The 122,276-nt window shown below is 36.3% G+C and overlaps 9 protein-coding genes across 12 annotated transcripts in view; 4 read left to right on the plus strand and 5 right to left on the minus strand.

Moving 5' to 3' along the window:
- Positions 1-3,743, plus strand: part of LOC113499217 (E3 ubiquitin-protein ligase TRAIP-like) — a 5,309-nt gene extending 1,566 nt beyond the window's left edge. The window contains exons 4-9 of the mRNA XM_026879607.1: positions 385-543; positions 895-996; positions 1,307-1,420; positions 1,819-1,990; positions 2,472-2,531; positions 2,842-3,743. Coding sequence (XP_026735408.1) covers positions 385-543; positions 895-996; positions 1,307-1,420; positions 1,819-1,990; positions 2,472-2,531; positions 2,842-3,069 — 835 coding nt within the window. The 3' untranslated portion in view covers positions 3,070-3,743. The remainder of the gene's footprint in view (positions 1-384; positions 544-894; positions 997-1,306; positions 1,421-1,818; positions 1,991-2,471; positions 2,532-2,841) is intronic.
- A 1,229-nt stretch (positions 3,744-4,972) lies between these two features.
- On the minus strand, positions 4,973-8,702 carry LOC113499218. The gene has a single exon (XM_026879608.1). It carries the CDS (start codon positions 7,989-7,991, stop codon positions 6,603-6,605), a length of 1,389 nt encoding a protein of 462 aa, XP_026735409.1. The 5' UTR covers positions 7,992-8,702; the 3' UTR covers positions 4,973-6,602.
- A 4,433-nt stretch (positions 8,703-13,135) lies between these two features.
- On the plus strand, positions 13,136-20,461 carry LOC113499220 (E3 ubiquitin-protein ligase TRAIP-like). The gene is made up of 9 exons (XM_026879611.1): positions 13,136-13,385; positions 13,524-13,636; positions 14,227-14,439; positions 14,804-14,962; positions 15,220-15,321; positions 15,782-15,895; positions 16,249-16,438; positions 17,023-17,142; positions 17,431-20,461. Exons 2-9 carry the CDS (start codon positions 13,524-13,526, stop codon positions 17,746-17,748), a joined length of 1,329 nt encoding a protein of 442 aa, XP_026735412.1. The 5' UTR covers positions 13,136-13,385; the 3' UTR covers positions 17,749-20,461.
- A 408-nt stretch (positions 20,462-20,869) lies between these two features.
- LOC113499219 (C2 domain-containing protein 5) lies at positions 20,870-44,481 on the plus strand. Of its 2 annotated transcripts, XM_026879610.1 has the most exons (23): positions 20,879-21,606; positions 27,633-27,792; positions 28,277-28,417; positions 28,874-29,034; positions 29,421-29,532; positions 30,072-30,141; positions 30,413-31,741; positions 34,118-34,317; positions 34,613-34,759; positions 35,354-35,510; positions 36,125-36,213; positions 36,737-36,860; positions 37,184-37,275; positions 37,553-37,671; positions 38,149-38,274; positions 38,605-38,695; positions 39,066-39,184; positions 39,597-39,698; positions 40,825-40,977; positions 41,597-41,842; positions 42,422-42,577; positions 42,923-43,027; positions 43,480-44,481. In XM_026879610.1, the coding sequence occupies exons 1-23, from the start codon at positions 21,427-21,429 to the stop codon at positions 43,528-43,530; spliced, it is 4,230 nt and encodes a 1,409-aa protein (XP_026735411.1). In that variant the 5' UTR covers positions 20,879-21,426; the 3' UTR covers positions 43,531-44,481. The 2 variants fall into 2 exon arrangements, with proteins under 2 accessions (XP_026735410.1, XP_026735411.1); XM_026879609.1 differs by having other exon boundaries at positions 20,870-21,606; positions 30,413-34,317.
- Positions 44,482-48,164: 3,683 nt separating this feature from the next.
- On the minus strand, positions 48,165-78,743 carry LOC113499225 (myosuppressin). 2 transcript variants are annotated; one of them, XM_026879619.1, is made up of 3 exons: positions 78,604-78,743; positions 49,186-49,379; positions 48,165-48,701 (listed from the first exon to the last, which is right to left on the minus strand). In XM_026879619.1, exons 1-3 carry the CDS (start codon positions 78,612-78,614, stop codon positions 48,610-48,612), a joined length of 297 nt encoding a protein of 98 aa, XP_026735420.1. In that variant the 5' UTR covers positions 78,615-78,743; the 3' UTR covers positions 48,165-48,609. The 2 variants fall into 2 exon arrangements, with proteins under 2 accessions (XP_026735420.1, XP_026735419.1); XM_026879618.1 differs by lacking the exon at positions 78,604-78,743 and adding an exon at positions 64,381-64,644.
- An 8,434-nt stretch (positions 78,744-87,177) lies between these two features.
- Positions 87,178-89,511, minus strand: LOC113499223 (chymotrypsin-like elastase family member 2B). The gene has a single exon (XM_026879616.1). It carries the CDS (start codon positions 88,496-88,498, stop codon positions 87,461-87,463), a length of 1,038 nt encoding a protein of 345 aa, XP_026735417.1. The 5' UTR covers positions 88,499-89,511; the 3' UTR covers positions 87,178-87,460.
- A 450-nt stretch (positions 89,512-89,961) lies between these two features.
- LOC113499224 (chymotrypsinogen A-like) lies at positions 89,962-92,340 on the plus strand. Its single transcript, XM_026879617.1, has 2 exons — positions 89,962-91,029; positions 91,152-92,340. The coding sequence occupies exons 1-2, from the start codon at positions 90,684-90,686 to the stop codon at positions 91,760-91,762; spliced, it is 957 nt and encodes a 318-aa protein (XP_026735418.1). The 5' UTR covers positions 89,962-90,683; the 3' UTR covers positions 91,763-92,340.
- A 2,013-nt stretch (positions 92,341-94,353) lies between these two features.
- LOC113499222 (src substrate cortactin) lies at positions 94,354-104,253 on the minus strand. 2 transcript variants are annotated; one of them, XM_026879615.1, is made up of 12 exons: positions 104,055-104,253; positions 103,289-103,428; positions 101,495-101,581; positions 101,264-101,373; positions 100,842-100,996; positions 99,795-99,960; positions 99,406-99,527; positions 98,919-99,092; positions 98,304-98,372; positions 97,771-98,037; positions 97,263-97,445; positions 94,354-96,564 (listed from the first exon to the last, which is right to left on the minus strand). In XM_026879615.1, the coding sequence occupies exons 2-12, from the start codon at positions 103,426-103,428 to the stop codon at positions 96,481-96,483; spliced, it is 1,557 nt and encodes a 518-aa protein (XP_026735416.1). In that variant the 5' UTR covers positions 104,055-104,253; the 3' UTR covers positions 94,354-96,480. The 2 variants fall into 2 exon arrangements, with proteins under 2 accessions (XP_026735416.1, XP_026735415.1); XM_026879614.1 differs by lacking the exon at positions 104,055-104,253 and adding an exon at positions 103,797-103,900.
- Positions 104,254-104,541: 288 nt separating this feature from the next.
- On the minus strand, positions 104,542-121,361 carry LOC113499221 (acyl-CoA synthetase short-chain family member 3, mitochondrial-like). The gene is given in 13 exon segments (XM_026879613.1): positions 104,542-105,545; positions 105,798-106,029; positions 108,068-108,213; positions 108,750-108,897; positions 111,125-111,284; positions 111,602-111,833; positions 113,169-113,368; positions 114,619-114,715; positions 115,465-115,609; positions 116,052-116,123; positions 116,125-116,197; positions 117,831-117,981; positions 120,430-121,361. Coding segments are annotated over 13 exon segments (2,046 nt in total). The 5' UTR covers positions 120,542-121,361; the 3' UTR covers positions 104,542-105,267.
- Positions 121,362-122,276: the final 915 nt, after the last annotated feature.

The following is a 122,276-nucleotide window of genomic DNA, read 5'->3' on the forward strand; positions in this document are numbered from 1 at the left end:
GTAGGGGTAAGGTTTTTTATAAATTATGACTCTTAGTAATTTAATTGATGTGTCGTGGGGGTTCGACAAACATTCAAGTCACATGAACAAAGCCATCCAGACTCAGAACAAGCATTTGTGGTTCACTTAAACATTCGTCCAACGCGGAGATCAAGAGATAATATATTATATCTTGAAAAAAAAATTGTCTTTGTATTGACTAACTTGCTTATAGCTATGGCTATGCTGATGGTCTAGGGTCCATATGCCATAAAAGAACCAAGTTCCCTCATGAAGATTTCTTCAATAGTAGCTTGGAATAACTAAGATTCTAGAAAAATAAAACATTGTTATAAACTTTATGCGCTTGTCCTATTTATTTTAGAACATTTCTTATATTTATAGAGAGCTTCTAAAATCGTATGAGATGCAGTTGGTGAGCTTCGACACGAAGGTCATGTCTTTAAGTGAACAGCTGGAGCATGCACAGCTTCAGAACAAGGACTTGCTGCAGCTTAAAGATGAGAACGAAAGTCTCAAAAAGAGTATGCAGGCTTTGAATAGGTATGTTTAATTTAATGTATTCGAATAGCCTATTTTCTGCCATTCCTAATTAGTTCATAATCAATTGAATTGATATCAGTTGATCATCTCATGTGGTACTTTGGACCTTACCCACGTAACAGACATTAGCGCTAACTCCTGTAAGAGCACGAGCCGGTCCTACGTGTGATATTGTTTATTTGTTTGCCCTAATTACCCTTACAATTGCAAATCGAGTGGTCTTATTCATACCAATAATACTAACATTATTTTGGGATTTTACACTCTAGACCTCTGGTGGTCTTTTGTCAGCTCAAAAATATTTTTTTTCGTATCCCAAACAGATTTATACTTTTAGCAATGCTGTTTCAGTATACAGAAGTTGTTAAACTCGACAATAGAAGAAGTGGACCAGATGCTACAAGGATGTTCCGACGTGCGGACCTTAGCTACTTTTGTTACAGCTCTTAAAAGGTAATCAATCATTCATTGTTAAATTCGACATTCTAATATTTGACTGCACGGATAGCCGAGTGGTTGAGGTCATCACGCAAAACCCACTGTGCGCGACGTGGCGCGGGTTCGATCCCCTCGTAGGACAAGCGTTTGTGTGATTCACGAGTGCTTGTTTTAATGTGATATTAATGAAAGCTTTTTGTCTGGACAATAATTGAAACAATTTTAAAATAAAAAAAATAAATTTGGCTTCAAAGGCTCCAGGGAAAGGCTTAAGGCAGAAACCAAGTTTAACTTGTGGAAGTTATTTTTTTTTATCAAATTACAGGACCTTATGGGAGTCTGAGAGTAAACAGAATGAGATCAAAAGCCTCCTGCACGAGGTCAATAAAAAACTGAGTCTGGAAAGGAACGACTCTGCTAAACTGCAGAAAATAATATTGTAAGTGATTCACACACACACTGACACACACAAATGCTCTTAAACAGTTACCGCGTGATGCTTTGCTCGTTGGACGGCTTAAAAGATCATATGATTGCTATACAACCTAGCATTAGTTTTAAACAGACGACAAGTCCTATGACATGGCTTTAAGTACTCTTAAAACTTTATCTGACGTGCTCGTTTCCCCGCTATTCTCTCGTCCACCATTTTTAGTAACTGATAATTACTTTGTGATATATACTTACTCACATAAATTCGAAAAGAATATGACTGTGTGCTGGATTCGAAATTACCTTTGACTTACAAGTTCAATGGTCATACCACAAGGCTATCACTGCTACTAAACTTAAAAGTATTCGTTGGTTAAACTAATTTATTCTAATTTCCCTTGCCAGGCAATTAGAGACTAAGCTGCATGGAGTCCGGACTCAGTATGAGATCCTGAAGAAGGATAGGGATTTGGAGCAGCAGGTAAAGGAAGAGGAGAAGCGAATGAATGACGTCATGCAGTCGTCGCCGAGCGATCTCAACGCAGCTAGGCTGAAGGCTGCTAGTACGACTAGCTTAGTAAGTATTATGATGAGGTCTATCGGGTTGGCGTACTCAAGTGGAGGAAAACATAAACCGCGAAGGGTACTTTAATGATGGAAGCAGTGTCTTATGTCCAATGAAGCAATTGAAAGTTCAGGAAATAATTTAAAAAAATATATATTTATCAGCCTTTTTAGGCTTTTTTATTGGACAAGCGCTCCCCACCATCATTGCAAATTGATGTGCCAAATAACGTGCGCGCCAAATTTCAATCTGTCTCGCTTGCATAACTGCGATACTTTGATCACTACCTAGCAAGCGTTGTTACGATTCAGTACAATTTTGCAACAATACCATCTACTCGAAGAGACGAAGCTATTATCTTATTTTGTTTACTAAATATTATGTTAAAACAAGCTGATTTTATGATGGCCACATGATTCTTTTTCGTGAAAATCAAACCTTCAACATTTCACTTTCATTTGTTAAGGAAAGCTTTATCAAACAATTTTTTCAGGAGCCGTTCACGCCCATACGTCTACCGCGCCCGCCCTATGCTTTGCCTCTTAACATTCAGGTAATATCAGTATATTCAGTATACACTACTTTTTTAGTAAAGCTTCTATGTAGAGAAAATAAGAGAAAAACTAATTTTATGAATGAACATTGTGAACAAAAAGAACGCGAAAGAATAAAATATTGCAGCCTGAAGGTACATAAAGAAAGAAACACCAATATTTGAAAATTTAAAAGAGAAAGTACGCGTTCTTTCATCTTACAGTAAAACGAATTGAGAACGCCCTCCATTTTTCACTGTTAAAAAACTACAAATGTTTCACGTATGTCGACAATCCTCAATAACAGCATTTCAAAATTCTTCTTTCCAGTCATCTGCAAACCCCTTCCTCAACACAATTCAAAACAGCCTGATGGAGATCAAGTCTTTGGACACGAGCCCTTGGGATATGTCGTTTGGTGGACTGGGAGGCCATTCCAGCAGGTCAACAAGCAAAAGCAGCATCCCTAAAAAAACAACGAAACGCAAACGCAAGCAACCTTACACCTCTGCCAGTCAGGAGGTCATAAAAATGCTAAATAAAATCAAATACAAATAATTAATAAAGCATAAAGACCCAAGACTCAAGTACAAGCCCCTTATTCGTAAATATATACATGTTTTTTCTATGAATCTCCCCTTCTAAAGGGTCACTTCTATATAAAAACAAACCAAGTGCGAATAGGAGGGAAAACAGTTGCTTATTATGGCTTAAACTCGAATAATAACCAATAATGATAAATTATACACATAGATAATTGTAAGGATTAAAGCGAGGCCTTTGCCCTCCAGTGGGATTAATATGACGGGTAATTTACAGTAAGTAAGTTGTGTAGAAGCTGTAAGCTTCGATATATATGCTTTTTATGCTACACTATGGGAAATCCATCGATCTGATCGAATAATAAAATTAAGTGTAGTTCTAAGTTACGGGTGAAGCTTAAAAAATAGTTTATAAATGGTAGTATAAAAATTTAATTATAATACTCTGTCTCCTAAAAATAAGGTCATGAAAGGTCATAAAAAATCACTTAGGTACATATCAATTTTTTACAATTGGACTCCGTATGCCATTTTCCATTTTATCATAAAACCTAGCTTAGTACTCTCATGATGATTAAGTCATCAATATTCTATTTTAGTGAGCTTTTATTTGAGTCCCACTTGAACATATTTGATAACATTCGGTTATTCTCCAGGTCATTCCCCACCCACAATTTATAAACGGCTCCATAGATTTTAAAAAAATGGTACAGCATTGGCCATTTCTACTAAACTAGCTGTTGCCAGCGACTTCGTCCGCGTGGTTAGAAGACTTAAGTTATAATTTATATCTGCCCTGTTTTTTTCCACATTTTCCATTGTATCTTCGCTCCTTTTAGTTGCAGCGTGATGTTATATAGCCTAAAACCTTCTTCGATGAATGGTCTATTGAACACAAAAAGAATTTTTCAATTTGAACCAGTAGGTCCTGAGATTAGCGCGTTCAGACAAACAAACAAACAATCTCTTCAGCTTTATATATTTGTATAGAGTATAGATTATCACCCCTCTTTTTGTGTAAAGTGAATTGCGTTTCGAATTTACTACAAATCGTATCTGCAACATGTGGTTTTTTACTTTTTGCTATATTTTATGACCTGTCAAGAGTATTAGGACGGACAGAGTATGATAAATTACTAATTATTCTTAATCTTACTCACCGCTATTCCAAATAGATCGTTTATGAGCTTTTAAGTTTAATCAATGTGCCAATTATTTTTGTAATATAATGTTATGTGTTTATAAAATGCATTTTTCAAGAATTTTAGTTATATTTACAGCTGTTTACAAGTTTGTATTGTATTTTGTATAGTTTTTGTAAGTTTTACCTATAGGTCATCTCATCTATGCGCGGCGCTACGTGTGCATGCGATTGCTTAATTTTAAAGCCTTAATTTGTGTGATAAACACACACAGTTTGAATTCTGTATTACTACGTTGCATATTGACAAGGGTTACCCACACAGCACAGCGCGCCAGGATGAGCTGAACTGTTCATAAAATCATGTTAATAAAAGATGGTGTTTTGGAAAGATTGATTTTTAGTGTAACCAACAGTAAAGCTGTGTGCAATAAATTAATTTAAAATGAATAACCAAAATTATCTTCATATTCTTTCTGAGGAATATTTGATTGAGAAAAGCAAGTTGTTGGTTGTTTTGTTTAATAATATATTCTACCTAGGTAACTTAGCATTTAATTTCAATTATTTTCGGAAATATGTATAAGTTTTCTCGTTAAAAAAATGTGTCTATTTTTGAAAATCTACCTGAAATTTAAACAGAAAACGAGTAATCTATCTCATGACACTCAAACGACGAAGACATGTTAACTGTTCATTGTCATTAAGTTGGAATCTTTTTCTGGTATGAATAACTCTATGTAGGGGAAAAGGGAACGTAGTCATTCAAACGCGCTAGTCCGTTGCACACACTTTTATTGTCAGATCTATGTAATTTTTATAATAACTATCGTGAGACTGATTCATTATTAAATGATGTAACTTTAGCTTGGAAATATTTAACTTTACACTAATTACATTTCTGTCTGTTTCGTCTCATGACGAATAGCTCAACCTTATTAAGTCACGGGACTCCGCATACATATACGGCATGTAATATTATTGAGTACATTGTAGTGCCGAGTCTCTTTATGATTCCTTGAATGCAATTGAATTTTTTAGTATCAGAGTTCTTTGTTATTTGTTGTTGTTATCTTTATCTGTTCTATGTACACCTCTATAATATTTAGCCTGTAAGGTCTGATGACGTGTAACAGTTCGAATGAGGTCTGTGAACGAGGGTGACGGCGTGCAATGATTCAATAAATCCAATCGTGAGCGCAACGAGCGTTCAAAAACTACTGCGGGTACTATTTTTAGTGTTTTAGTTGTAATCAAATAAAAAATTTGCATTTCTTTCGTAAATGGAATTTTATTACAACCCTCCAGTACTATAAGCCTTAAGTCCCTTTTTACAACTCATATATAGGGGATGGCATATGTCAAATATAGTTAAGTCTTCAGAAATCCTTTTAAGACTAAAGTTGTGAATGAGTTTTCGGAATTTCAAACCTCGACATGGAACCGTAAAATTTATTTATTACCCGCCTTGCAATGATACATAGAAGACGCTGAGGTCTACGCTGTTGATACATAATATATGTACAAATCATATTCCAACAAAACGAAAACATTATTTATTCAATGAAAATTTACATACGCTAAATGTTATCCAATCATTAACAGGAATGTCAAGGCATGTCAAAGCTTCTATGAATAAAGGCTGTGGCAAAACTAATAGGTAGTAGATAACGAACAAGTTAAAGAGTCCATCTGATCGCACAAAGTGCTTTCAGAGGGCCCGCTGATCAGAATGGTGATACCATCCGTATATCGATGGTTCGCAGTGAATTGTAGGGCCCTGTTCCTGGGCATGTTGTATATCCGCCCTGCCGTTGTTGGATCAACGCCATGTCGCAGCAGAGCCCCTGTCTGCTATGGTGATGAAGTTGGTTTAGTCGAAGGCTCCCTCTACGTCGATGAAATTAGCTGAGCGTGCTAACCACACTGCCTAGTGCGGATTCGGTTGATTTGCCCGCGCTGTAGGCGTGTTGATTAGGGCGTTACGCACACAGGTGGCAACATTCATCTTTTTTCTGCGGTGATTCTACATCCCGGGAAGCTGGTTTGGAGCAACAGTTTGCTAGTTTCGTCCTCGGTTTTGGTGAATTCTCCGTCAGGTTTTTTAAACGACTCTAATGTTGCGATCAGTTTCACATGATAGGATCATTATGAACTTGACTGCTTGGTTGTTACTGATATATATTCGCAAAAACGTCTCCACGCTTCCGACCTACTAAGTCGGACACGTTTCTCTAGAAGTCTTGGGCTTCCTCGTCTTCTTAATATTTAGTGTTAAGGCCTCCGGGATTGATTCTCGGGGCAGAGCACGCGGGTCTGTCGACATTTTCTGGGCCATGAATGGACCCGGGTGTCGCAAGCCGCTGGTTAGCATCTATGGTCATCTCCTGGCTTCGCCAGCGGCACGATTAAAAGTCATCATTTGGTGCGTGGTTGACGGTGTCTCTGTTGGTGTCAACGGTATTCTTGTCCTCCGCGAACTTGACGTAGACGGACCCCAGCTTGTACCGCAGGCGCCGCTCCTTTCGCTTCAGGATCTCAGCCTCCTGCATGGGTATACCCAGCAGAAGCCTAACCCCGTCGCACCCGGGCGTACGCTGAGCGTTGTACACAGACCAGCTGTTGATATTGTAGGTGTCCGAGTTTGTCCTGTGCAGACGGATTCGGAGACGGTCTACGTCGCCGTCGGTGAAGTCAGGGACGTAGACCGTACCCTTGATGCTTTGTGGGACCTCTTTCTGCCGACATACGATGAGTTCGGTACCTGGCAGCGGTGAGCCGATCTTGAAGGTTGTGTGGCGCAACCAGTCCAGGGCGAACTCATCCTCGCACCACATCTTAATGACGCCGTCGCTGAGGAAAGGCTTACCTCTGAACGCCGGTGTGCGCACATAAGGGTCGTCAGAGAAGACAGTTGCGTCGTATTCCTCCATAATCTTGGCCTGTATGAGCTGCGACTGCTCCTCTGTGATGCCGTGGTAGGGATCAATACGCACGGCCACGCATAGGTCGTTTGACTTCAGCGCGTTGGCGTTCTTGACTGGTCCCGGTACAGGTAATGAGCGGTTAAGTTTAGCGCGCTTAGCTCCCTCCCTCGGCGTCAGGGAGTCATCGGGCCTGGCCCTCTTAGTCCCTCTCGCTGGTTGGGATTCCGGCGCGGCTTCGTCCCACCTCATCCGCTTTGGTTTGCCACCGCGTTTTCCACGCGGTATTGATTTACGGCGTTTAGCTGCACCGTCTGGCTCTACGGGGCGGCCACAAGAAGCCCCTTCGCTTTTCACGTCCCCTGCAGCAGGATAAGATCCCGCGCTGGCAACGGGACCGGGTCCCGCGCTGTGGTTCAGCTCAGGCGTCGGGGCGATGTTAGCCATAGCTTGCCTTGCCGGGGCCATTGGTCGTGGGGCCTCTGGCTGATCCGTTTTTGCGGCCGCCTCTTCAAGCCGGCGTTGCCGCGCGCGTCGTTTACGCTGGCTCTTCGAGAGCAGTGCATCCGCAGGGCAGGGGGTGGCTTCTGGGTTAGACAGAAGATTATTTGCCTGAGCGCAGGAAAGCGCAGCAGGTTTTTCATTATGTTGGTGGTGGTTATGTGAGGTTTGCTCGCTAATTTGCGTCCTCGCCGGCGCGTTAGTCGAAGCCGTCCAATTTATACGATGGTCCCTTTTATTATCCATGAGGATTTTGAAAATTATGTTCGTCCTCGTAGCGTCCCACCCTCCTTGGAGCCCGCAAAAGGGGGCGCCGAGCACCGAGCGTACTCCGACGCCAGGACTACCACGAAGATATAGGTCCCCTCCCATGCAGCAGACGGCGCAGCCCCCCGTCGAGGTTGCGGCCGCGGTAACCTTCGGGTGGAGGGTAAGAACCACCCAAAGCCGCAGACCGGCCACCGCGACGGAACCACTCGTCTCCACATGCTCAGGAACCTCGCCTGACAGCCCTCTGACGGGTTATCGCAGCCGATTGACCTGAAGTGGCTAGCCCCAGGCCTCCCGTTTCAGTAGAAATCCAGACCGAAGAGGTGTGTTGCTTCCAGACGGCGTCTGACCCGGCCATCTTTCAGCTCAACCTCCAGGTTTCCTTCATCCTGCCTTACGGGTCTCCACGCACGGCACAAACACGCGGGAGGATGCTTACCTTACCCGACATCACGGAATGTTGTGATGAGCAGGCCCGCGCCAACATATCCTCGTATGAGACGCAGTACAGGTGAGAAAGTTGGTGTGTGTGTGTGAGATATAAACTTACATAAATTGTTTACACATATACGTAACGAGCAATATATATAAGCCTTATGAAAGATAGATTACATAGACATACATATGGTGCGTCCCGTTGTGTTAGTCGGCCATCTCGAGTGACGACCGAATACCCAACGAGACACGAGCCCTCCTCTTTTATCCGGGCTTGGGACCGGCACCCCAGCCCCCTGTATGCGAACACAGGAGAACTGCAGAGACAGTTCCCAATGCGCAAGCAAAAGGGGCTGCGGAGGCAGAGTTATTTATATAATATGCCAATGATATTCAACAAACAAAATCGCATTACATGGTAAGGGGTAGTAGGTAAATTAGATGTGAATAACATCACCATCTGTTCAACAGCTGAAACATTTTAGGGACTGATGGGGAAGGCACAGCTATTAGCGGGTTGGGAAGGGTAAAACTATATGTTTTGGTGGGCCTGGAAGTTGTACAACGGAGAGAGACGTTTTCCTGCATAATGTGGTGATGAGTGGTTTACAGGAGGAGGAACATACTTGTTGGGATGGGTGGTGTAATTGTGGGCATGTGGAGCTGATGCAACATCAGCAAAGGATTTTTTTGCTGGAGTGAATATCTTGCGGCCATACAATGACAGCAAGAATGAGGTTTTTTTCAGACAGGTAGTATTTTGTTACTTTGTTTCTCTAAAGTCTGGACTTCACTTGGCTGTAGACCAAGTGGTGTTCTTTGCAAAGAAGGCAAAAAGTCTTCTGTACACTCCTCATCAAAGTGATCTTCACCACAGTGGAAGCTCAGTGGCTTAGACCTACATTAGGTCTTGGTGCAACCAAACCTACAACATTTAACTGTGGGAGAACTATATTACTCTACAGGAAGTGAGTTGTGGCAGCAAAATACACTTTCAGGAATAACCTTACCATCAAAGAACCACCACAGACAAGGTGGGTACCCATTCTGATTTCATTTCATTGATTAGTTTCCTGTTAGGTCACCTAAATTTTAAATTATAGGAGCACTCCAGATCTGCTCAGTCAACATGATATAAAATGTAGGGATCAAAGTTACATACACTTAGTCTTTTGGGAAGCTGTTTTCCAGCAAAACATTGGCATCCTCTGGGGCTTTAAACTCCATGGAGATACAGTTCTTCAGCAATGTTTTTTGCTCGCTGGACATAAATTTTATAAAAAAAAATTGAATAAAAAAAAATTACGTAAATCCCTCGACTTCTTTGCAGTATACGATTAGTCATGTCCATAGAAACGAATTAGCCTCAGAGAACCATGGGTCTACGATGCACCGTTTTCGAGATATGGGCCTTCGATTTTTTTGTTTTCATGTTTTATGAAAACTTTATGTTGTAACTTTATGTTTTTCTCGAACTTTTAAAAGAGGGGGCAGCTTGGGGCGGGGATCTTTTCATCGGCGGGAACAAGAGGGCCCACATCTGCAATTGTTTAATTTAATCCCATTTCTTCCCAGTCCTGGGTAAACCCTATGTATGTCGCGCAGCAATCGACGGAACCTAGCAGCATCTGAGGGTAAACGTTTTAGCACATTTTGCCGGTACATGTACTCCCCCATGAACCATTTTAAATGGCGCTGACTCCTACATGTGCGACAATGGCGTTTTAATTCCAGCCATTGCCGCTCTATGGTGTTTGTGTGCACTTTGCACCGGACATTATTAGTGCCTGGTACTGGGATACCAAGGCTAGGATCCACAAGAATATTTATTGTATACCCAACCTCAAATTAACGCCCATGTATGCCCGGTGCTGATCGGACATTATATAACTGTCCTGTCTGACATTTGCAGCAATGATTGGGTCTAGAGCTGCCCTATTTTTATTGGGGATCAGTTCTACGTGTATCCTTTTTGTGAGTCGGCAAATGCAGCCAAAGGACCATGTTTGACGTTGCAATAGCCGACCCCTGTGGTATTTAATTGTGTAGAGGTGGGTTTCGTCAACCTCCACAATATCGTTATCCCCACCGATCATTTCGCGGTCATGGGCTTCGGCCACCTCGCACACTTCCCGCAAGTAATGATACACTTGGATTGCCGTCTTTCGGGTTACCCCTACGTCCCTGGCTGCCTGCGACACCTTATCTTTTCGAAAAAAATGTAATAATAATCTTAGGCTATTCAAAATAGTTATATTGCTGCGTTCAAAAGAAAGTCCCCTTTAAGGGAGACCTAATAATATTGCAGCCTGTTCTCCAGCGCTGCCGCCTGAATCTCATCTTATAATTGTTATTCCGTTCGGCATTCATGGGACGCCTGCATGACGGGCAGCTGGGTGGCCGCGATGGGATAAGCAGACAACATCTAGCCGCTTCAATTGCCCTTTCCTCGGTGGAAATCGTAGAGGCATAATTCCACAAAAGATAAATTTCTGGTTAAAATAATACTCAACGGAGTCATTTTCCAAAAATAACTACTAAAACTAATAAATTACTACCAACTACTACTAAACCTAAAAGAAATAATTTAAAAACTTATAAACTAGAAATAATAATGAACTTACAGGCTATAAAAATAATAAGAAATTTTAAAAAATTAGAAAATTCTAAAATAAAGAAAAAATAAAAAAAAGCACAACAATCTACTGACAACAACTAAATATAACCAACAACACACAACAGGAAAAACTACGACCACGTAAACACATTTATTTCGCCAGAAAGTATTGCCAGAAAGTATTTCTTTCCCGAAAAGTTTTTCATCCAAGCTACCTTTTTCGAGTTATAGCCCATTTTATGAAAGCATAATTATAAAAAATTCGTAGGCCCATATCTCGAAAACGGTGCATCGTAGACCCATGGTTCTCTGAGGTTAATTGGTTTCTATGCAAACGGCGAACCTGATCCAGCACAGAAAAACTCAATTTTGCGGGAAAAAAAATGAGAAATTTTTCTAAGCCCCCGCTCCATAGTGCCCCTCAGGCTACACTCCAACCTGTTTTGTTTCTTTGATTTTCAACAGTAACTAACTGTCCAATCTTTACTGGATGAATGAATAGTTGGTTCCACCTCTCTATGAGATAAAAATACAATGTACGATCATGGTGCTGAGATCCTGTCATGATTTGAAGCAGTTGATATTGGATTGTTATCATCATCATCATCATCTCAACCTATAAGTCTTAGGATTGCTGAATATGTTCGTGTTTCACTTGCAGTTAATATTCAGTATAGGGATATGAACCGGTCGTGCTGGAGAACATATATTATGGAGAGGCCTATGTCCAGCAGTTGACCGCTATAGGCTGAGATGATAATGTGATGATGGCGGTCAGGCCGGAGGCCGATCGTCAGCGTCTATTATTGGACGACGATGTGTGTGAGCTTACCAGTAGTTTCGACATTCACTGACACAAAACAGATAAACACTTACAAATTAAAAAAATTACAATCGAAAAAAGAAACTTCGACTGCCCAAACGCTAAATGGAAGAAAGTCTACAATCCACATGGTGTAATTCGTAAGTCAACTGTCAACGAACATAAACCGGAAGATCTGTATTTGAGTATAAAATATCAGAATGTACTCTGTGAGTATAAATATCCAAAGAATGGAAAGCAATGCGAAGTTTAAATAGTAAGTTTGACATCTATGGTGTTGCCAGAGAATAGAAACACTGTTCCGACATATTAATTATTTTTATAGCATAACTTATACAGGGTTGATATGACGGTGGGGCGTTAAACTACACCACGTATACTATACGTGTTTAGTATTAATTCGACACGGGTTAAAAATTAAAAGCAACAAAAATTACATTTTTTTGTTTTCAAACAAATTATATAGCTAACAAATAAGAGTGAAACGCAACCACCCTTTGTAGCTGATAGTTAGTTGACCTTGGATAATTAGGGAACAAAGCGGCAACGGCGCACGCGCGCCGAGCGCGGCTTATGATACGCTATCTCGTAGGTATAAAGGCGGCCGCGGCCGGCCGTCTTGTGACTTGCGTCAGAGGGGCAACAACGCATCGTAGCTTATACTTAGATTTATCGTTGTAAGGTGAATGACCTATGCGTGTAGACATAATCAGCTGTTAGGAAAGATACATCGTGTTCAAACGTTGCAACAACTACTGCTCCAATTTTATTGATTTTTGGAACTGAGCTTGAAAATAGTACCTTGTATTGGCAGTTGAAAGATTCGCCCCACTGTCGTATCAACCCAGTATATAGCTTTCTTTAGCCTAAAAGCCTAGTAGAAACAAACACCCAATTTTGGTTTTACTCGAAGAACTCAATTACGGTTGTTAGATCTGAGAAAAATAAGAAGATATACCTATGGATCTACGGATTGCCCCGCAGCTATCCCAGCTCGTCTCGCTACTCGTGTGAAATTTTAAGTTCGATATAGCACGTAGGTTCTGGTTTGTCAACAACTGCCAATGTGTTTTAATCTCACAAATGTGTCTATAAAACTCCAACCAAGTAAAGTTGGACATCAACTTCTGCCTTACATGACTTAAGTTTCATACTCTCCCCTAAGTTCAAATATCTGGCTTAAGCATGATGATGTTTAAATTTAACATTTAAGTTCCTATTTCTGTCTTAAAAACCAAATCAAAGAACACCTACCTAACACTTTTGGACAGAAATGTGCTTTCATTAAAATATTTAACGACTATTTTATTGATTAATTTAAAAATAAGATTTCTTACATGCTAGTAACCCTGTCTATTCACCACAGATAAATAGACCCCGCTGATCTTGTCACACTGGTTTTGATTATATTTATGTATAATTCTATTGTTATTGTGATATCCTAAAATCGACATAATTATACCTAAGTGAACGTATAGAAATTAATAAATAATAGAAATTACACCAGCAAATATGTCATAGCTAGTTTGTTAAGCATTGTTAAATTGTAAAGTAGGTAGTGCATCGACTTTATATTTATAAAAAATCGTGATTTAATCACTGGTATTTATGTGTTTTAAAGGTAAGCAGTACTTTCAAGATACGTAACACTTGAATTCAAGTCAATTTGTGATAAGTCCGTCAATTTCTCAAAGCTCACCGGCGATATATCGTAGACCAAAACATAACCTGAAATTATGCGTTAATCTACCTTTTTCAGATGATTATTTTATGCACTATCTGCAGTGATTTAGTAAATCAAGCTGAAAATATATATGTGACAAAATGTGGGCACATATTTCACCACCATTGCCTCGCACAGTGGATAGAAAGGTATATACTATAATTTTGTTAAGCTGCCCTAGTTTATAAATAAATATATTTATCGTCTTGTTACTCGCTTTATAATGTTGTATGCAACCTCCTTATACCGCCAATGAATTTTAAGTTCATAGGAACATCACTATCTGCAGGTAGAATATTTGCAAAGACTGAACTTTTTCAGTAACTTGTTGTGACTTGTTCAGTATATAGTTGACTATTAGAGAAGTAGGGTTGTCTTAAAAGGATTACTATTAAATTAGATTTTTTTTAATGTTAAACAGTTGATTCATAAGTAAGTACTAAAATTGTATCATACCTAGACTTTATCAACCCACTGCTGCCCAAGGGTCTCATTTCTTACTATGATTTCAATATAGCTAGATTAAGTATATTTCCTGCTCATATTATTTTCATTCTTCATTAAATGTATTCCATGTTTACATTTTTAAATTTTGCTGTATAAGACCTCATTGCTGGGCAAACAACATAGATTACTCCTCTCAAACCTCTCTGTCTGTTGCAATTTCTGGCCAAGTACACCCCACATTTCTGATTTCTCTTTAACCTCCATATTAACTTAATAAATTTACTTTTTTTAGGTCCAAAACCTGTCCACAATGCAGAAACAAAGTGACAGACAAGTGTATGTTCCGTCTTTACCCCACGGTCTCCAACGAGAACATGGGGGAGGATGCGGCAACACTGCAGTCACGGCTGGATGACGCTCAGCTGCAACTGCGGCAGCAGAGAGTTAAGTATAAGGAGAAAGAGGATAAGATTGTTGCTGTGACTGCGGACTTGAAGAGACAAGAGTTAGTATGATCTATTTTTTTTCTCTTTACTTTTTTATCTAAACATATAGTTTTGTGTTCAAGGAGGTCAACATTATCTCTCATGTTACTGGTCTAAAAGAATGCCAGATTTTTTCATTTATAATTAGGATTCTATTTAAACAATGTCTGCCTGTAATTGTTTTAATGTTACAAAAGCCGTTTGCATGCCTACAGCAAATTGGCCATGGTCCAGATTTTAGTCTAAATACCATTAAAAACCCAATTTCTCCTCCATCCCTCATGATGATTTTTCTATTCATCAATAGTAGCACTAAGAATCTACAAGCAAAAAGGCCATAGTTATAAACTATGGGGTATTTTAAAACAATTCTTAATTTTACAGTGATCTTCTAAAATCGTATGAAAAGCGGTTGGTCAGTTTCGACTCCAAGGTCCTGTCTTTAAGGGAGCAGCTGGAGTATGCACAGCTTCAGAACAAAGACTTGCAGCGGTTCAAAGATGAGAACGAAGGTCTCAAGAAGAGCATGCAGACTTTGAATGGGTAGGTTTAATTTGATTAAGTGTTATGATGACCCATTTTCTTTTATTCCTGCCTGCGTTGTGTGAATGTTGTCCATTATTATTATTATTGCCAATTTTAGATCATCAGATTTTAGATCAGCCTATAAAACTTAAAATATTTTTTTAACGACTCCTTTCGTAAATCCTTATGTCGCAGGGGTTTCAGAAACATTCAAGTCACATCCACAATTGCCATATATCCTTAACAGTGTTATAATTATAGCAATGCCATTTCAGTTTACAGAAGGTGTTAAACGCAACGAGTGACGAAGTGGAACAGATGCTACAAGGGTACTCCGACGTGCGAACCATCGCTACTTTTGCTACAGCACTTAAAAGGTAATGATACCTTTATATTTTTATTCCTTTCTTTATAAACACTGTTACACTATATTTATCCTTTTTATACTACTAGTATTCATCATCATCATCATCAGCCTATCGCAGTCCACTGCTGGACATAGTCCGTACTAGTATTACTGAAGACCAATCGTTGTATTATTAAAAGATGAAACGGTTTACTCACGCGTATTTATCGGGGTAGCCCGACTAGTTTCGGACCCAACCGGAGTCCTTAATCATGAGCAGACGCGGCGGGATCGCGAGTCGAACTGACGTCAGCGGCCGCGCATCTCTGTCTCATCATTTAATAATGAATCAATCCCACGATAGTTATTATAAAAGTCGTAGTATTCATCGTTTAAATCGACTTATTCACACAAAAATAAACAATATAACTAAAATCTATTTAAAGTTGACCTTTTGGAAGTTTAATAACACTTTCTTGTTTTAATTACAGGGCCTTATGTGAGTCAGAGTCTAAAAAGAATGAGATTAGGGACCGTCTGCACGCGGCTAAACAACAGCTTGCTTTGGAGAAGAAAAATTCTTCTGAACTGCAGAACAAAATAATGTAAGTGATTCTTTAACACACAAATTAGTCTATAATCAGTGACTGCCTGGTGACCATCTAACAACACGATTGAGATACAACCTAGCATCAGAGTTTAAAACCGAACATAGGTTCTATGACGTGGTTGTACACTCTCTTGAAAGTTTATCGGATGTGCTTGTTTCCGCACGATGTTTTAGTCAACTGTTTTTAGCAAATGATAATTACTTGTGATTATGTGTTACACTTACTCATGGCTGGGATTCGAACCTACAACCTTTGACTTAGCAGTCCAACTATCATATTAACATACCATGCTACTAAACTTAAAGTAACATATTGGTTAACTAATTTCTAAAAATTTCTACCCTTAGGCAATTAGAGGATGAGCTCCACCAAGTACAAACTCAGTACGAGATCCTGAAGACTGATAAGGAGATGGCAGAAAAAAAGCAGGTTCTGCAGCAGACCGCCGAGGAGAGTTCCATCCTCGACGTCACGCAGTCGCCGCCGCCCGCACTCAACGATGCCATGCTGAAACCCGCAAGTAGGAATAACAGCTTTGTAAGTACTTTGACAGGCAGTTCAGTGAAAATGTTAAATAGTGTGAACCACCCATGTGGAGAAAAACTATAAAAAAATCGGAGGATATAATGGGCAAATGCCTTATGAAGCAGGTTCAGGATAACTTCATAGTCTTCAAAAGAACAGTGATCCTATCTTCATCGCTCTCTTGGCACTTTTTTTCGATTGTACATGGGTCAATCATTGCAATTTCTGTTAATCAAAAAAAAAAATAACCAAGAAAACCACCCAGCACTTATTCACAGTGACTTTCAGGGAAATAATGTACTGGACTTCAAAATAGACTACGACCATGAGTTTGTTTCGACATCGCCAGATAGGAAATATCGACTCCAGCGTTCTCAAAAAAGACATGTAAAAGTGTTGATATATCCTATTTGCAGAATAAATTATTTCATTTCTGTTTTAAAACCCGCGAAAAAATCTCGGAGATAGCGAGTTTTGTCAGTTTAATCTGTTAAAAAAAGCTGATTTTATGCTGATCGCTGCAACAAAATCACGTCATTCTGTTAAACATTTCAACTTCATTTATTGAAGATAGCTTTATCAAACAATTGTTTCAGGACACATTGGTGAATAATATAGAGATGTCAGACTCTCCGTACCTAAGTCTGAAGCAGGGTAGCGCCTTCTCACTGGCGGCGCTGCAGCGGGCGCCCTTGAAGATGTCTGATAAGATACAGGTAATATTCGTATCATCATCATATAGCTGTTTTAGTACAGCTTTTATGTGAAGAAATTAAGAGAAATACTCATTTTATGACGTGTCAAAAATGTGAATAAATCTAGACCCTTGTAAATAAAGAAGTGAACACCAGAATTAGAATATTTAAAGAGAGAGTAAGCGAGATTTGGTGTTACAATGAAACGAATTGAATATGTAATGTGCCCATTTTTCACCGTTAAAAAATGCAAATGATTTAATAATTTCGATAAACCCTAATAACAGCGTTTCAAAATTCTTTTTCCAGCCATCAGAAAACCTCTACCTCACCTCAATTAAAAACGCGACGAAAAAGCTCATAGGTGATAAGACAACTAACGGAAGTACAAAACACAGCATCTTCCATAAGAAGATGATGAAGCTCGAGTCTCTAGACACCAGCCCTTTGGACATCTCGTACGACGGACTTGGAGGTCACTCCAAGGTGGACACGTTCCCTGTTCCCAACAGGACGACGATCAAAAGCTGTATCCCAAAAATATCAGCTAAACACAAACTCAAGCGACCCAACCCCACTGGCAGTCATGACATCGAAAAAATGCTGAAAAAAGTCAAAAACAAATAATTTTAAGGAAAGCATAGACTCAAGACTCAAGTACACGCCCCTTATTCGTATATATATACACTCTTTATCTATGAATGTTCCCTTCTAAAAAGATGTAGTCGCCTTTGTATAGAGCACTAGTGCGAGTAAGGGGTAAAATAGTCGTGTTTTTGCTAAAACCCAGTGTTTAATAATGATAAATTATACACCTGTATAAATGAAAGGGTTAACGGAAGGACTTTGCCCTTCAGTGGGATATTAATTAAAGGTAAAAAAGTGATAGTTGTATTAAAGCTGTAAGCTTAGAAATTGGATGTTGCCTTTTTATGCTAGAAAGTATAATGCATCGACCTGATCGAATAATAATATTAAGTGTAGTTCTAAATAACGGGTGAACACCGCAGGGACCGGACGCCCGTACAATCAGCTTTATAAATAGTGTATAAATGTTAATATAGAGATTTCATTTTAAGAATACTCTGCCCGTTGTAAGAAGAATCTTTTGATAGGTATAAACAAACATTTTAAATTAAATTATACCCGAGACAATAACTCACATGACAAATCATTTCGAGCAGCATTGCAAAGACTCACTTGATAATCGGATTTCGATTTAAAACGAATTAGCAACACGTTGCTTGTCACTTTTTCGTAAACTCAATGACTTGTCGAATACTCTTCTTAAAACGGACAGGGTCCAATAAATTACCATTTCATGTTACCCACCGATATTCGAAATAGATCGTGAGCTTATTAGTTATCAATGTGCCAATTTTTCTTGTAATAATGTTATGTGTGTTAAAAAAGCATTTTCAATGAATGTTAGTTGTATTTGCACTTTATTAGAGATATATTTAAAGAGGCTGTTGGGAAGAGCAAAGAAAGGAAGGACGAAACTGCTACCACTGTAATACTGTATGTTTTTCACCTTTTGTATGTAATTCTGTTAGTTCAACTCATCTGTGCGCGCGACGCTATGTGTGCGGTGACCAGCTTTGCCAGACGTCCCGATTTTTAAATCAAATTTAAATGTCCCGCGCGGGACAAGCTCGGTCCCGCTTTTCGGAGAGAACTTTTACGTACGGAAGTAGTACGCCTTTGTGAGGATTCACACAGACTATTGTTTGCGGAGATCTAAAAAAAAGCTCTTTCAATTTTTCGCGGAGTTAAGTTACACTTGTTTGCTTGTTTTGTTCGCGCGCGGAACATCAACGTAATTTTTAGTGTCCCGCTTCTGACGGAGGTATCTCGCTACTTTCACTCAAAAAGTACCAAAGTCCCGATGTGTCAAAAAAAAAACTGGCGACGCTGGCGGTGACACACAGATGATAGCTGCATTACTACACAAATTCGCTGCATATTAACAAGGGTTACCCTAAATTTGACCGACATCGGAAACATATATGTATAATCGTTCTGTGTATCGTTTTTATTAAAGAATAGTAAATGAAATTGCGGTTACCGTATAGTGACTTATGTAATACATTTCTTATTTTTGCCTGCAAATGTATTTGATTGGGAAAGGAAAGTTGTTGGCTACATTTTGGCTCATTAATGTAATGTAGAAAGTATAGCATTTCATTTAAATTATTTTCGTATTTCTGTATAAATTATTTTTGGTAAAGCTACCTCGCTAAAGGATTCCGCGTTGGTTGTGAAATGTAAAGAAAGGAAGTCGAAATGGTCTGATGACACTCAAAAGTCGAAAACTGGCATTGCAGGTTTTAGCTATTCATTACCATTCAAGTTTGAATCTTGTTTGGTTATGTATAAGAAACATTTTACAAAAGCTTGAAATAAAACACTTTCTAATAAGGCTGAGTTGTATAGGAAATAAGTATGTAATGGGAATGGGAATCAATATTGTTTTGTAAATATTTTTAATAAGTATGTATTATATTTATGTCTCATGTCGCGACTTCCATCAATAATTAGTTTGTAGTTGCTTTTGTAAATTTCGTTAAAGCGAAACTATGTTATTGTTGTATATTTATTAAATGTTTACTTGTAATCACGCGAGCCTAAACACGCCTCAATTAGTATTTAAGATCTATTTAATGTATTTAAGAAATACTGTTACTGACTATGGTTACATAAATATTGTAGAATGTGGGTATACGTGAATTAAAGTTGTGTTTATGGTTCGGTGCAATATTGGTGTAATAAAAATAAGTTTTGGAGGATTTACCGCCACATTTTAAGTAATGTTGGTATGGAAGAGTGATTCACTACGCCATGTATTGCGCTGTCACGCTTCCACATCCATATTAATATTACTTTAAGTTGTGGTAGTGAACCTCGGTTCTATAGACCTTACACCACTGCTGAATATAGACTGTCAATTGTAAAGAAAAGAGATGCCGATCTACGCCGTGTAGTGTCGTCCCGCTTCTCTCGCGGATACGGCCTTTGATTGGTTGTCTTACAGGTGAAGGGCTGCCAACTTGTGAGTTTTAGATTGCTATTAACTAGACAAGAGTTGCCAATAAAATAATCGACACTTTTATGAGATATGCCAATGATATTCAACGAATAAAATTAATAAAACTAAAATCCATGTAGTTTTTAAATAGGCTGAATTCCAGTATGTAAAAAAGTAATATAATAATTAATGAGTTCAGTGAAACTCGATGTTTGGAACATAAATATTGTGTATGAATGTTAATAAGTTAATGTATAGTTTATGAAGATAAGACTGCAAATATCATGTAATAAAATGAAGTGATTGATGATGGATTGTAGTTTTATTTAATATGACGAGAAGAAACCTTGATGTTACCATTAATGTCCTTGATAAGTTATGATTTACCAGTCAAACTACATTATAAAAGTGGTACATAGCATTATGTTAAGCCGATGGGAAAAAAGTTCTTGTCTTGAGCCCCTGTACATGAGGGATAAGTAGTGTATATATTCTATGAATACATGAATACGTAGCCTAGGATATTACTAATGATTTTAGTAATCAAATGAAACAAGAAAGTACGTAGTTCAATCAGAATATCACAGAATGCTCGCAACGAAAAATGCAGAATAAAGTTAGTTATTTCAGTTTAATTGTGAATAATTATAAAAAGAGTCACGTAATGCATGCCAAGTTGTAAAGTATATATTGGAGTAAAGATTTCATATTTGAACAGTACCTTCTGACGTTTATCATGAGCGTTCGGTTGAAAATTTTGACGTTAAATCTAACGCACCCAATTGTTGACATTTCGTTTGACAGTTTGTGATTGTGCGTGTCGTTGTTCGTCTCGCCGATTTTATTTATAAAATATCACATTTTGTCTATTAATAAACCTACGGAATACTTTTAGAACAACATTTAGATACAGCAGGGGCGCTCCAAGGTGCAGTGTTTATAACACAAGCGCGTAATTAAATGTGATATGTATCGCGAATATTTCGTGTACCGAAACTATGTTTTCATTTATATTATCTAAATTAACCTGCGAAAATGTTGTCTAGAAAAAGTGTGTCGAGGGACTGTACGCCTGAAATAACTGTATCACGTATCATTGATCTATACAAATCAATGTATTGATAAGATATTATGTTAGTGTTTCGTACTGATTAGGAGGCTGGAAAGTGATAATTTGGTCTGAAAGAAGTGATAATATACTATACAATGTTGTCTTAGTGTTTGTTCTTAAATATTTACTTGGTGTTTTAGTGTTGAGTGTGTGGAAATAAGTTAAAATGCCGGGGAAAATAAAGGTGAAGGTGTTGGCGGGTAGGAACCTGCCCGTGATGGACCGGGCGAGTGATACCACAGACGCCTTCGTGGAGATCAAGTTCGGGAGCGTGACGCACAAGACCGATGTCTGCAGGAAGTCCCTCAACCCTCACTGGAACAGCACCGAGTGGTACAGGTTTGAGGTAATTGATTTGTGTTTTGATGGTTATATGTATCTTATCAGCTGATAGCCGGCTTATAATAGTCTTGTTTCCTTATCTATAAATTTTCGGACATTCGTGATTTAGAAATCATAATAGTTATAAGCTTAATATATTATTAAACTCATTTGATAAGATTTCTTTTCGTTGTTGAAACAATATTGAGTTTCATAATCATAACTTAAAACTAACTAAGTTTTTTTAGCTTATGGTGTCCTGAACCTTAGCTAAATAAGACCCAGAACCTTCTGAATTCCCTCCCAAACTCAAATAAATCCTTTTTCAGTATTTTTTTAAAAGTAACTAATGATTAACCCTTTGAGTCACACCTAAACCAACATGGATAAAAACTTATTTAAAAGGTATTATCTTAATGCCTTATATTTATTTAAAGAAAGAGGAACAATTCAGTAAACAATACAGTTTAAGCAGATATAACATTAATATAATCACATTAATTATTTCAAATAGTTAATAATAATATTTTATTAAAAGGTCCTGGTAGATACCTCATCCAGTTCTCAAGAAGGCCTCTGCATGTTGGACCTGATCCCCGTGTACACCTTTAAAAAGGACCAGGTTCCTTCTCATGGTGACTTCGCATGAAGTTGTCCCATGAAAATAAAGGAGCATTACAAGTTAATACATATCAAAATAATTCCTTCTAAAGTATCTAATAAAATACTTTGACAGAAATGTAAATCATCTTAAAACAAGCAATTAAACGGTTAACATCTTTTATAACTAAACTGTATGTTTTAAATTACCCATTGAGAAAATATTGATTTTTCACAATTTATTTCAAACTTTAACAAACATGTTTCAACTGTTTGTACATATACAACTTTCCAAATGGTTATCAAACCTATTTATTTAGTTTCTTTTAAAAGCTGATGATACTTAATTATGAATATATTTATAAACATAATTAAAGCTTATTTGGCAACATTAAATGTTTCTATTGCACTGCAGTATGACTTTAATAGAATTGACTTATCAACATTTTGTCTCATTTAATTTTAAATTAAATAGAGGATGGCTTATAATGTATTAATTTTCCTTTGTTGGGACCTTTTATTCTTAAAAATATTATCTGAAAAACAAATCAAGTCTACTCACATTGTCTTTAATCTCTTTTTTTTAAGTTTCAATTTCTAATTCTAAACAATAGCTATCCCATGGTTTTGATCCATGTTTGTAGACTTATACACTCTTATAATTTTTTTTTCATTTAAAAGAGAAATTTATAGAGATTCTAGCCGTTTCTTTTCTATGGGAAAATGATTTATTTTAGAACCCTGCCCTTAGAGTCACAATTCCAAATTAATGATTCTTAAGTGTAAATCAATGTTTCTTAAGCGCCTGTTTTAAGCCTACTAGAAAAAAATATGTTCTGATTTAAAAAAAAAAACCTGAAAAAGTATTTTGCTTAAAAAATATTGTTTGGAAAAGTGGTAACAAATCCAAAATTCATTAATACTTAAAAGAAAAATAAGACTCAATTCTAGACAAAACTTCCATGTCTGGCCAGTGTTTACAATGTTAAACAATGATGGTACACTTCAGTCTAGTCAAAGCATGCATTGAAAACAAAGCGAGTCTTCAAACAAAGATACGATAAATTAATTGATACGACAGGTGCCAACCGCGGCCTTTTGTCGTGTCTTACGATCGCATTATAATAACAACAATATTAGTCCACGTAACGTATTTAGTTCAATCAATAAATTTCATCCTTAATATTCAATAGTTCTGCATGTTCTTTGAATTTTATTTTTATTGCTTCTCTCCCTTTGAGCGGGTGTGCTGATAATCCCAGGTAAATGCATCACACTTTCGGTTAAAATTCTCAACGAGGCACTTGCGTCTTTTCGTAGTAATTCCTACGCTCAATGGGCCTGCTTTGAGCCTACATGCTAAAAAAAGAGTCCTCTGAGTGTCCCCACGTAAGCCTTTGAAAAGGGCCGTTTTGTCCCTTGAAGTTATCTCGTGACTAAACTAATTGGAAAATTAATAACCGGGCTTCTCCCAAATTTATTTGCAAAAAACATAGGCAGAGTTACTGTTGTAGTTGCACAATGAATTTTAATAACTTCATCACCATTACCAATGTACACTTTAGCCACACTCAGTCATTTTATAGGGGCCACAATTTTTTTACAATGAATTTGTAACTTCGGGTGGTGGAAGAGCCAAAGCAAAATTATCTCGCGACCGCAAGTTGAGTAGGTGTAGCTGATTTAGGCATTCATAAGTTATGGTGGAGTAAAAAGCCATCGATTTTTTTAACCTATTTCGTAGAATGCCAACGGGCGCTTCTGGTCCGTTCATATTCATGCTAGCCGAGAATCGTAATTTGCTCTGCGAGGGAAACCTTCAAGAGCCTTTCAATTTGTTGATGCGGCTTTCGATCACGACATCAAGAGAAGGAAAGGTGACCAAGGTCTTTTTGCCCTTGACTCAGAAAATTCAGCTCAGAGCTAAAATAATTCTTCAATCAATATACCTGAGTCAATATACATAGATCATCATCGATCATTAATCTTTACGATGTTGAGTTAAAGATAAATTTTCAACGCATCGATGCGCTTCCATTCTGCGTCACTCTTACCTGACTATGGCTTTAGGCTACGACAAACTGGGTACTTTAAGGAAATCAATACTGAATTCTATTTCGGAATTGAACTTAAGAGCGAGCCTTTCCAACGATCTACATTACAAGGGTTAACGAAATAAGTAGATTCAGTTTGTTCTGAGTTATTGCGCGAGTAAAGATAATAAAACAGTTTAACGGTTATTACTTTGGTTATATTAATCCTCTCATTTCCGATTTTTTACTAGGTTTAAGTACAAGGTTTTAGGGTGATCCATCGCATAAATTATGGGGGTAAAAAGAAAATGCGAATAACATATTAATCTGTTTGTTTATTTTCACGTGTCGGAGATGATTCATACCCAAACAATAGTATTCACTAATGGATGATATTATACTACCATGGTAAAAATAGAATTAGTATTCATAAACATGCTACGCGAGTTAACAGTTAGTAAAAGTAAAATATTCTTCTGCCGAGTCTTTTTAAAACTATGCAGTAATTTGGGTTCGGTTTTCATTTGCTCTTGATTCAGCTGAATTCCGTTTTTTTTTTGGCATATAACGTTTGCTTAATTGTATTGTCCGCCAGGAAGTATGTTATTTGGGAACTAGTACAATACTTGGGTTCCTACTCCCTTTAGTTTTTGTGGAAGAAAAAATTATAAAGTCGTTAAAATAACAGACATAAATATACCCACATAATTAACACGTAACACGTATGCGTCTGTTGCGTATGAGCGATGCGTTGCGACATAAATATCAAAGAGATGAACCTCCCACTGCCTCCCAGATTTCAATAAATAGTCGCTGGATAAAAAAATAGAAACCGTAAACCTGGCACTAGAACCCATACCGTTATCTATACCAACTCATGCTATTCATAAATTAGTTCTAAATGTTGCCTAGACTAAGCTATATATCTAATATGTACCTCAATTTTTACCAAAACATTCCTGACATACCTGGCTAATATTTTTCATTTAATTGATAAAACGTGCCAAAATATTTGGCGTCGTGAACAATGACGTCACCGTACACCATGCCATGTGCCACTGGCAGTAGTGCCAGTGTTCTCGCACACGTCTGGCGCCCGTCTACTTGGCAATTTGTTTATGCATTTCCACAATCTGTGTATCTAATGATTCAATATTGATTTGGATCGAAGCCAAATGCGATTTTATTAGTTGGCGGGTTTTATGCGCAGTTACGTATTAGCGGGAATCAGATGTTGTGGGGTTTCGTTATATTGTGTTGTCTTTGTAATCACTCGGAATGTTTAGTCACTGCAGCTTGTGCATGTAATCTGTTGTTATTCTTTTAATGCGAAGCTTTATACTATTATGTTCTTGTTATCCTTAGTAATGGATTTAGGGCCATGCTTGACTTTAATTTAAGTAAAAATGTTAATATACCCTCAGTTCCATATCACTACTTAAGGTAGTTTGTTGCTGGCACAAATACTTTTTTCTCCTCTTATCCAGAATGAACCAGATTTATGTAAGTCAGACCGGACTGCCAAATTACCAATCCACCTGGCAGAAAGTGGGGATTGAATCAAACATATGTTGAAAACCTATTTTGACGAAAGCAAACCTGTTCTTACCAAAACGTGTCCACCTTCTTCCATAAACAAATATTCCTATCTGTCAGCCTATTTAATACTTTGCCAACTTAGATAAACATCTCTTACTATTGCAGATACAGTTGCCAGATTACTTAATCCCCTTAATAGGCAGCACGACCTGAGTCGTGCTCGCGTGGAAGCGAGACGCTTCTTTTCGCATCGTATACTCCATCTTGCTTCCACAATGGCACCAGTTTGATCGTGAGAGCTCATAGTACGGGCATTGTACGTGCAAAACAAGAAAAGATGCAATATCTGTATTTTTGGCGACTGTCCTCTATTCTCAGTGAAACATTTGTTTTTCAACGCCGAGTTTTCGCGTGTAAAATCACGCTACGTGTCTTCGTATGACCTTCAAACAGAGCCGTATGATATTTAGCGGAAGTTGCGAAGCTTTTATTATACTTTGAGACATTTATTATTGTTTTTGTATTGAAATAGAAACAGTTGGATAATTTTATGTTTCAGTATTTTGCGTATGAGATGTTTTGACTATAGGAGAATGGCTTTAGCCCAGCTGTTTTTGTAGTCCGTTTAAAAGTCTCCGGTATAACATACAAGGGGTATTGAACGTTATCATTGAAACACTTGATAATATACCTTACATCTGTTATTTAAAACGCTGAGCGTATATTTCACCGTCGTCGTCTTTATCTAAAAGGATAATTAATGCCATGTAAAGAATAAATATTCAAAAAGTTTTAAATTCTCGTAAATTAAGTTGAATTCTAATACTTAGTGTTATAAGAAGACAAATTGATTTTATTCGAGCAATCATTCTAGGTTTAAGACCGATGTTCTAGAAGCAAGTCAGTGCTTTGCCCACTGTCGGACAACATCTACTTTCTTCAGTAAAAACTGTTAGAACGTTTTAATGACTATACGGACTCTGAATACCCACGAGACCCGTTTAAAACCAAAATAACTTTACGATATGCCAAAAGGTATTGCTTTCGGAAATAGAATACATATGTCTGTTAATGCAATGTCCATCAATTTGCAAATGATTGCCATTGTTTGGCATTAATAGCTGTTATGTTTTCCATACTAGAATATTACATTTATTAACACTGCCAAAGAATGCATTTAGCACAAATGTTTGGTTTTAAGACGAAGGCTGGGTTTTATAGTGGACTATGTGGTAATAAAGTATTGCAAATAATGATAATTTCCAAACCAGTACTGATCTTAATTTCCTGAATATATACAGAATGTTTAAATAATTTAATTTTACCCAAAGAAACCAGATTAAAGTACCGTTCGTCTGACGCAGTTGGGTATGGTTTTTGCGGTCAAAATCCGTGATCTAAAGCGCACCAGGTCTTGTAGTAAATTTAAGCGGCGTGTAGCAATGGTGTACGAACAATTAGTACACAAAAGAACCTTAAAAAAAAGTTGCTACGAAAAAAGTTCTGTTGTGCGATTAGAAATAAGTGAAAATCAGATATCAAAATCGAAATCAAAAATAGTAGTAGACGTTTTTCCAGGCCCTTTTAAAACGTTACAGTGTTGACTCTAGGTTCCAAAATGTCATTCCCATGGAGAAGAACCGGCAAGAAACTCCAAATCTTAAAGGTTTACCTATCCTTTTCCCAATTATGTTAGGGTCGGCTTCCAGTCTAACCAGATTCAGCTAAGTACCAGTGTTTTACAAGGAGCGACTGCCTATCTGACCACCTCAACCCAGTTCCCTGGGCAACACGATACCCCTTAGTTAGACTGGCTGTTAGATCTTCTTATATATATTCTTAATTCGTTGTTTTCTTAATTGATTGTTTTACTTTTCAGGTGGATGAATCAGAGCTTCAAGATGAACCGCTTCAGCTTCGGCTCATGGACCACGACACGTACTCTGCCAATGATGCCATTGGCAAGGTCGTCATTAGTCTGGCACCTTTACTGGCAAGGGAGGCAAATAATGCTAAGAGCACTGCTACGCCGCATGGTGGTATGTCTTTATTGAATAATTAGAACTTTAGGTATAGTTGAGGGCTTTCCACTACTTTTTTAAAAATAAGATGGTTCCATCTGTGAATCAAGTCGGCTATATATAGTTATATATCATACCCAGAGCAGCCTTATCTTAAGAGTGTGGTAGTTCCCCAGGTGGTACTAAATATGTATATAAAGTTTCATACAAATCGGTCTAGCCGTTTCGGAAGAGCATGGTAACTGTGTTACACAATGTATAATACACAATGTATAATACGTACTAGCATGGTACGTATTAGTTGGGGCTATTATGCATATAATATAAAAAAACTAGTATTAGTATTAGATGGGATCGAAAATTTTATGTATAGGAGATAAGCTATTTTAAAGTATTATGATCTTATCTTAATTATCTTCTAAAACTTTTAGCCTTTCTTCGAATCATACTATTTTGAGCTGTATTTTCATCTAAATAAGGCCCATGATACTTTTCTCTCAAGGTGCGGTGATGTCCGGTTGGATCCCTGTCTTCGACACGATGCACGGCATCCGCGGCGAGCTGAACGTCATCGTCAAAGTGGAGCTGTTCTCCGACTTCAACAAGTACAAGACTTCTAGCTGTGGAGTGCAGTTCTTTCACTGTTAGTGTACCTGTTTGATTCCGGAATACCTCAGAAATTGTTTGGCTTTTATGATTTTAGTAGAAGTAGTTTTTTGGTGATGACAGCGACTTTAAGAGAAATAGCCAGTGATTTCAACTGTTTCTAGCTCTTAGAACGACTGTCAAGCCAACATGATGAAATATTTTTATTTTTCTTATCAAGTGCAACAAGTATCATGTGTCAGTTTCAACTCGTTTTCAATAACTTTAATACTTCAGTTTTGAAAGCGACGTCGCGCGTTGTTAAGCCGGTATAGACAAATACCTTTTTTTTTAAAGATTCCCTCCTTACGAAATTTAATTCTTGTGTCGCGGAAAGTTTTCAAGTCACATGCACAAGACATCAATTCGTTTCGATTCCTGTCTCAGGCTTAAAATTTCCTGTATATCAAATTACATATTTATTCTAAAGAGTTCCTATCATATCCTCTCTCAGGTCCACTTATACCTCCGGGGTACAGAGCGACGGCGATCCACGGGTTTGTAGAAGAGTTGGTCGTGAACGACGATCCTGAGTACCAATGGATTGACAAGATCAGGACGCCGCGAGCCTCCAACGAAGCGAGGCAGGTCGCCTTCATCAAGCTCAGTAATCAGGTGCGCTTTCGATGATTGTTATTAGTATTTTTCCCACGTTTTTATACAACTTTCTTGTTTGTATGTAGTTTTTGTTTGTCGTTCCGATCGGATTCTTGTAACACAATTTTGAAGAACTTCCCAAATTTCAACCCGCTAGCTTATCGGGGAGTGCCTCAAAATTGAGTTGCAAAAATCCAACCGGAACGACAAGCAAACAAACAAGAAAGTGAGTTTATAAAAACGTGGGAAAAAAAAGGGAAAATGTGGCAAAAACTAAGCATAATTTTCACAATTATTCTTTTTACTTGGTACGGAATTTTTAAAATTAAACCACTTACAAGAACTTTTGTTTCAAAGACATTTTTTTCTGTAAAATAATAATGGTTAGAAAATATTGATTGCAGGTGCAACGACTTATAGGGCTGAAGGCTGCAGAATTAGGCGCAAATGCAGTTGTTGGTTATCAGCAAGACTTTGACTTGGAGGGAGAAGCCGGTGTCGTGGCGAGAGCTGTAGGTATGTGGTTCAGATCTGGTAGTAAAGATATTTCAACTTATTTGTGCGCGCGGCGCTATGTGTGCGTGCGATTGACAGCATCTGTTTATTATGGGAGCTTTAATCTGTGTGACAGTGACACACAACTCAAAGTTGTGTTAGTCCCAAACGTCAGTGTATTTGCAAGGGCTACCCGCACATGGAGCCGCGCGCAAATAAGAGTATATTGGACTATTTGTTTTAATAATTGCGTTAAGCATGCTAAACTCAGCGACAAAGTTTGCCCATACCATATCATTTATAATTTTTACTAGACTGGAATGTCCCATTGCTGGGCAAATACCTCTTCACCCTCCATCTATTGTCCCTCTCATGAGATAAACATATAAAATAAATTAAATAGTTTTAGTAGAAATCAAACATCAAGCACATTTTGTAATCTAGTTAGCAACATATGCTAATGGTATTTATTTGTATTTTGTAAATCTTAAATTATCATAATTTTTCTTTTCCTTGTGCCGGTGAATGAGCAAAACATTTATTTTAATGTACATTACCAGGCACAGCCGTGAGCATAACTCCTCTGCCAACACCGAGTCAGCCACTAAACATGCCGCCTTGCACGCAACAGTGAGTAAAACGAAATTCAACTTTATAGTAATCAGGATAAAGTTCAAAGTAAAAGGATATGTCTGAAAACTTTAAGATTAAGTATATCGTGACTTTAATATAGTACTATTATTAAAATAAGCTATTCAGTCCAATATATCATTCCGAAAGCTTTAAATGTGCCTTTTTTGATTAGTTATTGAGACAAAAATAACTTAGTTTCTACCGAGTTTAAAACGAGTTACTTATAGTTATATTTTTGCATGGTTTGTCGTGTTCTAACCTAAAATAGACAATTAAAAAAGTATTTGGACATTTTGGCGACTGACAACGAGAGTATTACGGAAATGTCTCAGTATTATCAATGTCATCAGGATGAGTTGCAAAAACTGTTGAGTATACTGAACCCAAACGCTTCGTCTTTGTTGGATGAAACCGATGCGCTAGAGGACGACGAGAAAAGTATGGATATGACGCGACAGTCCAGTATCACAAGTTACGCTGGCAGCATGTCCATATATCAAGACGATTATTCCCACCCAAGAAGTCTTAGACATCTGTCCGAAGACCAAACAGATCTGAACCGCCTTCTCAACAAAGATAGCGATGACTCAGACTCTTCTGGGCCCCTGAATAAGATCAAGAAGATAAAAACCAACTTCTTTACCAGAAGATTTAGTAAGCGCTCGAGAAAATCTTCTGGATCCGGTGAAAAACAAGAAGATAATATATCTCTACAGTCAAACGCTTCCGATACATCCCGAATCTCTTTGGTAGATATTAAAAACGAGTTTAAAAAACTTAAGAGGTTAAAGAAACCGAAGTTCCGCGGCCAATTTGTTAATAAAGAGGATGAAGGCGAAGGTATGGCGTCTATCCTTGCTAGGTCCATCATACACGTTCAGACAAGTCTTGCTTGCATCAAGGAAATTCAGGACTCGGAAGCCTCACCCGGTTCTACGAAAAGAAGGACAAGCGAATCTGAACCCACGATCAATATGTCTGATGAAGATAAAGCTAAGAATGAAAATGAAACTAAAGAAGATGATAAAACATTGCCTGAGATACGATTCTCGTCTCTAAGCAATTTGAGTTCTGATGAGCCTATCCCTGAGAGGCAAAGGAAGATATCAGAGTCTTGTCCCGCGACGCCCATAGCTGAGAGAAGCGATAATCTCCTCAAACTGCCTGGAGATGTGGGTTATTTCGGTTCAGTTTCCTCTGCACTGTCTGGCGAAAGTTCCGAAATAGAATCTAGTAGCGACGATGAAGATGATGAGAGCTCTGATGTGAAGACAGACACAGAAAGGTCTATTGAGACAACCAGCTCAGTAGTACAGTCAGTTCTAAGTCACAACCTTGATCCTACATTCAAAGCCAACATGGATAAAAAGCTAGATACCTACCAAATTTGTGAACCTATTAAAGATGAAAAACAGCAAGAGATTAAACCAGAGAAGGATATGAAAGCTGTAGTAGAACAACAAGTTTTTGACAATCAAGTGTTAATTGATAAATGTAAATCATTGGAATCGGTACCGCAAGGTGTCTTTAGTGGGAACTTCAAAGAGAAAAACGTCAAGTCTACCCAAGCCTCGACGTCATCGGTGAAGGACGACACGTGTGTAACAAAGCCCAGTAGCCATCACATCAAGTTCCACAATCCCTTTGCCCACAAAAAAGCTTCTAAAAGCATTAGTGAACCGTCATCGCCTGTAGACAAAGGCAGCTTTGTAAATCGCTCTTCCCGACGCATACGACGTCAACTATCTAAATTATCTAAAAGCAATATGATTAAAAGTATTTCCCACTACTCTTTGCACCCGAAAAAGAAGGAAAATAAAACACCTTTGAGTCAACCCGGGTCATCGTCTGATGTTAATTCGAAAGCTCCCAGTGAGACTGTGTTAGGTTCCCCATTTTTGTCCTATAACGATCTTTTGAGTCTCGATAGTCAAAGTGTGGACACTAATAAATTCTTTCACAAAAGCGATGAATTTGATCGCGCTAAAGTTTCCATGTATATCGGATCGGAACCTGTTTCCCGTACTTCTCTTAGCGGTATATCCTTTCTGTACCCTAAAGAGGAACATCACGAGAACAAACCTGCTCTAAAGCCCACCGGCTTAGTTCACACCGCCATGGAAACCATTCTACTTGACAAAGTACAATCGCTACTTATCCCTACTTCCCCTGACCCCGACTCAGTTAGGAACAAACAGTTCTTTGATGACGTCAATGAAAAGTTGGGTAGAGTTGAAGAGTACCGGAATAATAATGAACATTATTCGAGTAACGCACATTTACCGCCGAGGCCTAAGAGTCATTCTCCACCAGTGAACAATAAGCCTGTGATTGTTAGTAGCATTAGAAAAGCTGACGCTAAACCTAGTGAACCTAAGCACAAGGAAAAGCCTCACGGTTTAGTACAGACTGCGATGGAAACTATGCTTATGGACAGAGTGCAATCAGTACTCATGCCTTCGACCCCTGAAACTCCTGCACCTGAAATGCACTTCGAAAGTAATGAACGACATGAGAAACCTGAAGGCCCTAAGTATAAAGCTAAGAGGCATTCGCTTATTCACTCTTTGCTTGGCTCCAAACATTCAGATTCTACAACGAAATCAGGTGGCTTAGTTCACACGGCTATGGAAACTATGCTAATGGAGAAAGTCCAGTCTGTACTTGGTCCGGAAACTCCTGAACCACCTTCCGTTTTCGATGAATATGACCATTCGAAAATTGAAGATTGGAGGAAGACTGACCATAAGCCACCTGGTTTGGTTCAAACCGCCGTTGAAACAATGTTGTTAGAGAGAGCTTCAGCGCTTGGTGCTAATTTCCCGGACCCTGTCCCAAGTAACGAAAACCATGGAGATAAAACGCACCACGAAGATGAAAGTACAGGGTTGACGCACACAGCCATAGGAACTATATTAATGGATAAAGTCCATTCTCTAGTTGGACATTCAGGTCTAACTTTCGTTGAACCGAAGGATGACTTGCATGAAGAATCGGAGAAATATTTAAAAGCTAGTAAAGATGATTTGAGGTCTAGTGGTCTTCTGCACACTGCTATAGAAACTTTACTCCTGGATAAGGTACAGGCGTCTTCTTTAGGTACACCCGTTCCAGATCCCGTTGTTCCGGTAGAAAGTGTTGAAGATCAACCTGCAATACCTCATGATGAAGCTGGTGGCTTAACTCACACGGCCGTGGAAACTATACTTATGGATAAGATCCACTCTTTAGTTGGCCAACCAGGCATGACCTTTGTAGAACCACAGACGTTCACTAACGATGAGTTAGAAAGAGCTGAACACATGAACGATGATCTTAAGTCTCCTGGCCTAGTTAAGAGTGCTGTTAAAAGTATACTGCTTGAAAAAGCCCATGAGTTAGCGGAACACGGCGAGGAAGCCGTGGAAAAGATCAAAGATGTAATTGAGAAACCTTTTAAAGGTTCTCAAGAGAATATCAAGTCTACTGGTTTAATTCACACAGCTTTTGAAACTGTCCTCTTAGATAAAGTCCAGACTTTAATTCCCAACGATACAGTTATTGAAACGCCAATCGTTCAACATAAAGATGTCCACGAAAAGCCGAGAAAGACCGCTGGGCTAATTACAACTGCCGTTGAAACTATGCTCCTCGAAAAAGCCGAATCACTATTTCCCGTAGCAAATGTAGACTCGAATGAAGCTAAATCTTCGAAAGCCGTCGAAAAAAGTAAATCCATACCGGAACCGAAGCGAAACAACAAAACACTGACACGCCAAGATAGTGTACATTCAGTAACAGAAAGCGAAACGCCTAAAATGTCCAAAAAATCTAACATAACTTCGAGCGACGTAACCAATCCTGTGTTGCAATCACAACCCATCCGCGCACTAGAGACCATACCTTCACTGCCCGAATGCAGCGTAGACATCGACGTAGAGGAGACTAACAATAGTGTGTGTGATAACTCGCATGCCGTGTGCGGTGCCAACAGGAGCGAGAAGGAGAGGGATAGGCGGGAGGATAGGTGCGACAAGGACAGGGGATCGCCGAGGCACGCTCGCCACGAGTCGTACGGCGGGCGGGACCCGGTGCAGGCCGCGCATGCGCAGAACTCGTCGTTGAATGCGACGTCGACGCCGCTCGGGATACATCGGAGGTCGTCGGATTCCGATCTCAGTGTTACACCTAAAGGTTAGTATGATGGCTTTGGATTTCTAACTTTTTTCGGAAATGTTGTTTTAATTTCAGTCAAAATAGATTCCAGAGAAGAATTAGGTCTTGTATAAACGCTTTTCAAGGTTTTGTAAAAGTACAGCTTCAAAAAGATCGCTCTGTTTTATAGTAAAACCTTCTGTTGGAAATATTTGCCTCATTGCCCGACCGCATGATGCAAAAGACATTTATTTGTTTTCCATAATATTGTTTCATATTTCCTAACATAAGTGCATAGTCGTAGATGTATTTTCATACGTAACATTCGTAACAGGTGGTTCACTGAACACGTCTGCTGGTAACGTCGGCAGCGGCGGCGGCGCCATCTTGCGGCCGTCCATGAACAGCAACAACCTCGACATGCTGGAGTATCCCTTCCTCACCATGACCGAGTTCCCGCCAGGATTCATTGTACATATAGGTATGTGTGAATTTCATATATTAATGATTCTAATTGTATGTCCTTACTGCCTCTGCAATAGAATATCTTCTTATTGATGGTAAAGTACAGTAGTAAAATTGAATTACTATCTATTTAATGAAAAAGCAGAACTAAGTTAGTAGATTTCTTCGTGAATATCGATTTTGGTATTTATAAGTTAACGGTGGACGTGAGACAATACTCAATTTTTGGCATTTGGCGTTTAGCATCTATCCACGCCAAGCCCACTGAGCGCGTCGTGCCGCGAGTTCGATCGCGTAGGACAAGCATTAGTGTGATCCACGAATGCTTCTCCTGAGTCTGGACAAGTATTCGCGGATGTGTGTGCACGAATGTTTGAGAAGCTACGCCCAAGCACGACACAAAGACTAAATACCTTATCGCGGGATTCGAATAAAAAAATAATAAATACTATTTTGAGGACTAGAATAGGAAACTTCAAAACTGCTTTCACATGTTTTCTTATTTTCCATGTCTTTTATTTTATATTTGCATATATGCGTCATAACCTCAATTATGTTGCTTTCTTTCACATATATGTGTATGTACGTAGTAATACATTGGTTTGGTCAGGCGGCACGGTGTGCGCCCGCTCGGTGAAGCTGGCGGACGGCGGCGAGGGCGCGGCGCGCGCGGCCTGGTGGGCCGAGCTCAGGACCGAGCTGCGGGCGCACGCGCGCGCGCTGCGCTGCAACGCCGTCATAGCCTACACCGACACCACCGCCATCTGGTGAGTGAGGAAAACACTACCCTGCATTTATCAAACTATAGTTCCAGTACGTATAGTACCGGCACGGATCTTGAGCGCTGACCTTCACCTGCGCAGAAGTGATTTTTTGGGTCCCTTTAGCGGTATGAAGGCACGGGGTACCTAGTGCAGTGATTGGCCTGCAGCGCAACGCGTCATAACCGTCACTCGTGATTGGTTGAAATTCGTTCTTTGCTGCAGTTGCATGCATTTCAAGACGACGAGTACGCACCATTGATTGGCGTTTTATTTTACGATGCGCAAAGCGATCCCCACTCTTCCGCCGAGCGCTCAAGATCCATGCCGGGAACTATACAAGACTATAATATGCCTAACCTATGCCTTTATAGACACCTAGATTTATACTTCATGTGCTATCCGGTATACAAAAGTTAAAACTGAATTTATGCCACCATTGCAGCGTTGGCGAAAATTAGCTATCTTAAAGGGGATGAAATGGTTTTAGCGCACTAACAAATAAATAGTTTAGCAAAAAGATCTAAACGCTGCCACATACAATAAGTGCATTAATTGTTTAAGTTTGGATTCCTCTTTGATTTCCCCAAGTAACAAGTAACCCTTTCTTCTTTCTTTAGCGAGGATGTTTGCGTGCTTTCTGCATCCGGTACTGCGGCTGTTATCAATCTAGACTGCGACTTCAACGCCGAATCTGAACCCTCCACAGGTAAAAACCTACACTTATGTGTTTACTAACCTTTATTATGTGTCTGCTTCTTTTTCTCAGCTTTTTTGTAAAAAATCTAGTGCTGAAGACTAGATATATGAGTCGCTATGAAGAGTCGATATGAGAGAATCCTCAAATTTACCATGTAAAATGCTTTTAAGACATTACAGTAATGACTCCAGGTACACGGTTCTTAACGATGAACTCAAGGCCACACCCAAGAGCAGCGCTCCAAGACATCAAGACACAGTGAGCTCATACTGCGTAGGTCGGACCACATATAATTAATTAAAATATGAAGGTAGAACGAGCAACATCTTCTGTCAAGACGAACGCCATCTCAGTCTGCCCGTGACCATGATACCTGCAAAGGTCTCGAAACGTCGGGAACTAAAATCTAAAATTAAACCGCGATAAAATCCGTTAAAGTAGTTTCATTTCAATAAACTCTTAATTTTAATTCGAAGTACTCGCTTACTGTTAACAATTTACTTATGCAACCTTTTTTACCACCTTTTCCCAGCTACCAGCGGCTCTAAGAGCGCGATAGACGAGTTGGAGCCGGACGCGTGCAGCATGGCCCACGTGCCCTACTCGCCGGGCGCGGGGCCCTACAGGGCAGAGCTGTCCACCTGCGGGGGCTGCAGGTCTGATGTCACATGAACTATGTTATGTTAATGCGAAGAATTTGTTTACTTTAGCTATAATATATATGTATATACGAAGAAGAAATATACATATAGCAGTAATAAAAGTAGCTTCTATGCATCGAAATGGAAAACTAAGAAGAAATCAATTGTTTATTTCCAAAATAATATTCTTGTACAATATTACAATTGATGATTAATTTATAGGAACAAGACAATTTTTTTGGTCCGATTTTTTTCAAGAATTTTTTTAATGTTCACTACAAAGGTTTTAAAGTTTAATACTATTAAATGATAATTTATTTCTATTTTTATTTCATCAGGAGAGCCCGAGTGCCCACAGTACTGCTTGCGACGTGCTCCAAACCTAACAAATTAGTGTCACACGCAAAAGCCGTCACTGTTACAGCCGTAGGTAAGTACGTGTCCATTTAGTGGACACAGAAACACACACACACACACACTTGCGCACATACAGACAAACAGAGGAGTTTGTGGGTTGTGTTTTATAAACAAGTCCTATAATATATTAATAATAGCAGTTAATAGCAGTTATCCAGTGAATCCGTTTCACAAAAATACGAATATAAAATAATCATCTATTAATAAAATAAATATTTAATTATTCTTCAACAAATACATATTTGTTTATCAGTGAATGTGTCCCTAATGATGTGCTTGTCGGTCCCTAGCGGCCCGCGTCCGGCGCGCGGCCCCCACGTCGGAGCCGGGCGCGCGCGACCTGTCGGACCAGCTGCCCTTCCTGGAGTACGAGCTGCACAAGCTGCTGCTCGCCAAGCTGCGCATGCAGGTAGGGGGCGCTGCCCGACTGCGGTACTAATGTCGCGGGTTCGATCCCCGCGTAGAACAAGCATTTGCGTGTTCCACGAATGCTTGTCTTGAATGTTTGTGAAACCTATACAAGGATTTTATACCTTAGTGAGAGAGCCGTCTTATTTATAAAAAGCGGTTATACGGCTGTGTTTGACGGTTTTTTTTTTACCCATTTAAGATAAAACATGAATGAAAAAAAACAAGATTTTGTTTTATAATATGGCCTCTTTCTTTTTAAACCAAATTTTGTAAGAATACTGATGATAAATAAAAGCAAAATCGCGTCAATTTACTTAAGTAATCTCTGTAAAATGGATAACTGTACCCCTTATGGAATAACAGTAATAAAATAAAATTTACCATCGCATGTACTCTAGAAGGCTTACTCCGGACTAATTTCATATGGCATATAATATAATACTTATATTTATTATAGCAAGTATTTGTCTGACAGGGTGCGAACGCGTTATTCTCCCTACAAACACAAATAGCAGTAGGAGAGCGCTGTGTGATGGCGCTAGCGAGCGGCACAGCGTGCAGACTGGCCGCCTTGCCGCCGCCCGCACCGCCTACTATTAAGGTATTTATAACAGTAACTTATAGTCTATGGTCTAAAGTTTTCAAGTATTAGTACCTTTAAGGCTTAAGTAATGGTGCCGCAATAGATGGTGCACTGGTATTGACGTGTAAAGTAATAAAAAAATAATGATTAATTAATTTGAATAATTAATTAATTCCCGTCCTAAATCATTAGAAACTCTAAGAAATCAGATTTATTTTTAGGCAGGCTTATTGAACCATCTGCACTTCTTTATATGAGAAACAAAGGTCTTGAACTTGTGTTTTGTTTTCCGGAAACTTATCTGTGTTATTAATATTGGTGTATATGAAAAATGAGCATACATTTCAGGCTTCAGAAAAAGACAAGGACGCTTTGGAAATACAGAAAGCGTTATGGGAGTCGTTCTCTGCTAACAGGGCGGCCAACGGATTTGATATAGGTATGTATTTATTTATTTTTTGTTTCTCCAAACACCACTTATTCATTACTGTACAAAAATACTAATAAATGGTAAAATTACTAAGAATGCGGAAATTGCGGACAAAAAAATACAATCAATGAAAGATTTAGGGCCCATTTCAAGTTGCAGTACATTGCGCAGTGTGCAAAAAACATCTTGTTTTATATAAAGCCTGAAAATTCGATCCAAAAACTCCACTTTTAAATTTATTAAGACATCCAACGCCAAATAAAACAACCTAAAGCTTTCTCGTCTTTACCGAAACAGGAGACCGACATTTATCATATTTTATCGTCCCTGATTATTTTCGAACCCATATTTATTATGTCGTTAATTACAATGGTACCAGGTGGTACAGAGCACAATACAAATGGCGCATTAGCTGAGGTTGAAGGTGAAGATGCTCCCGCGCTGGACCTGTGCGCGGACAAGGACGCCTGCGTGTTGGAGCTGGATGAGGCTGAAGATGTGAGTCTAATGTCTACTAACTAGCCGGTGCCAAGCGAAAATGATCCCACGGGAACATAAAATAGAGATAAAAAGTATCCTATGTGTTAATTTAAGGTGTAAGTTATATGTGTACTAAATTACGTCCAAATTGGTTCTGTGGTTTTAGCGTATAAGAGTGATAAACTTTCGCATCCATACTTACAAACTTTCGGTTTTAAAATTTTAGTAGGATAAAGTAATATGTATTTGTACAAATAAATTAACGTGATCGAAGTGTCAGTGTTGTTATGAATACGTACTATTACATAATGTGAAATACAAAAAGAGTATTTTGACGCCATCCATGACTTTGAAAACCTTACATACTTCATCAACATTGTAAATGATAAGTTCATCTATAAACAAATACGTTAAAATATTTGTGTTATAGGTGGAAACAGCGCGGGCTCTAGCCAAGCGTCACGTGAACATGCAAGTGTACACGCACGGACTCAAACCCGTCATTGGCGCCGCACCGCAAGCATTCGCGCAGGTTAGTCTCTTACTAACAGCATTTCACTTGTGCATATAATTATTACACGAACCTAACTTTAATCGACCTTACTCGCTCCCAGCGTTTTGATGATTCCTCTACTCTGGAGTATCGACACTCCACACCTTATTACTGCCAATTCCCCCCGGATTAGTAACACTCTCCTCGTAAGTATAGATCGTTACCCTACTCCTGTCTAAGCCTTAATGCTCTCTCCTCTCCCTCGGCGTCCCTTCACTCCTCTCTAAATCCGAAAGCTCTCTCCCCCTCTCCCGGCGTTCCTCCCCTCCTCTCTAAATTCTAATGCTCTTCCCCTCCCCCGGCGTCCCTCCACTCCTATCTATAACCTAATGCTTCACCCCCTCTACCGCCGTCCCTCCATTCCTCTCTAAATCCTGGTGCTCTCTTCTCGCGTCTATCCACTCTTCTAAATCCTAGTGATGTGTTTCAATCTCCCGGAATTCCTCCACTCCCATCTTGTCCTGAAGCTTTCCACTAATACCTGGGCTCCTAAAAATTTTACCCCGAGTTCTTCCTCTCCCATCTAAAGTTCTTACGCTCGCCCTACCCGGTGTCGCGAATCTTCTACACCAAGTTCTATCAAACTTCTTCGTATTTTAAGAAATCAGTGCCTCAATTGTGCTATTTACAATGGCCGATGAATGAATGGGAATTGGATTAATTTGCCACTATTCGTATTATTCTAAACATTTTTCCATTACAATAATTTAAATACCTTATTTAGCGAAACACTTACTTTCAAAACAATGAATTTTCCAATTATTGTGTTTTTACAATGCTTAAAATTAAAAGTATGTCAATAGTTTCAAATTCGATCCAATTGCCATTCATTCATCGGCTATTGGGGTCCCGTACGTACCCTTTTTTATTCCGGGGTGAAACGCTAGTGACTTCAATCCACGTCGAGGGCACGGCGTGGGGATATGTTGGACTTCAACCGACTAAAAACACCCCGGGCCCCGTCTACTGCTTTAGCCAGAGTCACGGGATCGCTCGCGCATACTCTGTGCGACTCTGGCTGGCTCCTTTGGATTCCTTCTCAAGGGATAGGTGTAAATAGCCTACCCTCACTTCTCATAAGAACGTGTCGTGTGGTGTGGTGTAGGTGTGGCGCGGGCGGCTGTCGCTGTCGGGCGGCGGCGGCGTGAGCGCGGGCGAGCGGCACGTGCGGCGCGCGCTGGACGGCGTGGCCTACAAGCTGCGCCGGCTGCAGCCCGCCGCGCTCGCCAGGCCGCGCTTCCAGATAGAGCTGCCCGAGGTCCGTACTGCTTGCATACACACACACAGTCTTGTATTCAGGAAACAAGGTTAACGGTCCAAGGCCAATTATTAGATTGAAAAAATCTAGATACCCACGTTTTTAAATGTCAAATTTTATAGTCGTAAATTGCATTGCCATCGGGTTTGAAGCAACCCTGAAAATTTCAGCCTGCTTGCTTATTGCGAAGTGCCTCGAAATTGAGTTGCAAAAATCCGACCGGAACGACAACAAACATACAAACATACAAACAAACAAACAAGAAAGTGAGTTTGTAAAAACGTGGGAATTTATACGAATAGCTTAAGCATTTCGACTGCTCCGACCGAACAACAAATGAAATGTGAGCGGGCATCGCTACGGCACAAGATGTTTTCTAGCACGATAATATTCCAATCGTCCTAATAAAAAAATCCTTAGGAACTACAAGGATAGCAAAAAAGCTTTAAAAAATAGTTTTTATTAGTTTATTTAAAAAAAAACACCAAATATTCTAAAACTTTAAAAACTACTGATGATAAGACCATCTACAAGATTTCAAGTGGAATCCCAAAAATTAATTATTGCTTAAAAAAGACAGATCTAGAAGACATAAATACTTAATATCCGTACTTTACAGGATGAAATCCAGCTTGTAGTATCAGGGGCAGCTATACCCCTGCAAGACCCAAACAGTCCTGAAGCCAATGGCCTAGAAAACGGCCATAACCAGGGCAGCCACGGAAGCCAGGGTAGCCAGGGAAGCCAAGGAAGCCAGGGCAACGGATCCGGTGACGCTGATGATGATATCTTCGCGTTGGATGAGGAGCAGCTTGTGAAGAGTCAGCCTGAGGTCGTGGAAGAGAAGAATAGTATTATTGGGCATGTAAGTGAAAGCGAAGTTTAGTTGCACGTTTGATGTTCGTAGCGAAGAGAAATTTCGTAGCAATGTTGAGTTTCGTAGCAAATTAAAGTAGCTCGTTGGATATTCGTAGCAAACCTTAAATTTGCAGCTCGTTGGACATTGTAATCCTTACTTACTTACTTTTGCTTCGTTGGCTCAGCGACCCAAATTGTGTCTTGGCCTCTGATACGAGAAAGCGCCGCTTTACCCGATCCTTCGCCAGTTCTCGGCATGAAGCGCTCGAAGATCTGCCTCAACTGTATCACTCCAGCGATACCTGGGTCGGCCAACAGGGCGTCTACCTGTTGATCGTCCCAGATACGCTCTCTTTATACAGAGATCTTCTACCATCCTTTCGACATGCTCGACCCAACGGAGTCTGTGAGCTTTTTTCGTAGCGCGTTGGACATTGTAGCAAGTTAGATATAGCAATCTATTAATCAACCCAAAGTAGACATTCAAAGCAAGAATGATATTCGTTGCAAATTGAATTAACGAAACATCAATATTTAGATATTTTTAATTCTCTTAATTAATTTTTGAATCTACAAACTTCCACAGGTACCTACGACTGTTTCGCTAACGACTCTGAGCCACGTGAGCGGCAGTCGTGTGTCGAGACGACTCTGTGCATTGCGACTGCTATTTGTAAGAGAGACCACCGCTGTGAGGGAGCTAGGCGGTCTCAGCGGGTTTCTACATACCTTCACCTGCGAGGTAAGGCAAATTCAACCTTATTTGTATAGAATTAAGGTTGCCTTCTGCTGGTATTGCTTGATGACGACGTGTGTCGCGGTGGCTTTGTACTCTATACACTGCTTTAATAGCCAGGTGGCGTAAAAGGGTTCTTGAATACGTTCAACCATATTTAATTGAGTTAAGGTTGTTTTTGCTTGATAAATTCTGGAAAATATCGTTAGAAGAAAAGCAAAACGCTTAAGCAGGTTCCTATTAAAGAAATGAGACCTTATTTCTACAACTTTTAGGTTCTTTATTGATCGAACGTTTATTTTAAAACTCATGATGATACTGACGTAATAAACATTATTATACTTGTATCAGGTGATGGCGATAGTCCGGTCGTACACGGCAGCTTTAGGCGGAAACGCTCTGACGTCATTCTACATCACACAACTCATGCTACAAGACAATGCGCACAAGAACCAGGTATGTAGCCCTATGAAGTAGTTACAATTTCATTATATTTGAACCTGTTTATTATAAAGTTTCCTAAAAAAGAAGTTTTCTGTTTGTAAGAGTTTATAATTGTAGTTTGTGATTGTGTAGTTGTTATCAATTCGGTATGGTCAGTGGTCAGGCAAAATCATTTAATAAAGATTTTCTTATGTTTGTTCTACATGATCTGTAGCTGAATTTTATTGAATTTTACTTTTCTTTTCCGTGAACGGAAATAATTTTTGATTTCTTTTCCGACTTTTCAAGGGCCTCTACCCGTTAACGTGACTTCATTAAAATATCTACTGTTCTTATACTAATATTGTATTTTACCGGTTTTACTTCACCTAGAAAACTCAAAATTAGTTCTCACATGACTAGAGAAAAGGCTTACAAAGTGATAGTTATTATAAATCTAAAACCTTTTTGATAATTGTTTCCAGGGTCAATGCTTGCTGTCCGTCGGCGGCGACGTAGTCCACATTACCTATTGAACGTACCAATACATGACATATCTATGACATACACGTTTAGGATACATCCGGTTTTGTATATACTTGTAGACAATTTAACAGACAAAAATGTATCTTACTCTTTCTTGCCTTGCCTGATAGTGTAACAGAATAAAGTGCGAGGGAGATGGGAATATGTTAAGCTTTATTTTGGATCTTAAGGTCGTGTTAATAGGATTGAAAACAAACTGCGAATGTAAAATTAATATTTTGCTTGCTATTCTTGACAGTTGTGGTAACTTAAACTGATTTGAGAGAGGCTAGGCTTGCCTACTGCTGTTATATACGTGAGGGAAAGAGAAAACAGATAAATTGGTGCCGTAACGTGCTACGTAACGTAGCGGTTTACCATAGGTACCATAATAAATCATCATTTCAAAGAGTCCTTTGTTGAACAAAACCCCGAATGTTGGAGTAAAATGCTTATAGAGTCAAAATCATTAAATATCATTGTTATATAGTGGCACTTTTCAAATCCTATTGACACGGGCTTCAGTCAAATCTTTAATTGCTTTCTTGTTTGAAATGCTCATAATTAAGTTAAGTTATACAAATCGAAGTTTATTAATATAATTTTAATTAACCCTAGTGTAATTAAGCCGCTTTTTTAGATTAGAAAAGATGATTCCTAAACGTTTATTTCGTTTTAATATTAAGACAGACTGTTTAATCAATTCTGTGTTATTTACAATTTTATTGTTTCTTTTTTTGTATGGCAGGAATTGTAATTTTTTATTGCCTAGTCAGGAATAACAACGAATTAAAATTATGAACCTTATTCCTTTTGGAAAGAAGAGTTATAAAGTTACAGGCAACGAATTGTGTGACAATTGTTATACACGTCAAATACAGTGTATCAGATTAAAAAAACAATGAAATAATGATGTCTCCCTCACTCCTAAGCATAGTGACAAAGACATCATGAGAAAATAGTGTTACTTTGATCATAGGTACGCCTTAAAGGAATCTAAATACGTTACAGTTCGCATCTTAATTAGATCGTAAATAGAGCTACCTTTTGACTTTAAGATAACATTTTCGTGTCATTGGAATACTTGCCATACTTCTCCGAAACGGCTAGGCCGATTTGTATGGAATTTATACGCGTATTAAATAGGTCTGAGAATCGTTAACTCTCTATTTTTCATACCCCTAAGTGATAAGTGTATCAATCTATAATAAGTTCTTTTTTCATTCAAGTGTAATGTTTTTTCTACAATAGAGATTTTATATAAATAATTTAAAAGGCAAAACAACGTTAGCCGTGTCAGCTATTAATATTATAAGAACATCCTGCCATACGTGTTCGTTTTAATTTTACTATAGAATAGTTTAATATTTTACTCAAATTAATTATCAAAACTTTCTGTAAAAAAAACTTTTAGATAATATCGTACAAAAATGTTTTGATATCACACTTGTTATGAATTCTCGATGTATTTATTTTATTAGTTATAAATCGTTATAAAGGCACCTTCTTTACGTCACAAATTACACGCAAAATATAAGTGAATAGAGATCAAAGTCTTAATGTTGCTATATACAAAATACTTAAAATATCGTAACAACGGCCTATTTTAATAAGAAAAGTATTTTATCTTGCCTCGAGTCTGTTCGTGTATTAAAATAAGTATGGCTACCGTATTGATGTTCCTGTTCTCAATAAATACGTTCAAAATACATGTTTTATCGTAAGAAGTTTAAACTATTTCGTAATATTATCAATGTTGTTCATAGGTGTAATAATCGACTATCATTTAGTTCCACTCTCACTAGTTTCGAATACCGAGTAGTTTTGAATATACCCCACTAATTTGGCATATACCTAATAGTCGCGTTTATACCCTACTAAAAACTCATTAGCAAAGTAAAGATTAGTAAATTCAGTCAAAACAATCTAAGCACGAATTGCAATACTGCTATATTTCTTGCCTTTATATTAAATACATGACACCATAATTGTAACATTATATCCATACCAAATACTTGCCATAATTGAACTCTCTAACGAACACCGATTATACCATCTTCAAAGTTATCTGCGCGATACGGTATTTTACCATGTTAAAGTATTTTTCATTCCGCACATTGACTAAGTATTATTTTTCAATAATAGATAGTGATGTCTTTTTCCTGCAAGTCCTTGTTACATATTTCGTATTGTATTTGAGTACAGTATTTCAGATAAGCGCTTTTATATGTTCAAATAGCCTAAAATCACCACTGAAAGTAATATTTTTGCTGGTGTGGAAGAAAGATGTCGCTCTACGCCACTGTCATGTTACTTTAATACTTTGTGGTAGACCCTTATAGGACTTACTACCACCATTCCATTTTTTCCCAATTCTTTTTCACCGTAAAGAGCAACTCCTGCTAGCTCCTACAACTGCAAAATCCCTGAGGTATAGCTTCCTCAACTAAGTAATATTTTTACAATAGCTTGCGTTTTAGAAAACGCTCGATGAAAATGACAGATCTTAATCACGTGACTTGACGAAGCGAAATGTCATTACCATACATTTGGATGTACCATACATATGGATTAGATTCTATTACCGCACGTCTGTAGTAGAGTATCTTGGCTACAGGCTCTAGCAGCTTTCAGTGATATTTAAAACAGTATTGTTACCGTACCGCGCAATAACTTTCTAGAAGTTAATCGGTAAGTAATGTATGTGTATTTCATTTATTTCTTGTAAATATAACTCGATGGTTAGTGTAAATGTATGGTGCTAAAATTATGTCTTACGATGGGTAAATGGGTTATCAAGATTGTACTAATACTCGCACATGTACGCAAATTGAGGACTCGGCCTAGGACCTTACTAGTCACCTTTAACATATGGCATTTCTTAAAGCTTGATGCTGCCCAAAATGTATCAAAATGGAAAAATCCAATCACGTGACCAACCAAAAGAAACTTTGAGACTGCTGCTTAAGCTTTCGGTAATGTCAGTTGTCTATGAGTGCAGATCATGATTTAACAAATAATGCTCTTCAAATTCGCGTGATCAGCATTATGAGCTAAAAATACCAACTCAATTCCGTCTCGAAACCATTGTAGAGATTTTCTAACAACTAAAATACATGTCAACACCATCCTAGATACAAAGGTAAGGTCCTAAAGTCAACTAACGAGTCCTAATCTTCACTCATCTGAACCCATAAAGTATGTAAAGGGAAGAATTTGTAAGAAAAAGATCGTTCACAAAAGACCACACTGGCAACATAAGTGACGTTTACTGAAAACATCTTTTGTACTTTGTCTGTTTGTTTGTGCTTTCCGAGTCCTTTTTGACCTTAAGGCATCTCCGACGTTTCTAAACCAGTGTGGTCACACAATTTATTTAATTTTATTACCCTGGCAACATTTCTGTACAACTAAGTGTTGCCATTAGTCAAATGTATATAAAATGTACGTATTCTGTTTTGGACGTATTTTGTAATCTTTAGTATTATTTATCGTTTGTAACTTTTACTCATTGTTATGCGAATTTAATTTGTATGTAACTTTAATAAAGAAGTACTCGTTGAACCATATTCTTGTATTTAAATTTAACTTTCAATTACTTGACTAATAATAACGCACCGCCAATATCGTATAATTCAAAATTGTGAATCTGAATCTAAGATCCTAAACAAGACTTGTAAAATATTATTTTCAGCCTTTCAAATACATCGTCTTTATGCGGGTAAGGTTCGGTCATATTTTTGCTAAATCTATATTCAGTTGCCGCCGCACGCAACATGCGCCTGCCACCGTTGACCCTCGCAAGGATGATCGGTCAGCGATGACGACTCGCGTAGTAACTAGCTCGTCCTCCTTGTAATAATGTGTTCTATACCACTTCTAATAAGGTCGAATATTCCTTTGAAAAGCATTACTTTTGTACATTAAATTCAAACATATGGTGGCATGTGTGAGTTTGCAGTATTAGTAATAGACGTATGGTTCAAGGAGTACATTATTTCGATTCAAATCTGTGTCGTAACTTAGAAGTATGTATGGATCAGTATATAGCATCGATTTGGATGTCTTTATGTATTTTGTCTATGTATGTTTACAATGTGTGTCGTAGGGCGAAATATATGAAAAATAATAATTTTGTCTTTTAATTCAGTTCTACCAAATTCCCTAAATCTGTTTTAGAAGAAAGTTAACTGTGTAACTAAATTATTATTATTATTATTTTTTGATGAGTAAGTATTTGATCCTTTTCTGATCTTAAGTGTTGCTTTAATTTAATAGGTTTACATCAGTATAATCAGGAACCTTATAATTGTAGGTTTGTTGGTTATAATGCTCTGTGTTAAAATGACGTAGTTACTTTTTATTGAAAGGAACTTCTTGGTCATACCTACTAAACATTACTAATTTATTACATTGTATGTGAGCTTCGTTTAATAAGTAATTTTATGGCGCTTTAAGGCTCAAGTTGATGCTAAGTAGTAAGGAAAAGTAACATCAGAATCTGACAACCACTTTCAAGTTCTCACATTAAGTCTTAATCGGTATACCTGTTATGGCTTCGTTAATACTAGACTTGTTTTTTGTCTTCAATTTGTGTTTCAGGATGGGGATATGGTATAAGGGTATATTTCAAAATGTCAACAGATAAGCTTGTCATAAATACATACTTTATTTATTTAAAACATCATAATAATTATTTAAATAGTCTTACGCTTATCAAATGAAATGCCACAAAAATGTTGACAACAAGATCGTTTTATTACATCTTAAACACTATTAATACTTTTAGCAATAAGTACATTTCTTTATAATAATTCTAAATATACTCTATTAGAATTTGGAGAGAGAGGTTTGACGTCAGGTGTCGTTGACGTCTCGATGTCAAGTGTGCTTTTTTAATTACGCAGTGTTCGGATACCTAGCATTTTGATACGGTCTTACATTATAAAGGAACTTTTTAAATATTTTGGACGAAATAACGTAAATAACTAAATATATGTTATATTAGCAAAGAATCTAAGCCTGGTCGCTGTGTGTGAGTTGCGGAGTGTTAGCGTGGGTGCGGCGAGACCGCGGCGGGGGCCGGGCGGTCAGCGCCGGCGACCGAAACGCAGGAACGAGTGCTGCACGTCCTGCCGCTTCATGCCCGTGTCCAGCAGCTGGGGGTAATCGCGCACCAGGGCTAACGGAAAAGGGAGGTGTTAGTTGCAGTATTAACAAACATATTCGGCGTTGAGAATGACACGACAGTTAAAGAGTGTACAGCTTATTTAACAAACACACTTGAAACTGGCAACTGGTTGCATTGCTGGCATAAGACATGTCTACTTTAACAAAATAAATAGTTTCATAGGCGCGTAAATGTGGCGTTAGCTACGCCTCGTAATTTTTTAGTACAAAAAAAATAACTCGCGGATTTAAGGCTCTCTTTTAAATATTGTGTAAAATCGTTAAATATTACAATGACCATTGAATGTCATGACCAGAATAAAAAAAAAACGACTCCTGTAGTAAGAAATTTAATCCTTGAGTCGCGGAGGATTTCACGAATATTCAATTCACGATGATTATTGAACCCGCGACACGACGTGCACGGTGGGCCTGGCGTCCTGACCTCAACCACTCGGCTATCCGTGAAGTACTAATTTAATTGAATGACCACTCACCTTGATACTCTGGCACCTGCTCCCCGGCCGCCTCTGCGTACAGCTCCAGGAAGGTGTTGAGCGCCTGGCAGAAGCGGGCGGCGCGCGGGTCGTTCTCCGCGCCGCCCGAGCACAGCTGCGCCGGCGCGCACAGCGCCGCGCATGCGCACCACGCCAGCACTGCGCACACTATCGCACCACGGTAACCATCACCACTGGGGACAATGGACACAACTTGTTAATTATGATTGTTAACTTAAACGATAAAGTTAAAGGGCAGTATTAACCACTCTTGATTGAAAAAAAAAATCTGAAACTACAAGACGAATCTTTTTTTTTGTATTTATCTCCATGGATGCATATAGGGACAGCTCAGTTCTGTATATTTTTATTTATTAAAGGACATGTAATGCAATCGAATGTTTTAACATAATAGATTACAATAAGTTATTATTGGAAATAAGTGAGGGAAGTAACGTAACACCAGGATTCTGCTCAACTAGCTGAATGTTTATGGTCGTTTGAAATGCAACCTTGTTCAGAGAGTTTCGCTTCTGTCCGTAAATCAAGGCCATTTGATTACTGAGGTAAAATAATTTAAAGAAAAGTAAATTTGTGTCATCATATCACGAATTGAACTAGGTGCAAAGTTACGCGGTAAATTTGTACAACTGGTAGAAACAGGTACGTTTTCAATAAACTAAGCAGGCACGTTCAAAATATTCGTATTCAAAATTATTTGACCCAATCAATAGTATTCTCGACAATAGTATTGCAACATCTATTCACGGATGAGAGGTTATTAAAATCGATGACAATTGACTGTGCCAGCACGCTCGCCAATGCATCCAGTGGAAACTAATATCACTTCGACGATGCTAGCTTTATTACAACTAATATAATGGCCTCATTGCTTATTAGACTGTTAAAATGTCACTTTACTGCACTACGGTTACGTAAAATATTTATTTCCGAATAATAGACATTCGATTTCAAAAAAAAACGGAAAATTGAAAAAAAAAAGAATGATTTCCCAAAAAAAGACAGCAGTATTTGCTATAAAATAGAATTTGTTTGACCTTTGTTTACTCCGCGAATACTTTAACTTAATCTCTACGCAAGCAAGCCGCGCCACGATGTATGCTAAGTCAAAACTTGAACAACATTATTCCTATCTTCGAAGATAAAAGCTAAAACAAGAGACCGCTTTCAAGATAAGTGTCATATAACTTAAAACAACGTTGACCAGTACATACGAGCAAACTTTAACAACAAGTGTACGAAGAAGCAAAGAGTTCACAGCGAAACTGTTTCCCTTTGATATTACTTTACTATGTATATCTTCCCTTCCTTTCACAAATATGGCAGAACATACACATATTTAAAAAGTTTTCAAAGACATTTCCATTGTTGAGTAAGTATTTGGTGTATCCACTCAAGATTTAAAACTATCAACATTAAAAAAAAACTACAAAAAGCTCCCTCCCACCCACACGCGCCCAATCATCCATGTTCTGGAACTTGTAGATTCGCGAATTTATCTTATTTCAATAAGATACTGCCAGGATAGCAATATGAAACATCGGTCCATAATTGATTAGCCACATATAGTTGTATATAGTAATTCTTCTTACCCTGTGACATCCCTATCGTATAAACTCCGACTACAAATAAAGTACCATCATATTTCCTAAACGTGATCAAAGTAGCACTACGTCCTACCTCGTCCATCGCTTAAATAGCTATTGGCCCATCACCCACGTGAGTCAATTCAAAACTAAGTTTAGCAACTAGTCCGAAGCGTGTCTCGACTTCGACACCGTTTCGTCGAAACTAAGTTAAATCGTTTGCATCGTGAAACGGGGATCCTCGTGTCCAGCTAGTTACAGGAAAATAAGGTACAAAACACTATTATTTAGAGTTCGTCGCTATAAATACGTAGTTCTAGACTGTTCTGTCGAACTTTATGTAGCCGTTTATGTAGATGTGTTAAGAACATGATAATGGTCTGCACTTTGACACTAGTTAAAGCGAATTAAATGAAGTTAAGTTTTGGTGTTTCTTGGAGAAAATGTTTTTTGGCGCAGCTCAATAAGACAAGACTTCTATCGGTCACAGAGCAAAACTTTAATATAAAATCTGTATTTGCTGGGTGTTGAAATCGTTAATCATTTGCGACTTGTGGTTGTGGTGACATTTGGTTCTTTTGATTGATTCAAGATTAATATCGCAAGGCTATGATTACCGTATATTACCAAAGACGGTTACAGAAACAATATTAATTTCATGTTTTTTTTTTAAAGTACCAAATAGGAGGAGATCATAACAACTTCACTCGTTTTCTCATATCACGGTAACTGGTTTTGTATTACGTGGGATTATTAAAAAGACGACGGTTATTATTAATATCGATGATACACTTTTACCGTTAAAGGAAAATGATGCTCCTATATCTTAAAGAGATACTGCGTCATGATACATAATTAACACGTATATGTATTTTGATATAATATTATTTTTGATAAGGTAATTTGTTTTCCAAATACAGAATCATATTTTTTTGGGTAAAATTATGTAATGGTATCGGTTTTTATTTAGTCAAGTGTAGAGATGATGACAAATATTGATTGCTTTAAAAACCAGATATACTTATAGCAATATTTTATTGCCACTGTCAAATAAACAACTCTAGATCTAAATTGTAGGCTAAATGCAGTTTTAGAAATACAAAACTGTGTCCTCTTAATACTGAAACGCTGCAAAACTTAAAGGCAAAGATTTCTTCCGGGAAGTCTGAAACAACTAAAAAATTTTCACACAACATGTCAAAGAAGAATAAATCACAGTAATACTAGAGTCGTTTGCCATACAAACATACAGAGCATTTCCCAAGAATATCTGATGTCAAAGCAGTAAGGGTGTAGACTTTTGTAGGTTTAACGAGACGCATCCTTTGTCAAGTGGTGTGATATTACTGGCCGAATTAAGGAACACGACCGGAAAATTGTTGGCAATTTTATCCTGTTGTGTTTTGTTCTGAGTTTTTTTTTGGTAGTTGTAGTGCATAGTAAACTGTTGATGCGTTTGTCCAGTATATGTAGTTCTTGGAAACTGGACGGAGTATTCGGAAGAGCTTTAACTCCTCAAATGATCGCGACATTTATTTTTCATTAAGACATCGCTGTTGCGACTACCTTGTTGGATAACGCGCCTGCCAGTTTTATTAGCTGTTTAACGAATTATTTGTCAAAATCAATTTATAATGAGTGGCTATATAAACGGGCTTGCTACGTCTGTACGATACATGTCAAATTCATTACCCTCTTTTGGGTTTTGCTTCGAGACCCAGATAGAAATCAAGGCATTTGTATGGCTTTAGAAGCAATCAAATGAAGTTGATGTCTGTTTAGCACATATGTAGGCAATGTATTAACTGAAAGAAAGAACAAATTGAAATGAAACTACTTTTACGGATTTTATCGCGGTTTAATTTTAGATTTTAGTTCCCGACGTTTCGAAACCTTTGCAGGTATCATGGTCACGGGCAGACTGCCCAATTAAACCGCGATAAAATCCGTAAAAGTAGTTTCATTTCAATGTCTAACATTCGCGTAAACCTAAGAAACCACTAGAAAGAACAAAGAAAACCAGCTACAAAGAAAATTTTTTTTCAGTATAATTTGTAAGGCTGAAGATTTCATCCCGGATTGGTATATACGACCAATCCGGGATGATCATCCATCGATCGACGACGTTTAATACAAATAATCCTATCTACAGGGTCATATTTCTCTGCTCATTATGAAACCTATTTGGGAAAATGCCAAGATGCAAATATGACCAGCGTAATCCCGGTATTACTCAACTTGTGCACTAGTTTACTATCATTAGTATGTATATATTACAACGTCGTTAGTGATCCCGAAAGGGAATATATGTAGATCATTAAGTTTGTAGTGACGTAATCCACAATTGAACGGTTTTTACAAATAAAAATTTTAAAACTACGTAATTTTCTGCAAGCAAGCCTTAAATTAGCCTATTTCGAAAAAAAAATATGTCAAAACAACGTTTGCTGGGACAGCTAGAATAATATTAAATTTTGTAAGAAGTTAATACACAACACTAAAAAACGACAAAAGCCAAAAAGAAATTACTATTTCACTTTTCGACTCGTCCGAATAATGCATTTGAAGTCTCGGCACTTTAAGCGGTTGACAACCGATCTACCGTACGCCTTTGATACAAAATTAATTGCTCAAAATGACGTTGTTTGTTTTGAATATAAAATTATCCCAACGTTAAGTACTTATTATAAATATCTAAATAGGTACGTAGGTGTAAAAGGATTAACCATTTTAATATGTAAAAAGCATCTGACTAAAGCTTGGCAGTTGAATAATATTGAATATTATGTGAAATGTTGCCACGTTAGAATTTTATTCGTGTGGTTAAGGAGCGAGGAGCACGTAAATAAAGGCCTATAATAAGCGTATATTGTTTCATAAAGAACCATAAAAAGCATATTAAATGTATGTGAGTTTAGAATTAATCTTTTGCGAATATTTTCGTTTGTAATGGTTTACGTGGAAGGATACTGAAGATTGTATTTTTTTTTGCGATATTTTCTGTATTTTGTTTTGTTTTTTAGTCTTTTGGACTACTTTACAATTTGCTATTTTAATCTAAGTGATTTGATAATTTAGAGTTGTCATTTTATAATAACAACAATAGTAATTTTTTTATATATCTTCTAAAATAAAGATTAAAAAAAAAATGAAATAAGGAATACATATTATAGCCATCTCTATTTAAACGGGAACAATTACTGGCGCTCTTTTTAAAACTGGAACACCTGACTCCATTTTGATTTGTTTGTTTCATAATTCCATAAATAGCCAGTTATCGCCGTGTAGGTTAATATTTACAGTTTTTTTATGGGATGTACATAAAAGTAACATAATATATTTCGTAAAGCAATAGTTTTTAAACGGTTTGGTAACAAACGAGAACTTGTCTTTACAATGCATTTCATTGCAAGATATTGTTGGAATAAATACTTCTTAATGATGCTCATAAGAGTTTTATGAGCACTGGGAATGCTGGCGATGGCAGCACTTCTAATTTTAATATTATCCGATTCATTGCAGGTCATGAGTAGTTGTGGCGTAAATACGAGGGAATTTACTCGAATAGATGAAACTTGAATGTTGATGACTTGGCTATTAAGTCGGGATTGCCTTAATATTTTTGAATTAGCTTACTATTTTACATATTAGTTGGTTGTGGTACATTTTAGTCCTGTCTGGTATTTATATGTGTTCTTACGTTAATATAGTTTAGATAATTGCTTCTATATACCAGACTAAAAATAGACTAAAAATTAAAATATTTTTGGTATGTTGAATATGTTGATTCATAGTTACTGCTATTTATTCAATGTTGTTTTGTTGTCTAACTATTTACATAAATCGTGTAAAATATCACGAGTCAAGCTCTTAGAATGTTTTTCAATATAAAAACTCTAAAGCTATTCAACAATGTCCACAAAGGCTTGCAAAAACAAAACACAGCGAATCGATTATCCAGATTTCCACACAAGTAATAAGTGTTTGGCGATAGTAAAATATTTGGGAATGTGTCGGGTCACCGCCCACGCTACATATCGGAATGTTTCTGTCACCAAACACATTGCAAAACATTATTGCTTCTAGTTTTTGTTATACGAGAGATTTATTTGTTTTCATTAGAATTAATTTTGTATTCATTGTGTTAGGAATTGAGGATTGTAACTATTGAGTATTTAATATTGTTTAGTTATAAAAATAAAAGTGAAGTTTAGTCGATTTTAGTTTACCTAAAGAAAATATGAATTAGCGTCTTGTACGTATATTATTCAGAATAAATCCTACCGAAAAACCTTATTTAAAAAGTGCCCGCCTTTTCCCTCACGCCTGTGCTTTCAAGATTTTAAATGGCCAAATATTTTTTTAAATAATACCAGCACCTCAAGATGCCAAATAATATCAACCAAGAAGAATATGTCTTCTTTAACAATAGTTTTGTAGTCTTAAAAGCCCCCAAGACTCCACTGTAAGCACTCCACGAACCACACATAAAACAAATTACTTCGAAAGTTCAAAACTATTACGAAGTAAAAGAAAAACATTTTCGTATCTCCTTACTTACAGTTTTAATGTTATAATGCGATAAAAATAGCTTGTTTTGTGATAAAGTTTGAGCCGGTTTGAGAGATTATACGGACTGTGGGAGGTTTGTTTGCAGCTTACCGAACAAGCGTTATCCAATAAAAGGGCTTTGTACCGTAGACTTGTTGTCTTTGTTGCGGAACTTTGTGATGAATTAATGATGTGACGTCAGTATGATCCGTTTTTTAATTTAAGAACGGTTTTTTTGTTTATTTTCGGCTGGTATTTATATGTTTTCGTAATTAGAGCGACATAAATAGACAGTTCTTGTGGGTGGATTATAATCTGTTAGCTATTTGTGTTGGAACCCTCGCGTATATTTTATGATTCTCTAACCTTATTAATATTAGTACTTATACCAGTTACATAGACTTTATAACTGTTTATTTTAAATAGCATAATATTTCTATGGAGTTCAATGTTTTAATCGAACTATTCTTAATATTTAAAAGGTAATACAAGATCTCTTTTGAAGAACAATCAAATAGCAATCAAGCATTTATTGCAGTTCACTGCCCAAAAAGTAATTCGCAACATGTCAACACCAATATGTCAGTCTTCAAATTACGTGAACATGAACCACCAGCGGAGACAGCAAGAAACAAGTTTTGTTTTTATCCTGTCCCAACCTGTTGCACTGGCTTTAATTTGGAAAGTATTCCTTTAATAATGTTTGAAGACCTATCTTTGTAACTCGTTTTGCTTTTTTGTTATTTGGGATTTCGTAATTTGTTTTTGAGTATAATGTTATTCATTGCATTTTTATGGCTTAATAGGAACCATTTTATGTTATTTGAGCAGTGTGTGGTGGTTAAGATTCAGACAAGAATGTTAACAAGGAATACAATATGTTTTTATTTAACTATGTTACTTTTAAACCACATTATCTTCTTATTTAAGTATGAGTGATTTCTCATTGCGCTATATTTCTTGTCTGCAATTTAAAAAAAAAATAATTGTTGTGTGAATCGAAAAATAATTGACATCCCCTTAGTTAAGGCTAGAGCAGAGAGATACATATTAAATTGGTATAAAAGTAAAGAAAAGTTTTAAAATTTTCGTGTGATTTTAAAATCACTTAAAATTGTTTTTCCTAATGAATATCAGAAAACGTATTATACAAGTAGTTTCAAATACTGGAACTGTTACAAGTGTGATTTGTTTTTCTTAATCACAAACTATAATTTGTAGATTAAACGCCAATCTGCTTTGACTATTTTACGACTTTGACAAATGTATGTTCATTACATTCTAAAGATCACACCGATTATTTGATTAATGATAGTTTAAAGATAATGAGTTTTGGCAATAGCCATCACCCCTCAGTTTAACCCGCAGTAAGGGCACATATCTATACACCTCCAGAGCTGGAACACAGCCAAGATAAAGAAAGAGCAATGATCAAAGACTCTCATTCCTCACGAATAACTTTGAGAATTAAATACATTGTCCTGTTTAAATATAAATGTCTTTAAAAAGGAAGTTACAATACGATTGTGTTTTTGTTTTCGAGTGTCAAGCCAAGTTAAAGAACAGAACGTGTGTATATTATAAATGGGTGAATTTCCCAAATGACTTTTTTTTTTGTCTTTAGTGAAATTCGTATTTGAAAAAAGAAATATTGTTCTGGATTATTTTTTTTTGTATTCAATAGGCAGTTATTGGGTTGTGGCAAAAATATAATTTGCCTAGGACTATATATAAGGGTAGAAAAAAAAACATAAACCTCAATTTTTCTCATATCGGTGGCTGTCCCTCTACTTTTTTTACTGACAAAAATGCTTATACACTTGTAAAAATAAGTAAGTTAAGTATGTAACTAATTTTATTTAATAGACTATTAGTTTTATTATTAACATAGAGCATATTTTAATACATAACCGACGTTTATAATTACTGAGAGGCACAAACATACTTGTCTCGAAAAATGCTCTCATATCGGTGGCCAAAAGTAATTTAAACCTAACTTTACATCGGCGGGTCCGACAGCGTCCCCACCCCAATATTATTTCCCTCGTTAGTGTGCGCTAGCGCGCAGTGAAGATGGACGTGTGTCAAGTCGCTGCATTTTCCCACCAATAACGTAAGTATGCCATTTCAGTTGCTCCCGGACAATTATTTTATGTTATCGGTGGTTCCATTTTTTCAGTGTAATGAGTAGTTTTATTATTATTGTTTGGTTCTAACAGCATCAGCAAGTGAATTAACTTCATTGGCTGTTACTCAATTTATCCTAAATATAATACATTTTCTTTAATCTTCTAAAACGTGTGTTTTTTCTCACGTCGGTGTTCTCATATCGGTGTAATCGGTGGCATTTTTTACCACCGATATGATAATTTACACCGAAATGATAAGAAAATTCAATCGGTGTCCTAGGTTATCATATCGGTGTTATGGACGTACAGTTTCTTTCACATCGGTGTATTGCTTTATCATATCGGTGGATTGTTTTATCATGTCGGTGGATTGCTTTATCATAACGGTGGATTGTTTTATCATCTCGGTGTCTTTTTATCATATCGGTAGATCCTGTGTAATTTCGTGCGGTGCGGTCGCGGCGCCAGCGCCGGAGCGATGTTGATGTGGCTGCGGTTATTATAACAGTTACAGTGTTAATTGTTGTATTTAACTAATAATAATATACATATAAGTGCTGTGATTAGCTATGAATACATAGTCTCTTTTGACTTAAAACTATAATTATGATGCTATTTTACAAATGCGGAGTACGAAGATGGCAATTCAAGTTATGTTGTGATTAATGTTTAACTTAAAGGCTGATTTACATAAAAAACAAAATAATTTTACTAGCAGATTTAATGTATGCTTAACTTTACTAAATATTTGACTAGATGTAGAGTATTTGCTTATTAGCAGTAGCGTTAAGATTGTTTACTAGATGTTGATTGTTGATGTTAGATATAAACGATCTGTAATCTGTGATTTGTACTGAAAACAAAGTTTTTTTTTAAGGTAAATAATAATTAAAGCTGTGATTATTGTAGTGTGGTTATGTTTAATGTTAAACTGAAAAGACTGATTAATTAGGTATTTAGACTTACAGTTATTTTTATTGTTATTATTGTAAAACAATTAGCTGGATCGTCCACAGTAATAAATGTGTATTTTGCAATTTTATCCCTTAAGAGATTTTTTATTTATCTTTGTGCTTCATTTTAATAAAGACATTGGTAATACAAATGTATATTCTTTATTAAAACTCTAAGAACCTATAGTAAAAAAATTAAAAAGAAAAAGTAGAAATTATATAATAAAATAGGTATAATTTATTTTTAAATCAATTCTCGTTGGATGTATTCTTCTTTCATGAGACCAGACAGTTCAGGTCTTCAGTTCGTTCACCCTTGTAAAAATATATAGGCACCTATACTAACTATATTTCAAAGATAGATAGATTATCATATCGCTGGATATGTCATCATTTCGGTGGATAAATTTATCATATCGGTGGATAAACTTTTCATATCGGTGTACATAAAAAAAAATCGGTGCCGGTTTATCATATCGGTGGAAACCAGAATTCAAACTGATTTTTCTTCTAAGTTTTACATGATATGTTGATGATGTTAAATTTGGGAATATATACTATCCTAAAGATTACATAAAACCTAAAAAATAAGCAAAATATACGTAAACAAAAAAAAGCACCGATATGATAAAAAAAATGGCATTTGTTGAAATTCACCCAAATACACGAACCATTAGGAGCCACTTTTGATAAGGTTTAAAGAAATATTCTTATTGAAATACTGACTGTTCTTAGTTACAAACAGGCAGACAAAACTCAAAAACAAAATCATGAAGAAAATGTTGAGGTTTAGAAGCTGTACACACTAATATCAGGTTTTACAGGTACAGAAGTATAATATTCTATAGATATATAAATCACGTGTCACAATGTTTGTCCTCAATGGACTCCTAAACCACTTAACCGATTATAATAAAATTCGCACACCATGTGCAGTTCGATAGAACTTGAGAGATAGGATAGTTTAAATCTCAAGTTATAGTCGCAATTTCGTCTAACCACGCGGAAGAAGTCGCGGGCAACAGCTAGTATCCTATAGATATTATTGTAATTATAGCGAGACAGACATATGAAGGCTAAGAGTATCAACAAAACTGGTGTTTCGTGTCGTACAAGGACTTTAATACGCCATGCTATGGATTATCACGGACCCCTTATTATCATTAGAAATTATGTTTTAACATAATCGTAACATTTGGGGTTGTGTTACAAATCCGGTGCCAAATTTTGATCACGCTCCACTAATACGCAACTCAGTGTTCTTTAAATAGATATCTTAAATATAGTAAAGCAAGGAAAATTCATCGATTCGGCAAATTGATAAAAACAAAAATGATAAAGTAACAATAATTTGAAGAAAAAATGTGACTTCAATAAAAATCAAGCAATGTTGTATGAGAGAGCTTCACAAGGCTATCAGAATCGACACTTTACATGCAATTAGTACTTCATTTCAAATTAGAGTATACCATAGGTTAAAAGTCGCTTTTATCGGCTATAGATTACATCGGCTTATACATAATGCATAGTCATACTACCACATAAACTCTTCCTATAGTACAGGGTGAGGCGCATTTTCGAGACAATGCTTAGAAACAAGTTGAATAGTTTGATGACAGAATGAATGAATAGCATTCTTCACACCCAACTGGAAAACAGTCACTGGCAGAGAGCCAGGAGACAGTTGAATAACGATACAAATAAGATACAGTATTTGTTTATCAGCTGAGCTTTAAGACATCCATCATTCAATTATTTTAAACCTCTGCCATGACTCGAAACTGTGACTTCTGGCTAAATGCATCAGTTATAGGAATTTAGACATTATAATATTATATTATAACTAGTTGAGTCCCGCCTTGTTGCCTTTGGTATTAAATGAGTAGTATTGTTATTAGCTGCATTTATACCAAAAGTTGTCAAAATTGGTCTGAATTTTTGTGTGTTTGAACATAGTTACAGCGTTACACCCATTTTAGAGCTGGATTATAAACCTTTTTAGCAAATAAAAACTTCCGTCTTCCGCCAAGGAAAATGTTTGAAGTTAAAAAAATCTCTTTCAAAGTATTCGCCAAATGAAAAAGGCTTAAATAAATTATATTTTACTTAAAAGTCAGATAGGAAGTAATGGAAGCATTCTTTTCTAAGTTATTTTATACACATTACCTGACTATACTTATTTCCTCTTTTTTATAACGTCAATTTGCAAGATATAAAATGTACAATAGATAGCCGAGTGGTAAAGATCACCACGCATAATTCACAGTGCGCGATGTGACGTGGGTTTGATCCAAGGGACAAGCATTTGTGTGATTCACGAACGCTTGATCTGAGTTTGAGTGTCGTGGTGCATGAGACTTGAATGTGTGTGAAACCGCCCGCGATACAAGATTCTTAACACGGGAGTCGTTTTTTTTAATATGACTTTGATGACATTGAACATCTATAACATTTTGACTTGTTATTTATAATATATACAGAAGTAGTTCTTTGTTTTAGATATTGTTAACATAGGTTTTGCAAGATGGTTATTCCCATTTCCCAGTGAATCACTTCATACTGTCTTTTAAACGAAGATATGAGCGCATTACATCATTATATTGACACAAACGTAGTCACAAATTCTTAGTAAATATTTCGTTTTGTTTTCAAATCAATATTTGTTTATGATAATTGTCATTACATATATTGTTTCCTTATTGATTGTTCTGTAAAACTAAAGATGTTTCTCATGTATTCCGTATTGTCTGTTTGTGTAAATATTTGTCACTTATTTACACTCAACCAGATGGATTTATTTTAGTAAAATTTGGCATAGAGATGGCAGATATTTTAATCCAAATCAATAATTTTCTAGTCTTTAAACGAAGTGCGTTTGAGTAAAGAATAGGATAACTAATAACCAAAAAAAACCGAAAGAATATGTATTTAATAAGAAAATCAAGGTAGAGCTAACTAAAAATAGTTCAGAACTTGATGAAAATTAAAATATTCAAATGTTCACGCGTAAATTCACCGAGCACATTAAGATTCATATTAAACTCATAAATATTAAGATTAAGACGAGACAATGTTCTTGTATGCTGGTAATTATGCGCTATGGTCTAGACTACACTCAGACGTACCTAGGTATTAGAGCTACATCACTCATCTCACATTATATATGGATAAGATATATATTAGTAGGAGACACAGTAGCAGGGAGTTTTTAGCATGTTTCTTTTGAGTTAGGTATAACAAATTTCGATAATTTTAGGTTTAGAGGTGGTTTTGATATCTTGTACTAATAATTATGCTTTCATTTTTCAGTACACAATGGATAATTCTTAACTCTATTAAACTTTAAGTTTCGTGTCCGTCCGGTTGCGTACAGGATCTATCTCATAAGCTTTTGTAGTTAGACGGTGAAATATTTTCACAGATGATGCATTTTTAATGCTATAAGCAACAAATTGAATGTTAAAATCAGTCTTTTTTGTACAGTAACCTCAGTGTTCGGGACACGCTGAGCTTCACACCTGTTTCCGTCAGTCAGTTGATAATTTACATTTACCACTTAAAATATTGGGAAAAGCAAGTTATTATTAAGTGAAAATTAATCTTTATCGATTTCGTTTGATCGCGAATATCAGCAAGGATAATTGATATTCATAAATTATAAGTCATGTAGGTGGGTATGTAGTTAATCCTATCGTAGAATCCGGTTACCGGTTTTGATTTTAACTTCCGGGTTAATCCAACTATTAAAGTTACCTCAAATGCCAAAATATGTTAATTAATCTTTATGAATTCTCTACCCAGTCTTTCTACTAACTATTCCAGTAAAAGATCTCAGTGTCAATTTCAAATAGCTTAGTTGAGGTTCAAGAATATTGACAGAAAGTGGAGTTTTATATAGAAATAAGGTTTGGTTTCAAGCTTTTGGGTTTGGAATTTAAAAAAATATAGTAACAAAGCATCAAGTAAAAAATAACAATCCTATATCCGCCATTGTACATACATACAACATTCTATAGATGATGTCTCTTATGATGATATGTGGTAAGCGAAAAATAAAGGCAGTTTCGCTTTTTTTGTCAATAGAAAAAATATATCGATTCCTTGTAAGAAATTTCCTTAGCAAGAAAGAGACCTGTCAAGCAAACCATCACACGGCGCAACAACTTATAATAAACGCTCAAACATCTACTTACATTCTATACCAACAAGTACAGTACTATTGTAATGCCGTTAACGATAATATTTATTGGACGGGACTCACAATACTCTCAATAACATAAATATCCATTATAACAGTTATAATACGGACTCCCTTACAAATATAAACAGTGTACATATCTCCGTGCTAATTGGACTCGCATTCTCAGGCCAGACAATTAATAATGGACTAATGTTTGTTACGTCATGATGCAAATAGATCATGAAGTTCCAATATGAGTTATGTGGGTATAAATATGTGCTTTGTTACTTTCTCCAAAGAGCAATTTGGGTATGTGACTTTGCCCTGCAGAGGGACACAAACGGCTTAACAAAAAGAAACCTCGGAAGGCGAGGCCGACTCGCACTTGACCGATTTTAAAATCTAAAGTAAGAACTTGAAAGATTTCTTTCGAATTCTATCAGCATCAGTGACTTTTTGATAACTTTCGATCAGATCAAAAGTAAATCTTCAAACTCTTAATTTTATGCAAATTTTGGATTGACAATTATTGGTTATAGACATTGGCTCTGCAAGCACTTCGCCTTTCAGCCTAACTATATTTTATGATAGTCAACTAAAACTTGTCAAATATAAACAATGATAATGGTACTAAGCTTTGGCAGTACTGAATTTTAATGATAATTTCGCTTGCAGAGTTATCTGAAACAGTTCGTAATTAGTGCCCTTATCTGGAGAGAAAGAATGCAAAAAAGGGAGCCCAGATTACCATGTTATTTATCTTCGAAAATACTCCTGTTTCTCTTATTTTTTGGATCGTTCTACTTAACAGTCAATGGTGAAAATAAAAAGATTAGGCATATCAAGCTATCCTATCTTCCAAGATAGATCAAACTGCATATTGCGTGCAAATTTACAAGTAATTTATATAAATTAAGATTTATTTTCACTCACGGGCGCCTTTATGGGAGAAATGCCTCTAAAAAGGATAGGGTCTCCCCTGTCCTTTTTAAAGGCGTGGGTACACGAGGACACGGGGCAACCGTGCAGTATCTTTGTTGAATTTTGATCTCGAACTTGATGGAGCATCTAGATCTTGGGCATGGAGGTATAGGTCAAAGTCGCGTGACGTATCGAAACCAAATGTCATTTCCAAAGAATGATCTATCGTCATGTTATAATATAAAATTCAATGACGTTTAAAAGAAGAAAGTTGCACAACATACCGGTTTAAAAGTATTAAAATATGACGTCACATTACTGGCACAAATTTACTTACTCATCTCAAGTAAAAACCCTGACTGTCTCCAATATTAATTACTAAAATGTATGTATGTGTGGTGTTTGTGTGTAGCTTTATTTCCTAAATTATGTAGAGGTCAGTTACTTTTGGTTATTTTATTCTGAACCTTACGATATCTCATAAGGAAAATCAGAAAAAACATTTGAAATAAATTTGCTGTTTTTTTTGTTTAGGATTTATTTAATAGGTTCCTAAATATCGTGTAAATCAATATTATCGATAAATTGGCCTGGGAAGTAACGCTCTGACAATAGCAAACACGTATTGGTGTGGATAAAAAGAATTTCTCTATTCGGCTTTTAGGCTTTTTTGTAGTATTCAGAGGGAAACTAATATTTGTGAAATAAGTTTTTTTAATACAAATTGTGTTTATTTTCTCCCTAACATAGTAGTCGATCAACGAAGATATTAATTTTTACCAGATTTTTGTTAAGGAACATTTTGAAATGATAATTTCTATTTTATATTTGATTTCAAAACGTAAAATACTCACATAATATTCTTCATGAATAAATCCTTTAAAAATACACTCAAGCACAAAAATGTTCACATTTTTCACAAACAAAAAAAAACAACAAAAATTACACTTAAACAATTGACAGTTATTATTACAATCGAACGATATTCAAAACTTGACAGTTAATCGAACAATATTCAAAAACGTTGCTCTATATTTAAAGTTATCGGTTGAACGACATTTCGTGAATGATGCGCGTGCGCAACGCGGCCGGCCACTGGAGGCTGCGCGGGAGTACGCATTATTTTATCTCATGTGTACTGACGCACCGCTTAGGGAATTCTGCGGTCGATAGAAATGATTAAACTTTTTTTGGCTGTAGCGGAACTTTTTTAACCTTAGCATAGGATGAGTATCAGTTGATTATTTTTAATTTAAGCAGAACTAAGATGTGTTGGGATGGTGGGTGGGTATCATGGTATGTCTTTGGTTTTATATTTTGGAAATCACGGGTTTATTGTTAATTTTTAAAAGAATTTAATGAAGGAAATTTATATTCTGTTGCATGTTTTAAGTAAATCAGTTCGTAACATTTTGTTTGCTTGTATGTTGTTTCGTTTTGACAGTGTATTGCTATACCTTTGCTTTGTTTAGTTACATAACAATGTTCATAATGACAGACACAATATACTCATTCTAAAATTGATTGTTCCTTGATAACTTCGATTCGTAGTTTATTTATTTCAGTTTATCGATATGACGGAATAGATCTACCGATATCATTACCAGGGGACGGATATAGGTCATTTTTACTAACCATAAGGTCGGCTAAGCGGAAGTTAGTGTTTATGATTTCTATATCGCGCCCTTGGTACACGGAGCCGTAGCATGTTGCATAAGATGTCGATATTACGCTGACCAAACGCTGGCTGATTCAACGCGAATTCTTAGCGAGCGATGACTTTTATACGTCATACGGTATGCGAAAGAAATTTGGTATTTACCAAGTTTTCACGTCATGGAGGTCGTTAGTTCGATTCCCCACCAGGATAAATGTTTGTGTGATGATTAGTTATTTATCTATATTATGTATGTATTTAAAAATATATAAGTATGTTTATCAGTTGTCTAGTACTTATCAAACAAGCTATGCTTAGTTTGAGACTAGATGGGGTTATGTGAAAGTTGTGGAATATTTTGAAGATTGGTGAAGGGATATATGTACCATGGATAGTTTGATAGTTCTTAAATTTTTGGGATTGAGTGTGAATTGATTTGCTTGAGAGGATTACTTTGAATATATACGTATTGTACGGCCAAGAATTATAATTATGCGTGTTTTAAATGAAATACATTTCTTTTCCATTTCCACCTTTGACCACAATTATGAGTATATAGTTAAACAAGCTAAATTAGCAAGAACGAAAAAGACTCTACAATTTAAATAATTCTGTTATCATTGAACGAAAATAGCCACAAGGAAAGCTTTTAATATAGAGGTATCAGGTATGTCTTAATTACATTACAATACGATAAGAATGTTGTTTTTGTTTTAAAACCTTCATTATATTGAATAATGAGAGTAATTGTATGATATCACACATACAATTATAATAACTCATACAATTATATCAAATAGGACTTTGTTACGATAATGTCTCAATCGTTGTTATACGCGCTTTTATATGGTATATGGTATACCACACATGTATTATAAAGTTATTGTATAATCAACTTAACTACTTTAAGTTAAAGTCACTTTTCGCTTAACAGAGAAAATTGCTATGTAAAACATAATGCACTAACAGGCTGCATTTGTGTTTCGGAAGGCACGTTAAATTGTGGGTCCCGGCTGTTATTCCTACATCTTTAACAGTCGTTTCAGGTAGTCAGAAGCTCGAAAGTCTGACAACCTGTCTCACTAAGGGCCTCGTGCTTTTGTTATCTCTTCACGCCAAAAAAGCTGGTTAGATTTCGATTTAATGTCTATGGAGGTAGTTGTGGCCTTTGATTAACCGACAACTAGTCAATAAATGAATTTGTAACTAAGCTTTTATAGAGTTCGGAAATGTAACTTTGAAAGTAAAAATGTTATGAGATTGTCATTGGTACCTCTTTATTCGAGACCAGTTTGAGAACTTACGATATATTTTTTGAATCGTATGTCTAAAATATAAGCTCTGTTTACATAGTCTACCTTAAATGGTGGATAGAAGAGATTATTACGAAATTTTTTAATGAACTTTTTAGTCCACAAGTTTTTAAATACAAAAGTTATTTATGGATACTAATTAAATGTTTCAGAGGAACGAATGCCAATTAATTAGCGCATTCTCTTTGCAGTCAGCCTTTGTGGATGTGATGGCCGATTGTCAGCTGTTTATATATTTTATCTAGAACTATTTAGGTTAGCACTGACATGGCTAGACTAATATTGTAGGTACTTTTTGAATCATATGTTATGATAATATCTATTTTTAGAGATAGTTCATCTGGACATGTACGTAAATGTTATTTAAGTTTTGTGATATCAAAACTTACTTAAAAAGTCCCTTTTGGAAGAAAAATATTAGGTACTATTCGATATGGTTTTTTGATTTTGTTAATAAATAAAAGCCAAAAAAACTAAACTATAAAAAATAGACCTTGGATGATTTATGTGACTACTATTAATTTGTGCCCAAAAATAAATCACAGGGTTAAAACAATTCCGTCACAAAAGCGAAAAGAAGCAAGTTTTTTTTTACACAATTTCGGAATAGTTTTGGACTTTGGACTTTGCTCCTTAAAAGGCAAAATCCAATTTCATTGTAGTCCTGGATTTAATAACCTAAGGTTACTCATCTTTGCTGGGGAATCCCCGATTGAAAATAGTTTTTTTCTTTTTTTGAAGGCTTTTGAACAGAATTCCTCCCGTGATTCCATAGGCAAGTACTTGTAATTTTAAATCAATATTATGTTTAGGGTTTCTCAGTATAATGTTGTTACTCAGTCTTAGGAGAATTACGCGTCGTTTTATTAAAAGATTATCTAACCTAGTAAACATGCATTGGTAGACTATTTCATGAAAATCAGTCAAGCCGTCTTGAAGAAGTATGGTTATTAACATTTATATATTTTTTTAATGGTTTGTACATATTTTTTCATAACATTGCTCTATAACTGTGTTATAATTCACAAATTAATAAACACTGTGCCTATATTCAAGGTGAATGTTGCCCATAAAAGTATATGCTAGTGCAAGTCTACCCTTCACTGTCTTGAATTTATATCGATATATAAATGAAACAGGTTCGTCAGTCCGTCACTATACCCACAAGTTTATGCGTACGTGAGAATTTGCACGCAAATTGTTCTATTAACGCACACCACTATTCTGTGCTATCTATGCGTTCAAATCGAATTTTGACAAAACGATATCAAGCAAATATAAACCTTATCACCTAGGTATTAAGGATATCGATAAATGCAATTTATGCAGCGTTTATCGTTGCAGATTTTCGTTTTAAACGATTCTATTTTAGTACTGCATTTGATTTTGAGCTCTATTTTGTAGAGCTTACAGCTTCAATTGTATTGTGAGTGCATTCACTTTGATTCATTGAAAACAAAAGAAAGCTTTACTGACAACCGAATATAGGATTTATGTCATATAGCTAGAGTTTATTTTTCGCTAACACCGTTTAGTATTTCCCAATAAATAAGCGATTCTGTGAATCATTAAACGATGTTTTAGTAAGTTTGATTACACGTGCAAGTTATGATAATATTTTGATGTGAGTACATTTGTGTGAGGTTTTCTCATTAAACCCTGCATCTAAACAGTCTGCTACAGGATTCACGTAATATTATAACTTAAAGTCCACTTTCAAGAATTGAAAAGAAGGCTTTGAAAAGTTAGTTTTAATTAAATGGAAGTCCGTGAAAACAAGCACCTACTTAGTAACTAAAAAAAATCCAAAATTACAGACTATTCTTAGTTAGAGCAAATAGGTCGTCTTCTGTGCAGTTGAAACTTAACCCCTTAATGTCAGGGGTCTTATGTGCCCGTCTAATTGATAATGAACGGTGAGAGAGGGTGATTACAACTAGACAGTTCTCTAATGAGATGTAATTAGCTACCTGTGTTTTCTGGTAGCTTTTGTAGAAACTAAACTATTTTTGCTACAGGGAGAAAACTATAAGTTTAAAATGCGAGTCTTATCTAACTCCTTATAACAAATATTCACGCCAAAAAGCCCACATCTTTAAAAGTCCTATATTCCTTGAAATGCAAACAAAACATTTATTCTAAAATCAAAGTATTTGTCTATCTGTCAAGAATGACGTCCAAACTTAAAAGCGCAAATATTGATAATGTAGTGCGTCAAATCTTTGTTATATTTGTTTATGATAATTAATTAGGAGCGGCATTGATCAGAGGACTATTAATAATACATGACTTGGTTCTGTGAACTAAAAAGTAGAACAAAATTGTTTTCGCAATGTAGTGTACCCTTAACGTATGATAATGTACACTCCATTTTGACACTGTGGAAAAGGATTTTTTGCCATCGGACTCTGCATCGAAGTAAGCCTCCTCAAAATTTGGCTCCCCAAAATTCTACAGCTATGCAAACTCATAAAGTTGGGTATATTGATTTAAGTATTAAAAAAAATCCTTATATCGCGGGGTGTTTTATAAACATTCAAGTCACATGCACAAAGGCACCCAAACCCAGGACAAGCGTACATGGATCACACAATCGCTTGTCCTTACTCGATCGAAACCGCGACACATCGCTCACAGGGGTTTCGGCGCGGCGACCTCAACCATTCAACTATTTCGTTAATCAAAGCTTCTATTTGTAATTAAACTCAAAATAGGCACAAGACTGTCTGGAAATATCGATGGAACCTAGAGGACGTGCCATCACCCCCGGCTGTCATACTAATGTTAGGTAACTTAGTTATAACTTACAAACGGCCGTATTAATATTCATCGGTAACTTATTACGATGGAACCCCACTGTGTTTGGAAAATGATAAGTTTATATGAACGGCTGATACTGCTTTAAAGGACTCTACATACTGCTATAAAAACTCTTTAAATTTGTGACTTTAGGTCCTGATTAAGTTTAATGAATACCGTTTGGCTGAGCTGGTTTACGCCGCACTCAAAACGGTTGTTAATAAATCATCGAGGAAATCTAGGAATGCATGTTAACCCTTCTTAGATTTTAGGGTGTCGTATATGGATGTTGCCTGTTTTAATTCATTACATATCTATCAGCTATTATTGATTCCGAATTACAAAGAAAGAAGATCGTAACTACTGTTCCAAATATAAAATCTGCACGTTAGTTAAAAGACAACATGTCGCAAGGTGTATAGCAACTTTTAAAGGACAAATAAACCCGTTATTTTTTTCTTAGTTGAGTGCATAACCAATCACATCAAATTTCAAATAAATAACTTTAATTTTTAGCTTCTTCCTTTCACACAATCCAGCTCAAAATTAATATAGTGTTTTAAATTACCGTATTACATTTCGTTTAGCTATGAAACTAATATTAATACTGCAATATTAAGCATTATATTGCTATAAATATACCTGCCGATGCCAGTAACAGCGGCTGGAGCCGTGATATTAAAATGTATTGTTACTCATCCACGCATAGAAGCCTTTTGTTTCTTCACTCACCGGACTTTAATTTCCGTTCGATCTAACATTAATTAATTCAGACTTTCTCTTCATATTTAATATATCTGTGAAATGATATCATATTTTGTAATTTACTGTATTTTAACATTCATTCAATAGAGTTTGTTTGAAATGAATGTATTATTCATAGGTAAGGACATTTTGGGTTACTCTAAAATAATCATTTTGTAGAAAAATGTTTTGTGATATCTATTTTTTGTACCATATTCGTGAAGGAATCGTACCGAAAAAAACTGTCGACTTAAAGAAAGACATATAAAAGTGGAGAAAAAAACTACTTACAGGGTAAATTATTTTATTTCATTTAATTGGTAAAAAAACTTTATAATTAATAGGGAGATCTGTATGAATTTGTGTTAAATCTCTTGTGCGTTCCATTTGTTTCAATTTATTTAATGTTTAGAATAATTATGACCTAACTCAAGCTTATTTAGTTCAAACAAAATTACTTGTATTCAAAGTATGTATTTTATACAAAAGGATTGTTTGTCAAGATATGAAGTTTGTCCAAAGAATGTGAGGTGACTTTAGACTTTGGGATCTAAGTTAAACGCGGACGAAACATCGCAGAGATAAATTTTAAGACTTCAAGTCTTGTTCTAATTTGTTACATATTACTTAAAACGTAGACAATATAGTAAAAGCCTGTAATTGGTTTATTGTTAACTTAACTGTGTCTAATAATTTTTTGCTTCCTTACTGTATCAAATAAATATTTTCCTTAAAAGATGCTAGGTTTTTTTGGCCTAAAAATACGCCACTTCGAAATGCAGTCTGACAGCCAGTGATTGGTTTATCCTGTATGAGGTAGCTTGCTGCAGTTACTTTGATCATAAGGATCACCATCTTGAAAGTGCATTTGCAAATACAATTCTATATTTTCAATCGCACTCAAGTCACTAGACTACCATATTTGAGAGGTTTATTCAGGTGAAGTTTGGTCACGACGCTTTCCTTTACTGTTTAAAAGTAAAAAAAGATCACGGTTATTAATTAACTTTAACCTTAACGTGTCTACTTGCGTCTGGAGTCACTATTGTAACGTTCTGAAAGTGCCTGGAAAATGGCCTATTTGAAATTAGACTATTATGATTGCTGCATTAAATCGCTGACCACAACACCTAGCCTTATTATCAATAAAACATCTTCGCTTCAAAAAAAAAACCTCATCAAGAACGAAAGCAATAACGCTAAGTTAAGACAACAGAATCAGTCTCAGCTGCCCTTAATAAACCCCAATGATTGTTCCCGCAGAACAAATTGAAAACTAAATGTTCACCTGTCTCCATAATTGTAACGAATCGATATTACTCGCTGCGTATATTAAGACTAATAAACTTGGCCCCGGTGACCGTTTGTCTGGCCTGTGGACTTAGTGAATACAGGAGTGATGTCGGACACTTTCATTCAGATTAGTTGAGCGTTATTGCTTACGTGACGGCTTTTGTTTGGACTACTGATTTCTGGGGTGAATTGGGGTTTTGTATGTGTGTGTGATGGTATATGTCTGCAGAAAAAATGTTGGATGCAGTGACGATTTGATGAGAAGTAATTGAGACTTATTGCGTTTGTGTTAGCTTTAGTTTGGACTTCTAATTTCTGGGATATTTGGGCGTCTATCGTTTATGGGGAAAATTCAAAATCTTTTACTTTATTTTATCCATGGAATTATACATTGGGGCGTGCTATCACTGTTTCTTAAATATCAATCATTGGAACTGTCTTTGTAAAGAATTTTTGGAAAAGGCAACATCTTAAAAACTTTACAAGATTTCTAACCTCAGCAGATTTTGAGTTAATTCATTCATTCATCAAAACCCTAAGCTTCTTTGTAAAGGTTTTTCTCATTATGAAGTCACTTTTTTGTGTCCTAGCAAATATCCTTTGATTTTCCCCCCAACATTGCACTAGAGCATTAAACCAGTGCTTTTCATAGCTTACGCAATCCGCGCGACCCATTTCCATTCAAATGGACGTCAGGCTGGACATGAACAGCCTGCGTCCAGTCAACATTCAATTATATCGAACCTCCGTGCGTTTAACACGTAGATGAGCTCCTGTTTCATATACATTGCTTTATTTGTTGGTAGAGTTTTGATGGTGTTAATGTTAAGCCGTTAATGTATGATTAATATCGTTGTTGCGATTTTTGGTAGAAGTTAGTAAAGGGAATATTTATGATACTTTTATTGTTGGTTTTAAGGTGAAGGATCAAGGAACCATAGCAAAGCATAGATATGAAGAAAAATTTGGGAGGAAATGGAAATGAAAATTGCTTACAAAATACTACTTCTTTTCTCGTTTAAAAAGTTAGAAAGTTTTGGGTTCTCATTTAAAGGTTAAAGAAAATCTTAGCGTTAATGGTTCTTCTTTAAAATTAAAGTTCATTTTGTTTTTAAAATTTGTGAATTTAATTATATATTTGTATGGGCAGTAAATCAAAAGTATAATTGCTGATGTACAGTAATTAGCAACACTTGACACAGAACAAAAGCGTAATGTCGCATTAAAAAGATGGCCAGGTGTCATGAATGTCAAATCACAGCAATATTTATACGAAGCACGCACAAACACGAGCCGGCAGCCTTTTGAAATGTAAATGCCATAAGTAAAGCGAACGCAATTAAAGTGGCCACCGCCAACTAAAAGGAGAATAATTAACATTAAAATAATCTTTTTCGGGTAACCTCTATGGAATTGAATCATCATTTTTTGAGAGTCCGCAATTTTTGGGTTAATTAGAATTTGGATTAAGGACCAAAGAATTTATAAACGTGTTAAAAAATGTATTTCTAACAAACATCAAGTGCTAATATGATAAACTAAAATATGTTTCACTATTTCGGACAGACGGCAGGATTAGCCTTTGAAAAAGAACTCGAAAATGTAACTTAATCATAATGTTCTGAATCTACACTTAATTGAAATGCAGATGTGAAATACAACGTGACACAACTTTAAAAAGTGTCCAAATACAACACGTGTAGAGCGTCCACTTTAACTTCAGTTGATTGCACGATTCAGCCCGAAACTAGTCAGTATTCATTCAGTTAATTACTGCGTTCTCAAATCTGATTAGGAGTCAGCGCGCGCTTTACCCAAAAAGTGACAGATGACAGCTGACAGTTGACGTTCGTCCGCCATGATGGCCGCCATTATGCAACGACACGACCGCGTTCAGCCTTGTTAATTACATCTCCGCTAATTACTTTCACAATATAAATGATGGCCTCAAACTGGTTTTGTAGTTGTAAGTGGGCGGTTATGAATGGGTTTTGAATGTCAACCCTTTAAATTTCGTACTAATTATGTATCATTAAATCTTTCTGAACGAGTACTTTATAACTTCATACATTTTTGTCCTTTTTCTTGTTTTCTTTGAAATATATGGAACAAAGGTCTCTCATTAAGAGTTACTTTATTATTTTCTAAGAATACTTTTCAACTTTCCTGCTTGAATGTAAGCTCGATTACTTTTACAAACATAATATTCTCCTTCACTTTCGAGAAACAATATTCAACCGATTGAAAGCAATACGGTGGGTATTTCCTTAGGGATGTGTCGACTCTGATTGTGGTCAAAATCAAACACACGTTATTAACCTTACACTTCTATAAGTACTTTCTATTAGAAATGGTTTCTCAGGAGATTTTAATTCTACGGATCAATTGGCAAAGACGGAATAAAAATGATTTAATATTTCATCTGGAAAATGGTGACTGATTTTTATTATTGACCTAGTCTATGTGATCCGTTAAGAATGAAATGTAGTAACATTTCTACTAAACTTTTAACAACTATGTTAGGATCAGCTTCCAGTCTAACGCGATGCAGTGTTTTACAAAGAGCGACAGCCTATCTGGCTACGTCAACTCATTTTCTTGGGCAACGGGATACCCCACAATTTTACGTGCCTTTCGAAACACGGAGGAACTCGTTAAGACCTATGTAGATGGTTACCTCTCCATGGACCGACCTTATCGAGCGTAGCTTAACTTGTGCAGTTCTAGCTTATCCACGAGCTCCTACAAATTAATTACATAATTACAGTATTATTCCTCTAAGCTCCATATTACAAGCAAGACCAAAACCAAAGTCGTCGGAACTATAAAGACATGCTACTCAAAGGACCAAATGCAGTTGCCATTTTCCTCCCATTATATTCATGCATCGTTACACCCGCGGGCTAGATACCTGACACTACAGTACTGTAAAACCCGTTCAATGTTTCACATATTAATAAATATTCTCGTACACAAACTATATGATATTCAGTGTCGGTTTTATCTCATTAGCGGGATGTTTTTTGCAAATGACACGCAATGACACGCGGTGCTGCGGGGTGACAGGTGACTGTAATTATGTTAAAATATCGAATGGTACATAAAAGGAATATTGTTTATAGTTGGAGTGACTTTAATAGTGGTTTTTATTGTTCGTAAAGTGTGTTGTTTATTTAGGTATATAATACGTATATAGGTATTTGAACGTGATCAATCGATAACTGATTGGTATTTTCATTCAAGTGCGAATCGGACACGCGATGCTAAGGGTTCTATACGAATAGGCTCAAGATTTAAAATCGGTTAGGTGACAAATCAATTTGTGGATGCCATCAAATATTTGACAGTAATAATCATTACTTAACTCCGATCTTAATTTTTAGTGTTGTTGTTACAGCTTTATCAGCAGATATTTTTTTTATTTTATTTTAAATAAGTCTCGGAGTCTCTAGAAAAAAGAAGTTGACCATCAAAAACGTGGTTAATTAAAGAAAATGGATTAGGATAGCTAGCGTTGAAGAGCCGTTCCTTTAAGGAGGACTAGAACTGACCAATAGCCTTCACTGGTTGGAGAAGAACCACTAGAGAAAAAGGACAGTATAATAGGCATCACTACGAATATTGCCTCTTATTAAGAGTAGATTCTGCACTTCAAGGGAAATGTTGCATACGTGCGAATGCTTTTAGAATATTGAACTTACAGAAGCTTAACATTTTCTTAGTGAATCTCTCTACATATATCTATATAGATCCCGGAATAAGCGGCTTATAAGCATGTTTTGTAAAATGACTTGGAAAGGGATTTAATTTTAATCCTTGATAAAAAGATAGTATTAGAGTTGGTGTGTTCAAGCAACTTTTATACGATAAAGTGGATTTGTCCAAATATTGCTCGTTTTTTGGATTTTGTACTCAAAGGGTAAATATGGAACTGTTTTATCGTCTGTCTATGTGTGTCACCAATCCTCTCCATGTCCTACTGATCCGCAAGGGAGACAGATGACGTTTTGCCCGTATAACAAATATTATTCGGAATAAATGTCGAGGTTAAACATCCGTTGGTACGGTAACAAATTTGCGCTAGTCACCATTTTTTTTCATTTTAGCCTAACCTAACACCGGATTTATTGTATATTGTCCTTCTCTCTTGATGCCAACATTTTCTTATTTTTCTTTATGATAATTGCAGTAATCGTTACTGGTCCTTCTATTACAAAATACATGTTGCTATGCTTAGTTTTCTAATCTCTCAACACTTTTCGTACAAAAATCTCACGAATTTCACAAAACCATATTTTCCGCAAGATACCGGCACAATTCAATCCCGAAAAACATTACCTTCCGTTATACCTCAAAACCGGTGAAAGCAATATCAAAGTGCGACGCAGAAAATAATGTACCGTGTCCTTAAGATACCGGTAAATGTAAAACACCAATTTTACCACAAAGGGTAAAATAAGGAGGCAAATTTTACGTGCTGGTAAAGTTTAGTTAATCGCTATTTCCAGTTCGTTTTGGCTACTAAAGGCGGCTCAAACGTCTTCATCATATTTTTCAAAGAAACATTGTCTGGTCTTACAAATTTCGCGTTAAGTTACGTTTTTCGGCTATTAGATTATGAAATAGTTTTTTATGGTTAGCGAAAAAGTCTCGTTCTGAATCTAATTTAAGAAATTGTTTTGTATATCTCATTAATTTAGGCTGTGATAGATTGTTTTTTAATCTAGTTCTTTATAAGTGATTCTTAATTTTCTTATTGTTAAGTTTTTGTCTGAATAGTTTTAAAATCCTTGTAGACGATCTAAATTTCTTAGCAAAAAATAGTGTGTATTTAACGTAGATCACTTTTCATTACGACAGATTAAAAAAAAAAGGTTTTATTAAACTGTGAGTAAAACCTTTATACATTCGACTGCGAGTCACAATTACATCTTACTTCAAAAAAAGAAATTCCGGAACAAAACAAACGCCATTCAAGATGTATTAAACTAGCATTTTCCCGCTCTTTGCCCCTATTATACGGAATAGTCCTGGGAATAAGAAATAATAAGTGAAAGTTGTCGTGGCGTACCGCCGGCAACAAGGCAACAGGTGTTTGTACCGCCCGGGGAACAGAAAAATTGCAGCACTTGAGTGGACGTGTGTACGCTCGGTTAATTCAATTCTTTATTTGTTATTTTTCTTGGAAAAAAATCGGGGAAGTTGAGTTTTGAAATGTACCTACGTACTGTGACATAAATATATTTTTTTCTACATACTAGCTACAGGCTAGATTGGGTTTTTGCTTTCATTTTGGATCAATGTGTGATGTGGATGAAATTTAAGCTTGTTTAGATTGATTTTCTCAAAGATTTATGACAACTTATTAAAGGGCTGCTCTTTTTTTCTCCTCCATATTAGAAATTATACAGTTAAAAGATAGAAAAGCCATAACGTCACTAACAATACAGTTTCTCCAAAGAATTCCGTTTACAAGGCGAGTTTACCTTCTAGAGGTTAACTATTCTAGAGTTCTACAATCTAACCAAGTTAATGAATAATAAAGAACTCTTGGTGGAAGTCTTGGAGACATCGTGAAAGAAAGTCTATTCATAATTCTCTTTAGGTTGAGGCCCATGGTTTTTTCCCGAGTTTATTGTAAATATGTTAAAATTTTCCACTTTAAGTTGATTAAGCAGATTGTCAACTTGAACTGTTAATGTTTTCAATCACAGATCTTAGTTTGAATCAAACGAGAATAGGTTTCAGTTAAAGATGAAATCGTTTAAGTCTAAAAAACCGGAAAAAATGTAATTTTAATATTTTACCGAAACTCTTTACGTATAAGTCCATATTAAAGATATTGTATTTAAACCAAACCGTTCATAGTCCAGCGCTAAGCGAATGCAGGATCAAACGACTTTTAATGATAAAAAGTAAAAGTCGTTAAATTATGTTTGTTAAAGATTATCCCTATTCAAGAGTATTAGGTAAGTTTGTGTGAGCTAAAGATTACGACTTTCTTTTGAAGCTTATTGAGAACATGAGCACGTGAAGATGACGAATAAATTAGTTTTTAATGAAGATTACCTACTTATTGTTCAAGTTAAAACCTTCTTAGTTAGTTTGTAATCTATTTTATAATATTTGTTGGAATTGAAATGATTTAAGAATATTTATTAATAATTTTTCGATTAATGTGCTTGTTTGACATAATAAAAAGAGTTACACTGAGTTTTATTTCGTTTTATACACCAAGTTCATTTTTTCTGGTGATCTCTTGATTTCAGCCTTTAAGATAAAATATTAATTTGTTTTATTTATCGAACATAGTTTCTTATATTTTAAACTTTGAAAACCACAGAAAAATACTATTATTATTTAAAAATTGACAACGCAGGTTGTTGATAAAAGAAAGGATAAACTTTTGCCTAGGACTAGATTCTTCTGACTGTTCTGGCCAAAATGTAAAGATACTATTTCTTTATTAACAAGTATCTTTGCTTTCTCTATAGGAAGAGGTTTCTAATTAACAAGAGATGAATAAAGAACTGTTCTTACGTGAGAATAGGCTTCGATTACTCAATAATGTATCTTATTACGAAGACTATAGAACACAAAATCAAAAATATATTTCATAATGAATCTGAGAGTAAACGTTTTAAAAAAGAACTGCAATCAGAATAAATTTCAGGAGAGAACTTCTGAACCCATGTTTTTATAATTAGTCAACAATTTTTGCAAGTATTTAAAGAATTTAATTCTGAATTAAATTTTACAACGAATATGCAGTGTTTGTTCGTTTAAATTGGATGACAGTTTCTTTTTACAAATATTTAAGGCGTATTACAAAAGTAGGCGCAGTTTAAGTAATTTTATGTTATCATTACAAGAAGTAAAAGATTTTTCTTTCAGATAAAATCATCTTTTTACGAGTCCTTAATTTAAATGTTATGATAATTTTAAGTAGATTGTTGTTCTACGTTAAAGAGAAATTATAATGAAACGAAAACGTTTTTTTTTTAAATATAAACTCGATAAGATTTTAAATTCTATTTTCGCGTAAAATGATATTGCTAAAATTTTATTTTATGGTCGACAAAAATTTCTAAAAAACAAAAAAAAATATGTTTTAAAAAGTTAAAATAAAAATATAGTTTAAACCGAGTAAATCCTTACGTAAGGTTACAAAAAATCCTAGCCCCCTAATGTTTGAAATAAAAAATCTCAAATAAATACGCATTAAAATAATAAAAAAATGAAAGATTTAAAAAAACTCCAACGAGACTTACCCGAGAGCCATTGTTGATGTCTGTGTTGCTACGACGGTGCTACGGGACTACGCTGAATCGCTTCTGCCCTTCGTAGCGCCGAGGCGAGTTTTATATCCGGCGTAGCGCCTCCCTCGCCCCGCCCACTGCACATTTGCACACATATTGCCTTCTCATTGATATTAATTGTTATTTTTTTTGCAAACAAACTAAAGTATTTGTATATAGTTTGGTCTATTTTAGTGCAAGACAGGTAAATAAATAATTAAGGAGGATTTTATGGGGTTTCCTTATGGAAATTGAGGTGGCAATCTTTAAAAGGTTTAACCAAATTGATATTAAACGTTATTTCTGCTGCCTACGCAAGTATTAGTACTTCTACTCTTAGTTCATTTATAAAGCCGACTAAATAAAAATAGGAATTTAAGCGAATTGTCTCAGATTTGTTAATTTAATATCTAATTTTTTGTGTCAAATATTTCATGGAATATTCTAGGTCACGAATTTTAGTGCTTACGATCAATAATTTATTATGAGATATCATTTTCAACGTTACACGCTATTTGTAGTTTAATAAGGACTGCAAAATTACGTATAATAATATTATTTTTGGTACTTTAGGAAAAAACTTATTTTATTAATTATATTTTGTTTATCAAGATCGGTAATTTAAATTGTAAATGATTTCTTGATCGTACATCCTTGCATTGAAAATAAAGTTTATGAATTTATTGACGTAGGACTTTTTATATTATTAGTAATTATTTACTATTAAATTCAATAATTAGGTTCGTGATGGATTCATTCACGGCGTACTTCAGAGGGCTGGGGCAGATCAAAAGCCTCTGAATTTTAGGGTCTACCTTAAAGTTTAATAATCTTAAGTACCATCTACGGTGTCATGAATAATTTAGTATTTTTTTTGGTTTTATTGTTAACTATAGGTACTAAGATTTATTATCAATGGAATCAAATTTTACCCAAAGGGAAAATGATGATGACTATGATGGATACGCCACGGTTTCATGTGAAAGCATTTTAAAGGGTTCCATACCCAAAGGGGGGTGTATACCCAAGAATCGGGACCATATTACTAAGACTACGCTATCCGTTCATCTGTCACCAGGCTGCATCTCATGAACCATGACAGACATTTTAAATTTCACCCGACCGATTCTCTTCGCTTATCTTATTTGTCCGTTACTCCTAGAAAAGTGAAACTTACTTGCATTTGAACGGTTTTGTTTTTGCATTTTGTCATATCCCTTGTGATAATTCTTCATATTCCATATGTATCTCAGTTCCATAGTTATGGCTTTTTCCACGACGTAATTATTGTAGAGCAGGCCGTCAAAACATTTAGAGAACACTCTGTTCCCGACGGGGAGCCAACAAAAGGTACATTACAACAAATGTTATGGACGATGTGTTCCAATACTCCAGAAATGTAACGATTTAGTCAATTAATGGAGAGACATAAATTTTTAGGCAATTAGTTACTAGGTAAGCTAATGGTATGTCCCATTTTGGAAACTGAATTTTTCTGAACAAAATTTGGGGGTGTGGTGAAAATTTTGTTACGTTAAGTTAAGCTTATTTTTATAGAGAACTTTGTATGGTTTTCATGTAACAAGCGGCTTCATGGTTTTTTGGATTCATGCATGACTTTGTATGCACGATATCTCGTGCATAATAGTTTCGATTTCAAATCGGGCAGGCAAAATATAATGTGACTTTTTCAATCTTGTATTCTTCTTTATTACTCAAAGAGACTTATGACAAACGGTGGAAGAAAGCATAGTGGGGAAACCTGGATTCTAAATAATGGAACCTAATATCGCAATATGGGGAGCCCAGCAATGGGACCTTCTTTTTAGAAAGAATAATTTTCTATACTGGAAACACTGTTCTGGTTTCAATTGGGGGCATTAATTCGAAGCCAGAAGGCCCAACTTATAATATGACTTTTTGTCTTCGATCTGACGTTTTGGATCATTGGTCCTCATAGGAACAGACAAAATCAAAAGTGATTTATTTAAATAAGGGTAGTAAGTAGCAGTTTATGAATGTCAAATTGAATAGGACAGGACCCCAATCTTCACCGCTTCGTAGTCCCCCTTGCTGCGAGGAAGAAACGGTGCAACAAACGCGCCAACAGCTCGCTGTCTTTCCCTTTAAAATAATATATATAGGCCTTTATAGTAAAACTAGCTTTTCAACCGCGGCTTCGCCCGCGTCGATGTCGGTTATATCGCGTTTGAAAGAGAACTCTTCAAAAGTCCGGGATAAAAACTATCCTTTGTTCTTTCTCAAGGTCAACTCTATCTCTGTACCAAATTTCATTAAAATCAGTTCAGTGGTTTAGACGTGAAAGCGTAACAGACAGACAGAGTTACTTTCGCATTTATAATATTAGTAGGGAAGTAGGGATTATGAGACAATGCTTGTCACAAACTTGTAATGCCCAACGTCTATTCAAACTAAAACTTATTGTAGTTTATGTAAATTTAAACTTTATGGGGAAACATATAAACTCCACATTGTCATATCACCCGTCATTTGTCGCTTGCTCAAGTAGCCATGATACATATTAAACAGCTTATTAATAAAGTTTAAAACTTACTAATTACAGTTTTGTTTGATCTTAACATGTAAGTCTGGTTGAGGGTTGTGAGAAGAGGATAGGTGTATTATCCCTGTTCATTATTATAATAATGATTTTAATTATCTGCTATTCAATAATTCGTATTTAAATTTTTGGAATTTCTTTTAAGACTCAGAAATAGCGTTTGTGGATCACACAAATGCCTGTCTTACGCGGGGCTCTAACCATGACCGTCGGCTATTGGTTCAGTCAAAAGCCAGCAAACTCTTTCGTTGATCTAGATCGAAAACGTTATTTTGCACATAGGTATATGTATCGAATTCTATTAATCATTCAATTTAAAAATCATTGGGCTAAAAGAAAGTCAACCTCTATACCAATTGTAGTGTAATATTTTCTTTTCTTTTTATTGAACTCTCTATAGTATAAATAAGCACTAAAGCCTCTTGGTATTCCATTCTAATTTCATGATCTCTGGTATTTAAAACAGTGTCACCCCTAGTCCCAGCTGTGAACAGCCAGTGATATGAATATTCATTGAAATAAGTTTAATTAACGGTTTCTTGTGCATATAAATGCAACTACTCGCCCTCGGACAGTTACTGCGGTTCGTGATAATGTGGCACTGTTATACTTTGTAAAACTATTTAAATTTAACTTTGTTGGAACTTCAGATCCAATTTCATGTATTGAGTTTTTTTTAATTTGTTGTTTTCTTATTTCTGTTTTTTTTTAATGTGATTTTAAAAAGTTTTAAATTAACATTCCTCATTTATGGACGCTATTTTTTTTAGTTTTGATCGTAGATGGAGATACGGGCAAATCCAATGGTAATATTAGGAATCAAGAGGAGAAGGAATTTAAAAGTAATAACCATAAACTCGAAGAACTATGATCGCCATTAGAGGGAGATGTGCTTGACGCTAAATTTTAAATTTTGAGGAAGAATTTTCCGTTTTAAAATTGAGACAACGCTAGCCGCACTATAGAGCACCGTAATGCTCCCACAACAAAATCATTCCTTATTCAAAACCTCATAGTACAGGCCCTGGTGTTATCATACATCGGAAATGCGCTCATTTTTATCATTGTCATAGTTTATCAACAGCCGTCAGTTTTCCATTAAGGATAATTGTTTTATCTATTTTCGTTTCATCCGCTATTTAAGTGTAAACACTTAGGTTTATGACATGCGTTACAGGAAGCTTAGACATTGCCTAGATTGATGTGTATGACGTCACAACGCAGATTAGGTACTCATTGCGCTTTAGCGTCGTTCAAAGTCATCAGCCAGCTTTTAATGCTGAAGAGATATTTGATTGTAGGTATAGTCTATGCATAATATATAGCTATATCTCTGCTCAGTACGGTTACTGTAATTAAATCCATATATCAGAAATTAATACTGCCATACTATTGATTGTGATATAGTACTACGTTTTTGGAAATAAATTATTGTTTATTATTTATTTATAATGTTGAAATATCAAAGACTACACGAAGATTTTTCTTTTTTATTATATGGTACTGGTAAAAGCAGAATCAAATTCAGTTTTTTTTATTTTCAGTTGAAATAAAAAAAAGCTCTTGAGAAACGTTTACGGATCTAATGATCAGTTGTGCGGTTACAAAATGCTCATGGAGGAGAACCAGGTAAGGACTTCACAGTTCACTCGTGTCAATAAAAATTGGTGAATTGTACAAGTTCATAGATAATATATGCATCTAAAGCGTAGGAAAACTATTTTCGGGAACGTAATAATTCAAACGAAAAAAGTCTACAACCAAATGAATTGCTATTTCTATTTTAAAACATGTAATAAAGTTACCATACATCCCTATAACTTTTAGAGGAATGTTAGGCTATTTCGAATGTAGTTTATTGCATTTTTGCCTCCAATAACGCTACAAGCATTCACATCACCTGCTACAAAAATCCGATAGAGCTTGCAGCACCTACACCTTATATCACATTAAAATTAAATGCCTTTCGATCCTACAAACATAGATTCTCGAAGTTATTTCGTTTAATATTGTCGGATTGACTTTCCTTGACAATTTTCCATAACTGTTTGGGAGGTCCTACGTACGCGAGGCAACGTCAGCGGTAGGATGTATATCATTGCAGTGCGGAAAAGAGATGCCGATATACGGTGATCATATCTCTGTCACGCATCCACCGACCATAATATTAGTAGCTGTGGACCCTCAGGTTATACATCAACCATGTGACAAAGGGGGTATTCGTTTGGAAACAAATATTATCGAATAAATAGATAGAGAATTTCGTACTGCACACCACATGAGAACGATTTAATAATTATAAAAGGTTACATGGTACCAAAATCGTTAACAGAGATGTTTTACAGACCCAGAGATTTAATAAACGTCATTAATTTTGCAATTATGAATACAAAATTATGTTACAAAATGGACGTCAGTTTCATTTCTTCAATCAGGACCCATTATTTTTGTTATAGTACCAAAAAATGGCGCGTCAACTAAAATAAAAGTTGTTTCGTGTATAAAGGGCATAGTTCCAACCAATCCTGTTTTTTGCAACTTTATTAAGAATTCTTTGAGAGATTTCACACGCTACTGATATTTGATACTGGATTGATCTGTGCTTCGAGGTAGCAAGTAGATTACAATATTGGTTGACATTTATTTCAAGGAGAGGAACAAGATATGACAAATATAACGAGTTCTTTTAAGTAAAAAGGTATTTTCAGTATCTTCAGGGTTTCGTACCCAAAGGTAAAAGGCACTTTATTACTAAGGTCCTGTTGTCTATCCTTAATCAGGTTATATCTCTTGGACCCCAAAAGCTAGGCAGTTGAAATTTTCAAACGTGATGTATTTCTGTTACCGCTATAACAGCAAAAATTACATAAATATGTAGGACGTTGGCTGACCACAAATTTAACCCACCCAACCGATTTTTTTTTTCTTTAGCCTATACAATGTACAGAACCCTCAGTATCGCGAGTCCAACTGGCACTTAGTTTGTCTTTCTTCTAAAAAAAGATTATAATATTTTTAGAATATAAGCATCTATAACTAACCAATTGAACACTGACGCAGTTCTGAAAGATAAACGTCACTCTACGCATGCAATACAATATTGGTTAATTTTGAAGTTTTTATTGACGCGATATGCATACTCAGAAGGACTAAGTATTGATTTATGGCTCAAATGTTATAATAACCACTCATTTTCCATTTGAGTTACTTAGGGAAAACGCTCAAAGATTCTTTTTGAAAATCTGCATTGTGACTTGGCGCCGAGTCCCATGGGAACCACCCTCGATTATCTCGCCTCAGTACTTATCCAACATATTCATGGTTCAATATAAATGTAAAAGGACTGACTTCATACACACCCATACAATTACCCCATGCAAACGATGTGCGAGCAAATGACGGCGGAATATCGACGGATTCAATAAAGAGCCCATGGTTTGTAGTGGTTGTCAAAGTTTCATAGAAAATTTGGTGGACGTGTAACATTTCTTAAGTAGTTATTGTTATTATGACTTCTTTTTTAATTTTGAAAAGCATTTGATTACTTTGTTTAAATTTATTTTTTGTTTCCTTGAAAAATGAAGTGGAAGAGTTGGAAATAGCTTTTATTCCAATGGGCTTAAAAGATTTTATAAAAACTGGTGGTTAATAATGAAATATAATGATGATTCTTCATGTTAAGTCACTGACTAATCTAAGAGTTAAGGGGATAATAAAGTCAGAAAGTTCAGCTAGTTTAGATTTATTTTACACATACATTCTATAATAATTATCTTGGTATTCATATCTGATTGCAATTTTAAAATAGGAGGTTTTTTAAATTTCATTAAATGAATCAGTTTAATAATAAAAATAGTATTAGGAACAATGTACATACATTTAACAATACGTAAGTCAAGTTCTGGAGTGGGTGACACAATATGTACAAAATGTACGGAGTCATGACGATATGCGATTTTCAAAGTGATATCATAAGTTTAAAATTACGAAAAGTTGTGAAATCAAAAAGAATATGTATGTCTGATAGCTGGATAACTTCAAGGAAAGAAACTCGATCCTTTTTGAAGCTCATCCAGAGACTCATTACATCCAACACTCAGAGGCCTTGTCGGAAACTCTAATAAAACAAAAGCAGTTTTTTTACGTTCCACTGCTGGGCACAGGCCTCTTACAATATAGCGAAGATTTAGAGCATTTATCACGGACTATGTAAAAAGATTTTTAAGTCAAATCCCCTATGATATAGGAAAACCTTCAGTTTTTAACAAGCGACTACTACTTTGTAGAAAAAGTTGTTTATTAATGCTGTATTCAGAATATGATCGCACTCATAAGGCTTTATACGATACAAGCTTAGCTCTCACATGCACTTGAAGAAAAATCGTGACGGATTTTCATCGCCGATCGAGGAATAAACACAGAATAAGCTTTGGCTGGATAATGTTGACAAAGTTGCAAAGTTGACTTACCAAAGTTTCTTTTTTTAAAAAAAAAAACGACTCTCGCAGTAAGGAATTTAACCCTTGTGTCGCGGGGGGCTTACAAACATACAATTCACATGCACAAAGACACCCAGAATCAGGACAAACATTCGTGGATCACACAAATGCTTGTCCTACGCGGGGATCTAACCCGTGACACGTCGCGCACAGTGGGTTGGGCGTGGGGACCTCAACCACTCGGCTATCCGAGCAGTCGAGAAAGCGTCCTGTGTGTGAAGACATTAAAGACGTTTTTTACATTTTAAAAATGTCTTCGGATATGACAATTATCATGACAAAACACTCTTTTGTCATGTCCATCCGCATATATTAGCAGGCGGTAAACGATGCGCAAGTTACCAAAAAGTAATTTTGATTTATCGAAAACTAACTCTCGAAATACAGAAAATATAAATATCATTAGTTTCTGCTCAAAAAACGTATTTATTATTTGGAACTATTATTTAAATGATAAATAATCTTATTGTTTTTAAATTCTAACGCTATCTACACTTCAATTATTCTAGAAGCTTCCTTACTGGACGTTATTTTATTGAGTTCCAAATTACTGCGAGACGAATAAGGGCAAACCGGACACCTGATCAAATGCACTTAGAAGCTAGAGCTACAACTGCGATCAATACATCACGATACGAAAGAAACTTGACAGGAAAACAGAAACTGAATTTCTATTTAATTGTGGTCTGAATCCCACTCAAAAAACAATTGTTTAATTGTAGACAAAGAGGAAAAATTACGTAAACATTTTACTTCCATTTATCCTACCTACCAGCCATTTACAATTAGCATACCGCACACGCCGTCATCGAGACTAAGAATACATTTAAAATGTGATTTTAATCTTTTATTTTATAGGAAATATTACCCATTAGAAAATGTTGAGCGCCACTGTATAAGACATGGCGTTTAACACATGATTTACTACAATCGTCACATTACATTACGTTCTGCTTTCATTATAATTTAATACAATACGCAAATCGTCATGCCGTCATCACGGGCTGTGCGGGGATCGGGTGGCTGTGACCTCCAACATTCAATCTCCGGATATCAATGAAGTAGTCAATCTACTATAGAGATAAATATCTGCCCGTATATTATTACATAAAATTATAGTAATTAATGAGTTCCTTCTCTTTACTATTTGGGCTGTGCCCGACAGGGTCCATAATTGAGCTGTAAATTTAATTGACCACCTATGTAACATTACGGTATGCAATAAAGAATTGAAATTGAAATAAGAGTCCATTTTCCACCAACGTTTTACACATTATAAGTACGCAAAGAGTTTATGCAAAAAATTGTAAGAAAAAAATATATGACAATTAGTAAAGTTAACAAAAAATATCTCATTGCCACCCTCCCTTTTCAAATTACACTTGCAAAACATCTTGTGAAGTCGGTCATCCCTCTTGCCATGTTTACTTTTAATTCAAAAATCCAAATCTTAATTAAAAATGTCATTTTAAAATATTTTTTGTGCGAAAACACATCAAAATGAAAAATTACTTGAACTTTGATACGGAACCGTCTGCTTTACATAGAATAATAGCTCATTCATTATTATGCAAAGCAAGCTATTAATTTTTTATTTCATCCAGTCTTTGGTGCGATCTTTGTCAAAGAAACGTAATGCAGTTTTATATAAAGAAAAACTTAGGTGAAAAAAGAAAACCTGTAAAGTAGGACGTCATGTAATTAAAATGAGTAAAAAACATCACTTGCCGAAAAAATAATTTTAGTTAAATTATGATTGCAAATTCTTACATAGGAAAATGCCTGTGCCAGAGGGACATGACGATGATGATGTTATGACGTCAAATTCAAAACATCGTCGAAAAGATAAATAAAACAAAAGATATATTAAAATGAACAGTATAATGACGAAAGGATGTAACGACACACACAATTTCTCAGCACCATCTGTTGTCACCCAATCGTGGAACGCGGAAACCCGAGTGAACAGCGTGGTCTTATCGAAGTTCTTTCCGCTCACCACTCCCGCCAGGACGCCCATATCGTCAACCTCATTCGGGTCGTCCGTGCCCTGACACGCCAGCGGCCCGCCCGAGTCCCCTCTAGAAACATCCGTCAACGCAGACTCTGTGCAAACAAACGAACTCATGTCCATCTCCCAAAGTAGGGAACACCGAGATCTGGGTATAGTGGAGATATGTGCTTTCAGCAATATTGGAGAGATAGTGGCCTTCAAACTGTGGCCGATCCTCCCGTAACCAGCCGTGGTGCACTGGTAGTAATCTGTGCCCTTTTCTGCTATGTTGATGGGCTTGACTGTGAGGCTATACTGCCAGGGCTGGTCAATGAATACCAAAGCTATATCGTTACTCGGGAAGCTGAACTCTGCGTGGATGACGATCTTCTTGAGTCTTCGCCATTGTGCATCTACCGTAGTCTCAGTCTCTCCGCTGTGGATGACGTCGTTGGTGAGGTTGCCGGCAACCAACCGCAGCAAGCTCGGCCGCTTGGCGTAGTAGAAGTTGTTGCCTTCGAAGCAGTGAGCCGCTGTGAGGACTTTCAACTTTGCGATGATGCTCCCCCCACAAAGGTTCATCCACACTATTTCTTTCGGCGTTATTCTCCGCACTGCCTCCTTCAACGACACCAAGTAAGGGAACTCGGTTAAATGAGCCGGCATCCCGTTCACTATGACCGGCTTTACAGTTTTTCTGGAATATTTTAAAGTTGTTATAATACGTTCATCGTAATTATCACATTCTGCAGTTTGGATCATAGTTATTATTGCAAAGAATTTGAGAGCGTGCATTAGTAATTTAGTTCATTGCCAATATTGTGAACCGCGAATTTAGTGATTTGTTTGCTAACTGTCAAGACATGTTTATGGTACCATAAACCAAACGGTTATTTTCGTTAAAGCTCTGTATTAGTCTATTAAACTATAGTTCTGCTTCACTGCTTTAAATTATGGAAAATGTGAAAACCTTTTTTTGAGCTGCAAAGGCGTGCTTATTATTTTATTAAGGTATCTATAAACTTATTACTAGCGACGGAGGTAGGCAATAAAGATTCATACGAAAATCCCATTTAATATCATATTACGACCTCCTACACCGCAGACGGGAATTTTTTAACACCTATTGGCTGTAACACTATCATAACCGTGATTTTATTGAGTTATATCTTAACTAAAAGTACGACTCCTCTTATAAGCATTTAATCCTTGTATTTCGGGGTTTCCACAAAAATTAAAGTCAATACCTGACTCAGGACAAGCGTTAGTGGATCTTACAAATGATTGTTCTACGTGGTAATCGAACTATCTAAAACGTCGCCCACAGTGACGTCCTACTATACCACTAACTAACCGTTACTACAACGCTAACGGTGTCCCAACAAATAAAACCCAGCTGCAAAATCTATAAATATTAAAAACTGGAAATTTTCTTTATGAAATATAGAGTATATTATAGAGTTGTTATAAATAAAAATATTCAATGGTCTATGTTATCGAATCGTATATTAAACAAACTGATATTTTCAAAGACCTAAAGATTTTATCACGACATAAATTCTGACGAATACAAACACACCTTCAGTAAACGCAAGGCATGTGAAAAAACCGCCTCTAACCGTCCAGGGTTTGTGACTATAGAGCGTGCCACAGGAATGAAATTATATTCCACGGTTTTATACACTCACTTTCTTGTTTGTTTGTTTGTCGTTCCGGTTGGATTTTTGCAACTAAATTAAGAGCCACTTCCTAATAAGAAAGCAGGCTGAAATTTTCAGGGTAGCTTCAAACCAGATGACAATGCATTTTACAATTATAACAACTGAAAACATTTAATAAAATTTGACATTTAAAAACATGGGTATTTAGATTTTTTAAACTATTGTTTTTAAAGTATACACGCATAATACTTGATACATGTTTATGCCCGAAACATTATCCTCTTTCCTCGACATAGTTTTATGATCTAACTTACGCACCCCTTCTCGAATTTCTATAATAATTACAGGACAATACGAATCTCGGCCCGCGCACAAACAGCCTAATAAAGACAAATTAACCGCAAAGAACTTGTTAATTAGAGGCCCTACGGCTATCATTAACAAGTGAGGGACAATTTGTTAGAAATTATGCTTAATTAATAGCTGTCATTTGTTTTGGTCATCTTGTAGGCTTTTGATGTTTTCAAGGTTTTTCAAGTTTAGAAACTATATTTGCTGTGGGTTTGGTTATTTTGACTGGATACTTAAGCAAAATAAAGTTATCTATAGATAAGTTAATTTACATAATTTTTGATGTGATGCAGTGTACACTCTTCTTTTTATTGATTTTTTGTTAAATTTAAGTATCTCCTTTTTTTAAGGGTCATCCCTAAAAATGGACCTACCGAATATTACAGTTTTCTTTTGTAAGTTTATAATTTTAAATGTGCTCTTAGTAAGTCCGGAAAAAGTAATCTAGTACATACCACGAACGAATGCCCATTTGGAATTGAAAATTAGCTCTAATATTAGCATACTTGGACGCAAAGCTATGCTTTTCTCTGCAATAGGAACGAAGTGATGTCATTATTACAATTAAAGGAAATGTAAGACACCCCACTCTGACCATAAATAACGTTTTCAAAGGTCAGGTTATATTGGACATTTATCAATTCTGTACGTTCCACCTACATTTGCACTCTTAGACCCCTCTGTGCAAGTTCGTGAGCCGGTTATCGGATACCGAATATTTTAGTCTGGTGTGTCATCCAGATGCATACTTTCGTACAAGAATTTTGCGATTTGCGAGAAAAATTACTTCATTATAATGAGTCGAATTTTCGTTGTCCAATAATTGTCCATTGTTCTCCCTCACTTCTTAAACAGTGAAACCTTCTTGATTCCCATAATCCTTCTAAGAACCGTTGTCAAATAACAACAATGTCCAATTGATATTTTTTGACAATGACATTCGGCGAGCAGAATGAACACAAAAATTCATGTTACCTCAAATATTTCTGTTATTGATAATACCTACATTTACCGTAGAAGAACGAATCATAACAACAGTGAAGTACTCGACGTTCCGGGTCCAACCAACGATAGTCCATGGCAATCCGGTTTTGAAAGGCCAAATACCATACATTGTGTCAATCAAGGAACCTCTAAGGAGAGTGTCAAAGAAGAAAAAGCTATGGGCGAATCTTTGTGGCGGCAGCATTATATCGGAGCTGAAAGTTCTGACGGCCGCGCATTGCTTTGAAGCGAAACATTTCTACTATGGGACACATCCTCAGTTGCTGCGAGTCGTTGCCGGCAGTCTGCAGAATGAAATAGTACACACAGGTGACTAACAAACGCAGCTAGTATACCCAACGATAACCATCTTCAATCATCTAGATTGTGGAAGTTCCGGATATAAATATTAGACGACCTATTGTGTTGAATACTTACATTCTTCGTTTCAGGTCGCACACAAACCACAGAAAAAGCTCAATGGAGATCAATAAGCAAATTGACGCTGCACCAAGAGTTCCAGTTCCCGACGCACGACATAGCGCTAGTGGTAGTGGACAGCAAGTTCATATTCTCAAAGACCGTGGACTACGTCATACCAGCGACGGTGAAATCAGACTACCCGAGGACCTGCATCGCGGCGGGCTTCGGGCAAACCTCCGCGTCGCCACAGTCACCAGTTTCCAAAGAGCTCATGTGGGCTGATATATACGTGCTCTCTCGACGCCAATGCGACATCTGGTGGGAGATGAACATGGATTCCTTCATTTGCACGAATTCTCAAGGAACTGATGTCGGTGGTGGGGACTCCGGAGGGCCCCTGACCTGCTACGGGACTTTAGACCCTAAGGAAAAGCGGGGTAAAGATCTCCTGGTCGGCATCGTCAGCGGGAAGAATTATGACAAGACAACACTCTTCACAAGGGTGTCGGCTTACAAGGATTGGATGAATGACGGTTGTGAAAAGTTTGAAGCTTCTAAATTTGTAGTGTATTCGTGTTTGTCCATTACACTTTTTTATATACGTTTATTGATTCTATTTATTTCTAGGCCTCTGGGTTAACGAGGTCTAGTTGTTATACAAACTCCTGGCATCTTGAGTTTATTTTGTAGACTGGTTTAACAGACTGTTTTTGAGCAGATGGCATGGGTATGGCGATTGTACTTTTACAATGATGATAAACGCCAATCATTAATTAGTAACTATCGTGAGACTGATTTAAACGATACAATGGTTTACCCAGTTCGACTCGCGTCTCCGCCGCGGCAGGTCATGTTAAGGACTCCGGTTGGGTCCGAAACTAGTCGGGCACTCCCGATAAATACGCGTGAATAAACCGTTACATCTTTTAATATTGGCAATGATTCAAATAAGTTGAAATTAAAATAAGTAAACGGGATATATGTAATATGGCCACTTTAGGCTAATTTACAAGATAATAGTGATATCGTCAAACATATGTACATATATATACGGGTTTCACGAAGTAAATCCTGCCCTAAAAGAAACATCCCAAACAAATAAAACAGACAGCTAATAAAACCACAGCTTTAGCTATAAAATATTTATTTATTCATCTTTAAACAATAAATTGTTTTATATAAAACATAGTTCGGCATTAGATACCTCGTACAAACTACTTATATTAGTTTGACACCACTCCACACGTAGCAAGCAATTCCACATGGAATAGCAGCCTATCTCTTTCTAAAGTTAGACTTTGCAATTGTATGAGCGAGATAGCGCATTACAAGACGTAGAGCGGCGTCTCTCTTTCACACATGTTGGCTCTCTTTTCACTTTTATCTATACTTACTAAGGTACAGATAGCAAAAAAACATGGTGATTGAAATTATTTGGACTTAAGATTGCCATAAGGGTGATCTTTTGCGAGTATTTTCTTTTACTTATTTTCATGTGGTGCGGTGCCAAATTACGATACTGTCAACATTTGTAAAATTATTCGTAAACAACTATCTTAAAAGTCATTTATAAAAAAAATCGCAAAATATTATTTGGAAATCATAATTCTCAATTAATTCACAAGTTATTTAAAATTAAATACTTTTCGAGCTCGTCATTCGTCGCCGACTGTACTTCTTAAATATAAGGGCCTTAGTACACGTGGCAACGCAAGTTGTCAATAACCGAGGAATAAATGTTGAGTGTCGTAGCGTGGATACTGAAACCGTTCGCGTTGACCGTCGGGGACTTGCGTTGCTCCGTGTAAGAAGCGCCTTAGTCTAATAATAAAATTCTAAATGACTGTAAGCTTCACATTCAACTTCCATCAAACTCATACATCAAATTGTCACACACAAATTGACAATAATTAATAAATTTGCGACTATTCCCTTATTTTCTAACCTATATCTATAGCCAAATAATTTCTAGGTTATGATATGGAATAAATGTCAAATTAAACATTGGATAAAATGGGATAGGTACATAATATTTCTAAAACTTTCAATTCTAATGAAATCACTAATTAAATTCATTAATAACTAGACATGATTTTCAAATTAACATAATTGATGCTTAAAATCAAGTTTAAAGGATATTGCAACATAGATGGCGCTACAATAATTATATTTTTTTAACAAATACATATAATAAGAATATAGAAAGAGATAGAACCATAAGACAGTGTGGAGAAGAAAGAATTATGAAGAATAGTGATTGAATTTAAGAAATGCGAACGGAGGAAATACGTTTCTTTTTTTTTATGTAATACTTCTTAAATATTTCGTTTCAATGGAGATGTTGACATTTTTAATGCTCTAAAGGTAGATTATTAACCCTGTTTGTCAATACTACGAAATGTACTGAATGATGTTACTGGCGAGTGACGTCATAACCCATCCCCTACCATTACTTCAATTCGCTTTATTTGTTTTTTTTTATGTTTTATAGTTTAATAGGATCTTTGACGACCTCCGTGGTCGAGTGGCGTAAGCACCGGTTTCAAGGTGTCGCTAGCTCTGAGGTCCCGGGTTCGATCTCCGGTCGGGTCAATTTAAAAATTCACATTTCTACATTGTCTCGGGTCTGGGTGTTTGTGGTACCTTCGTTGTATGTGAATTCCACGAGTGCTTTAGCAACTTACTTTGGGATAAGAACAATGTATATGATGATATCCGCATTTATTTTTATTTATTTAGTACGCAGCCAACATCTCCATGTACCTAATCACATATAATGTTATTACATAGGTACTTGTGTTATTACCATTAAAAATCATATTAACAAAAGACAAACATTTGTCATAATTTATCATAATTTCAAAGATGTCAAAACTATTATTTAAGTATAGAAATGTGTATATTACATAGGGCAAAAAAAAATACTTATAATTAATAATTTGAAGCTTAAGCATTACAAAGAATTAATATGCGTGTGAGTGAGAGGTAGGCATCGGAAGACAATACTCGTCTTACTCTATAGAAAATAATGTGCGATATAATAATAAACATTCATATAATTCTCTTTTACTTATATTCACGTAGTTTACAGCGTAAAGGACTTTTGGATATTAAAAAATAGGTTCTAATGCGGCGATGTCATCGTGACTTACGCATAAGCAAAGTTAAAGCAATCGATCGCGTTAACAGTACAAATATTGCCGACATTTTATAATCTGTATAACGTTTTTCGGGCATGTTACACGAATTGCTATTCAACATCAATTATTGTGCAAGTTTTGCTGGAGTTTTGCTATTGAACGTTACGTAATGACATTACGGCGTCATTACTTTTTTATGCAAATATATTTAAGTTTGTCTTGTAATTATTTTCCTCCCATTGCCCTTAACATTATAAACTACGCATCATTTAGCACACACCTTTCTTCTCTAAGCTAGCTTTAGCCGACTACGTTACTCAAATCCGCCTTATACCAATACAATGAGGTTTAATGTTATCATGTCATAAGTACTTTACATAACCTAAGGTCTACCGTACTAGAGGCAACGAAAATCTCCGATACGAGACGATTTGCGACGAATGTTACACCAACTCATTTCAGGCGCGGATCTAGCCCTCAAAGAAGGTTATGGGCACAGCTTCTCGAGAATCAACCAAGAAGGTAGGATTTCGAACTTGTTCATGATTTATGAACGACATGAATGTGATTAGTTATTCCCCTTTCTCTGCACATCAGTACTTTTGCCCTCAGGAATGGGAATGAATGTTATTATACTATCTATTGATATTCTCGAATGTGGAAGTATGACGTCATAAGTCTGCTACTCTTCTTACTTAGATTTCCATTGCTTCGCGTACGAAAGACCTTTATAATAAGCTTCGAAACATTTAAATTTAAACATTTTGTCCTTTCCTATATATAATGCTAATTTAACGTTACTAGAATTTTGCCATGACTAAAATCTAGTTCTAATTCATTTGTAACTGTTATAGGACAAAATGTTTTATGTTGCTAGTGTAAATAAGCTTGAACTATTTCTACAAGATAGTATTGCCAATTATTGAAATTTCACGATTAAACAAAAAATCTAGTTTTATTTAATTTGATTGCCGGTCAATAGATAGAAATTACTGACTTTATAATATACGTGCTTGGAAATATTTAGTCTGGCATCATTCAATAACTGTCAATATTATCGAAACGTCATACCATTAATATTACTCATTTATCAAAATTAAGAGTTTCATAATACAGTGTATCTAACATGATGATCATCTATCTTTCTCTAACCAGCTTCTGTCCACGATATAAAATCCTTATAGGCGACACGTTTAGTTAGAAAAACTACACTAGAGCCATTAGAAGCGAGCAGAATCATTAAAATAAAATCGGACCTCTCGTTCGCACTTACACTTACATTTGCCCAAGCGCTTGCGCCGATTGTCATGGTTAAGTCATGTGAGTACGCGATCGACGCTTGGGTATAGAGGTCGTTATAAATAAGTCAAAAGTATATAACCAATTTGATAATTAAGAGAATCTTAATTATTTAAGATTCACTTTGCACACTAATAACGGCTCAAGTATAGTTATTAATATTAGAAATACTCAATTTTAAGACGGCGTTAATTGTCATGTATTATTCACTTTAAGGTATTACGTTACGTTACGACGAAAGATTTGAGTTCGTCTCAAAGTTAAGTTACTTTCAAGTTCACTCAATTAGCCTCTAAAAACTGTCCTATTTCATTAATTTTATCTGTATACAGTTGTTATTGGTAGGATGATCAACGTAATTCTTTAATTTTTGATCCAAATCACTCTTTGGAAACAAAGAACCTGTATTATTATATTGATAAATCATTTTTATTATTATTTAAATGACCCAGCAGGTACATTAGTAAAGGCAAGTGGTTCAAAAAGTCATATTGGCACATCAAGTCCAATATACAAGTTTATTACAAATACTAATAAAGCGCTTTATTTAATGACCCAACGGGCACAATCTGTATTGGGTCATTTTGGGTCATACCAGACTTTCTAGTTTGACTTATATAACCATGATTTCTAACCTATCATTTTGTCACATCTAATTAGTGCGTTTAATACAATAGGAAAAGCAAGAGTTATTTTAGTCAAATCAACTGATGTTTGCGCCCGGTTCTATGTGTGGGTAACCTTTTATAAATGCAGTAACGTTGTGTATACACATATTTCTTTGCACGCACACATAGCGCCGCGCGTACAAATGACTTGAACTATATCAATTATAATTAAAGCTAAATATCTTTCGTCAATGTACAGACAACATTACATATTATATTTATATATATTGATTGTTTTATATCGGAATGTCTTACTTGTCCTGCAATTGGACGTAGTTGGCGGGGAATAAGCCGTATGCGCCTTTACAGAGACCTTGCCACCAGCCTTCATCAATCTGTAAGGAGAGCAGAAATTAGTAAACTGATACAAAGTGAATAGTGTATTTAATATGGAATTGAACGGAATCTGGAATACTATGGTACTGTCTATAAATTACTTAAATAACTAGTTAAGTGAGAGTCAGACGCGATACAGGGTTCCGTACAAATAGGCATAAAACAAATCACCCATCCATACCCATCCTTAAATTTATTTGTCACCCACCATACTCTACTATAACAATTGTTGCTTAAATTCAATATTTAAAGAAAACAGTACTTAATCGTAATCGTAATCCGAAAAATGATACACCTGTGTCGTAGAAACGCGAATAAGTTTTAACCAGTCAATTCTATATTTATCAAAGCAAACTGAAATCGCTCAATCAATTGGCAGATGGCACAGACAGACACGTGGCGTATAACACCCATCTTTTCGCGTCGGGGTTTGGTTGGGTTATTCTCTGTGACGACAATTCGACGAAACCCGTGGTCGAGTGGCTTACGCACCAGTTTCAAGGTGTTCGATCCCCGGTCGGGTCATTGTAAGAAAACTACATTTCTATATTGTCTCGGATCTGGGTGTTTGTGGTACCTTCGTCGTATCTGAATTCCTTAGCACAAGTGCTTTAGCATCTTACTTTGGGTTCAGAACGATGTATGTGATGTTGTCCGCATTTGGATATTAGCATCAGCTTTATTAAATGTGACTCACCATGACGATGTTGGTGATGATATCATCCGGGTCGAAGGAGATCTCATCAGAGGCCGCCGCCTGGTAGTCGTACAGCGCCCTGGCCGTGTACCCGTCCTCGTCGTCTGCCTCCACGTCTCCCTCTCCCGCCATCTCACTCTCCCACCCCACCGGGGACACTACTATTGTTGGCTGACGAGTTATCTGGAAGTACAGGGAACTTGTCTATATTATTTGCGGCAAAGAGAAATTAATCGTGACATCACGATTCAGGATGTAAACTCAATTGCCTAAATGAAAAAAAAAATTGCTTGAGTAAAAAATGGATAGAAAATTTGTTAGGTAAACAAATCTGTTCATTATTGTGTTATAAATGTAGAAATCAGTTCTATGTTTTATCAATTTACTATCTACACTAATATCCGCGTATGAAATAACAAAAAAACACATCACCCACCTGAATAGGAAAATTATTTTACGTGATCAAACAAGAGTACAAAAACTATTATATTCATAAATAACAACAAACCTCTTCCTTATCCTCTTTCGGATCACCAACTAAGGTGACATCCGGTAGGTTAGGTTGTTTGTCAGTGGGCGTAGCAACTTCCGGCTGCGCAGGCGCAGGGACAGTGACGCTGAGCTGCGGCGCGTCCGGGACCGGCGCCGCCTCTGCTGGGGACACCGCCTCAGTGACACGTTTCACGGACTTGGATACAGGTGCGGGTTCGAGTTTGGGTTGGTCTGGCTCAGGTGCAGGCTCTGAAGCTTTCTCTTTGGCTTCTCGGTCTTTTTCCTAAAAACAGAAGAGTTATTTAGAAAAACAATAATATATAAATTAATATTCATTCTTATATGAACAAACTGCCATTTGCCTCCTACTATGGACAATACTTTTCGGGTTAACATTATAATATAGCCTATAACAGTCCCTAATACTGTGGCTTGCAATTTGAAGAAGTTAAAAGTGTTTTTATTGTTATAATAGATCCAATGATTCCCAATACAACATGACTAACTTGACCTTTTAATATTAGCATAGAAAACTGATATTTTTTTTACCTTTTGTGACAAATCTTTGTCCATTGCCTCCCTCTGCTGTCTTATCTTCTGTACAGATTGCATCGCTTCCTAAAAAAACAGCAAATTCAGATGATTAAGCATAAAAGATATAATATATGTAAAAGTAAAAACCGCACATATAAGCCATATTTATCATCACAATAACTAACTGTTATGAAGGTATTTTTTAAATACAAATTTTTGCATGTTTGTATGATACCATGTTCAACAAGCACAGAAACAAAGGACAAGAAAAATTACGCGTTATTTCACCGCCCAAAAGGCCAACAATTATGTTTTATTATTAAGTAACATTATTAACATATTACAATACTAGTAGTTTTTAAATAATATTGTTTAAACATTTAGATCTGTCTTAACTTGTTACGTAATATTTTTCTAATTATAAAATTTTAAGTTAGCTTTTGCGCACCTATGTAGGAAATTAGATTAGATTAGAATATTCGTATATGAACAACTTTAATTGATAATACATGCTAAATAAAGATAAAAAAGCTAATAAAAGCGTGGTAATAACTAGGCAAGCAACTGTTGGGCAAGACCTATGCCCAACAGTGGACGAATATGAGCTGATAATGATGATGAATAACCGACCTGTTCCTTCTCCTTAGCCATATTCTCGAACTTGGCTCTAATGGACGATGGCTTAGCGCCGCCGATGTCTGGTTTCTGCTTGGTGTAGTTGGTTCCGACTTTTTCGACTTCATCGAAGCGATGCGCCGACTTGTCGACGCGGTCTGTCTCCACGCCGAACTTTCCGCCGAAACCCTGATAATAGTTGGAATAGTTTTAATTTGGTATAGGTGAGCACAGTTCTGCGTATTGCGTATCTGATGCGCGGCTCAAAGGGATTAGAATATTCTTCGATAGGTAAGAAACCAGATTAGATTTTGTCGAAATGTACTAATTTTCAAGGTTAACAGGTAAAAAAGCTTAAGCTTAATGAGCATTCCAAGTCATTAACTGCAACTTTCCAGAAAAATAAACCTATTTAGATATTAATTGAAATGAATAACTAGAAGAGCGTCACATAAATAGTTACAATAAAATGTGTATCAGGACAAATAACTAATCCCCGTACTTTCTTATGGTCGACTTGGCTAGCATGAGCCTGAGTCTTCTCCTGGTGGTCCCAGCCGACTGCCGAAGCATCTTGTCTGTCTGTTTGTACGCCGAACTTTCCGCCGAAACCAATGGCGTAGTCTGTGGAAAAAAATAATAATTTACAAACACGGTCAGTGGATCGAATTGATCGAAACATACAACCAACTGTAGTAAAATTATAGAGCAGACGACAGTCCGAAATTCTGAGGTAGCAAACAGAAACAAAATATAGACGAACTAATACGGTCTAGAATTCTGGAATACAGAAAAGTTCAAAGGTAATTGTCGAAAAGAGCATGAGATGAGGGAGAATGAAAGTCATATTACAAAAATAACTTTGATTGTAAAAAAACTGTGAACCTTTACCTTTTTGCGACTGATGCGTCTGCGCGTCCTCGCGATGGTCCCAGCCGACCGCCGAAGCGTCCTTCCTGTCTGCCTGCACGCCGAACTTGCCGCCGAAGCCCACCGAGTAGTCCTTCTGCGAGGAATGCTTCTCTATCTGTTCCTTATGCTCCCAACCGGCTGCGCTCTAGGTGATGGTAAGAAGGAATATAGGTGAAGTGACTTAAAGTGTGTCTCTGAATGAAAAGTATTAAGATTTCAGTCAATCACAGGCGAATTTAACCCAAATCATAAGAGCTGAAAATAAAAAAAAGATTGCCTTCTTTTGACGAAATCAATTAAAAAGAGATTTTCAGAAACTTTTTTTTTCTCAAATTAAATAATAAAATAAGTTTAATAATATAATATAATATACTTGCTGCTATCATACTACAATATTCAATTTAGCTATGGTGGAAAACCAGAGAACTAATGACTGAATGAATGAACTGTTTTTTTTATATTGACCTCTGCTTACTTGGAAATAGTTATTAATTTTCATGCCCGGAAAGGTTTTCAAAACAAGTTATTTTAATTACGTTTGCGGGTTCGATCCCAACTCAGGCACAGTATCATTGTGACACTTTTTTAACATTATAAGTACTTTCTTGATTATTATAAGACGTACTGACAAAGCCTCGTGAGGAAACCTAACTCCAAATATTAGAATCTGAAATCGTCAATCCACAATGAACTAGCATGGTGATCAATGATCCAATCCTATATCCAGAGGCCTGTGCCCATCAGTGGGACGTATTTAAGCTGGAATTACAAGCCTCTGCTCTTAATTCTATGGGTAAACTTTACTGCTTGCGACCAAGTGTTTAGATTCAAACTTGGTCTAGCCAGTCACATCAAGGCTCACGCTAGGAAGTGAATTGCCAAGGGTCGCTGTTATCGAATAAGTCGTCTTGTGATATAACAATTTGTGATGTTATTTGATATTATGGCGTAAGATTTTATTTATATGTAACAAAAATAGATGGTTTAAAACGATGAGGTGGACTATATAATCCTCTATAGCCCCACCTTGTCGACCCGGTCAGTCTGCACGCCGTACTTGCCGCCGAAGCCCTGCGCGTAGTCGGTCTGAGAGACGTGCTTCTCGACCTGCGCCACGTAGTCGTGTCCCACCGCGGACTTGTCCATGCGGTCTGCTTGCACGCCGTACTTACCGCCGAAACCTGAGGTAAGCGATTAACTTGGTAACAGGGCGGATCTTGCTTGTATCTAACATTCATAGTAGAAAAACATGGGAATGTGTTTATTTATTCAATGATACAACGTTGTACCCAAACGCGCTAGCTTGCGTTGCAACATTTAATAATAAATCATCCTCAATAAAGTTACTATAAAAATAAAGTGGGCCATGGGCAAGGGATTGCGGCTAGTGTAAAGTGAAAATAAAACAAAAAATTTAAAAAAAAATTGACGGACTGAAAGCCAGTTACCTTGAGCGTAGTCTTTCTGGGAGACATGTTTCTCAGTCTTGCCGACGTAGTCGTGCCCTACAGCCGACTTGTCCATGCGATCCTCTTGGACGCCAAACTTGCCGCCATATCTACGAGAAGACATAAAAAAGTTACCTAAGGGCCCCGATTCTGCTATTTTACAATGGCGTATGAATATTTTATAAAGAGTTAAAGTGTTCATACTCAACTAAAGCTAGTGTTTCAACTTACCCGAATGAAGATTTAGGTCCAGATTCATACTGTTTTTTCTTTGATTGTGTGTCGGCTTCTAAGACTTCCTCTCGCAGTTTTGCCATACTGTAAATAATATTAAAGCTTGACTGAAGGTTGAGGTTATAACCATAAAGATGTTGAAATAAATAAATAGATAGCATTACCGTAGCTTATGTTTTTTTAAACGATTCCCGCACTATAGAATTTAGTTCTTGTGTCGCGGGGTTTTCACAAACATTTAAGTCACATGAATAAAGAAACCCAGACCCATGACAAGCATTCGTGGATCACACTTGTCCTACCCGCGACACGCACAGTGTGTTCGACCTCGCCCACTCGGGTATCCGTGCCGTCAATGGTGGTGTCGATACGTAACACAGTGTAAATAATTTATTCGTCATAGCATTTAATGATTACAGATGAATGGTACCGTCAAAGTTCTATTTATCAAAATACATCATACTCCAAAGAATATTCAACACATAAATAAACAATTGAATCATAACACAAAGAAAGTCAAACCCACTCACTTCCCTTCAATGAGTTTTAGTATCAATATTATTTATTTAACATTGAATCTGATATTACAGGACATTGGCACTGACGCGACAATATTCCCACACAATCTAACATATGAGAACTCGTGGGCGGATTTGGATGAATGGAGTTTCCTTTGCCTGACTTGGTAAATATAATAGAAAGTAAATACATACATTCGAAATTTGGAACTCGAATGGCTTGCCATTATTAATAGATTTTAAAAAGAGTTCTTAGTTGTTTTTTCGTGGTTTTATCTATGGTATAAATTCAACACACAAATAAATCATAAATCATTTATTATCTCTTCACAATAGGCCTTAAAGTAACTTAACACTGTAAGATAGAAACAACTTGAGTTCCACCTATGTGAGAGACTGGTGCCTAATGTAGGTTTTATAGATTAAAACCTGGGTTATAGGTAAAAACAATACAAATGTCTATAGTGTGCATTGTGGGAACTGTAATTCTTAATAACTTAAGAATTAATTCCCATGTGGAGAGGATGACATATTCTAATTGTATTTCAGCAGATGTTCGGTAGATTTGAAACTATTTCTCATCATCATTGTCAATGTTATTAAACATTTAAAATTATCAATATTATCAATATTGACAATATACTGTCCTTTATTTGTTAATTTACCTTTATGATAGCACTTTGAAAGTATTTATAATGCAATATTTTTATATGTGAATACCTGTCTTTTTTTAATATGTTTATGTTTTGTATGTTCTTTAAGACAAGTTTATACCTAATAAAAGAAATTATTATTTTATTAATCATATTGAACTGTGAAACTTAAGGAAAACATGTCCACCAAACAGTAGCTTATTAATTTCCTGTTACAGAATAATTATTTGAAACAACACTAGCATAAATACTGTATGTTCTGCAGTGACTTGTTCTAGGATGAACCGAAAATATGTATTATTGTCAGCACATGTAAAATGTTTGGGTTAAAATTTAGTGCACTAAAGTGCTTTGATCAAATTGGACAAGTTGTAGCTTAAATTAAAAAAAAACTCAACTGTTCTACAAAAGAATAAAATTGAGTAGAAATCACAAGGCTGGTTAGATTAAATTTAAAAAAACAGTTTAGCAGTGATTTCATCACTTATTACCATTTCTGACCATTAAAAACAGCTCATTATATGTTCCCTTTTATTTGAGCAAGCAAAATGCAAGATTACTTTTACATCTTACCTTAAAAATGCATAAATCAATTTCAGAATAAAAATATAAGTACTTACTCAATAGCCTCCACATTCCGTCCACCAGGACCCCATCTCTGTTCATGTTCAGTGACATCATTCACAAAATCTGGATCTGTTTCCCAATCGTCGGCTTCAGGCATTGCTGGTGGGGCCACATCTGTTGATGCTTTCCACATCTAAAATATTATATAAATCATAAAAATTTATTACTTTACTGTTAAAAAAAGAATTAATGACAGACATGTAATTAGAAAAAAAAATTGTGAACAAGGTATACTACCTCTATGGATTAATACATGATTTATCACAATTGGCAATGAATGGGACGTTAGTCAAACTTTAAATAATGGCTTATTATTGTGTTTGGTATTTATTTGTATGAGTGTCTTATAAAAGGCAAACAATAGCCTCTATAATCTGATTATGAGGTCAGACTTTACAGTAATTGTTGTCGATAGCTTGCATGTACTATGAATCATTTATCAATTTGAAAACACCATGCACAAGTTTTTCAAAGTATTTACCTTATGCCTGGTATACTAACCATTTTAACACGCTCCTTGATTATATCACTAAGTATCACTAATACTATCGTATTATCTATTATTATCTTGACGTTGTATCAAGACAGTTACAGCACACACATCAATACGACGTTTATTTACTTACTAGACTAAACATTGAATGTGAAATATATTGTGAAATTTCTCAAAAAAACAACAGTTTTACCTATAAACTGGTTAATTGCCTATTCTACTACAATTAATAAGAGAAAATGTGTGAAAAGAAAGTGCAATCTTACCTTTAAGCCGGTTTTTCAATAACACGTAAACTGAGTTTCACAATTTACTGACACGGCACACACATTCCAACTTTAAGGATAGTCTCAGATACAGGTTGTAGATTAACTGGATAAGCAATAAATTAATTTACACGCACGATAAGTGTTATATTTCGATTTATTTTGCGAAACAAATAGGGCGATACCCCGCGATGCGTCACTCGTAATCCAATTTGACGTTGACATTGAATGTCAATTGGTTAAATGACATCGTGTGTTACCATGTGGAACAAAATGTGAATATAATAAAAAAATATCATTCAACAAACTGTCACTCTTCATTTAATATTGAGTAAGTTATAGTTTACACAATGAATACGTTATTAAACCTTTTAACTAAAAAAGCACCACTTTTTTCATCAACATCTCATAACAGTCAAGTTGTAAAATTCAATTATAGTCTTAATATACCAGGGATTGATGTGCTTATGAATCCAAAACAACATGATCCATCGCAATTATTTTTTGTCAGAAAATAAACAACAATTTTTGAAGAACTATTTATTATTGTGTTTAATTTACAGCATCGCTTTTTACATACTAAAATGTAAAACTTCACTTTTTACATGTTAAATTCATAAAATAGCTTTATTTCAATGCAGATAAATAAATATGGAAATGTATTTGTGTATGATGTGATCATACTCATAAGTAAATGTTACTTTAATAGTACGCGTTATATTACATATTTTTATAGCATTCACCCAAATCTAATTTGCAGATATTTGCATGTTTTTTTGTGCATAGAAAATAAAATAATGTTTATTAAGTTCCTTACACTATATATTTACGTATTACATTTTACGTATTTTTGGAATCAATACTTAAAATAACTTATTCTACTTAATAATTTTAACCATACCTACTTAAAAATAAATACCTGGTACATTATGAATTCATCATAAGTTCAAAGAATTGCATGTCCCTACTATCACAAAGAAACGAGCATAAATTAAATTTTATTTCATGGAAAATAACTTTTGATTCATAATAATAATTGTATTATTGCAAATGATTAGTGAATTTATCAAAGTAAGTTATAACCATGACTGCACCTTCGTTTATCTTAATAAAAAAAACAGAAAGCTGAACAGTTATCATTCTATCACAGTGAAAACTAAAAAAAGAAATCAAATAAATAAATCATTACAATTCCAAACTAGATTAAATTAAATTAAAACTCTGGGTCCGGCGCGTCGATCGCGTAGCCGAACTTTTGCAACGCGAGTTTTATTTCGCCGAAGACTGTGTGATCTTCTATTGTCGATGGCAGTTTGACAAGTTGGGATCTCGCTAGCTTGGCGATGGCGCCTCGGAGAGCCTTTCCGGACCTGGTCCTTGGGAGCGCGGGAACTGCTACCGCTTTCCGGAACGCAGCAATAGGACCAATCAGGTGTCGCACGAGAGCGATCAGTTCTTGGGTCACTGTGTCTTCGGCGACTATTTCCTCATCTGGTAAAATGGAAGTAGTAAATGTTAGATTTTCAATAAGATAATATTTGGAAAGAAAGAAATTGTTTATATATCCAATAGTGGATAGCTAACAACTTTTTGTAAGAATTTGGACGGATTTATAGTATCTACCTACTTATCAACTGCATTTGAAATCTGTATCTACAAAAATCACGATTCTAAGTTTGATCGGTTAACCTACATTTCTAGAGACAGACCAGATACTTTAATGGAAAAGGATTGACCACATACCATCTTGGGGAGGTCTCATCACATACAGACACAGCGGCACATCCCCCTTGGTCGCGTCGGGAGCACCGACCACCACAGCATCAGCTATCCTCGCGTGTCGCAGCACCACGTCCTCCAGGGCCGCGGTGGACAGGCGGTGACCCGCCACGTTGATGACGTCATCAGCCCGCGCTACCACCCACACCGCACCGTCAGAGCTGATCCAGCCAGCGTCTTGAGTATCGTAGTAGCCCTGTAATTAGTCAAATATGGTGTTATAATTGTATAAGTAGATGTAATTTTAGATCCCAGCTGTCTTTGTCCATTTTTGTCAGTCATTACGGTCGTAGACAGGAACCAGAAAGTCTTAATAAAGGACAACGTGTTGCTCGAGCAACGGGCATGGTTATGCAAGCCGCAAGCGCTCTATGTGAAGTGCTGGGAGCCAACGCTGTACTTGGGAAATGGCTACTCCGGTGATGATGAGATAGATTAAAATCTATACATAAGCTCCGTGTTTCGGAAGGCACGTTAGATAGTCACAAGCTGTCACAGATAGTCAGAAGCTGAAAAAAGTCTGACAGCAAGTCTAACCAAGGGGTATCGTGTTGCCCAGGTAACTGGGTTGAGGAGGTCAGATAGGCAGTCGCTCCTTGTAAAACACTGGTACTTAGCTGTAACCGGTTGGACTGGTAGCCGACCCCAACATAGTTGGGAAAAGGCTAGGCCGATGATAAGCTCCCAACACTTTGGGATTTGAAATTAGCAATAGAAACTAGTATTCCACTAGTCAATATTTTTCATTTAAAACCTTCATCTAGAGAGTTTATATAAATATGTACTTCGCTTTTTATAAAACCATTTCTCTATCATGGGTTTTTGTGATATAGGGCTCAATATTACTCTCGACTAACAATATCTTCAAATATAAACTAATTCAAAATCGGGACATTTGTTCTAGAGATCAGATGCACAGTCAGAAATAAAAGGACCCACAAGTTTTTTGTAGTGTCTGCATACATTCTGACATTAAAGACACGTAAGCATTAGGTTAGCAGTAAAGGCGATTTGTTAAACTAAAATCAAGTACCGTAAAACGGGGTGAATAGAGGGTTTTTTGGGGTGGATAGAAACAGAGGTTTTATTAAAATTTGGACGTTTAACTAGACAAAGCATAAAGATTATACGCAAACTCAGAAGTATTTTATAAAGTAACTGTGTCTAAGCATTTAATGTAAGAAAATATTCATGTAACCCCCTAAAAAACACTATTCTCTATTCACCCCTTGAAACTCTATTCACCCCGTTTTACTCAATTTGTGTTTGGATACCACATTAATCAGACGATCATTACAATTTAAAAAAAATATTTGACGTATGTACGTAATACGCAAGCATTGTCACAGAAGGTGAAAAAAATAGTTACTTCATTAATTAAATACAAGATATAACAAAATAATTTGCGTTGTTTTTATGATCTGTAGGTAATTACAGATCTTAGAACCTAACATGTTTTAATATTTAGCACCCATTCTTGTTTTAATTGTAAAGTGTACGTGATTTTTTTTATGATTCATAATTATCATTAAATTTTAGTTTTGTATTTAAAAGTTTTATTTCTAAGTAGATATTTAGCCATTTAACCCTATAGCATTAATTAAATAAAGTGCAGATTACCATCCCAAGGTCCATAATATATACAATGATATTTAGCTCCCATGTTTAAAAAATACAATTAAGATATTATATTAGCATTTAATAATTAAAGGTTATGTTTAATATGCTTTAAAAAACAGAGACAAAAGATTTTTAATTGTTACGTCTCAATAACGTTTTCGCCAGGGATTTTAGTATAATAGTCAGAAAATATAATCTGTTGATTTGAGCAAGGAAGATTTAGGTACTCCTAACTAAAATAAATAATTTAAAATTTTCTTTTCCTATCACTTTTTTAACTGAAGGGCGAAATTATCTGCCTTGTGTGTGCAACTAAGAACAACACGATACCCCTTAGTATGACTAGCAGACAGATTCTTCTAATGGGTAATTAGAAGGATCTGTCTGCTAGTCATACTGCAAAGACTGTCAAAGATGTATTAAATATCAGCCGGGAACCACAATTAACAAAAAAATAAAAACTAAATAAACATGCCTTCCGAAAATCGGAGGATCTCATTATCATATCAGAATGGATGGTCTCCCATCAATTGAGAGAAAATCCCCACGATTTTCGATGCACAAATCGAAGTGTCTAGCTTTTGTTTCCGTACAAATTATCCTATTGTATTTACCGGATATGATTCGAAGTAGGTCTCCTTGAACCGTTGGTCGGCTTGCCAGAGAGTGGAGGCGAAGCCTGGTGGCAACGGCAGCTTGATCACCAACCTGCCGACCTCGCCAGGGTCACACTCTGTGCCGTCCTCTTTAAGGGTGCGAACTGAAAAAGTAGGCAAGGTTAGGTGTTTTCAGAATCTGGATAATAGAAATGTAGAGAACGAAGCGTCTTACTTAAATTAACACCTAAGTAATTTATTTAACTGTAGAAGTTGGAAATTATATAAAGAACGTGAGTGACAAAATTGATGGGAGAGTGCAGAAAGTATTTGCGATTGTCGCATCCCGGTTCAGCACAGAACAACGTTTGAAATTATGTTTCTTGTCATCCAGTGCATCCGCACAAACACTGCTCTTCTAAAACGACAAGAGTCCTATTAAGCGATTGTTTTCTTCCCGTAGTACCAGATCTTAGGGAAAGGCTCAAAATCAACAGTTTTATTAGGTAGAACTGCGGCATAGCCCCGCACAATAACTCCCGCTCTAAAGAATTCAATCTATTTGTCGCGAGGTGATTTCATGTCACATGTCAAATGTCTACGTGGGGATCAAACCCGCGACACGCCACGCACGGCGTCACGCTTTCACGCGGTGACATATCCTCTCGGCTATCTATGCAGTCAAGTTCTGAATACTTACTGTCATATCCTGGTACAGGGTATCCAGCGGAGTGCGGCGGTACAGCCTTCACGCCGTAGCCCATGCAGGGCGCGGTGATCGGAGAGCCTGACTCCGTCTGCCACCAGTGGTTCAGGATGGGGACGCCGATCACACGCTCCGCCCATTGCTGGAGGGAAACAATTGCATTAAAAATAATTGAAAACATATGGAACAATTGCTTTGTATAACAATTTTTGGTGCAGATCACACAAATGATTAATGTCCGCAGTCAGATGTTTTGTGCTTCACTATTAATAGATAAGTTATTTATTTTATTTTACTCCTCATTTTATATAAAATATAGTGATAGCCTAGGTAATGGTATACCTACTGTAGATTTGAATCTTAGAAGACACTTATAAATTTTCGAATATTCATGTTCGTTTTAAAAAATAATTATCAGTTGCTAAAATTACCACTTGCTAAAGTAAGCCAACACAGCAGATTTGTTTTAGGTTGTTTAAAACCACAAATATATTTGTCACCTAACAAATTTAAGACCATTACATTCGTTGTATAATCTTGATCTCCATTTTTAGCATTGATTTTTGTAGAGCGGCAACTCAACTAAATCATCTGTCTAAATTGCAACTGCTTAGCTATCACCGTGTATGAGTTACAATGATACAGCATTATGACCTATGCATGCGGACAGACGAATAGACGAACCGACGATCTGACGGGCAGACAGATAAACTGGACATCAAAATACATCTATGCTGAATGTATCACGTGCTATTAGCGGTACCTCAGTTATAGGATTTCGTTTTTACTTTTTATCCTTGGCGTTGTAATATCTTTAAAACTATTATCGTAACTTTATATCATAACTACATTATAACGGAAGCTATACTGATTTCTCTATAACGCGGTGACAATGCTAGCAGTAGCGAGGGCGAGTCATAGGTTAACATGACACTTACATGAACGCATTCATTTACTTAATTTACTGTTCGCTATTCAATGACGTGCGTTTCAAGGAGAATAGTATTCAAATGTTCAACGTGAATGGTAAGTGAAATTGTATGGATTACGCCATATTATGATATGGGTAAAAACTGTAAATATTTTATGGGAATATTTATTTTTTAATTGCATGTGGCGGTTTCATTTTTATCTTGACTGTATAAAGTATACCTATGTAGATAAAATGTATACTTTTTAAAAGTATTTTAATCACACGAATTTTTCAAAATACTTAGCGTTACCTAAGTAATGTTGAATTAGAGTTTCGTTTTCCAAAAAAAAAAAAGATTCTTTAATTCAATTTTGCACCAGAAAATCATTTAAGTTATAGTTAAGATTTAAAACGCAGTCGCATTTGTAGGTGGTTCTATTATTTCTATTATATCAGTGAAAAAATAAGTATTGGAAAATGCGAAATAGAAAAATTATGTTTCAAAATTCAAAATTTATTTTGACATTATTATTTGAAATTCTTAAGTCACTTTCAAATCACTTTATTTTGCAAAAGTTTAACATTATGATTGAATAGCGAATTAGCATTGAATAAGAAGTGGTTTCTAACAAAACGATCACTCATGTCTAGTAAAGTCTCTTGTGTCTTCTTTGACATTAATTTGTATATAAGTCTGTTATAACCAAGATTATTAAAATTGCTTTATTTGTAAGTTTGTCAATGCATCGATAAATCTTGTCTTTTAAATATATTTCGCCATCTTTAGCGTATATTGTACCAACATACCTGTTCATTTTCATTTACATGTAATGCGTAATCATATTAAAATAGGTAGATATTATATATTTACGTAATGGTTTGTTTATGACACTAGCTGATTCGAAGAACTATGTACCGCGGATTTGTGAATTCAAACCATCAAAGGCGCCACCAGAACGCGTACAAAGAATATATCAACATCGGTCCAGCTATTTAGGAGAAGATTAGTGACATACACGTACAGCAGAATTATACAAAAACTTTTGGACTGCTAGAAACAATTCAAGAGACAAATTTAACCCGTTTCAAGTACGAGTGTGGCAAAAATAAATTAGAGGTCTATTAGCACTTTCAGATTAATTAAAATCCTGGATCCTATTGAATCTTATAACGTGTAACTTATTAGGACTTGGTAACTTAGGAGTTTATAATAAACTGAATTCTTCTTAACGTAGAAATTATACCTAGATGTATATAGATCTTAGCAGTTTTCATCATCATCATCGTCAGCCCATATTCGTCCACTACTGGACGTAGGCCTCCCCAATTGCACGCCATCGAGATCTATCTTCGGCTGCAGTTTTAGCAGTTCTTAAATCGTCCACTTTCAACGAGAAATATTCAAACGTAATACGTCATAAGTTTCACAACAATACATTGCTCTTTTAGTACTTACCCTGGTATCTTGGTCGCAGTGTTCGCCGGCAATGAAGACAGTCTTTAGTGATTTGTTGCAGTATCTCCTGGCGTACTTGGCGTTGGGGTCAGCTCGCTTCAACACTCTGATGGCAGTGGGGATCGTGAAGAGGGCGTTCACTCGATGCTGTTCTATAATCCTGGACGAAGATCATAAAGTTAATATTGGACGAAAGAATCGATATTCTGAGAACGTTATTACAAAGAAGGTATCAAGAAAGGGCATAAGCCTATACAAAAAACAAAAAAGTTTAATCAATATTAGTTTTTGTCGAATTGGAGCCTTAAAAATATCTACGTTCAATAATTTGTAACACGCATAGCCTTAGCATTTGACAAGACGATTATTAACCATTCCTGTTCCCTTAATTATAAAATCTTCTTTGATGCAACTAGCGAAATTCACAAGTTAGTCAACCATTACCAAATCTTTCGCCAAAAAGAACATAAAACTCACCTAAAATACTGTCCAGGATCGGGGGTCCTGTCTGGTTTCCCTTCATAGAGGATTGACGTGACTCCCGCCAGGAGGGGACCGTAGCATATGTAGGAGTGTCCGACCACCCATCCGAGGTCTGACGCGGCCCACCACACGCCGCGCTTCAGCCCGTACACCTGGCGTAAGGACCAGCACAGCACGGCCGCGTGACCACATGGGCGCTGGATGCCTTTTGGTGCGCTTGTTGTGCCTGATCAGGGAATTCAAGTCTTAAGATTTGAAGTAGAGGTTATATTGGGTTGTCAGTTTAATAGAAAAGCTGCGTTGTTGATGATAACGTAAACTTCTGAGGTTGGCAATGAGTTGCGGGTTCGAATAACGGCTGGGACCAATACACGTGTGAGGGAACGAATATTGGAGAAACAACCAGAGAATAAGAATAAAAAAAATATTTTTCTCTTTTTGTTTCTTATATGAGAAAGAGTAGGTATCTAAAGACCAAGAACAGCATTCGCTCACATTTTATAGCCTATTGACTTCTTTTTAAGCATCAGTACATCTTTAAATACCTCACTTATCATTTTATCAATCACAGAACAATAAATTAGCCTGTTTGCTCTTCATTGGTGAAGCGAAAATACATACAAAAGAAAATCTAGCAAAAAACAACAACGACCAACAAACCACGCTTTTCCAACGTGTCGCACCGAATATGCTAAAATAACACAATTAATGCCAAAACGTGTCATGATTATCAATTATAATTTACCAAGCAGAACAATGGTTTTCAATTAAATAACAATTGGCGGAATTTTGTGTGCTGTGGGCACGTGACTGGCGTGATTGTTTTACTTTTACTAAAGGTCGATAGCATTGACCATGCCTATTGTACCTAATACTAAATTAATTTGTAATTTTGTAACTCGTTTCTGCCAACGTGCGAAATTTTGCGCCAATATTTTGAACATACACAGACGAATTTTTGCTTTGTCTAAAGGCTTTGTTCTTAAAAGGATTTATAGGATAAATTATTCCGAACGTAGCAAGCATCTTCCAACTGAAAATTCCCATGACTTTACGATACCAATGCAAACTTTAGTCAACATTTTTTCCATTGCATAACTACAGAGTGCATCCCTTAAATGTAAGGAAAATTTTTGACGTTATTAATAAAATAAAACCAGAACAGGTCATGCCATAAGTCACTTCCTTACCTTTTTTTTTTTTTTTTTTTTTTTTTTCCGGGGTGAAACGCTAATGTCTTCAACCCACGTCGAGGGCACGGCGTGGGGATATGTCGGACTTCCACCGACTAAAAACACCCCGGGCCCCTTCTACTGCTTTAGCCAGAGTCACGGGATCGCTCGCGCATACTCTGCGCGACTCTGGCTGGCTCTAGTCCTTTGGACTCCTTCTCAAGGGATGGGTGTAAAAGGCCCACCCCTCACTCCTCATAAAAACGGGTGCGCAGGACGACGCGCCCGTCTCCTTCTTGGCCTGCTGGCTGATCGAGTGTCAGGGTGCCCTCCCTGCCACCGGCAGGCCCGACCTTACGGTGGCCGTAGGTCGTAAGTCACTTCCTTACCTGACGTATATAAAATGTAAAGCGGTTCGTTAGCCTCGACGGACACGCAGGGCACAGGGTCGGACTCCATGGCCTGTTCCCAGGTGATGTCGCGGCCTGGCTCCAGGCTACACTCCAGTACGCGCCGCCGCTGGTAAATGATACAGGCTGCAGGCTGGTGTTCAGACTGGCAGAGAGCCTCGTCAAGAATGTCTTTGTATCTAGGAGGAGAAAATTTATTTATATGTTATTTAAACTTTCATGTACACTTATGGTTCATACGGTGGAAATAATGACGCAAGGCATTATCTACCAGTCAATCTTTGGGTCAAATAAAAAAACAGCTGGAATAGATACAAAAGTAGAAAAATTGTTTAATGGCTTTGTGAGTTACAAAAGTCTTCATAACTTTACTTTCAACGTTATCTTGACTTAGGACACATTGCCTGAAAAACGCTCCACGACTCCCGTAAAGGCAAGCAACGTTTTGCTCATCACTGCATAAAATACGTAAATCATTAAGAACTCGAAAATATATTTAATGTGATACAAAGTAACCCAAATACACGAAGAAAGTTCATCGACGCAGTTAACTTATGCCGTAGTTCTCCAATGTGATGCCCTATAAGGTCAAGTTATGCGTAAATAGTAAAGTGACATTAACAATGAACTATAACAATATCGGTAGTCGCGGACGACTTGTGATAATATTCATTTATTTGTATGCACAAGGTACAGGACTATCTCAAATCTGGCAAAGTCCTAATGAAATTTTCAAAAAAATTATAGGTCTAAAAAATCTAAACACCCACGTTTTGAAATGCCACTCTATTAAAATTTTAACAAAATCGGTCCAGCCGTTTTGATAGTTTTAATTTGCTTTGTCATCGGGTTTAAAGCTACCCTGAAAATTTCATTCTGCAAGCTTATCGGTAAGTGCCTCAAAATTGAGGAGCAAAAATCCAACCGGAACGACACACAAACAAACCCACTTTATATAAAAACGCGGGAAAATTATGTGTTCTTTCTTAATTATTCGAAGACACCACTGACAAACGGTGAAGGATAACATTGTGCGGAATCCAAGATTCTAAAATTCTAAATTCTAAATGGAATCTGAAATCGCTATCCCACAATGAGCTAGCGTGGTGATAAATGCTTAAGCATTACTTATGCGGGATGAGGCTCATGCTCAGAACAGACGTATATAGGCTGGTATGAGTATTATACATAATTATATTGAAGATTTGGAGTCTATCGCATGTATTTAAAAAAAAACTTATATGAAGTCATTCACAAACACGTTTTTTGTTTTTAAAGAAACCATGATAAGTGCATTGTAAAAATGGAGAGAATACTAAATGTAAGTTTAATTTTAACATCACAAATAGGACTAGTCTGAAATATCCCACTGCTGGGCAAAGGCCTCCCCACTCTTATCTCTCTCATAACATCTTGAATTACAGCATACCTGACGATTTTGTTTGGCTCCACCCCACAGCTGGCCGCTATGATGACAGTAGGTTCAGCGTGCTCTATCCTTGTTCGGAGTTCCCTCGCGGCAAAACCTGGATGGTAAACATGGTTTTAGATTGTTAGTCCTTATGCAGGAGACGTAGATGAAGGCACCGACGGTGGCGAGGAGTCACTGAAAGATGGCTAAGGACAGGTTTTTGGAAGACACAGAGAAACGAGAGAGAGTTAAGGTGATTCCCGGGATACATTTTTGTCAAATACGAATTTAAGACATTAGGTAGCTACTCTTAAAAGAGAAGTTATATTTTTTTCGTGTATTTTAGAGTTGTATTTTATTTCAGTCTCACGCAATATCGTTTGAGAAATTCTGGACTTAACTTGTTTCAGAATATTCATTAAAAGTAAGTCTAGACAGACGCCCTTCAGAGTACTTTCATATTTTATGTATTTATAGCAGCCCACTGATTATATTTATAATTATTCATAAAGCTTTGCGTAAGTTAATTTTTAAAAGTTACTTAAAGTTTATAATGCGTTGTAAGACATAATTATTTGTAGAACTATTTTATTGAGAGATTCAAACCAGCACAGAGTACAATATATTTTCACTAATAAAATTACAATGGATCCAATATCTTAATAAATTATTAATCGTCTGAAAGAGTAAGCTAGATTTCAATTTTATTTTATAATTATTTCGATTATCATACCTTGAGTAAAAGACAGGGGCCCGGACTTTGAAAAATCCAATGTTACACAATGGCCCACCCCACCATGAGCTGAGATTATCAACTATATGATTTGAATTTATATGTTACCAAGAGGAACCTTAATATATTACCTCCAAACACAACTGAGTGTATAGCCCCAATTCTGTTGGTGGCCAGCATGGCCATCATGGCCTCCGGTATGAGCGGCATGTAGATCAGCACTCGGGATCCTCGCGTCACACCCATCTCCGTCAGCTTGCCGGCCAAGCGAGATACCTTGCCAGGGGATATATATGAATGAAAGGTATACTTGGTACTTTTGGTAGGAGAGTTAGGCTCCTGCCAAAAGGACATTTGATGAACTAGATTAAAAGGCTTATCAAAGGCATTCCGGAGGTCACTGCACAAAGTTTCTACAACCTGAGCTTGAGCTGATCAATATTCATTTTCAGGGACCTTTGAGGTTAGACAGAAGATAATTATGTCTGAGGGTCTACTGCCACGTTTTAGAGTGATATGATTGAAGGTGTGGAAGTTGAGATGCTGCTCTACTCCTTGTATTTAGCTGTCACATTGTGACAGACCCAAAGTTTGATACTCACAAGTTTTGACAGGACCATCAAAAGATCATGCTTTCAAAAACTGATCTAAAGTTATTAGATAGGTCCCAATGATCAACGCCATCTTAACACCTGAAGGTCACGCTAAGTCAGCTTACCTGTTCTTTAATCTCATAGTAAGTGATTTTCCTGACGGTGTCTGTCAAGGGTGAGTCGTGGACCAGTGCCAACCTGGTCCCCCTTGCCGTTTTCCACGAAGCGGTCCACTGCGTTGTAGCATACTGACAGCTCGCCGCCTACCCACCTGTGGGATAGGTCTCACTTAAATTATGGTTAATAGATAAACCTGCCGAAGTAGGATCGATTAATAGATTTAAAAAATCAATCAATTAAAATTTAAAAAAAAAATCGGTCCAGCCGTTTTATATAGGTAGTTGTAAATTGCATTGGGAGTGGGAGTCGCTTTAAAAAAGTAATCCGATGGTCTTTTCTTATCGCAGTTAATCCCAGTTAGGTTTTGTTTACTTAGTTTAAATATGAAAAACTAAAAAATAATATCTGTTATTTATTGAAGGCCAAGTAGGTACATTGTTTACGTGAGATCAACTTATCTTTACCTATATTTAATTAAAAGATGTATTCTAGATAAGTACATCATTATCTTTATTTGTCGACTTAAATCCATCTCTAGTTGATGCAAAAAAAATACAATTTTCTCATAAAGATTTTTAAGTATATTTAAAATAATTTGTAAAATCGAAAGATGTTTCGTAATCTCGGAACTTGGTAATTGTGTAAGAAATATGAATTAATTTGCATGCAAATACTGTTTTGGTGGCGTGTCGCCAAGTTAATAACTAATTGACAGCCGTGTATTAACATGGCTGTTATTTAGTTATCATTATACTGCTGTGATACAAAAAAACGTCAACCACACGAACAAAACAAAATACTGATGATGCAAAAATATATTTTGGAAAAAAGACTGGTAGCTTAGTGGTATGGTCGTTGGACTGCCAAGCCAAAGGTTGGAGGTTCAAATCCTGGGACGCACCAATGCTTTTTCGAATTCATGCGCGTATTTCGAAGTATTTATCACTTGATAAAATTGATAAAGGAAAACATTGTTAGAAAAGCAGCATATTTAAGAATTTTTCAAGGGTTAAAAAACTTCACAGTTATACATGAACCATACGAAAACAAGATTTTAGAATTAATTAATGACATGACCGTCATTTTGACAGTCATTAAAAAAAATATAAAACAACTCATAAAAGACGTCACGGATAGCCGAGTGGTTAAGGTCACCGCGTCAAACCCACTGTGCGCGACGTGTCGTGAGTTCGATACCCGCGTAGGTCATGAAATTGCGTGATTCATGATTGCTTGTTCAGAGTCTGGGTGTCTTGGGCGAGACCAGGATTAGTTATTTTTTTTTACATAAATGCGGTATTTTAGACGAAAAAACGTTAGTCTGACAGTAAGTACAAGTTTGAAGAGGAACTAACAATGAACATTAAAAAAAAAGTGTTAGTCAATACTTACAAAAAAAACTAAGTGCTAATAAGCAAACTTAGTATTGCTAAGAAGATTATGTTCACAATGATTATAATATTGATTTAACAACAAAAATATACAAGGGAATTCAAATAAAGAACTATTTCGCCAAACTTGATGAAAGTATGGGACCAAGTACTATATCTATAATAGTCCGTGAGACAGATTATCATAAAACGTTAAATAAGTATTTATCATTTTATCAACTCATTAAAAAGTTAGGAAAATTAAGCTAGTAATATCACTTGTTGGTAAAAGCGTACTGGTAAGTGACGTTACACGAGCTTATGAATCACTGTAGTGCCTTCATTTTTTGTTTACGAGATAAAGTAAAAATTACGAACCAATATTTCTTGGATACTATTACTAATATTACTTACCATTTCGTAAAAGGAGGGTTGCTGTTGTCCAGCACACGTTCCCATGGCTTGGTCCACTTCAGCTCTTGGGCCACTTCACCCCAGAAGCCTTCAGGGTCATCTATTGAGCGGCGGTAAGCTTCCTGATATTCAGGAGTTACACAGCTTTCCCCTGGAAATCATGTTACTATAAGATTAGCTGATCGAGACGGCATGGTTCAGCATATCTCTTTCACAAATGCAACAATATATTATGTAAGTTGAAAATGAGGTGGCAGACCTCAGGCCTTTTAAGGTCGGGCTCACAGGCAACAGAATGGCCAAACCATTACTCTGGTTAATCTAATCTGGTTGACCAGCGGACAGACTACGGCGGATACAGATGAGAAATTCCACTCGCTCTCGTCTAATTCGTATAGGAACACTTGACACCCATCTCTATAGAAGCCGTCATAATGTAAAGACTAACTCCAGCAGACGTGATAATATAAGGACTGACTCGTGCTAGCGTGTCGCAATACACGCAAAAGTGATCTTGCAGCTCTGTCAAAAGTCACTCTTAAGATCAGGGTGTCTTTATTTGGTTCAAGTCCGACATATACCCACCGTATTATTATTGTTCTAGACTGAAATCATTAATTTCTCACCTCAACACCCAAAATATAAGGTCCACATGTGCCATCGCGATACGTTTCCAAAAGCTGTTACTATTATTATTATCACCTACTAACTATTCTTGGTCCGCATACGTTACTGTTAGCAAGTCAAAGGGCATTCTATTGTAATTGTAAGTTCTTGTTAAATCAAACTAGTTTACGGTCACTTACACTACGGTGTAATTAATTATGAATATACGTAACGCCAGCGAAATGGGTAAGCGTATATTTAAATTGTGAATTATAATAATGTTGCGTGGATAGCAAGCCGGTTGTTTCACTTAACATTTCGTTTAACAGCCATAGACTTCGGATAAATGGAAGGAGGAATGGGAGACCTCATGCTTGAGTGGAACTCTAATGGCAGTAAATAAAAAAGAAACAATTTGTTTAATTAATGAAACAAGTTTTTGTAAACAGGTCCAGTAGATCTAAGGATTAGTACGTTTCGTTTAAATTCTTTAGCTTAATTCTTTTTGTTGAGCTTACAGTTATACTAGTCTAAATTAAACTCATAATTTGTTTTTGAAATGAAACTTCAAATGAAATTCAAATTTATGATAAAAGAAATTGATTACATAAGAATGATGTACTTTTATGTGCCTATTAGTCATTCTAATCAGTAAAGCTTCGTATCTATTGAAGTATCATCATCATTCCAGCCCTCAGACATACGCCTCCTCTATAATCTTATACTATACTGTGCACCTCGCCTGTATCCACCTCAGACCAGCATCGAGGCTTACAAAAAAGTTGCTAGCTTAGCGCGAGGGCGACATAATTTGCAGTACTTACGCTCGTACATGGAAAACATAATAGTGAATTTATCAGGTTTCCGAAACCGAAGTATTCATATTCAAATATAAATAATATATAGCTTTCTTTATTACTTTGAATGCAGGAAGCGATGCGAAGCAAAAAATATTGGTATTCTTGGTAGCTTAGTGGGTTAAGCGACTGACGAGTATAGCCAGGAGTCCCGGTTTCGAGTCTTGTCGGTTTAAATTCTTTCATAGTATTATTTGTATTTACAATGCGAAGTACCTAATCACACCTAATGCACATTTGAATTCGGTACCATAAGAGCCGTTAAAGTTATAAAATAAATAGAAAACAGTACTTACATCATTTTAATGAATTTAGTAGTGTCTTTCAAACTTTTTATTTGTTTGCTTATTTAATATTTATGGCAGATGTTTTCGAGATCAGAATTTTCCGCGTATTTTCCTGGGCGTAAGAGAATTAGGATGGTACTAAGATTTTATCGTGTTTGACACACTCAGCGCTAGAATAATTACTAACGTACATTAATGAAAAAGTATTAAAAACAAATAATTGAATTAATTATAAAAAATAACAGTCCGTAATGAAGAATTAATAATTTCTGCTGACATTTCTTTGTTTCGTATGTAAATTTTCATTGTTTACATTTGACTGCAATTTTATTTTTGTCATAAAGCAATTAATTATCATAAGTGACTTTTCAACTGTAATGAATTATAGTAATTGTTATAAATAATAAAACATTATAATATTAACTATATATATTTTAAACGTATTTATTTTGTTTAATAATTTTCTAGTCTTTAGTTCGTAGCGCATAGCTTCCTTTAACACCCAACGAAAACGCAAATCCTAGATTTGACTAATTCCTAATATTTATCAACAAAAATATTTTTATTAAAACACCTACCTAATATAATTAGTATGCTTCTTTTTATTCGATTACGGGGTAAAAAGCCGCGTGTCTAGAAGACGCGGCCATAGCGTAGGGGTATGTCAGACTTGAACAAACCACATTGCCGAAATTGAAGAAATGGTTGCGCATGCTTCAATTAGTACCACTGGTACATGGCATTAGGAATGTATAATAGATAGATATGTATAATTTCTGTAGATAACCCTTTGATTAAAAAGCCCAAGTACCAAATAATATGTCAATTAAATATCGCCTCAAAACTTACCATAGCTCTGTATATCAGCTTGCGATACAAAAGTTTTCTTCTTCAATTCACTGATAGACGACTCGAATTTGTTCTTCTCCAATTTGGCGCCAACTTCGTTGTCTTGATACATTTTTGTGATATTAAAATTTTATATTATTTTTCTGCCAGTACGTCAAGTATCGTCTATCACTTAAAACTAACGGGTAGGCACTGAAGACTGTGGATGATACGTAGCTCCTATGAGTATGCATATGAATGAATGTAGAACCTCTGAACTCATTGAATTATTAATCAGATGGGCTGAAAAGACTGACGCAGCCGACTCGTACTAAACGCAAGTATAAATGGCTTTAGAACGAGAAAAAAAACAGATATCGATGCGGCTGTTTAGGATTCCGTATAACAAATATGTATTCAGGTACAAAATATGTATATCTTATTAATTATTTTTTTAAATGTTGCTTTTAAAATTTAATTTGTTAGAGAAACATCAGATAGTAACTAAAATAGAGGTTTATAGACTTCCTGATCTGATAATTGTGCTTAATTGTTAATAAAACTTAGGGTCAATTCACATTGAAGAAGCAGCGACCGGCAGCGTCTTTACGAGGGGAAAAAACACAAATGATTTTGAATCTTTTGGACGAGAAGAAATGTTCATAGTCATTTGAAGGCAAAGAGCTGCCAAGTAGTACGAGCCTTCCAGAGTGATGCTATTATGTCAGCCGCGCACTGCTGCTCTTTCTGTGGAGCCTGACTCTTAAAATAGGCTGAACAGTTGTAGAAGCAAGATAGCGTAGTTCACAGCGTAGAGCGGTCAACTCAGTGTTAGTGTTTGAAAATATTAGAGCACTTCGATTGTTACAATGTTAAATAAATAATACCAGCCTATACCCGTAAAATATACCGAAAATATGCCGGACCGATGATTTGAAGAAGGTGGCTGGCAGCGGTTGGATGCGGGCTGCCCCTGGACCGGGATGGTTGGCGCTCTTTGGGGGAGGCCTACGTTCAGCAGTGGACGGCGATAGGCTGAGATGATGATGATGATGATGATAACCGTAAAATTAAGGTTTGAGAATAATTCCAATACTAAGAATCCAGGTTTCCTCATGATGTTTTTCTTTACCGTTTCTCAGTCGTGTCTTAGAATATTTAGAAAGTACATATATAACTTTGAAAAAACCACTTTGTTACTTTACCTGCTTTGGGTTTGAACCTGTATGTCGTTCATACAAATCCATGCTCCATGCATAAAACCGCAAGGCAACCACGAGCACAATAGTCAACTCAATTGATATTTGCTGATTAAGAGACCAATGGGGGCCCAAGAGAAAAAAATATTATTTTATAGCATACCTACGATAATTGACAAAGAAAACATAGTTCCGATCAAATGGCTCTTCACACTAGCGTCTTTCCGGAATAGGCATTCGAGTAACTTATAAGCAACGTTTACAGTGCGACAACGCGGCGAGTGCGTGGTTTAGTCGCAACCTTCACTCTGTAGAGCTCAGACACCTATGTTCGGCAAACGCAAATGTTAACTTAAACAAACTTCAAATATTTATTGCGATCTTATTCTATATCTATATATCTTACCTATTATCTTACTATATCTTACTTATCAATAAACTCGGCCTATTACGATCTACTGCTGGACCTAGGAGTCCCCCAAGTGGCGCCACAGCACCCGGTTCTCCGGCTTTTGCATCCAATCCTAGGCAGCTGTACCTTTTTAGCACCTTAACATTTCGTAAAGCAGATTCATCAATAGCCATGACGCTATTAAGGACTTCGGTTAGGTCCGAAACTATTCGGGCTATCCCGCGTGATTCAAACGTATTGACTAAATAATTTATAGT

This window comes from Trichoplusia ni, chromosome 12 (genome assembly GCF_003590095.1).
Source record: "Trichoplusia ni isolate ovarian cell line Hi5 chromosome 12, tn1, whole genome shotgun sequence".
In the NCBI taxonomy this organism is placed as follows: domain Eukaryota; kingdom Metazoa; phylum Arthropoda; class Insecta; order Lepidoptera; family Noctuidae; genus Trichoplusia; species Trichoplusia ni.

Bases quoted from the DNA above. Each gene is read 5' to 3' on its own strand.
- LOC113499223 (XM_026879616.1), bottom strand. From the start codon at position 88,498: ATGCACGCTCTCAAATTCTTTGCAATAATAACTATGATCCAAACTGCA.
- LOC113499225 (XM_026879618.1), bottom strand. The intron at 48,702-49,185 runs GTGAGTGGTCAT...CTTTTCCGTTAG, and splicing joins GCAGGTGCCAGAGTATCAAG to CCCTGGTGCGCGATTACCCC.
- LOC113499218 (XM_026879608.1), bottom strand. From the start codon at position 7,991: ATGGGAGGGGACCTATATCTTCGTGGTAGTCCTGGCGTCGGAGTACGC.
- LOC113499220 (XM_026879611.1), top strand. From the start codon at position 13,524: ATGATTATTTTATGCACTATCTGCAGTGATTTAGTAAATCAAGCTGAA. The intron at 15,322-15,781 runs GTAATGATACCT...TTTTAATTACAG, and splicing joins TTTGCTACAGCACTTAAAAG to GGCCTTATGTGAGTCAGAGT. The intron at 17,143-17,430 runs GTAATATTCGTA...TTCTTTTTCCAG, and splicing joins AGATGTCTGATAAGATACAG to CCATCAGAAAACCTCTACCT.
- LOC113499219 (XM_026879609.1), top strand. From the start codon at position 21,427: ATGCCGGGGAAAATAAAGGTGAAGGTGTTGGCGGGTAGGAACCTGCCC. The intron at 36,214-36,736 runs GTAAAAACCTAC...ACCTTTTCCCAG, and splicing joins CGAATCTGAACCCTCCACAG to CTACCAGCGGCTCTAAGAGC. The intron at 42,578-42,922 runs GTAAGGCAAATT...TACTTGTATCAG, and splicing joins TACATACCTTCACCTGCGAG to GTGATGGCGATAGTCCGGTC.
- LOC113499224 (XM_026879617.1), top strand. From the start codon at position 90,684: ATGTTACCTCAAATATTTCTGTTATTGATAATACCTACATTTACCGTA. The intron at 91,030-91,151 runs GTGACTAACAAA...TCTTCGTTTCAG, and splicing joins GAATGAAATAGTACACACAG to GTCGCACACAAACCACAGAA.
- LOC113499222 (XM_026879614.1), bottom strand. The intron at 101,582-103,288 runs GTAAGTACTTAT...TATTATTTACAG, and splicing joins CGGAATGTGGAGGCTATTGA to TATGGCAAAACTGCGAGAGG. The intron at 98,373-98,918 runs GTCGGTTATTCA...CTGTTTTTTTAG, and splicing joins TGGCTAAGGAGAAGGAACAG to GAAGCGATGCAATCTGTACA.